General features: G+C 52.0%; 1 protein-coding gene and 4 pseudogenes across 2 annotated transcripts; all 5 read right to left on the reverse strand.

Annotated features, from left to right (window-relative positions):
- Window positions 1–3,677: 3,677 nt before the first annotated feature.
- Window positions 3,678–114,364, reverse strand: ARHGAP39 (Rho GTPase activating protein 39). Of its 2 annotated transcripts, none has more exons than XM_048938966.1 (11): window positions 114,246–114,364; window positions 52,590–53,024; window positions 45,927–46,007; window positions 35,522–36,884; window positions 30,391–30,952; window positions 22,543–22,635; window positions 20,107–20,180; window positions 15,627–15,826; window positions 10,214–10,305; window positions 9,954–10,123; window positions 3,678–3,948 (listed from the first exon to the last, which is right to left on the reverse strand). In XM_048938966.1, the coding sequence occupies exons 1-11, from the start codon at window positions 114,254–114,256 to the stop codon at window positions 3,754–3,756; spliced, it is 3,276 nt and encodes a 1,091-aa protein (XP_048794923.1). In that variant the 5' UTR covers window positions 114,257–114,364; the 3' UTR covers window positions 3,678–3,753. The 2 variants fall into 2 exon arrangements, with proteins under 2 accessions (XP_048794923.1, XP_048794922.1); XM_048938965.1 differs by lacking the exon at window positions 114,246–114,364 and adding an exon at window positions 88,549–88,718.
- An 8,087-nt stretch (window positions 114,365–122,451) lies between these two features.
- On the reverse strand, window positions 122,452–123,144 carry LOC125690813 (feather keratin 1-like; annotated as a pseudogene).
- Window positions 123,145–125,030: 1,886 nt separating this feature from the next.
- On the reverse strand, window positions 125,031–125,677 carry LOC125690770 (feather keratin 1-like; annotated as a pseudogene).
- A 3,042-nt stretch (window positions 125,678–128,719) lies between these two features.
- Window positions 128,720–129,373, reverse strand: LOC125690771 (feather keratin 1-like; annotated as a pseudogene).
- A 3,147-nt stretch (window positions 129,374–132,520) lies between these two features.
- Window positions 132,521–133,167, reverse strand: LOC125690887 (feather keratin 1-like; annotated as a pseudogene).
- Between the last annotated feature and the right edge of the window lie 5,184 nt (window positions 133,168–138,351).

Below are 138,351 nucleotides of genomic sequence, written 5' to 3' on the forward strand. Positions count from 1 at the left end.
GTGTTGGGAGCTCATATGGGACCAGGAGGTGGTGGTGGGTTCTCATATGGGACCATCAGATGGTGCTGAGGGTTCATAAGGGACCAGGAGGTGGTGGTGGGTTCTCATATGGGACCAGAAGAGAGTGATGGGGGCTCATATGGGACCATAAGGACCAGGAGATGGTGGTAGGGGCTCATATGGGACCATATGGGAGCTCACATGGAATCATATGGACCAGGAGATGTTGGTGGATTCTCATATGGGACCAGCAGATGGAGTTGGGGGCTCACATGGGACCATATGGACCAGGAGATGGCTGGTGGGAGCTCATACGAGACCAGCAGATGGTGCTGGGGGGCTCATAGGGGACCAGGAGGTAGTGGTGAGTTCTCATATGGGACCATAAGGATCAGGAGATGGTGGTGGGGGCTCATATGGGACCAGAAGGACCAGGAGATGGTGGTAGGGACTCATATGGGACCAGGACATGGTGGTGGGAGCTCATATGGGACCAGGAGATGGTGGTGGGGGTTCATATGGGACCATATGGACCGGGAGCTGGTGATGGGCTCTCCTATGGGACCAGCAGATGGTGGTAGGGGCTCCCATGGGATCATTTGAACTGGGAGTGGTGGTGGGTTCTCATATGGGACCAGAAGATGGCGATGGGAGCCAATATGGAACCATATGGACCTAGAAATGGTGAGGGGAGTTTCATATGAGACTATACAGGCCACAAGATGGTGCTGGGAGCTCATATGGGACCACAAGGACCAGGAGTTGGTGGTGGATTCCCATTTGGGACCAGAAGAATCAGGAGATGGTGGTGGGGGCTCATATGGGACCATATGGACCAGGAGACGGTGGTGGATTCCCATTTGGGACCAGAAGGTGGTGGTGGGTTCCGTATGGTTCCAGTAGCAGCAGGAGATGGTGGTGGGTGTTCATATGGGACCAGAAGGACCAGGAGATGCAGTGGGTTTTCATATGGGACCATATGGACCAGGAGATGGTGGTGGATTCCCATCTGGGACCAGAAGGACCAGAAGGTGGTGGAGGTTCCATATGGCTCCAGCAGCACCACAAGGTGGTGGAGGGGGGGCTCATATGGGACCTTAAGGACCAGGAGATGGTGTTGGGACCTCATAGGGGACCACAAGGACCAGGAGATGGTGGTGGGACCTCATATGGGACCATATGGACTGGGAGATGGTGGTGGATTCCCATTTGGGACCAGAAGGTGGTGGAGGTTCCATATGGCTCCAGCAGCACCACGAGGTGGTGGAGGGGGGGCTCATATTGGACAATAAGGACCAGGAAATGGTGGTGGGGGCTCATATGGGACCTTAAGGACCAGGAGATGGTGTTGGGACCTCATAGGGGACCACAAGGACCAGGAGATGGTGGTGGGGGCTCATATGGGACCACAAGGACCAGGAGATGGTGGTGGGGGCTCATATGCAACTAGAAGGACCGGAAGGAGGCGATGGGTTCCATATGGCTCCAGTAGGACCAGGAGATATTGGGCACTGAGAGGGGTCCAGAAGGACCTGGAGATGTTGAGGGACCATATGGGAATGTAAGGACCAGGAGGAGGTGGTGGGTTCCCATATTGGTCCAGGAGATGGTGGAGGGTTCCAAGGTGGGTCCAGAAGATGGGGGGGAGGTTCTGGGATGGATCCAGAAGGTGCAGGAGGTGCTGGGTGTCCACACAGAACCATGAGGACCAGGAGAGGACAGCGGGTTCCAGTAGGGGCCCAGAAGGAGCGGGAGGAGATGGTGGGGTCCCGTAGGGGGCCGGAAGATTCAGGAGGTGGTGGCTTCCAAGATGAATCCTGAAGAACTGGGAGGAGGTGGAGGCGATGGGTCCTTCAGGTCCCACACGTCCTTCAGGTCCTATTGGTGGTCCTACGGGTGGAGAGATGTGTCCTTCAGATCCCACTGATGATCCCACAGGTCCTTCAGATCCCACTGATGATCCCACAGGTCCTTCAGATCCCTCTGATGATCCCACAGGTCCTTCAGATCCCACTGATGGTCCCACAGGTCCTTCAGCTCCCTCTGATGATCCCACAGGTCCTTCAGCTCCCTCTGATGATCCCACACATCCTTCAGATCCCTCTGATGATCCCACAGGTCCTTCAGATCCCACTGATGATCCCACAGGTCCTTCAGCTCCCACTGATGACCCTACAGGTCCTTCAGATCCCTCTGATGATCCCACAGGTCCTTCAGCTCCCACTGATGATCCCACAGGTCCTTCAGATCCCACTGATGATCCCACACATCCTTCAGATCCCTCTGATGATCCCACAGGTCCTTCAGATCCCACTGATGATCCCACAGGTCCTTCAGCTCCCACTGATGACCCTACAGGTCCTTCAGATCCCTCTGATGATCCCACAGGTCCTTCAGCTCCCACTGATGATCCCACAGGTCCTTCAGATCACACTGGTTGTTCCACAGGTCCTTCAGATCCCACTGATGGTCCCACACATTCTTCAGCTCCCTCTGATGATCCTACAGGTCATTCAGTCCCCACTGATGATCCCACACATCCTTCAGATCCCACTGATGGTCCCACAGGTCCTTCAGATCCCACTGATGATCCCACAGGCCCTTCAGCTCCCACTGATGATCCCACACGTCCTTCAGATCCCACTGATGATCCCACAGGTCCTTCAGATCCCACTGATGATCCTACAGGTCCTTCAGCTCCCACTGATGATCCCACAGGTCCTTCAGATCCCACTGATGGTCCCACAGGTCCTTCAGCTCCCACTGATGTTCCCACAGGTCCTTCAGCTCCCACTGATGATCCCACAGGTCCTTCAGATCCCACTGATGGTCCCACACATCCTTCAGATCCCACTGATGGTCCCACAGGTCCTTCAGATCCCACTGATGGTCCCACAGGTCCTTCAGATCCCTCTGATGATCCCACAGGTCCTTCAGATCCCTCTGATGATCCCACAGGTCCTTCAGCTCCCACTGATGATCCCACAGGTCCTTCAGATCCCACTGATGATCCCACAGGTCCTTCAGCTCCTACTGATGGTCCCACACGTCCTTCAGCTCCCACTGATGATCCCACAGGTCCTTCAGATCCCACTGATGATCCCACACGTCCTTCAGCTCCCACTGATGGTCCCACACATCCTTCAGATCCCACTGATGGTCCCACAGGTCCTTCAGCTCCCTCTGATGATCCCACAGGTCCTTCAGATCCCACTGATGATCCCACAGGTCCTTCAGATCCCACTGATGATCCTACAGGTCCTTCAGATCCCACTGATGATCCCACACGTCCTTCAGCTCCCACTGATGATCCCACAGGTCCTTCAGATCCCACTGATGATCCCACAGGTCCTTCAGATCCCACTGATGATCCCACACATCCTTCAGATCCCACTGATGGTCCCACAGGTCCTTCAGGAGCTGAAGTTGACACCAAATCACCCGGTGCTTCTCCAAGGAACGGCCACCATGACGGGACAAGACCAGCCTGCCCAGTTCCCCCAACGCCCCCAGTGACATCCTCGTGTCCTTCCGTCCCCAAAGCGCCACCCCTTCCTCACCCAGAGGTCTTCCCCACCCCGTTCCACCATCCCTGGTGTCACCCCAAAGTCCTCCAGGTGAACACCAACCCCCCAGAAAGTTCCAGTCCCTCCGTCCCTCCGGTGGGAGGCGGGCAGTGGGGTGCGGGGCGAGAACTTGGGGGGGTTTTGGGGGGGGGGGGGGGTTGGGGAAGGGGTTGGTCGTGGGGTGATGCTATAGGACGCCCTCCATGAAGCTGGTGTCCAGGTGCTGGATGAGGACCCGCAGGAAGGACATCTCTTTGCGGGTGTTCTCGAAGATGACGCGGGGGTCGTCCGACTGACAGCGCAGGCAGTTGGGGGCCATCACCATGGCCAGGTTGTTGACGTCCATCTTGGTGACGGCCACGTTGGCCGGCTGCACGAACACCTGAGGGGGTGAAGGACCCAACTTGGTGGTGGGCTTGGGGGGAACCCAAACACGGGGCGGTGGTGGGACCCCATCCTTGGTGTGGGGTTGGGGGATCTCATACCCAAGGACGGTGGTGGGACCCCATTTTGGTGTGAGGTTGGGAGAAATCAAACCCAGGGTGGTGGGACCCCATTTTGTGTGGGATTGGGGGAACCCAAACTCATGGCAGTGGTGGGACCCCATCCTTTATGTGGGGTCAGGGAACCCAAACCCAGGGTGGTGGAGGGACCCCATTTTGGTGTGGGATCGGAGGACCCCAAACTCTTGGTGATGGTGGGACCCCATCCTTGGTGTGGGGTCAGGAAACCTAAAGTTGTGGTGGTGGAAACTCATCTGTTGTGTGGAGTCAGGAGAACCCAAAGTCATGGAGGTGGGACCCCATCCTTGGTGTGGGGTTGGGGGATCTCATACCCACGGTGGTGGGACCCCATTTTGGTGTGGGGTTGGAGGAACCCAAACTCATGGCAGTGGTGGGATCCCATCCTTTGTGTGGTGTGGGGAAACCCAAACTCGTGGTGGTGGTGGGACCCCATCCTTGGTGTGGGGTCAGGGAACCCAAACTCGTGGTGGTGGGACCTCATCTGTTGTGTGGAGTCAGGAGAACCCAAAGTCATGGAGGTGGGACCCCATCCCTGGTGTGGGGTTGGGGGAACCCAAACCCAGGGTGGTGGTGGGACCCCATTTTGGTGTGGGGTTGGGGGAACCCAAACTCATGGCAGTGGTGGGATTCCATCCTTTGTGTGGGGTCAGGGAACCCAAACCCAGGGTGGTGGAGGGACCCCATCCTTGGTGTGGGATTGGGGGAACCCAAACCCAGGGTGGTGGTGGGACCCCATCCTTGGTGTGGGGTCAGGGAACCCAAACCCAGGGTGGTGGAGGGACCCCATCCTTGATGTGGGGTCAGGGAACCCAAACCCAAGGTGGTGGTGGGACCCCATTTTGGTGTGGGATTGGGGGAACCCAAACCCAGGGTGGTGGAGGGACCCCATTTTGGTGTGGGATTGGGGGAACCCAAACCCAGGGTGATGGTGGGACCCCATCCTTGGTGTGGGGTCAGGGAACCTAAAGTTGTGGTGGTGGGACCTCATCTGTTGTGTGGAGTCAGGGAACCCAAACTCATGGCAGTGGTGGGATCCCATCCTTTGTGTGGGGGTGGGGAAACCCAAACTCGTGGTGGTGGTGTTACCCCATTTTGGTGTGGGGTCAGGAGAACCCAAACCCAGGGTGGTGGAGGGACCCCACCCTTGGTGTGGGGTTGGGGAACCTAAAGTTGTGGTGGTGGGACCTCATCTGTTGTGTGGAGTCAGGAGAACCCATAGTCATGGAGGTGAGACCTCATCCCTGGTGTGGGGTCAGGGAACCCAAACCCAAGGTGGTGGTGGGACCCCATTTTGGTGTGGGATTGGGGGAACCCAAACCCAGGGTGGTGGGACCCCATCCTTGGTGTGGTGGGACCTCATCTGTTGTGTGGAGTCAGGAGAACCCAAAGTCATGGTGGTGGGACCCCATCCTTGGTGTGGGGTTGAGGGATCTCATACCCAGGACGGTGGTGGGACCCCATTTTGGTGTGAGGGTGGGAGAACTCAAATGCAGGGTGGTGGGACCCCATTTTGTGTGGGATTGGGGGAACCCAAACCCAGGGTGGTGGTGGGACCCCATCCCTGGTGTGGGGTCAGGGAACCCAAACTCATGGCAGTGGTGGGATCCCATCCTTTGTGTGGGGTCAGGGAACCCAAACCCAGGGTGATGGAGGGACCCCATCCTTGGTGTGGGGTCAGGGAACCCAAACTCGTGGTGGTGGGACCTCATCTGTTGTGTGGAGTCAGGAGAACCCAAAGTCATGGAGGTGGGACCTCATCCCTGGTGTGGGGTCAGGGAACTCAAACCCAGGGTGGTGGTGGGACCCCATTTTGGTGTGGGACTGGGGGAACCCAAACTCTTGATGGTGGTGGGACCCCATCCTTGGTGTGGTGGGACCTCATCTGTTGTGTGGAGTCAGGAGATCCCAAAGTCATGGTGGTGGGACCCCATCCTTGGTGTGGGGTTGGGGGATCTCATACCCAGGGTGGTGGTGGGACCCCATTTTGGTGTGGGATTGGGGGAACCCAAACTCTTGATGGTGGTGGGACCCCATTTTGGTGTGGGGTTGGGGGAGCCCAAACTCATGGCAGTGGTGGGATCCCATCCTTTGTGTGGTGTGGGGAAACCCAAACTCGTGGTGGTGGAGGGACCCCATTTTGGTGTGGGGTCAGGAACCCAAAGTCATGGTGGTGGGACACCACCCCTGGTGTGGGGTCAGGGAACCCAAACCCAGGGTGGTGGAGGGACCCCATTTTGGTGTGGGATTGGAGGAACCCAAACTCTTGATGGTGGTGGGACCCCATCCTTGGTGTGGGGTCAGGGAACCTAAAGTTGTGGTGGTGGAAACTCATCTGTTGTGTGGAGTCAGGAGAACCCAAATTCATGGAGGTGAGACCTCATCCCTGGTGTGGGGTCAGGGAACTCAAACCCAGGGTGGTGGGACCCCATTTTGGTGTGGGATTGGGGGAACCCAAACTCTTGATGGTGGTGGGACCCCATCCTTGGTGTGGTGGGACCTCATCTGTTGTGTGGAGTCAGGAGAACCCAAAGTCATGGTGGTGGGACCCCATCCCTGGTGTGGGGTTGGGGGATCTCATACCCAGGGCGGTGGTGGGACCCCATTTTGGTGTGAGGTTGGGAGAACTCAAACCCAGGGTGGTGGGACCCCATTTTGTGTGGGATTGGGGGAACCCAAACCCAGGGTGGTGGTGGGACCCCATCCCTGGTGTGGGGTCAGGGAACCCAAACTCATGGCAGTGGTGGGATCCCATCCTTTGTGTGGTGTTGGGGAAACCCAAACTCATGGTGGTGCTGTGACCCCATCCTTGGTGTGGGGTCAGGGAACCCAAACTCGTGGTGGTGGGACCTCATCTGTTGTGTGGAGTCAGGAGAACCCAAAGTCATGGTGGTGGGACCCCATCCTTGGTGTGGGGTTGGGGGATCTCATACCCAGGGCGGTGGTGGGACCCCATTTTGGTGTGGGGTTGGGTGAACCCAAACTCATGGCAGTGGTGGGATCCCATCCTTTGTGTGGGGTCAGGGAACCCAAACCCAGGGTGGTGGAGGGACCCCATCCTTGGTGTGGGATTGGGGGAACCCAAACCCAGGGTGGTGCTGTGACCCCATCCTTGGTGTGGGGTCAGGGAACCCAAACTTGTGGTGGTGGGACCTCATCTGTTGTGTGGAGTCAGGAGAACCCAAAGTCATGGTGGTGGGACCCCATCCCTGGTGTGGGGTTGGGGGATCTCATACCCAGGACGGTGGTGGGACCCCATTTTGGTGTGGGGTCAGGGAACCCAAACTCATGGCAGTGGTGGGATCCCATCCTTTGTGTGGGGTCAGGGAACCCAAACCCAGGGTGATGGTGGGACCCCATCCTTGGTGTGGGGTCAGGGAACCTAAAGTTGTGGTGGTGTGACCCCATCTGTTGTGTGGAGTCAGGAGAACCCAAATTCATGGAGGTGGGACCCCATCCCTGGTGTGGGGTCAGGGAACCCAAACCCAAGGTGGTGGTGGGACCCCATTTTGGTGTGGGGTCAGGGAACCCAAACCCAGGGTGATGGAGGGACCCCATCCTTGGTGTGGGGTCAGGGAACCCAAACTCGTGGTGGTGGGACCTCATCTGTTGTGTGGAGTCAGGAGAACCCAAAGTCATGGTGGTGGGACACCATCCCTGGTGTGGGGTCAGGGAACCTAAAGTTGTGGTGGTGGAAACTCATCTGTTGTGTGGAGTCAGGAGAACCCAAAGTCATGGTGGTGGGACCCCATCCCTGGTGTGGGGTTGGGGGATCTCATACCCAGGACAGTGGTGGGACCCCATTTTGGTGTGAGGTTGGGAGAACTCAAACCCAGGGGGGTGGGACCCCATTTTGTGTGGGATTGGGGGAACCCAAACTCATGGCAGTGGTGGGACCCCATCCTTTATGTGGGGTCAGGGAACCCAAACCCAGGGTGGTGGAGGGACCCCATTTTGGTGTGGGATCGGAGGACCCCAAACTCTTGGTGATGGTGGGACCCCATCCTTGGTGTGGGGTCAGGAAACCTAAAGTTGTGGTGGTGGAAACTCATCTGTTGTGTGGAGTCAGGAGAACCCAAAGTCATGGAGGTGGGACCCCATCCTTGGTGTGGGGTTGGGGGATCTCATACCCACGGTGGTGGGACCCCATTTTGGTGTGGGGTTGGAGGAACCCAAACTCATGGCAGTGGTGGGATCCCATCCTTTGTGTGGTGTGGGGAAACCCAAACTCGTGGTGGTGGTGGGACCCCATCCTTGGTGTGGGGTCAGGGAACCCAAACTCGTGGTGGTGGGACCTCATCTGTTGTGTGGAGTCAGGAGAACCCAAAGTCATGGTGGTGGGACCCCATCCCTGGTGTGGGGTCAGGGAACTCAAACCCAGGGTGGTGGGACCCCATTTTGGTGTGGGGTTGGAGGAACCCAAACTCTTGATGATGGTGGGACCCCATCCTTGGTGTGGTGGGACCTCATCTGTTGTGTGGAGTCAGGAGAACCCAAAGTCATGGTGGTGGGACCCCATCCTTGGTGTGGGGTTGGGGGACCTCATACCCAGGGCGGTGGTGGGACCCCATTTTGGTGTGAGGTTGGGAGAACTCAAAGCCAGGGTGGTGGGACCCCATTTTGTGTGGTGTTGGGGAAACCCAAACCCAGGGTGGTGGTGGGACCCCATCCTTGGTGTGGGGTGAGGGAACCCAAACTCATGGCAGTGGTGGGATCCCATCCTTTGTGTGGTGTTGGGGAACCCAAACCCAGGGTGGTGGAGGGACCCCATTTTGGTGTGGGATCGGAGGAACCCAAACTCTTGGTGATGGTGGGACCCCATCCTTGGTGTGGGGTCAGGGAACATAAAGTTGTGGTGGTGGAAACTCATCTGTTGTGTGGAGTCAGGAGAACCCAAAGTCATGGTGGTGGGACCCCATCCCTGGTGTGGGGTCAGGGAACCCAAACCCAGGGTGGTGGAGGGACCCCATTTTGGTGTGGGGTTGGGGGATCTCATACCCAGGACGGTGGTGGGACCCCATTTTGGTGTGAGGTTGGGAGAACTCAAACCCAGGGTGGTGGGACCCCATTTTGGTGTGGGATTGGGGGAACCCAAACTCATGGCAGTGGTGGGATCCCATCCTTTGTGTGGTGTGGGGAAACCCAAACTCGTGGTGGTGGAGGGACCCCATTTTGGTGTGGGGTCAGGGAACCCAAACTCGTGGTGGTGGGACCTCATCTGTTGTGTGGAGTCAGGAGAACCCAAAGTCATGGAGGAGGGACCCCATCCCTGGTGTGGGGTCAGGGAACCCAAACCCAAGGTGGTGGTGGGACCCCATTTTGGTGTGGGATTGGGGGAGCCCAAACTCTTGATGGTGGTGGGACCCCATCCTTGGTGTGGTGGGACCTCATCTGTTGTGTGGAGTCAGGAGAACCCAAAGTCATGGTGGTGGGACCCCATCCCTGGTGTGGGGTTGGGGGATCTCATACCCAGGGCGGTGGTGGGACCCCATTTTGGTGTGAGGTTGGGAGAACTCAAACCCAGGGTGGTGGGACCCCATTTTGTGTGGGATTGGGGGAACCCAAACCCAGGGTGGTGGTGGGACCCCATCCTTGGTGTGGGGTCAGGGAACCCAAACTCATGGCAGTGGTGGGATCCCATCCTTTGTGTGAGGTCAGGGAACCCAAACCCAAGGTGGTGGTGGGACCCCATCTGTTGTGTGGAGTCAGGAGAACCCAAATTCATGGAGGTGGGACCCCATCCTTGATGTGGGGTCAGGGAACCCAAACACGTGGTGGTGGTGGGTCCCTGTCCTTCGTGTGGGGTCGAGGAGCCCCAAACCACACAGCAGGACCCACAGCGGGGCCGGCGGGATCCCATTCGTACCTGTAGGAAACGGATGAGGTAGCACAGCACCATTTTGTTGATCCTGGGCAGAGAGTGGACGACGGCGACGGCCGCCTCGGGGTTCTCGTAGTGGGTGATGCAGCGCTCGTAGAAGTCGTGCGGGATGAGGGGCTCCTCCAGCTCCCGGTACCACAGCTTCAGCAGCGATGCTGTGGGGATGGGGGGGAGGTGTGACACCCCAGAGTGGCATCGCCCCCCATCCCGTGTCCTCCCCACGTCCCCTCCCCCGGGGGTCTTACCGGGAACGTGGGGGTCCTCCAGGCCGGTGGGGATCTTCCACTGGTCCACCTGCAGCTTCAGAGCGTTGACCTCATCGATGTCGCCAGGGACTCTGTGTGGGGGGACATCTGGAGCTGCTGATGGCTCACGGCACCCCACGATGGGGCCGGTGGCACCCCAGGAGGGGACAACCCCAACATGAACCCCATGGACCCCGTGGATACGACCGTGACCATGATGCCAACGTGACCATGGGCACCAATGTGACCACGGATCCCCAACGTGATCACAGACCTCAATGTGATCATGAACCCCAAAATGACCAGGAATCCCAACATGGATCCCCAAATACCACAGATCCCAACGTGACCACGGACCCCAACATGACTCTGTGGTTCTTGACACGACCACAGATCCCACCACAACCATAAACCCCAATATGACCATGGGCCCAAACCAGATCCCATGGCCATGGTTCTCAACATGACCACAGATCCACCATGACCATGGACACAAACAAGACCCCATGGCCACAATTCTCCACATGATCACAACTTCCACGACAATCAGGAACCCCAACATGACCACACATCCCCACATGACCATGGTTATGGCCGTGGTTCTTGACGTGACCACAGATCCCAACATGACCACGGACCCAAACCAGATCCCATGGCCGTGGTCCTCAGCATGACCACGGATCCCACCAAAATCATGGATCCCAACGTTACCATGAACCCCAATGTGACCATAAACCTGAAAGTGACCACGAACCCCAATGTGACCACAGATCCACCATGACCATAAACCCCAACATGATCCCATGGTCGTGGCCATGGATCGCAACATGACCACAGATCCCACCATGACCATGGACACAAACAAGACCCCATGGCCACGATTCTCCACATGATCACAAATCCCACCATGACCAGGAACCCCAACATGACCACACATCCCCACATGACCATAAAACCCACCAGGACGCCATGGTTATGGCCATGGTTCTTGACGTGACCACAGATCCCACCACAACCATAAACCCCAATATGACCATGGACCGAAACAAGAGTCTATGGCCATGGTTCTCAGCATGACCACAGATCTCACCAAAATCATGGATCCCAACGTTACCATGAACCCCAATGTGACCATAAACCTGAAAGTGACCACGAACCCCCAATGTGACCACAGATCCACCACAACCATAAACCCCAACATGATCCCATGGTCGTGGCCATGGATCGCAACATGACCACAGATCCACCACGACCATGGACACAAACAAGACCCCATGGCCACGATTCTCCACATGATCACAAATCCCACCACGACCAGGAACCCCAACATGACCACACAGCCCCACATGACCATGGATCCCACCAGGACGCCATGGTTATGGCCATGGTTCTTGACGTGACCACAGATCCCACCATGACCATAAACCCCAACATGACAGATCCCATGGCCGTGGTTCTTGACATGACCACTGATCCCACCAAAATCATGGATCCCAATGTTACCATGAACCCCAATGTGACCATAAACCTGAAAGTGACCACGAACCCCAACACGACCACAGATCCACCATGACCATAAACCCCAACATGATCCCATGGTTGTGGCCATGGTTCTCAACATGACCACAGATCCACCATGACCATGGACACAAACAAGACCCCATGGCCACGATTCTCCACATGATCACAACTCCCACCATGACCAGGAACCCCAACATGACCACACATCCCCACATGACCATGGTTATGGCCGTGGTTCTTGACGTGACCACAGATCCTGTCACAGATCCCGTATTGCCGTCCGGACTTACAGACGTGGGATCAGGGAAGCCAAGGCGCAAGCAGAACTGAACTTGGCAAGGGACGTGAAAAACAATAAGAAAACCTTCTACAGGTACATTGCCCAGAAGAGACAGGCCAAAACGGGCGTACCTACTTTGGTAAATTTGAAAGGAGAACTGGCTTCAACAGATGAAGAGAAAGCCGAGGTGCTGAATGAGTTCTTCACCTCGGTCTTCACTGGTGGCCAGGATTCTAGTCTTTTTCACGTCCCTGAACCCTGCATCCCCAAACCTCTATGTGGGGACCAAGGAGGTAAATCCCTCCCCACTGTAAGGGCAGAGCAAGTCCGAGAGTGCCTCCTTAGACTGAATGAATACAAGTCTATGGGGCCGGATGGCGTGCATCCCAGGGTCCTGAAGGGGCTGGCCGAGGTGGTTGCCGAGCCGCTCTCCATCATATTTGAGAAGTCGTGGCTGTCAGGTGAGGTCCCGGACGACTGGAGGAAGGGTCACGTCACTCCCATATACAAGAAGGGGAGCAGGGAGGACCCGGGGAACTACAGGCCGGTGAGTCTCACCTCCGTGCCTGGGAAGATCATGGAACAGATCCTCCTGGACAACATGCTCGGTCACATAAAGAATGAGCATGTGATCCGAGACAGCCAGCACGGCTTCACCAAAGGAAGGTCATGCCTAACTAATCTTGTGGCCTTCTATGATGGAGTGACGGCATTGGTGGACGAAGGGAAGGCGACCGATGTCATTTACCTGGACCTGAGCAAGGCCTTTGACATGGTCCCCCACCACATCCTCATCTCCAAATTGGAGGGAAGTGGATTTGATGGGTGGACGACCCGATGGATAAGCAATTGGTTGAAAGGCCGCAGACAGAGGGTGGTGGTCAATGGCTCTATGTCCAGGTGGAGGCCGGTAACAAGTGGTGTCCCCCAAGGGTCTGTCTTGGGACCGGTGCTCTTTAACATCTTTATTAATGACATCGATGAGGGAATTGAGTGCACCCTCAGCAAGTTTGCTGACGACACCAAGCTGAGTGGTGCGGTTGATACGGTGGAAGGAAGGGATGCCATTCAGAGGGACCTCGACAGGCTGGAGGGCTGGGCTCGGGTGAACCTGATGAGGTTCAACACGGCAAAGTGCAGGGTTTTGCATTTGGGCCGGAAGAACCCCAGGCACCTGTACAGGCTGGGAGGAGCGGTCCTTGAGAGCAGCTCGGCAGAGAAGGACCTGGGGGTCCTGATGGACGAGAGACTGAATATGAGCCAGCAGTGCGCTCTGGCAGCTCGAAAGGCAAATGGGATCCTGGGCTCCATCAGGAGAGGGGTGGCCAGCAGGGACAGGGAGGTGATTGTCCCTCTCTACTCGGCTCTTGTGAGGCCCCACCTGGAGTACTGTGTCCAGGTGTGGAGCCCTCAGTACAAGAAAGACATTGAGATTGTGGAAAGGGTCCAGAGGAGGGCGACTAAGATGATCAGGGGGCTGGAGCACCTCCCCTATGAGGACAGGCTGAGGGAGCTGGGCTTGTTCAGCCTGGAGAAGAGAAGGCTGCGGGGTGACCTCATTGCAGCCTATCAATACCTGAAGGGAACCTACACCCAGGAGGGGAGTAAACTCTTCAAAAGGGCTGATAACAGCAGGACTAGGGGAAATGGTTTTAAGTTGAAGGAGGGAAGATTTAGGTTGGATGTTAGGGGGAAGTTCTTTACTAGGAGAGTGGTTAGGCCCTGGAACAGGCTGCCCAGGGAGGTTGTGGATGCCCCGTCCTTGGACGTGTTTAAGGCCAGGTTGGACGGGGTCCTGGGCAACCTGATCTGAATGTGGATGTTTGGTGGCCCTGCTAGGCAGGGGGGTTGGAACTACATGATCCTTGGGGTCCCTTCCAACCCGGGTGATCCTGTGATTCTGTGATTCTGTGTGATCCCACCATGACCATAAACCCCAGCATGAACACGGACCCAAACAAGACTCCATGGCCGTGGTTCTCAGCATGACCACAGATCTCACCAAAATCATGGATCCCAACGTTACCATGAACCCCAATGTGACCATAAACCTGAAAGTGACCACGAACCCCAACGTGACCACAGATCCACCATGACCATAAACCCCAACATGATCCCATGGTTGTGGCCATGGTTCTCAACATGACCACAGATCCACCACGACCATGGACACAAACAAGACCCCATGGCCATGATTCTCCACATGATCACAACTTCCACGACAATCAGGAACCCCAACATGACCACACATCCCCACATGACCATGGATCCCACCAGGACACCATGGTTATGGCCATGGTTCTTGACGTGACCACAGATCCCACCATGACCATAAACCCCAATATGACCATGGGCCCAAACCAGATCCCATGGCCGTGGTTCTCAGCATGACCACAGATCTCACCAAAATCACAGATCCCAACGTTACCATGAACCCCAATGTGACCATAAACCTGAAAGTGACCACGAACCCCAACGTGACCACAGATCCCACCATGACCATAAACCCCAACACAACCACAGATCCACCATGACCATAAACCCCAACATGATCCCATGGTTGTGGCCATGGTTCTCAACATGACCACAGATCCACCATGACCATGGACACAAACAAGACCCCATGGCCACGATTCTCCACATGATCACAACTTCCACGACAATCAGGAACCCCAACATGACCACACATCCCCACATGACCATAAAACCCACCAGAACCCCATGGTTATGGCCGTGGTTCTTGACGTGACCACAGATCCCACCATGACCATAAACCCCAGCATGACCATGGGCCCAAACCAGATCCCATGGCCGTGGTTCTCAGCATGACCATGGATCCCACCAAAATCACAGATCCCAACGTTACCATGAACCCCAATGTGACCTAAACCTGAAAGTGACCACGAACCCCAACATGACCACAGATCCACCATGACCATAAACCCCAACAGGAACCCATGGTTGTGGCCATGGTTCTCAACATGACCACAGATCCCACCATGACCATGGACCCAAACAAGACCCCATGGCCACAATTCTCCACATGATCATAAATCCCATCATGACCAGGAAACCCAACATGACCACACAGCCCCACATGATCATGGACCCCACCAGGACGCCATGGTTATGGCCGTGGTTCTTGACGTGACCACAGATCCCACCACAACCATAAACCCCAGCATGAACACGGACCCAAACCAGATCCCATGGCCGTGGTTCTCAGCATGACCACAGATCTCACCAAAATAATGGATCCCAACGTTACCATGAACCCCAATGTGACCATAAACCTGAAAGTGACCACGAACCCCAACGTGACCACAGATCCACCATGACCATAAACCCCAACACAGCCACAGGTCCCACCATGACCATAAACCCCAACGTGACCACAGACCCCAGTGTGACCCCATGCTCATGGCCGTGGTTCTCGACGTGACCACGGATCCCACCATAACCACAGACCCCAACATGACCACGGTGGGCACCATGTAAAGGTTTCCTTCCACCAGTGAAAGACGTCTCCACGATGCTGGAGCTGCTCCTGGCCCCCGGGGCAGGAAAAAAAGAAGCCTTGGGATGGGATGCTGATGGCACCACGGGGTTTACCTGAAGATCCCTTCCGTTTGATCCCCATTGAGTGCCAACACCTCCTCGGAGAGGCGCGTTTGCACCCAGGGCAGCTGCCGGTCAGGGTAGCGCTCCTTCTGCATGGCGATGATGTCCTGCAAGGAGCTCCCAAACATGGAGGGATTGAAGACGGCGTTCTTGGCGTGGCGGATCTCCTCGATGTTGGGCTTCTTCAGGCCCTGAGGGAGGCAGAGAGGTGGTCCTGAGCTCACTGTATTCATGCTGGGGCATTTTGATGGGAGATGTGGGATGGCGGGAGGAAGGCCCTGCTCATCATGATGGGATGCAGAAGAGAAGATGGATGTACAGGATGTCAACGCGGTGGGATGGAGAGGATATGAGCGTGGTGAGATGCAGAAAGGATGGATCTGGAGGACGTGAGTGTGGGATGCAGAAAGGATGGATGCAGAAGATGTGAGCATGGTGGGATGGAGAGGGGATGAGCATGGTGGGATGTGGAAGGGATGGATGTGGAGGATGTGAGTGTGGTGGGACACAGAAGGGATGGATGGGGAGGATGTGAGCGTGGTGGGACACAAGGGATGGATGTGGAGGATGTGAGCGTGGTGGGACACAGAAGGGATGGATGGGGAGGACGTGAGCGTGGTGGGACAGAGAAGGGATGGATGGGGAGGATGTGAGCGTGGTGGGACACAGAAGGGATGGATGTGGAGGATGTGAGCGTGGTGGGACACAGAAGGGATGGATGTGGAGGATGTGAGTGTGGTGGGACACAGAAGGGATGGATGGGGAGGATGTGAGCGTGGTGGGACACAGAAGGGATGGATGTGGAGGATGTGAGCGTGGTGGGATGTAGAAGGGATGGATGTGGAGGATGTGAGCGTGGTGGGACACAGAAGGGATGGATGGGGAGGATGTGAGCGTGGTGGGACACAGAAGGGATGGATGGGGAGGATGTGAGCGTGGTGGGACACAGAAGGGATGGATGTGGAGGATGTGAGCGTGGTGGGACACAGAAGGGATGGATGGGGAGGATGTGAGCATGGTGGGACACAGAAGAGATGGATGTGGAGGATGTGAGCGTGGTGGGACACAGAAGGGATGGATGGGGAGGATGTGAGCATGGTGGGACAGAGAAGGGATGGATGGGGAGGATGTGAGCGTGGTGGGACACAGAAGGGATGGATGTGGAGGATGTGAGCGTGGTGAGAGACAGAAGGGATGGATGTGAAGGATGTGAGCGTGGTGGGACACAGAAGGGATGGATGGGGAGGATGTGAGCGTGGTGGGACACAGAAGGGATGAATCTGGAGGATGTGAGCGTGGTGGGACACAGAAGGGATGGATGGGGAGGATGTGAGCATGGTGGGATGTAGAAGGGATGGATGTGGAGGATGTGAGCATGGTGGGACACAGAAGGGATGGATGGGGAGGACGTGAGCGTGGTGGGACAGAGAAGGGATGGATGGGGAGGATGTGAGCGTGGTGGGACACAGAAGGGATGGATGTGGAGGATGTGAGCGTGGTGGGACACAGAAGGGATGAATCTGGAGGATGTGAGCGTGGTGGGACACAGAAGGGATGGATGGGGAGGATGTGAGCGTGGTGGGACAGAGAAGGGATGGATGGGGAGGATGTGAGCGTGGTGGGACAGAGAAGGGATGGATGGGGAGGATGTGAGTGTGGTGGGACAGAGAAGGGATGGATGGGGAGGATGTGAGCGTGGTGGGACACAGAAGGGATGAATGGGGAGGATGTGAGCATGGTGGGACACAGAAGGGATGGATGGGGAGGATGTGAGTGTGGTGGGACACAGAAGGGATGGATGGGGAGGATGTGAGCGTGGTGGGACACAGAAGGGATGGATGGGGAGGATGTGAGCGTGGTGGGACACAGAGGGGATGGATGGGGAGGATGTGAGTGTGGTGGGACACAGAAGGGATGGATGGGGAGGATGTGAGCGTGGTGGGACACAGAAGGGATGGATGGGGAGGATGTGAGCGTGGTGGGACACAGAAGGGATGGATGGGGAGGATGTGAGTGTGGTGGGACACAGAAGGGAGGGATGTGGAGGATGTGAGCGTGGTGGGACACAGAAGGGATGGATGTGGAGGATGTGAGCGTGGTGGGACACAGAAGGGATGGATGGGGAGGATGTGAGCATGGTGGGACACAGAAGGGATGGATGGGGAGGATGTGAGCGTGGTGGGACACAGAAGGGATGGATGGGGAGGATGTGAGCGTGGTGGGACACAGAAGGGAGGGATGTGGAGGATGTGAGCGTGGTGGGACACAGAAGGGATGGATGGGGAGGATGTGAGCGTGGTGGGACACAGAAGGGAGGGATGTGGAGGATGTGAGCGTGGTGGGACACAGAAGGGATGGATGTGGAGGATGTGAGCGTGGTGGGACAGAGAAGGGATGGATGGGGAGGATGTGAGCGTGGTGGGACACAGAAGGGATGGATGGGGAGGATGTGAATGTGGTGGGACACAGAAGGGATGGATGTGGAGGATGTGAGCGTGGTGGGACACAGAAGGGATGGATGGGAGGATGTGAGCGTGGTGGGACACAGAAGGGATGGATGTGGAGGATGTGAGCGTGGTGGGACAGAGAAGGGATGGATGGGGAGGATGTGAGCGTGGTGGGACACAGAAGGGATGGATGGGGAGGATGTGAGCGTGGTGGGACACAGAAGGGATGGATGGGGAGGATGTGAGCGTGGTGGGACACAGAAGGGATGGATGGGGAGGATGTGAGCGTGGTGGGACACAGAAGGGATGGATGGGGAGGATGTGAGCGTGGTGGGACACAGAAGGGATGGATGGGGAGGATGTGAGCGTGGTGGGATGTAGAAGGGATGGATGTGGAGGATGTGAGCGTGGTGGGACACAGAAGGGATGGATGGGGAGGATGTGAGCGTGGTGGGACACAGAAGGGATGGATGGGGAGGATGTGAGCGTGGTGGGACAGAGAAGGGATGGATGGGGAGGATGTGAGTGTGGTGGGACAGAGAAGGGATGGATGGGGAGGATGTGAGCGTGGTGGGACACAGAAGGGATGGATGGGGAGGATGTGAGCGTGGTGGGACACAAGGGATGGATGGGGAGGATGTGAGCGTGGTGGGACAGAGAAGGGATGGATGTGGAGGATGTGAGCGTGGTGGGACAGAGAAGGGATGGATGTGGAGGATGTGAGCGTGGTGGGACAGAGAAGGGATGGATGTGGAGGATGTGAGCATGGTGGGACAGAGAAGGGATGGATGGGGAGGATGTGAGCATGGTGGGACACAGAAGGGATGGATGGGGAGGATGTGAGCGTGGTGGGACACAGAAGGAATGGATGTGGAGGATGTGAGCGTGGTGGGACACGGAAGGGGTGGATGGGGAGGATGTGAGTGTGGTGGGACACAGAAGGGATGGATGTGGAGGATGTGAGCATGGTGGGACAGAGAAGGGATGGATGGGGAGGATGTGAGCGTGGTGGGACACAGAAGGGATGGATGGGGAGGATGTGAGCGTGGTGGGACACAGAAGGGATGGATGGGGAGGATGTGAGTGTGGTGGGACACAGAAGGGATGGATGGGGAGGATGTGAGTGTGGTGGGACACAGAAGGAATGGATGTGGAGGATGTGAGCGTGGTGGGACACGGAAGGGGTGGATGGGGAGGATGTGAGTGTGGTGGGACACAGAAGGGATGGATGGGGAGGATGTGAGCGTGGTGGGACACAAGGGATGGATGGGGAGGATGTGAGCGTGGTGGGACACAGAAGGGATGGATGGGGAGGATGTGAGCGTGGTGGGACACAGAAGGGATGGATGGGGAGGATGTGAGCGTGGTGGGACAGAGAAGGGATGGATGGGGAGGATGTGAGCGTGGTGGGACACAGAAGGGATGAATCTGGAGGATGTGAGCGTGGTGGGACACAGAAGGGATGGATGGGGAGGATGTGAGCGTGGTGGGACAGAGAAGGGATGGATGGGGAGGATGTGAGCGTGGTGGGACACAGAAGGGATGGATGGGGAGGATGTGAGCGTGGTGAGAGACAGAAGGGAAGGATGTGAAGGATGTGAGCGTGGTGGGACACAGAAGGGATGGATGGGGAGGACGTGAGCGTGGTGGGACACAGAAGGGATGGATGGGGAGGATGTGAGTGTGGTGGGACACAGAAGGGATGGATGTGGAGGATGTGAGCGTGGTGGGACACAGAAGGGATGAATCTGGAGGATGTGAGCGTGGTGGGACACAGAAGGGATGGATGGGGAGGATGTGAGCGTGGTGGGACAGAGAAGGGATGGATGGGGAGGATGTGAGCGTGGTGGGACACAGAAGGGATGGATGGGGAGGATGTGAGCGTGGTGAGAGACAGAAGGGAAGGATGTGAAGGATGTGAGCGTGGTGGGACACAGAAGGGATGGATGGGGAGGACGTGAGTGTGGTGGGACACAGAAGGGATGAATCTGAGGGCACGGTGGGACGCAGGGGGCCACGCATACCTTCTTGGCTCCAGTGAGGGCGGCCTTCTGCAGCTTGTTGTAGCAGTACTTGGCATATGTGCTGATGGCCACCCCTGGAAGACAGAGCGGAGCGTGGTCAGGAGGGCTCTGTGGGGCTGTGGGGTGAGAGGACCCTCGGTGGGGACATCCCTGCCCATCCTGGGTGTCCCCAGCAATGGTGGCTCTATGGAGGTGCCACCTCCGCCTTCTCCCTTCAATTCGCAGCGATGCAGACGTGGAGCGATGGGAAGGGATGGCCCCACTTTGGAGACAGAAAACTCTGGGACAGAACGTTCAGTTTCCATACAGCTCTGAAAATCTGGATCCATCTGTTTCTACCCCCACCTTTGATCCCCATCGATTGGAAGAGTCCTGGCAGCGCGTGGCGATGCACATCAGGGCCCCAAACCTTCCCTGATCCAGGAGGAAAATCAATGGGATCCTTTCTATCCGTCCCCCATGGCCAGGAAGGGGGGCAGGGAAGAAGGAAAGGTGACAACCAACTCCGGGAACTCCAGCACCAGACCCAGTGCTTCAGTGGGCGCTAATTAATGAGCTGTTATTAACGAGGGACCGAATGCGGATGGATGCTCTGCAGCGGCCCCAGCTCTCAGGCCTGGGGACTGAACTGAGGGTCAGCGCGGATGAGGCTGGGGGGAAGCGCTGTGCTGCCTCCTCTGGGCAAAACCCATTCATTTCTTTCAGGTTTTTAATGTTCAGCTATTATTTTGTTTGATTTTATTCATTTCACACACCGTTCATTATTTTAGATGTCATTTATAACCCTTTATAGCATTTCTCATTCTAGAGATCACCTATTTATTACCTTACGGATCGTTCATCGTTGTGTGCACCTTTCGTTGTTTTAGAGGCCATGGATTGTGGTAGATGTCATTTATTACTGCCTGGGTTATTCATTAGTTGATTTTTTTTACAGTATTTTTAAGCTATTTTTAACGATATTTTAAAGGTTTTATTCTATATTAGTGCAAAGCAGGAAGCAAAGTGGGGGCTCTGCACTGAGGGCCACGGCTCTGCCCCCTCTGCATTCACCATTAGGATCACAGGATCATTAAGCGTGGAAATGATCCTTAAGATCATCAGTCTCAATTAAGATAATCAGTCGATCAAGTCCAGCCTTCTGTTCAGATCAGCAGTTGATCAACTGTCAATGAAAATTAGCAACTGATCAGCAAGTGCAGCTATCAGTGAGGATCTATTCATTATCAAGTCCGACTGACAACGAAGAGCGCTAATTGATCTTCAAGTCCAACTGACAATTAAGACCAGCAATTGATCAATCATTGATGAAGGTCATCAACTGGGCATCAAGTCCAACCGTCAATTAAGATCACTGATAGGTCATCAAGTCCAACCGTCAATTAAGATCACTGATAAGTCATCAAGTCCAACCGTCAATTAAGACCAACAGCCACTGGAAATCATCGATTAATTATCAAGTCTGCCAACGAAGAGAACTAATAGATCATCAAGTGCAACCATTATGAAGATCACTGATTAATTAACCATCAATCAAGATGATCAATCGGTCATCAAGTCCGACCATCAATGAAGATCATCAGTTGATCAATGATCGATGGAGACAGCCAACTGTCAAGAAGTCCGACCATCAATTAAGAACATCAGCTCATCAGTGATTAATGGAGGTTGCCGACCGGTTATCAAGTCCAACCATCAATTAAGATCATCAACTGATCAGTGACGATCATCACCTACTCATTATCAATGAAGATCATCAATGGGCCATCAATTCCAGCCATTAATTAAGACAATCTGTTGGTCAACTGTCAATGAAGATCAGCAGTTGGTCATCAAGTCCAACCATCAACAAAGATCACTAATTGATCTTCAAGTCCCACCGTCAATGAAGATCACTAATTGATCAAGCCCAACCATCAGTAAAGATCATCAATGCATCCAGTGTCAATTAAGATCCTCAATCAAGTCCAAGCATCAAGAAAGATCACTAATTGATCTTCAGTGAAGATCCCTGACCGATCGACCACCGATGAAGGCCATCAACTGATCATCCGACCGTCAATTAAAACCATCGGTTGATCAGCGGTTAACGGAGATCGCCAACTGGTCACAAAATCCAACCATTAATTAAGATCATCAGTTGATCAGCCATTAACGAAGATCAGAACTAATTATCTGGGCTGACTGTCACTGAGGATCCCTTCTCCTTCTCGTGTCCGACCGCCATCGATGAGCGCTAATCGAACATCAACGCCGCTCAGCCATCAGCGGGCAGCGCTGCTGCCCACCACCTCCGACCCCAATTAAGAGAGCCGGTTAATTAGCCGCAGCCCTCTGAGCAGAGCCCTGGGAGATGGGAGCAGGAGAGAGCCGGGAAGCAGCAGCGATTCTATGAGGCCGGAGAGGGCCCAGAGCGAGCGGCGGCACTGCCCCTACCATCGTGCTCCTCGGGATGGGGCTTGGGTTTCTTTCTCAATTTGGGTTTCTTCTTTGTGTTCCTTTCCAGGAGCTCTCTAATGTGCCGTGTCACTGGGAAACAAACAAAGGCATGAGGGGTGGAGGGGTGGGATGGGAACGGAGCGGGATCGGGGTGGGAACGGGACGGGATTGGAGCGGGTTTGGGATGGGAATGGAACGGGATTTGGAGCGGAGGGAACGGAACGGGATTGGGATGGGGAACGAAGTGGGGTTGGGGTGGGAGAGAACAGAATGGAATGGGATTGGGATGGGGAACGAAGTGGGGTTGGGGTGGGAGAAAACAGAATGGAATGGGATTGGGATGGGGAACAGAGTGGGATTAGGATGGGAATGGAACAGGTTTGGGATGGAACAGAACAGAATGGAATTGAGATGGGGAATGGAGAGGGATTGGGATGGGAGAGAACAGAATGGAATGGGATTGGGATGGGGAATGGAGTGGGATTGGGGTGGGAGAAAACAGAATGGAATGGGATTGGGATGGGGAATGGAGTGGGGTTGGGGTGGGAATGGAACAGGTTTGGGATGGGATGGAACAGAACAGAATGGAATGGGATTGGGAATGGAGAGGGAATGGGGTGGGAGAGAACAGAATGCAATGGGATTGGGATGGGGAAAGGAGTGGGATTGGGGTGGGAGAGAACAGAATGGAATGGGAATGGGATTGGGATGGGGAATGGAGTGGGATTGGGGTGGGAATGGAACAGGTTTGGGATGGGATGGAACAGAACAGAATGGAATTGGGATGGGGAATGGAGAGGGATTGGGATGGGAGAGAACAGAATGGAATGGGATTGGGATGGGGAATGGAGTGGGGTTGGGGTGGGAATGGAACAGGTTTGGGATGGGATGGAACAGAACAGAATGGAATGGGATTGGGAATAGAGAGGGAATGGGGTGGGAGAGAACAGAATGGAATGGGATTGGGATGGGGAAAGGAGTGGGATTGGGGTGGGAGAGAACAGAATGGAATGGGAATGGGATTGGGATGGGGAATGGAGTGGGGTTGGGGTGGGAGAGAACAGAATGGAATGGGATTGGGATGGGGAACGGAGTGGGATTGGGGTGGGAATGGAACAGGTTTGGGATGGAACAGAACAGAATGGAATTGAGATGGGGAATGGAGAGGGATTGGGATGGGAGAGAACAGAATGGAGTGGGATTGGGGTGGGAGAAAACAGAATGGAATGGGATTGGGATGGGGAATGGAGTGGGGTTGGGGTGGGAATGGAACAGGTTTGGGATGGGATGGAACAGAACAGAATGGAATTGGGATGGGGAATGGAGAGGGATTGGGATGGGAATGGGAAAGGACAGAACAGGATTGGGATGGGGAATGGAGCGGGATTGGGATGGGAATGGAGTGGGATTGGGATGGAAGAGAACAGAATGGAATTGGGATAGGGAATGGAGTAGGATAGGGATGGGAATGGGAAAGGACAGAACAGGATTGGGATGGGATAGAACAGGATAGAACAGGATTGGGATGGGGAATGGAGTGGGACAGGAATGGAGAATGGAATGGGATTGAGACAGGATAGAACAGAACAGGATTGGGATGGGGAATGGAGTGGGATTGGGATGGGAATGGAGTGGGATTGGGATGGGAATGGAACAGGATAGAAAAGAACAGAACAGAATCGGGATGGGGAATGGAGTGGGATTGGGGTGGGATAGAAAAGAACAGGATTGGGATGGGGAATGGAATGGGATGGGATTGGGATGGGAATGGAACAGGATAGAAAAGAACAGAACAGGATTGGGATGGGGAATGGAGTGGGATTGGGGTGGAAATGTAACGGGATTGGGACAGGATAGAACAGAAGGGAATAGGATTGGGATGGGAATGGAATGGGATTGGGGTGGAGAATGGAGAGGGATTGGGATGGGGAATGGAGTGGGTTTAGGATGGGAACAGAACAGGATCAAACAGAATGAAATGGGATCAGAATGGGAAAAGAAGGGGATCAAAATGGGGACAGAACAGGGTTGGAATGGGAATAGAATGAGAACAGAATGGGAACAGAACAGGAATAGAAGAGGATCAGAATGGGAATGGAATGGGATCAGAACAGGAATGGAATAAGATTGGAATGGGAATGGAATGGGATCAGAATGGGAATGGAATGGAAAAGGAATGGAATAAGATTGGAATGGGAACAGAATGGGATCAGAATGGGAACAGGACAGGACCAGAAGGGGACCAGAATGGGAATGGAATGGGAATGGAATGGAACAGGAATGGAATAAAATTAGAATGGGAACAGAATGGGAATGGAATGGGAACAGAATAAGAAGAGAAAGGGATCAGAATGGGAATGGAATGGGAATGGAATAAGATTGGAATAGGAACAGAATGGGATCAGAATGGGAATGGAATGAGAATGGAATAAGATTGGAATGGGAACAGAATGGGATCGGAATGGGAACAGAACAGGAATGGAGTGAGAATAGAACAGGAACAGAAGGGGATCAGAATGGGAATGGAATGGGAATGGAATGAGAAGAGAATGGGATCAGAATGGGAACGGAATGGGAACAGAATAAGAAGAGAAAGGGATCAGAATGGGAATGGAATGGGAATGGAATAAGATTGGAATGGGAACAGAATGGGAACAGAACAGGACCAGAAGGGGATCAGAATGGGAATGGAATGGGAACAGAATAAGAAGAGAAAGGGATCAGAATGGGAATGGAATGGGAATGGAATGGAATAAGATTGGAATGGGAACAAAATGGGATCAGAACAGGAGCAGGAGGGGATCAGAATGGGAATGGAATGGGAATGGAACAGGATGAAAGGAGAGGGAGTGGGGTGGGAGAAGGGAAGGATGGAAAAAGAAAATGGAAGTGGAGGGAACAGAACAAAAGGTAAGAAATGAGCAATGTGAAAAATGAACACGGTTAAAAAACAAAGGGGAGAAATAAAAATGAAATTGCAAAAAATGAAATACGTGAAATAAAAAGTGAAAAAAAAGAAAAAAAATGGAATATAAATGACATAAAACAAATATAATATAAAATAATTAAAATGAGTAATACAAAAATGAACAGAAGAAATGAAAAAACGCAAAAAAAATGGACATAATGGAATCTAAAAAATAATATAATAAAAAATGAATGGGAGAGATAGAAATAAATAAAAACCAATAAAACGAATGAATAAATTAAAAACAAAGAAATGAAATTGAAATGAATTAAAAATGGAATAAAAGTGGAATAAAACGGCATAAAACAATTAACATGAAATTAACAGCAGGAAATAAAAAATAATATAGAAATAATAGGAGAAATGGAAAAAGTGAAAAAAGAAAGAAATTTGACAAAAAAGCCTCATCTAAAGGAATGCATTGAAATGAACAGGAGAGCTGAAAAATAAAAGTGAATGAGACATAAATAAAAGACAGGGATGAATCAAAAATAAAGAAGCTGAAGTAAAAAAGGAATAAAAGTGGAATGGAAACGACATGAAATAAAATATAGATAAGATAAAAATGAACGGAGCAGATAAAAAAGAGCTAAAAGGATCCCAAAGCAGTGAAAGCAGAACTGAAATAGAAAGAAAATGAGAGTGGGAGAAAAACCAACCTGAAAGACTGAAACGACACAGAAGTGGAACGGAAATAACGTAAAAAGGAATAAAAATAACAGAAAAGAAATTAATAACCGAAATAAAATCAACCAAAATGATACAAAAACCGGATGGAAGGAATTAAAAACTGGGGGGGGGGGAAAAAGCAGCAAAAATGACGTCAAAAATGGCAACTAATGAAGAAAATGAACAACGAAAAACCAACAGCGACCCAAACGACTCCAGAGGACAAAACCGAAACCAACGTGTGGGACAACGGGGGGGGGGGACCCAAACTGATGGGGGGTTGGGGTTGGTGGATGGCGGTGGTGGTGGGTTTTGGGTTGGTGGTGGTGATGAGTTTTGGGTTGTTCTTGTTGATGGTGGTGGTGGCTTTGTGGTTGTTGTTGATGGTGACGGTTTTTGGGTTGGTAGTGGTGGTGGTGGTGCTGGTTTTGGGTTGTTGTTGGTGGTGGTGGTGGGTTTTGGGTTGTAGTTGGTGGTGGTTTTGGGGTTGTTGTTGATGGTGGTGGTTTTGGGGTTGGTGGTGTGGGTTTTGGGCTGGTGGTGTTGGTGGTGGTTGGTTTTGGGTTGGTGGATGGTGGTGGTGGTGGGTTTTGGGTTGTTGTTGGTAGTGGTGGTTTTTGGGTTGGTGGTGGTGGGTTTTGGGTTGTAGTTGGTGGTGGGTTTGGGGTTGTTGTTGATGGTGGTGGTTTTGGGGTTGTTGTTGGTGGTGGTGGGTTTTGGGTTGTTCTTGTTGATGGTGGTGGTGGTTTTGGGTTGTTGTTGTTGGTGGTGGTTTTTGGGTTGGTGGTGTGGGTTTTGGGTAGGTGGATGGTGGTGGTGGTGGTTTTTGGGTTGTTGGTGGTGGGTTTTGGGTTGGTGGCGGTGATGGTTTGTGGGTTGTTGGCGTGGGTTTTGGGTTGGTGGTGTTGGTGGGTTTTGGGTTGTAGTTGGTGGTGGTTTTGGGGTTGGTGGCGTGGGTTTTGGGCTGGTGGTGTTGGTGGTGGTTGGTTTTGGGTTGGTGGATGGTGGTGGTGGTGGTTTTTGGGTTGGTGGTGGTGGGTTTTGGGTTGTAGTTGGTGGTGGTTTTGGGGTTGGTGGTGATGGTTTTTGGGTTGGTGGTGTGGGTTTTGGGTTGTAGTTGGTGGTGGTTTTGGGGTTGGTGGTGATGGTTTTTGGGTTGGTGGTGTGGGTTTTGGGTTGTAGTTGGTGGTGGTTTTGGGGTTGTTGTTGATGGTGGTGGTTTTGGGGTTGGTGGTGATGGTTTTTGGGTTGGTGGCGTGGGTTTTGGGCTGGTGGTGTTGGTGGTGGGTTTTGGGTTGGTGGATGGTGGTGGTGGTGTTTTTTGGGTTGGTGGTGGTGATGGTTTTTGGGTTGGTGGTGGTGGTGGGTTTTGGGTTGTAGTTGGTGGTGGGTTTGGGGTTGTTGTTGATGGTGGTGGTTTTGGGGTTGGTGGTGGTGGTGGTGGGTTTTGGGTTGTTCTTGTTGATGGTGGTGCTGGTTTTGGGTTGTTGTTGGTGGTGGTGGTGGGTTTTGGGTTGGTGGTGTGGGTTTATGGGTTGGTGGATGGTGGTGGTGGTGGTTTTTGGGTTGTTGGTGGTGGGTTTTGGGTTTTTGTTGGTGGTTTTTGGGTTGTTGGTGGTAGGTTTTGGGTTCTTGTTGGTAGTGGTGGTGGTGGTTTTTGGGTTGGTGGTGTGGGTTTTGGGTTGGTGGTGTTGGTGGTGGTGGGTTTTGGGTTGTTGGTGGTGGGTTTTGGGTTCTTGTTGGTAGTGGTGGTGGTGGTTTTTTGGGTTGGTGGTGGTGGGTTTTGGGTTGTAGTTGGTGGTGGTTTTGGGGTTGTTGTAGTTGGTGGTGATGGGTTTTGGGTTGGTGGATGTTGGTGGTTTTTGGGTTGTTGGTGGTGGTGGTGGATTTTGGGTTGTTGTTGGGTTGTTGTTGTTGTTGGTTTTTGGATTGCTTGTGGTGGTGGTTTTTGGGTTGGTGGTCGTGGTGGTGGGGGTTTTGGGTTGTTGTTGGTGATTTTGGGGTTGTTGCTGATGGTTTTGGGGCTGTTGATGGTGCTGGTTTTTGGGTTGGTGGTGTGGGTTTTGGGTTGGTGGATGGTGGTGGTGGTGGTGGTTTTTGGGTTGTTGGTGGTGAGTTTTGGGTTGTTGTTGGTGGTTTTTGGGTTGTTGGTGGTGGGTTTTGGGTTCTTGTTGGTAGTGGTGGTGGTGTTTTTTGGGTTGGTAGGGGTGGTGCTGGTTTTTGGATTGTTGTTGATGGTGGTGGTGGTGGTTTTTGGGTTCGTGGTGATGGTCATGGTGGGTTTTGGGTTGGTGGGGGTTTTTGGGTTGTTGGTGGTGGTGGTGGCTTTTGGATTGTTGTTGATGGTGGTGTTGGTCTTTGGGTTGGTGGTGGTGGTTTTTGGGTTCTTGGTGGTGGTGGTGGGTTTTCACAGAATCACACAATGGCCAAGGTTGGAAGGGACCTCAAGGATCATGAATCTCCAACCCCCCTGCCACATGCAGGGCCACCAACCTCCACGTTTAATGCTAAACCAGGCTGCCCAGGGCCCCATCCAACCTGGCCTTGAACACCTCCAAGGACTTTGCTGTTGGTGGTGGGTTTTGGGTTGTTAATGGTGGTGGTGGTGGTGGTTTTTGGGTTGTTGCTGGTGGCTTGTGGGTTGTCATCGAAGGTGGTGGTAATGGTGGTGGTGTTGGTTTTGGGTTGTTGGTGGTGGTGTTGGTTTTGGGGTTGGCGGTGGTGGGGTTTGGATCAGCGGTGGTGGTGATTTTTGGGTTGTTGTTGGTGATTTTTGGGTTGTTGCTGTTGGTGGTGGGTTTTGGGTTGGTGGCGGTGCTGGTTTTTGTATTGTTGGTGGTGTTGGTGGTTTTTGCTTTGATTGTGGTGGTGGTTTTTGGGTCAGTGGTGGTGGCGGTGGTTTTTGGATTGGTGGTGTTGATGGTGGTGGTGGTGATTTTTGGGTTTTTGGTGGTGGTGGCGCTGATTTTTGGGTTGTTGGTGGTGGTTTTTGGATCAGTGGTGGTGGTGTTGGTGGAGTAGCTGGTGGTGGTGATGGTTTTTGGTTTGGTGGTGGTTTTTGGGTGGGTGATGGTGGTGGTTTTTTGGGTTGTTGGTGGTGGTGTTTTTAGGGCCAGTGGTGATGGTGGCTTTTGGATCAGTTTTTTGTGGTGGTGGTGGTGATTTTTGGGTTGGTGGTGGTGGTTTTTGGGTTGCTGCTGGTGATTTTTGGGTCGGTGGTGGTGGTGCTTCTGTTGGTAGCGGTGGTTTTTGGGTTGTTGTTGGTGGTGATGGTTTTTGAGTCGGAGGCGGTGGTGGTAGCCGTGATGGACAGTGGCATGGGGACAAAATGAGATGATGGCACCTCTGCTGCGGGGAACTGGGGGTCTGTGGGGTCCCGTGGTTTTGGGGGGATGTTGTCCCCAGTTGGGCATGGCCACCAGGTCACCACGGCACGTCTCACGGCCACCGGGTCACTGTGGTGTGAGGCTTCAAGGCCTCTAGGGGCACAAGGCCACCAGGGGACCACGCCATTACGTCTCCAACCACCACGGCCCTGGGGCACAAGGTCACCAAGGAACCAGGCTGAAAAAGGACCGGGTCACCGGGGCACAAAGCCACCAGAGGACCAGGCCAGCAGGGCACAAAGCCACCAGGGGACCTGGCCACCAGGTCACCAGGGGACCAGGCCACCAGAGCACAACGCCATCAGCAAACCAGGCCGCCAGGCTACCAGACCACAAGGCCACCAGGAGAACAGGCCACCAGGGCACAAAGCCACCATGGATCTCCTGGGGATCTTCAGCCCTGCTCGGCCACGGGGCAGAGTGTCCCTGGGTGCCCCTGTCAGAGCGGGGACGTTGGACCAGACAGACCCTGAGACGCCACGAACCTCCATCCCTCTAAGATGCTGCGACCCCACTGGGCACCACCCACGAGAAGAGGCAACGGACTTGGTGGACCTCCAAGATGTGGTCATCCCAGAGCCCAGTTTACAGAGCAGGGACGCAAAATTGGACCGTGAGGTCACCCAAAATTGAGCTGGCCCCATAAGTGGAGGCGTCCACGTTCATCTCATGCTGTGTGATGGGGTTGGTGCCACCTCACAGCCTCCGGGCACACTGTGCCACGTTTCACCAAGGACACAACGTGCGCGAAGGGCCAAAAAAACCCCAAACCGGGTCGCGACAGCAGCAGGTGAACCCCCAAAGCATTGGGATCCCTCTTACCTTTGGTGTCATTCACCGGATCCATGTGCCTGTAAATATATCCTTCGAGATAGGAATGGAATTTGGGAGTGGGTGGGAAAAAGGCCAAACAAATGGCCATGAGCTCCCAGCCGCGCGCCAGGCTCTCGTATCGGAAGTTCTCGGTGGTCTGCCTGCACAGCTGGATGTAGAGCTCATCCCTCAGGCCCTGCATGCTCCACCCTTTGGTGGCGATCTCCAAGGCCACGTTGAGTTGGTCCGTCTTGGCTCGCCGGTCGCCCATGTACATCTGGATGAGCTTGAAGATCTCACACGCCTCCTTCTTGACGTTGCGGTCGTTGGTCATGATCATGGGCTTCTTGATGGACTCGCTGCTCCACGCCAACATGTTGGCTATGGACACCTTCCGGCGGAAGAGCCCCTGCGTGTGCTTGTTGAAGTGCTTGGAGGCCCAGTTCTCAATGTCCGTCTCCGAGGAAGGTTTGCGGAGGTTGAAGGTGGGGAAGACGCAACTGGCGCTGGGCATCATGTTCCTGGTCTGCCGGCTGTTCTCAAACTGGGCGCAGGCACCGAGGTCCTCAGACTGAGGGTACAGGCAGGAGAGCGTGGTTAGGGATGAGAGGAGGAAGTAGGGGGGAAGGGGGCATAGGATGGAGGAGGTCATGAGGCAGAGGAGGTCATCGGACAGGGGAGATGGCAGGGGGGAGGAGATCATAGGGTGGACGAGGTCATAGGATGCAGGAGCTCATCAGACAGAGGAGATCATTGGGTGCAGGAGATCATTGGGTGCAGGAGATCATTGGGTGCAGGAGGTCATCAGACAGAGGAGATCATTGGGTGCAGGAGATCATTGGGTGCAGGAGGTCATTGGGTGCAGGAGGTCATTGGGTGCAGGAGGTCAAAGGGTGGAGGAGCTCATCAGACAGAGGAGATCATTGGGTGCAGGTGGTCATTGGGTGCAGGAGGTCATTGGGTGCAGGAGATCATAGGGTGGAGGAGGTCATTGGGTGCAGGAGGTCATCAGACAGAGGAGATCATTGGGTACAGGAGGTCATTGGGTGCAGGAGATCATAGGGTGGAGGATGTAATAGGGTGAAGGAGCTCATCAGACAGAAGAGATCATTGGGTGCAGGAGATGGAGTGCAGGAGGTCATCGGGTGCAGGAGGTCATTGGGTGCAGGAGATCATAGAGTGGAGGACGTAATAGGGTGAAGGAGCTCATCAGACAGAGGAGATCATTGGGTGGAGATCATTGGGTGCAGGAGATCATTGGGTGAAGGAGATCATTGGGTGCAGGAGGTCATAGGGTGCAGGAGGTCATAGAGTGGAGGATGTAATAGGGTGAAGGAGCTCATCAGACAGAGGAGATCATTGGGTGCAGGAGATCATTGAGTGCAGGAGGTCATAGGGTGGAGGAGCTCATCAGACAGAGGAGATCATTGGGTGGAGATCATTGGGTGCAGGAGGTCATAGGGTGGAGGAGATCATAGGGTGGAGGAGGTCAAAGGGTGGAAGAGCTCATCAGACAGAGGAGATCATTGGGTGCAGGAGATCATAGGATGGAGGAGGTCAAAGTGTGAAGAAGGTCATCGGACAGAGGAGATCATTGGGTGAAGGAGATCATTGGGTGCAGGAGATCATTGGGTGCAGGAGGTCATTGGGTGCAGGAGATCATGGGATGGAGAAGGTTATAGGGTGGAGGGGATCACAGGGTGGACAAGGTCATAGGATCAGGTCATAGGATAGAGGAGGTCATTGGACGAAGAATCTTACAGGGTGGAGGAAGTCATAGGCTGGAGGAAGTCATAAGGCGGAGGAGGACATCAGACAGAGGAGATCATTGGGTGCAGGAGATCATAGGGTGGAGGAGGTCATAGGGTGGAGAAGGTCATAGGGTGGAGGAGGTAGGAGGATGGAGATGGTTATAGGGTAAAGGAGGTCATAGGGTGGGGAGGTCATCGGATGGAAGAGCTCATTGGATGGAGGAGATCGTAGGATAGAGGAGGTCATAGGATTGAGGAGATTATAGGATGGAGAGGGTCATAGGATGGAGGAGGTCATAAGGCGGAGGAGGGCATCAGATGGAGGAGATCGCGGGGTGAAGGAGATCGTAGGGTGCAGGAGATCATAGGGTGAAGAAGGTCATAGGGTGGAGGAGGTAGGAGGATGGAGGGGGTCATAGGGTGGACAAGGTCATAAGATGGAGGAGGTCATTGGATGGAGGAGGTTGTAGGATAGAGGAGGTCATAGGATGGAGAAGTTTATAGGATAGAGAGGGCCATAGGGTGGACGAGGTCATAGGATGGAGGAGGTTATAGGATGGAGGAGCTCATCAGACAAAAGGGATCATTGGGTGCAGGAGATCAAAGGGTGGAGGAGGTCAAAGGGTGGAGGAGGTCATAGGGTGGAGGAGGTCATCGTTTGGAGGGGGTCATAGGATAGAGGAGGTCATAGGATGGAGAAAGTTATAGGATGGAGAGGGTCATAGGGTGGAGGAGGTCATAAGGCGGAGGAGGGCATCAGATGGAGGAGGTCACTGGATAGAGGAGGTCATTGGATGATGAAGCTTATAGGATGACAAATCTTATGGGGTGGGGGAAGTCATAGGGTGGAGGAGCTCATAGGATGGAAGAGGTCATTAGAGGAGCTCATAAAATGGAGGTGATAGTAAAATGAAGGTGGTCATAAAGTGGAGAAGGACATCGGGTGGAGAAGGTGATAAGATGGAAAAGGGCATAAAATGGAGAAGGTGACAGAATGGAGAAGGTCATAGGATGGGGAGAGTGAAAGGTTGGAGAAAGTCATAGGATGGAGAACGGCCCAAACATCAGGAACACCCCCAAACCATGGGGACATTCCCAAACACCACGGACACCCCCAAATGTTGGGGACAGCCCCAAATACCAGCGGTGTTCCCAAATGCTGGAAACGTTGGGGGAGACAGCCAACCACAAAGGATGTTTCCAAACAACCAGGGACACCCCCACACACCAAGGACACCCCTAAAATTTGGGGGCAACCCTAAATTCCAAGGGTGTTCCAAATGCTGGAGATGCTCCCAAGCACACAGGTTCTCCCCAACCATCAGGGACACCCCAAACACTTGGGGACATCCCCAACCAACAGGGACACCCCAAACTCTTGAGGACAGCCCCAAATACAAGGGGCACCCCAAACACTTGGGGACAGCCCCAAAATCTAGGGACACCCCAAACACTTGTGGACATCCCCAACCAACAGGGACACCCCTAAAACCCAAGGACAACCCCAAACCCAAGGTAAGTTCCCAAACACTCATGGTCACCCCAAACACTTGGGGACATCCCCAACCAACAGGGACATCCCAGGGACGTCCCAAACTCTTGAGGACAGCCCCAGACACCAGGGACACCCCAAATGTTGGGGACAGCCCCAAAATCCAGGGACACCCCAAACACTTGTGGACATCCCCAACCAACAGGGACATCCCAGGGACGTCCCAAACTTTTGAGGACAGCCCCAAACACCAGGGACACCCCAAACACTTGTGGACATCCCCAACCAACAGGGACAACTCCAAATCCCAAGGACTCCCCCAGACACCTGGAGACACCTCAAACACTTGTGGGCATCCCCAACCAACAGGGACACCCCTAAAACCCAAGGACAACCCCAAACCCAAGGTAAATTCCCACTCACGGTCACCCCAAACACTTGTGGACATCCCCAACCAACAGGGACATTCCACAGATGTCCCAAACTCTTGAGGACAACCCCAAACACCAGGGACACCCCAAATGTTGGGGACAGCCCCAAAATCCAGGGACACCCCAAACACTTGTGGACATCCCCAACCAACAGGGACACCCCTAAAACCTAAAGACACTCCCAGACACCAGGGACATTCCCAAACACTCACAGTCACCCGAAACACTTGTGGACATCCCCAACAAACAGGGACACCCCTAAAACCCAAGGACAACCCCAAACCCAAGGTAAATTCCCAAACACTCATGGTCACCCCAAACACTTGTGGACATCCCCAACCACCAGGGACATCCCAAACTCTTGAGGACAGCCCCAAAATCCAGGGACAACCCAAACACTTGTGGACATCCCCAACCAACAGGGACGTCCCAAACTCTTGAGGACAGCCCCAGACACCAGGGACACCCCAAATGCTGGGGACAGCCCCAAAATCCAGGGACACCCCAAACACTTGGGGACAGACCCAAAATCCAGGGACACCTCAAACACTTGTGGACATCCCCAACCACCAGGGACACCCCTAAAACCCAAGGACATCCCCAGACACCAGGGACATTCCCAAACACTCACGGTCACCCCAAACACTTGTGGACATCCCCAACAAACAGGGACAACCCCAAATCCCAAGGACTCCCCCAGACACCTGGAGACACCCCAAACACTTGTGGACATCCCCAACCAACAGGGACATCCCAAACTCTTGAGGACAGCCCCAAACACCAGGGTCACCCCAAATGTTGGGGACAGCCCCAAAATCCAGGGACACCCCAAACACTTGTGGACATCCCCAACCAACAGGGACAACCCCAAATCCCAAGGACTCCCCCAGACACCTGGAGACACCTCAAACACTTGTGGACATCCCCCATCACCAGGGACACCCCTAAAACCTAAAGACACCCCCAGACACCAGGGACATTCCCAAACACTCACGGTCACCCCAAACACTTGGGGACATCCCCAACCAACAGGGACATCCCAGGGACGTCCCAAACTCTTGAGGACAGCCCCAAATACCAGGGACACCCCAAATGTTGGGGACAGCCCCAAAATCCAGGGACACCCCAAACACTTGTGGACATCCCCAACCACCAGGGACAACCCCAAACCCCAAGGACTCCCCCAGATACCTGGAGACACCCCAAACACTTGTGGACATCCCCAACCAACAGGGACATCCCAAACTCTTGAGGACAGCCCCAAAATCCAGGGACACCCCAAATGTTGGGGACAGCCCCAAACACTTGTGGACATCCCCCACCACCAGGGACACCCCTAAAACCTAAAGACACCCCCAGACACCAGGGACATTCCCCAAAATGCTCCGGGTCACCCCAACCACTCAGGGCCACCCCTGAACCCCGAGGACAACCCCCAGACGCCCGGGCCGCTCCCCCCTGGTTACCTGCGACGGATGCAGGTAGGGCTCGGGGGACGCCAGGTTGGTCTGCACGGAGACGCTCTTCTCCAGCAGGATCTGAGGGAAACCCAACTTCTCAAAGGTGTTCCTCTTCCAGTGCTTGCTGTCCTGCTGCGCCAGCGCCTCGTCCTCGCTGAAGGCGCGCACCACGGGGCCCGGCATGGGCAGCGGCAGAGCCCCGTCGCTCTCGTAGCCCGATCCGTCCTTTTGGGAATCCCAACTGCTGCGCTGCTTCATGTGATAGTGGGCTTGCTGAGCCTCCCAGGCCAGGCGTGCTTGTGCCAGGAAGGGCTCAGCAAAGCCCCTCGCCGCTTCCCCCTCTGCTTCCACCGCTTTGCTCTCCGCGCGGTTGAGTTGGGCGCGCGCGGATCCACACCGCTCCTCCTCCGCCCCGTCCCGCTCCCCTTCCGCTGACGGAGTGCTGGGTTCGTGGTGGGGCAGCGAAGGCTTTCGGCTCTTCCTCTTCCTGTTGGAGGGCGAGTAGCCGGTGGAGGACATGGTGTCCTGCTGGCTGGACCACGACATGGAGTCGTCGGGGCAGAAGTCGGCCGCCTCCATGCTGCTGTAGTCGCCCGACTTGAGGTCGGCACGCTGCTCGCGGAGGAGGCACGGGCTGTGCTGCAGCGAGTAGGAGCCCCCGATGGGGTTGGGGGAGTATTTGTGGCGTGGCCCTGATTTCATCTTGGGGCTGGAGCCCGACTGCTCGACGTAGACCAGCTGGCGGACGTACTCCTTGCCCGCCGGGCTGTATTCCAGGCTCATGAAGCGATCGGGGCACTTCTGCTTGGTGAGCACCAGCTGCTGGTAGGGCGAGTTGGAGCCTTGCTTGGGTGACTGGAGGAAGGGGTGAGGCTTCCGGATGGGCGATTTCTGGGGGGAAGCGGCTTTGTAGCCCCCGCCGGCTTCGTACTGCATGTCCACGGGGGGCTCGTCGTAGATGGGCGCTTGGTACTCCATGGGGGGCTCCTCGTAGAGCGGCGGCTCGTAGGCGTAGCGCGGCGATGAGGGCTGCGATTCGCTCGATGCTTTGCGGTGGTGTTGGCTCTGCAGCGGGGAGCAGAAAGAATCGCCCCGACCCAGCAGAGGCGAGCAGCTCCCAGCCAGCTCAGCCCTCTTCAGGTAGGGCGAAGGTTTCCTCTCCGGAAAGAAGACGGAGTTGTCGGCGTCGGGGGCGAAGCTCTGCAGGTTGGGGGACTGCTGACCCCCCGAGGGGCGGCGGGAGCGAGCGGATGGGGCGGCGTCGGGGCCGAAGCCGTTGCCCTGGTGCAGCAGGAAGCTGGGCTCACGGTCCGTCACCTTGATCAGCATCCGCTCCTTGGTGCCGGCGTTCCAGCGCAGCGAGGACGTCCTGCGAGTAAAAGGGTGGGAGGGGGGTGAGAATGACCCCATAGGAGCCTTTGGGGGCGTGGGGATTAAAGGGGTCGGGGTGTCTTCCTGGAGATCTCCAAGCCCGCCAGTTGTGGGACAGTAGGAACACCCAACCGCGTCCAATTTGTGATTGTGGGTGAGCTCAGCTGTCCAATGGGGACAAGCAACGGGGTGGGTGTCCATCTGGGGACAGTTGGGTTGGATATTGGGGAAAATTTCTTCTCCAAAGGAGCAGTGATGCACCCCATGGGCTGCGCGGGATCGTGAAGAGGTCACCATCCCTGCAGGGGCTCAAGAACCATAGAGATGTGTCACGTGGGGACGTGGTCAGTAGGGAGGGCTGGGGTTGGGTTTGGGGATCTTGGAGGCCTTCTCCAACCCTATCGATTCTCCCACTCAGCCCAGGTTGAACCCCTCCTCTGCATCCCAGCATCTCCTCCTCCCTCTCCCCAAAACCTCACCTCCACCACTCGGCTGTTGACTCCTTTGTCCCCCCACCCCCAATTCCCATCCCTTCGGTCATCACCGACCCGACAATTCCCATCAAAACACCACACAAAGGGCCAGAGGAGGCACTAAACACGAAGATGCCTCCAAGAGGACCAACGCTGCCCAAACTCGACGACACGGAGCGCTTCGATGACCCCTGCGACTTCCACCTCCACCCAAAGCATCGGGGCGTCCTCAGGCAGCACCAAAGCGCAGCCCCGACGTTCTGCAGAAACCCGAATCCCACATCCCGAGTGCAGGAACCGTTTCCCCTTGAACCACAGTCGCAGCTACAAGGTGACCAACTGGGTGAATCCTGCAGCGTTTTTACGACCAGGACCTCTGCATCCCAAAGATCCTTCCAGTTCCTTGATCCCAATGCTCCTGCCAACTCCACGCTCTTCATCCCAATGAACCGGCTTCCAACATGCTGAGAAACCTTCAGGATTTGAGAAGAGGGGCAAGAAGAGCCTTTCGGAAGGGGCATCGGGGGAAAAGGGCTTCACACAACATCCACTGTGGGTCCGGCACCTTCTTGGGTTGCACCACCGTTGCCCCTGGGGTTGAAATCTCTACTAAAGGTGCAACTTGCAGCAGAGAAACCTGGAGGACAACGTTCGTGGGTGCTGTGCGGTGCCACCATGGCGAGGTGCCCAACACGTGCAGCTCTAAGGGCTCCATTGGCCGTGGGTTTCTTCTCCCCAAAAGTAGGAACCCCCATTTTTCCAACATGACTGCAGTTTCTCCAATGCGACCCCAACACTCGCAATGCAACCCCATTTTCCCCAGCACAACCCTGCTCCTTCCACTTCAACCACAATTTCTCTAACAGAACGCCGTTTTTTTCACCATAACCCCCATTTCTCCAAATAAAGCCCCAATTTCTTCAACACAACCCGTTTTCTTCCACTGTGACCCCAATTTATCTCACGCAACCCCAACGCTCCCAGCAAAACCCCAGTTTCTCTAAATCAGCCCCCATTTTTCCAACACAACACCGTTTTTCCCAATGCAATCTCAGTTTCTCCAACACAACTCCAATCTCTTCAGTGCGACTCCAATTTCTCCAAGTGACCCCAGTTTTTCCAATACAACCCCAGCTTTTCCAATGCAACCCCAATTTCTCTAAGAAAACCCCATCTTTCCAAAGCAACCCCAATTTGTCCAAGAAAGCCCCAATTTTTTCCATTGCAACCCCAACTGCTCTAAGAGAGCCTCAATTTTTCCAATGCAACCCCAACTGCTCCAAGAAATCCCCCATTTTTTCCACTGTAACCCCAATTTCTTTAAGAAAGCCCCCATTTTCCCCAATGCAACCCCAATTTCTCTAAGAAAGCCCCCATTTTTCCAATGCAACCCCAAATTCTCTAAGAAAGCCCCATTTTTCCAATGCAACCCCAATTTCACCAAGAAAGCCCCAGTTTTTACATTGCAACCCCAATTTCTTTAAGAAAGCCCCATTTTTCCAATGCAACCCCAATTTCTCTAAGAAAACCCCAATTTTTTCCAAAGCAACCCCAATTTCTCCAAGAGAGCCCCCATTTTTACATTGCAACCCCAACTGCTCCAAGAAAGCCCCAATTTTTCCCAATGCAACCCCAATCTCTCTAACAAAACCCCATTTTTCCATTGCAACCCCAATTTCTCTAAGAGATCCCCCATTTTTCTCCAATGCAACCCCAATTTCTCCAAGAAATCCCCCATTTTTCCAAAGCAACCCCAAATTCTCTAAGAAAGCCCCCATTTTTCCAATGCAACCCCAATTTCTCCAAGAAAGCCCCAGTTTTTGCCAATGCAACCCCAATTTCTCTAACAAAACCCCATTTTTCCATTGCAACCCCAATTTCTCCAAGAAAGCCCCAGTTTTTGCCAATGCAACCCCAATTTCTCTAACAAAACCCCATTTTTCCATTGCAACCCCAATTTCTCCAAGAAATCCCCATTTTTCCAATGCAACCCCAAATTCTCTAAGAAAGCCCCCATTTTTCCCAATGCAACCCCAATCTCTCTAACAAACCCTCATTTTTCCAATGCAACCCCAATTTCTCCAAGAAAGCCCCAATTTTTCCAAACCATCCCCAATTTCTTTAAGAAAGCCCCCATTTTTCCAATGCAACCCCAATTTCTCCAAGAAAGCCCCAGTTTTTGCCAATGCAACCCCAATTTCTCTCCAAGAAAGCCCCCATTTTTCCCAATGCAACCCCAACTTCTCCAAGAAAGCCCCCATTTTTACCAATGCAACCCCAGTTTCTCCAAGAAATCCCCAATTTTTCCAAACCATCCCCAATTTCTCTAAGAAAACCCCATTTTTCCAATGCAACCCCAATTTGTCCAAGAAAACCCCAATTTTTTCCATTGCAACCCCAATATCTCTAAGAAAGCCCCCATTTTTCCAATGCAGCTCCAATTTCTCTAACAAAACCCCATTATTTCCAATGCAACCCCAATATCTCTAAGAAAGCCCCATTTTTCCATTGCAACCCCAACTTCTCCAAGAAAGCCCCCATTTTTCCAATGCAACCCCAATTTCTCCAAGAAAGCCCCCATTTTTCCCAATGCAACCCCAATCTCTCTAACAAACCCTCATTTTTCCAACGCAACCCCAATTTCTCCAGCGAGGCCCCAACTTCTCCAACACAACACCCATTTTTCCAACACGAGTCCCATTTCTCCTATTCAATCCCAACTCTTCCAATGTGCCCCCAACTTTTCCACGTCCCCGACTCTTCCAACCTGACCCCAGTTCCTTCAACACGACCCCAACCGCTCCAACACCTCCCCCGCTTTTCCCACCTCCCTCCCCACTGAACCCCCATCCCCCCCCCAGCGCTGCCCCCACCGCATGGCTCTGCCCCACGCTCTTCCTCACCTTCCCCCCCTTATGGCTTCTCCCATCCCTTTAGGATTCCCATCCCATGCCAAACCACCCTGAACCACACCACCCAGAGAGCGGGACGTCGGATGCCCATCCCTGTGCCACCACCACGCCAAGCATCCCAGGAACCCACCGGATTGTTCCAAGGTCCTGGCACCAGAAAAGTCACCGGACAACTGCGTGCTTTGCTAATTGATATCGAAATCCATCCGTGGGGAGATGGGCTCAAAGACCCATTTTAAGGCTTTGCTGCACTTTGGTTGCGATTCTGCCGTTCTCAAGGATGTGTTAATGCAGGATTATAGATATCCCAGAGCTGTAGGCTTTGGTTCAGGGGTCCCCTGGTGCTCCTCTACACTCAACACCGTTGCTCTCCACCTGAAATTTCGCCGATGATGTGACCAAAGGACGCACAGAGGGACAGAATTCACCCCGTCAAAACCAAAACAGGACGATGTCAGCTGTGGGTGAAGCCCAAATCACTTTTCCTGAGCACACTTTCAGTGTCAGAGCTGCAAAGATCCACGAAACACCAGGTTTCTACACCAGGTATTTTTGCTGGTTGGCTTCTCGTCTCCTCAAAAAGCCGCTCCCTCCAATTAGCAGCAGCAGCAAACGAAGCAGAGAAGAAGACAAAAGGGGGACAAGCAAGAGGGGAGGGAGATAATAAGCCTTCCTGCTTTTGATGAAAATCTTCTGTTGTTCAGGTGAATCTGAACGTTCAATTGAGTGGAGCGTTGGGTGAAGGTTGGCTCCGCAGCCCAACCCAGCATTGAGGACAAGAAATCCGTCAGGAAACGGATTCTGTGGTCTCCAGGGAATGAGAAAACGCTGTGATGAGCTCACAGGGCTCCCTGAGGCCGCAGTCCCCACCAGATGGGTGACGAATCCCATCGCCGTCTGCAACCCAAATGCTACCAAAGGAAGAGAGGATTTATTTTCCATGGTTCCACGGTTTCTTCTGTCGTTTTGTGTTTCCTTTTTTATGAGAGGGAGGAGAGAAGAAGCACGCTGCGAGACCGGCACTGACATTTCCTCCAACGGCAGAGCAGCAGGAGGTCGGCTTAATCTTGGTGAGCATAGCAACGAGTTCCTGCAATGGTGATTTTCAGCTCCTGGCCATTTCCTGAGGACTGCAGGAAGGCTGAGCCCTGGATCCCACAAGCCTGGGTGCTGCGTTGTGGGGTGAGCTTGGATCGCATGCCATCACGTCCAGCCAGGAGCTGCGTGAGGCTGGAGCTTCTGGTGGTGACCACAGAGAGGAGCTTTTGGCCACGGAGCCAACTTAGACCCACCTTGCCCCAGCTTGGGTACCGTGGCTCGGTGCTACCTGTGGCCACCACATCTTGACACCTATGGCCACCAGATCCTGCCACTCATGGCCATCAAATTCTGTGATTAATGGCCAACAGGTCCCAAGAACCAAAGCCACCAGATCCTGTCACCCACGGTGACCAGATTCTGCCATTCATGGACAGCAGATCCTGGCATCAGCAGCCACCAGATTCTGCCACCCATGGCCACCAGATCCTGCCACCCATGGCTACCAGATTCTGCCACCGGTAGCCACCAGATCCTGCCACTGATGGCCATCAAATTCTGTGATTAATGGCCAACAGGTCCCAAGAACCAAAGCCACCAGATCCTGCCACCCATGGCCACCAGATCCTGCCACCTGTGACCACCAGATTCTGCCACTGGTAGCCACCACCACATCCTGCCACTCATAGCCATCAAATTCTGTGATTCAAAGCCACCAGATCCTGCCACCCATGGTGACCAGATTCTGCCATTCATGGACAGCAGATCCTGACATCAGCAGCCACCAGATCCTGCCACCCATGGCCACCAGATCCTGCCATTCATGGACAGCAGATCCTGGCATCAGCAGCCACCAGATCCTGCCACCCATGGCCACCAGATTCTGCCACTGGTAGCCACCACCACATCCTGCCACTCATGGCCATCAAATTCTGTGATTCAAGGCCAACAGGTCCCAAGAACCAAAGCCACCAGATCCTGCCACCCATGGCCACCAGATCCTGCCACCCGTGACCACCAGATTCTGCCATCTATGGCTACCAGATTCTGCCACCACCAGCCACAAGATCCTATCACTCATGGCCACCAGATTCTGGCATTCACGGCCACCAGATCCTGCCACCAGCAGCCACCAGATCCTGCCACCCATGGCCACCAGATTCTGCCACTGGTAGCCACCACCACATCCTGCCACTCATAGCCATCAAATTCTGTGATTCAAGGCCACCAGATCCTGCCACCCGTGACCACCAGATTCTGCCATCTATGGCTACCAGATTCTGCCACCACCAGCCACAAGATCCTATCACTCATGGCCACCAGATCCTGCCATCCATGGCCACCAGATTCTGGAGGGCAGCAGAGATGAGATTGGAGTCCTCGTCGTGGTGTCCTGGTCCCTCACCTCAGCCCCATGGTGCTACAAGGGTCCCAGAGCTGCTCCTTCGTGAGCACTGGTAGAAATGAAACCCATTCCTCATGTCCACATGAAGGCACTGCGGCTTCCACACACATTTTGTTGACAGTCAGCTCAGAGGTGACTCCTGTGGAGCAGATGTCAGGGACCAAGAGAAAGCCTCTACATGGACTTCTACAAAGGGCCCTACTAAGATCTCGACAGGATCCACTGCAATGATCTCTACGCAGAATTAACTATAGGGACCTCTACAAAGACCTCTATAGGACATCTATAAGGCCCTCTACAGAGACCTCTATAGGACACCTATAAGGACCTCTATAGGGACATCTATAAGGCCCTCTACAAAGACCTTTATAGGGACCTCTATAAAGACCTCTACAAAGACCTCTACAAAGACCTCTATAGGACATCTATAAGGCCCTCTACAGAGACCTCTATAGGACACCTATAAGGACCTCTATAGGGACATCTATAAGGCCCTCTACAAAGACCTTTATAGGGACCTCTATAAAGACCTCTACAAAGACCTCTACAAAGACCTCTATAGGGACATCTATAAGGCCCTCTACAAAGACCTTTATAGGGACCTCTATAAAGACCTCTACAAAGACCTCTACAAAGACCTCTATAGGGACCTTATAAGGCCCTCTACAAAGACCTCTATAGGGACCTCTATAAGGACCTCTACAAAGACCTCTATAGGACACCTACAAGGACCTCTACAAAGACCTCTATAGGTACATCTATAAGGATCTCTACAGAGACCTCTATAGGACACCTATAAGGACCTCTACAAAGACCTCTATAGGAACCTCTACAAAGACCTCTATAGGGACCTCTATAAAGACCTCTACAAAGACCTCTATAGGGACCTTATAAGGACCTCTACAAAGACCTCTGTAGGAACCTCTACAAAGACCTCTATAGGGACATCTATAAGACCCTCTACAGAGACCTCTATAGGGACATCTATAAGGACCTCTACAAAGACCTCTATAGGGACATCTATAAGGATCTCTACAGAGACCTCTATAGGGACCTTATAAGGACCTCTACAAAGACCTCTATGGGACATCTATAAGGACCTCTACAAAGACCTCTATAGGGACATCTATAAGGATCTCTACAGAGACCTCTATAGGACACCTATAAGGACCTCTACAAAGACCTCTATAGGACACCTATAAGGACCTCTACAAAGACTTCTATAGGACACCTATAAGGACCTCTATAGGGACATCTATAAGGCCCTCTACAAAGACCTCTATAGGGACCTCATAAGGACCTCTACAAAGACCTCTATAGGAACTTCTAAAGGGATCTCCACAAGGGCTTCTCCAAACACCTTTATAAGGACCACAAGGACTTCTCCAAAGACCTTTATAGACTTCTACAGGTCTCCAAAGACCTCTACAGAGACCTCTATAGGGACTTCTATAAAGACCTCTATAGGGACCTCTACAAAGACCTCTGTAAGGACCTCTACAGGGACCTCTATGAGGATCTCTACAAAGACCTCTATAGGGACCTCTGAAGGGATCTCCACAAGGATTTCTTCAAACACCTTTATAAGGACCACAAGGACTTCTCCAAACACCTTTATAGACCTCTACAGGTCTCCAAAGACCTCTACAGAGACTTCTGTAGGGACCTCTATAGGGACCTCTGAAGGGATCTCCACAAGGACTTCTCCAAACACCTTTATAGATCTCTACAGGTCTCCAAAGACCTCTACAGAGACCTCTATAGGGACCTCTATGAAGACCTCTATATGGACCTCTGAAGGGATCTCCACAAGGGCTTCTCCAAACACCTTTATAGACCTCTATGGGTCTCCAAAGACCTCTACAGAGACCTCCATAGGGACCTCTATAGGGACCTCTGAAGGGATCTCCACAAGGGCTTCTCCAAACACCTTTATAAGGACCACAAGGACTTCTCCAAAGACCTTTATAGACCTCCATAGGTCTCCAAAGACCTCTACAGAGACCTCTATAGGGACCTCTATGAAGACCTCTATAGGGACCTCTACAAAGACCTCTGTAAGGACCTCTACAGGGACCTCTATGAGGATCTCTACAAAGACCTCTATAGGGACCTCTGAAGAGATCTCCACAAGGATTTCTTCAAACACCTTTATAGACCTCTATGGGTCTCCAAAGACCTCTACAGAGACCTCTATAGGGACCTCTGTGAAGACCTCTATAGGGACCTCTGAAGGGATCTCCACAAGGATTTCTTCAAACACCTTTATAAGGACCACAAGGACTTCTCCAAACACCTTTATAGACCTCTACAGGTCTCCAAAGACCTCTACAGAGACCTCTATAGGGACCTCTATAGGGACCTCTGAAGGGATCTCCACAAGGACTTCTCCAAACACCTTTATAGACCTCTATGGGTCTCCAAAGACCTCTACAGAGACCTCTATAGGGACCTCTATAGGGACCTCTGAAGGGATCTCCACAAGGACTTCTCCAAACACCTTTATAGACCTCTATGGGTCTCCAAAGACCTCTACAGAGACCTCCATAGGGACCTCTATAGGGACCTCTGAAGGGATCTCCACAAGGGCTTCTCCAAACACCTTTATAAGGACCTCTACAGAGGCCTCTACAGGGCCCTCTAACCGTGCCCTCAGTGCCACATCTCCACAGCTCACTGAACACCTCCAGGGACAGTGACGCCATCACTTCCAATGATGGCACTCCTCCCCCCCCCCCCCTCCCCTTCTGGAGAAGAAACGAAGAGCAAATATTGGGAAGCCATTTTATGAAATTCCGCAGCAGCCGAGCCGAGCTGCTTGGATGTCGGCACCGCATCACCAAGCAGCTCCAACAGCCCCAAAAATGTACCCACAGCAACCACGGCAACTGCATTTCCCCTACGACCTCAAAATGCTTCTGTTTTGGGTGAAAACGAGCCCAAAAAGAGCAAATGGGACCCTGTGTTGTGGCCCCATCACTGGACAGCCTCCAGCTTGTGCTCTGTGGGGTCAAGATTAGGAGCCAGAATGAGAATGGAGGGCTCCTGCTCCGAAGAGTCAACAAAAAAAACCCTGAGGTGTATTTAAGGGTGCGTGCAAAGCTGAGCAAACTGCAGCAGGGGACGGGCAGGAGAATCCCCCCCAAAACTGCCCCACACCCACACAACCACACGTTGGACCTGAACCCAAAGCGGAGGGAGATGTCGGCTACCTGTAGTGGAGGAGTTGACCTTCGGTGTTGTAATCCCGATAGATGTCACATTCTTTCTCAAACACTCCAGAGGGCGACGAGCTGCAACACAGTAATGGGGAACAGAGGGTTACTGGGGGTCCTCATCCACCTCCCCTTCGCTCTGGGGTCAGCGGAGCCCATCCACAGAGAAGGGTGAGGGATCTGTGCTCAGGGCCGGGTCCCATTGCTGGCAGTGAGCATGGAGACCTTCATTGGCTGCTTGGTAGAGGATGGGACAAGATGGGATGGGATAAAATTGGATGGGATGGAATGGGATAGGATTGGGATGGGATGGGATGGGATGAGACAGGATAGGATGGGATGGGATGGGATGGGATGGGATGGGATGGGATGGGATGGGATGGGATAGGATAGGATAGGATAGGATAGGATAGGATAGGATAGGATAGGATAGGATAGGATAGGATAGGATAGGATAGGATAGGATAGGACTGGAATGTGACAGGATTAGGATAGGATAAGATGGGACAACATAGGATGGGATGGGATGGGATGGGATGGGATGGGATGGGATGGGATGGGATGGGATAGGATAGGATAGGATAGGATAGGATAGGACAGGATAGGATAGGATAGGATAGGATAGGATAGGATAGGATAGGATAGGACAGGACAGGACTGGACAGGACTGGAATGTGACAGGATTAGGATAGGATAAGATGGGACAACATAGGATGGGATGGGATGGGAAAAAATTGGACATAAAGAAATGGAATAGAACAGGATGGGATGGGATGGGATGGGATGGGATGGGATGGGATGGGATGGGATGGGATGGGATGGGATAGGATAGGATAGGATAGGATAGGATAGGATAGGATAGGATAGGACAGGACAGGACAGGACAGGACTGGAATGTGACAGGATTAGGATAGGATAAGATGGGACAACATAGGATGGGATGGGATGGGATGGGATGGGATGGGATGGGATGGGATGGGATGGGATGGGATAGGATAGGATAGGATAGGATAGGATAGGATAGGATAGGATAGGATAGGATAGGATAGGATAGGATAGGATAGGATAGGATAGGATAGGATAGGATAGGACAGGACTGGACAGGACTGGAATGTGACAGGATTAGGATAGGATAAGATGGGACAACATAGGATGGGATGGGAAAAAATTGGACATAAAGAAATGGAATAGAACAGAATGGGATGGGATGGGATTGGACTGGAATGGGGTAGGATAGGACAGGATAGGATGGAATAAGATAGGATGGGATGGCATGGGAAAAAATGGATAGAATGAAGTGGAATAGAATAGGATGGGATGGGACAAAATTGAATAGAATGCAATGGAATAGGATAGGATAGGATTGGATTAGATTAGGATTGGGATTAGAATTAGGATTAGGACTAGGACTAGGATTGGGATTAGGATTAGGATTAGAATTAGAATTAGAATTAGGATTGGGATGGGATGGGATGCAATGGGATAAGATAGGATGGGACAAATTTGAATAGAATGGAATGGGATGGGATGGGATAGGACTGGATTAGGATTAGGATTAGGATTAGGATTAGGATTAGGATTAGGATTAGGATTAGGATTAGGATTAGGATGGGATGGAATAGAATAGGATAGGACAGGATGGGATAAGATAGGATGGAATGGGAGAGGAGAGGAGAGGAGAGGAGAGGAGAGGAGAGGAGAGGAGAGGAGAGGAGAGGAGAGGAGAGGAGAGGAGAGGAGAGGAGAGGAGAGGAGAGGAGAGGAGAGGAGAGGAGAGGAGAGGAGAGAACTGGAATGGGATAGGGTAGGATAGGATAGAACTGGAATGGGATAGGATAGGACTGCAAAGGAATAGGAGAGAATAGAACATAACAGGATAGTACAGGGTAGATTTAATTCAATCAGAAGGGATCTACAAAGACCACTGAGTCCAACCATGTGACCGAGCCTTCCACACCTCTGGTCTCCACGTTCACACACCACTCTGCCATTGCTCTCCATTCTCCCTTATTCGTGAAGGAGGCTGGAGGGACCACAACATCTCCCAGCTCTGTGCTGCCCTTGGGCCCTTCCTGTGGGGGCCCTTTGTTGGGATTCTGCATCAACCCCACATTTCCCATCCCTTCTGTGCCTGATGGCTCACGGCCACTTGGTGTCCCTTTATTTTTGGCCAAAACCTGGTGTGCTCTTCAGCTTTCGGTTCTTCAGGCCAGCCACACACAGAAAAAAAGGGTCATGGTTATCCAGCAGCATTGGTCCCACTCCCTCTGGACACCCATAATGACTCCGTTGCTCCAATGGGCGAAGCCAATGCAGGTCATGCCATTAGACCTTTTTTTTTTTGGGGGGGGCATATTTTCATATGGAAAGGATTTCATATTTCACAGGAAAGGATTTTCTGCCTTACGGCCTCCGCTCCTCCAGGTGAGTTCGTCGATTGTGAAATCAAGGAACATCTCAAGTTGGAAGGGACCCACGAAGATCCGCGAATCCAACTCCTGAAGGGCAGGAAAATTTCAGCCCTTGGAAGGAAGAGGTGGGAAGTGAAGTGGAGAAAAGGGGAAAACCCTCAGAGCAAATCCAAACGTATCTTCGGGATGCCTGCAACATCAAATGGTCTTCTGGATACCTACAGTATCCCATCATCTTCTGGGCACCTGCAATATTCCATGGTGTTTTGGGTGCCTACAACATCCGATTGTCTTTGGGGTACCTATAATATCCATGGAGTTTTGGGCACCTACAACATCCTATGGTCTTTCTGGAGTCTACAAAATCTGATAGTCTTTGGGGTGCCTAAAAAATCCAGCTGCTTTTGGGGTACCTACAATATCCCGTGATCTTCTGGGTACCTTAAATATCTGATGGTCTTTTGGGTGCCTATGACATCCCACGGTCCTTTGGATGCCTACAACATCTGACTGCCTTTGGGTTACCTACAGATCCCACGGTCTTTTGGCTTCCTACAATATCCACTTGTTTTTGGAGTATCTGTAATATCCTATGGTCTTTTTGGTGTCTACAAAATCCAGCTGTCTTCAGGCTACCTATGATATCCCACGGTGGTTTGGGTGCCTACAGTTGCAGCAGTCAAGTCCTCCCATCAAAGCTCACGGACATCAAACGGTGAAGTTTTGTTTTGTTTGAGATAAATGGATGGGAGATAAATGGAGATGGAGATAAATGGAGGTGGAGGTGAATGGAGATGGAGATGAACAGAGATGGAGATGAATGGAGATAAATGGGAGAGGTTTTGTAGGGCCACATTTGGGTGCCGCAGTTGTTGTGTTTGAAGCACACAGATCAGCTCTGGTGTGAGCGGGAGGAGATCTCCGTGGATGGCAAAATCCACAAATGCTCTGAGTGTTCTGGAGAACCCAGAAAGAATGGCTCGAGTTGGAGGAATGTCTGAGTTACCAAATAAAACTCCAGAGCACAGGAACATCCCAAAATGGAGCCCTGAATAGGCATAAAAGAATGGGGGAAAATCAAATCTAAATGCTGCCTCTGGCTCAGATTCCTCCCCACATCCCTAATTTTTGCCCAGATGCAGTTGAAGGGATCACTGTTGGATGAGCGGGATCCGGTATGAGAGTAATTAAGCTGTGAAGTGATTAGAAAATCAAAGGACTTTGGAGCCACGAGAGCGGCCGAGTGACAGGAAAAGGCAGAAAAGACATTTTTTGGGTGGTTTTGTGCTGGAGGGGGGCTCTCAAGAAGCAGCACGGCTGGGGAAGGGGCACATCAGAAGGAACACAGCTGGAGGGAGGTGCACATCTGGAGGGGGGTGCACATCTGGAGGGGGGTGCACATCTGGAGGGGGGTGCACATCTGGAGGGGGTGCACATCTGGGAGAGGTGCACATTTGGAGGGAGGTGCACATCTGGGAGAGGTGCACATCTGGAGGGGGATGCACATCTGGAGGGAGGTGCACATCTGGAGGGGGATGCACATCTGGAGGGAGGTGCACATCTGGAGGGAGGTGCACATCTGGGAGAGGTGCACATCTGGAGGGAGGTGCACATCTGGAGGGAGGTGCACATCTGGAGGGGGATGCACATCTGGAGGGAGATGCACATCTGGGAGAGGTGCACCACCGACGGAACACACCTGGGGGGAGGAGCGCCTCTGAAGGAATGCACATCTGGGGAGCAGAGCCTGTGGCATCAGAAGGAACACATCTGGGGGGGGGGGGGGCTGCACATCTGGAGGTGCCTCTCATCCCTCCCCACCCGCAGCATTTGCAGGACGGAATCCCACGAGGGAAACGTCACCGGTTTAAAAACCCACGCGGCGGAGGCAGCTCCGCATGCAGCATCAACTCACAGGATAATAATAATAATAAAAAACCAAACAACACCACCACATCTCATCTTCCCTCTTTTTTTTCCTTCCTTTCTCCCCAAAACAGGAGGTTTCCTTCCTTTCTCCCCCTCCCCGAAACAGGAGGTGCCACCGTTCCCCCACCAGCTCTGCTCTTTATTAATAAACCCGGGGAAAGTGGTGCGACCGAAATAGCACAGCTCTGTGGCCAGGCCAGGAATAGAACTGAAATCCCTGCCCTAATCCTCCGTCCTGAGCACCATACGCTTAATTACAGCTCCTAATAAAGGGGAGAAGATGGTTTTCTTAGTGGTTATGTAAGCGGTGCTTCGGGTCTGACGCTCTCCGTACGCACTTCGTTGCGTTCAGCCAATATCTGCCAGATCCCCAGCGATTCAAGGAAAGAATGTGAAAAGAAGAAATGTGACGTGGACGGAGAACTCTGCCCCTCGTGTCACCTTCCCCCATTTTGGGATAGAAATGCCAGATCTGAGGATTCTTCCATAAAATATTTGAGGCGTGTAAATTTTGGGATAATTTCAGCTGCCCTCGTGCAAAGGCACCCATTGGTGGCCAAAGGCATCTCCCACAGCAAAGTGGTTGAGGTGATGAATTTCTTGCAGAAAGGTCACCAGAATCATAAGCAGTACCCCAAAAATTCCTGCTGGGAAGAGCTCTGTGTTTGATGAGCACCAAGATAAACTTGCTATTGAAGTCCCAAAGATCAGCTCCAAGCAGCAGCGGGGCAGGGTGAGCACATGACTGTGGTGCTGGGTCAAAACCAACAGAACCCCCCCTAGAACCCCAACACAATCATCTCTAGAACCTCAACATCCATCCATAACCCAACTCAACCACCCCTAGAACCCCAACATCCATCCACAACCCAACACAACCACCCCAAGAACCCCAACATCCATCCACAACCCAACACAACCACCCCAAGAACCCCAACATCCATCCACAATCCATATAATCACACTTAGAACCCCAATATCCACCCAAAATCCAACATAATCACACTTAGAACCCCAACACCCATCCAATAACCCAACACAACCATCACTTCAACACCAACATCTATCTATAATCCAACACAACCACTCCTACAACCCCAACATCCATCCACAACCCCACACAACTATCCCTAGAATCCCCAAATCAATCCACAACCTAACCTTAGAAACCCAGCACCCATCCATAACCCAACACAACACTCCTACAACCCCAACATCCATCTGTAATCCAACACAACCATCTCCAGAACCCCAACAACCATCCATAACCCAACACAACCACTCCTACAATCCCCAAATCCACCCATAACTCAACACAACCATCCCTAGAACCCACACACCCATCCATAACCCAACACAACCATCTCCAGAACCCCAACAACCACCCATAACCCACCACAACCACTCCTACAACCCCAACATCCACCCATAACTCAACACAACCATCCCTAGAACCCACACACCCATCCATAATCCAACACAACCATCTCCAGAACCCCAACAACCATCCATAACCCAACACAACCATCTCCAGAACCCCAACATCCACCCATAACCCAACACAACCACTCCTACAACCCTCACATCCACCCATAACTCAACACAACCATCCCTAGAACCCACACACCCATCCATAACCCAACACAACCATCTCCAGAACCCCAACAATCATCCATAACCCAACACAACCACTCCTACAACCCCAGCATCCACCCATAACCCAACACAACCACTCCTACAACCCCAACATCCACCCATAACTCAACACAACCATTCCTAGAACCCCAACAACCATCCATAACCCAACACAACCATCTCCAGAACCCCAACAACCACCCATAACCCAACACAACCATCTCCAGAACCCCAACATCCACCCATAACCCAACACAACCATCTCCAGAACCCCAACAACCATCCATAACCCAACACAACCATCTCCAGAACCCCAACATCCACCCATAACCCAACACAACCATCCCTAGAAACCACAAATCCATCCATAACCCAACACAACCACTCCTAGATCCTCAAAATCCCTCCATAATCCAACACAACCCCTAAAACCTCAACACCCACCCATAACCCAACACAACCATCCCCAGAACCCCAACACCAATCCATAACCCTAGAATCCCAACATCTATTTACCACCCAACACAAACACTCCTAGAACCCTGGAACCCATTCCTAGAAACCACCCCAAAACCCCAACATCCATCCATAGCAACCACCCCAAACCCCTCCACGCTGCAGAACTTTGCTTTCCTGCATCACAGGTCTCCAACACCCAACCTCACGTCGCACCACCCGCTCTCACCTTTCCGTTTCTTCCTTCACTGCAGCATACGGGGCCGATTGCCGGCTCGACCTCGTCGTCTCGCCCGCTTTCTCGTTGCCTTCCAACTCCTGCTCCAAGGAGGAGCTGGTGCTGCCCTCCCTGCTGACATTGCTGCTCCGGCCGGGGCTGTTTTCGGTGGACGCTCGAGGAGATTCCGTGTTCTGCTTCAAGGTCTGCAGTTTGGCCAAAGGGATGATGTCGCAGTTCTGCGGGCGGTGCCAGACCGTGCGCTGCGTGGTGGCATTGTAGTAGTAGAAGCGGGAGGTGTTGGGGTCAAAGAGCTCCCACCACTGGTTCTCATTGGTGCGCTTGATGCGCACACCGGCCGGCGGGTCCCACACGCACTCCCCCGTGATCAGGTTGGCGTACATGCGCTCCCGGGTCCGAGGTTCGATGATTTCCACCCATTCCAACCTGCAGGAGAACAGGGACGGAAGGAGGAAGGGGTCAGCGTGACCAAGGGAGCAGCGTTCTTGGGGCCGCCGCACCTCCGTGTCGCAGAACTGCAGAATCGTAGGCGAGGGATGGGACCTCACAGGAACCAGCTGGGGTTGAGCATCTCCAGAAGCATAGAATCATAGAATCACAGAATCACAAGGTTGGAAACGACCTACAAGATCATCCAGTCTCCTCATCACCATTGCCACCACAAGCACTAAACCACATCACACAGCATGTTGTCCAGATGCCTCTTGAGCATGGCAAGGGATGGCGACTCCACCACCCCCCTGGGCAGCCATTGCAGTGCCTGACCACTCTCTTAGAGAAACAGTTCTTCCTTATGTCCAACCTAAACCTCCTCTGGTACAATGCGCAGCCATTACCCCATGTCCTGCTCGTTGCCAGGGAGAAGAGGCCAAATCCCTCTTCACCACAGCTTCCCTTCAAGAGGTTGTGCAATGCAATAAGGTCTCCCCTGAGCCTCCTTTTCTCCACACTGAACATTCCCAGCTCCTTCAGCCTCTCCTCATCAGCCCTGTGCTCCAGACCCCTCACCATTTCATTGCCCTCCTTTGAACACGTTCCAGGCCCTCAATGTCTTTCTTGCAGTGAGGGGCCCAAAACTGAACACAGCACTCGAGGTGCGGCCTCACCAGTGCTGAGTACAGGGGATGATCACCTCCCTGCTCCTGCTGGCCACACCGTTTCTAATGCAGGCCAGGATGCTGTTGGCCCTCTTGTCCACCTGGGCACACTGTGGGCTCCTGTTCAGCCCAGCACCAACCAACACCCCCAGGTCCTTCTCTTCTTCACACTCATCCAGCCACTCATGCCCAAGCCTATAACGCTGCATGGGGTTGTTGTGCCCAAAGTGCAGGGAGATGGAGACTCCCCCAGTGCCCTGGCATCCTCACAGCATACTTGTTCAGATGGAACTTAATTGGGTTCCAGTATGTTCCATGGTACCTCTCTGGCACTTCCCACCTCCATAGTGCATCCCACCTCCAGCACACATCCCATCTCCGTAGGATATTCCATCTCCTGCACAAATCCCAGCTCTGGTCCACATCACATCTCAGACATCTCACCTCTGTAGGACATCCCACCTCTATGGGACATCCCATCTTCATAGGACATCCCACCTCTATGGGACATCCCATCTTCATAGGACATCCCACCTCCATGGGACATCCCATCTTCATAGGACATCCCACCTCTATGGGACATCCCACCTCAATGGGACATCCCATCTTCATAGGACATCCCACCTCTATGGGACATCCCACCTCTATGGGACATCCCATCTTCATAGGACATCTCACCTCTATGGGACATCCCATCTTCATAGGACATCCCACCTCTATGGGACATCCCATCTTCACAGGACATCCCACCTCTATGGGACATCCCATCTTCATAGGACATCCCACCTCCATGGGACATCCCATCTTCATAGGACATCCCACCTCTATGGGACATCCCATCTTCATAGGACATCCCACCTCTATGGGACATCCCATCTTCATAGCACATCCCACCTCTATGGGACATCCCATCTTCATAGGACATCCCACCTCTATGGGACATCCCACCTCAATGGGACATCCCACCTCTATGGGACATCCCATCTTCATAGGACATCCCACCTCTATGGGACATCCCATCTTCATAAGACATCCCACCTCTATGGGACATCCCATCTTCATAGGACATCCATCTCCACAGGACGTCCCATTTCCACAGGACATCCCACTTCCCTAAGAACATCCCACCTCCGTAGGCCATTCTATCTCTGTCCCATGTCACCCCAACACACCCCTTAGCTGCATCAGTGCCCAAAACAGAGCCACCCGCCACCCCAACCCTGCACCTCTACCAAATGAGGAGTTCTTTATGAGGGTTTTGGGGCTCTTTACTAAAAATGGAGCAAAACAACCCATGGCTTCAGACTCCTGCCCCCTCCTCCTGCCATCAGCTGAAGGCAGAAATTCAGAAGAGGATTTAATTAACAGCAATCTCGCCAGACAATGGGAGTTGCCCAGACATCTGCCTTACAGATGCCCAGAAGTGCCCAACTAAAACCAGAATTCAACTACACCCAGAAGTGCACAACTACAGCCAAAAGAGTCCAACTACACCCAGAAGCATCCAAGTACCCTCCAGAAGCATCAAACCACACCTGGAAGTGTCCGATTACAACTCCAGCCTTCAGCTGGATTGTTGGAAGAGTCCAACAGTCACAACCAGAGGCGCTCAACTACATGATTAAGAGTACAGCTACACCTAGAAGGGTCTAACTTCACCCAGAAGTACTCAGCTACACCCAGAATCATCCAACTACACCCAGAAGAGTCAACTTCATGTGGACACTGGGCCTTCAGGTCAACAGAAACAAGAAACTCAACACAGCATCACAGAATCACAGAATCACCAAGGTTGGAAAAGACCTACAAGATCATCCAGCCCAACCATCCACCCATCACCAATAGCTCTCACTAAACCACGTCCCCCAGCACAGCGTCCAAATGTTCCCTGAACACCTCTAGGGTCGGTGACTCCACCACCTCCCTGTGCAGCCCATTCCAGTGCCTGACCACTCTTTCAGAGAAGTACTATTTCCTACCATCCAGCCTGAATCTCCCCTGACACAGCTTGAAGCCATTCCCTTCAGTTCTATCACCAGTTACACAAGAAAAGACCCCCAGCTCACTACAACCCCCCTTCAGGTAGGTATAGAGAGCAGTAAGCTCTCCCCTGAGCCTCCTCTTCTCCAGACTGAACATTCCCAGCTCCTTCAGCCGCTCCTCATAAGCCCTGTGCTCCAGATCCCTCACCAACTTTGTTGCCCTTCTCTGAACCAGCTCCAGGACCTCGATGTCCTTCTTACAGCAAGGGGCCCAAAACTGGACTCAGTACAGGGGGACAATCACTGCCCTGTTCCAGCTGGCAACACCGTTCCTGATGCAGGCCAGGATGCCACCGGTCCTCTTGGCCACCTGGGCACACTGCTGGCTCACATTCAGCCCAGCATCAATCAAAACACCCAGGTCCATTTCCTCTATGCAGTCTTCCAGCCAGTGCGCCCCAAGCATCGCCTGGGGTTGTTGTGGCCAAAGTGCAGGACCCAATATTTGGTCTTGTTGAACCTCATCCCATTGGCTTCAGCACAGCTCTCCAACTCTGTCCAGATCCCTCTGTAGGGCCTCGCTACCCCCAGGCAGATCCACACTTCCAACCAACTTGGTGTCATCTGCAAACTTACTGAGGGTGCACTCAGTGCCCTCATCCAGGTCATCAATAAAGATATTGAAGAGGACAGGCCCCAGCACCGACCCCTGGGGACACAACTTGTGTCAGCTGGATTTGACTCCATTCACCTCCACTCTCTGAGCCCAGCCCTCCAGCCAGCTCCTCACCCAGCCAAGAGTGCAGCCATCCAAGCCTCGGGCTGCCAGCTTCTGCAGGAGAATGCTGTGGGAGACAGTGTCAAAGGCTTTGCTGAAGCCTAGGTAGAGCACATCAACAGCCTTTCGCTCATCCACCATGACAATAGAAGGAGATCAGGTTGGCCAAGCAGGATCTGCCCTTTGTGAACCCTGTTGGTTGTTCCACACGTGCCGCGTGATCTTCCTCAAGACAACCTGCTCCGAAAACACGTAACACAAATCCTTTGGTTCTGGAGACCAGACCCGTGTCTGTCTCAGGAAGGTACAATGACGCGCCCCCAATGTGCCACGGCACTCTGCTTAATGAGCAAGAATCATTAAGGCTGGAAAAGACCTCAAGATCACCGAGTCCAACCCCAGCCTATCCCCATTGTTACCCTAAAAGGAACCACAGAATCATTAGGGCTGGAAAAGACACCAAATCCAACTCCAACCCATCCCCAACGTGTCCATGGAAAGAATCATTGCATCGTTAGGGCTGGAGAAGACTTCCAAGATCCTCAACCCATCCCCAGCGTGTCCATGGAAAGAATCATTGCATCGTTAGGGCTGGAGAAGACCTCCAAGATCCCAACCCATCCCCATTGTGTCCATGGAAAGAATCATTGCATCGTTAGGGCTGGAGAAGACCTCCAAGATCCCCAACCCATCCCCATTGTGTCCATGGAAAGAATCATTGCATCGTTAGGGCTGGAGAAGACCTCCAAGATCCCCAACCCATCCCCATTGTGTCCATGGAAAGAATCATTGCATTGTTAGGGCCGGAGAACACTTCCAAGATCCCCAACCCATCCCCATTGTGTCCATGGAAAGAATCATTGCATCGTTAGGGTTGGAGAAGACCTCCAAGATCCCCAACCCATCCCCAGCGTGTCCCTAAACAGAACCACAATCATTAGCACTGGAGAAGACCTCAAGAACATCAAGTACAACCCCAACCCATCCCTACCACGACCCTAAAACAGAAACACAGAACCATTAAGGCTGGAAGAGACCTTCAAGTCCAGCCTCCACCCCACTCCATCACCATGCCCGCTGACCACGACCCCTGTAGAGAGAGACCACTGTAGGAGATCATTCCCACCTCATTTCCACCCTTAAAACTCAACAGCAATCACAGTAACAGCCCATCCCACCTTCATTTGATTCTCCACAGCAGCATCCTTTGGTTCATTTCCGTTTACTCCAAAACGGTTTTGCTCAGAATTTCGTTCAAAAACAGTTTTGCCCAATAATTATTTCCACTGAAAATTTATTTTTACTGAAGAATTAACCCAAAAAGCATAACTTGTTTTTTTTGGTCAACATGGCAGTGGGAGATGGAGAAAAATATTAGTGTCGGGCACATTGAGCACATTGGCACGGCAAAAAAAGCTCTGGATGGGATGGGGTTACTGAACTTCTGGGGCAGCAGCAGCCTGCAAGCAGCAGAAAACCTCAATTCCTGCATCCAGTGATGGTCCTTGGGAAAATTGCATGGGTGATGGCCACAGAATAACCCCAATTCCTGCCCTACCAGAGCAGTGATTGCTCTGCTTCTCTGCAGAGGCTACAGATACCTGGATTTTTGGGTAGAAATGCCAATTTATAGGTGTGAGATACGGCATGGTCCAAAGCTGAGTGTTCCGTGTGCCCCGTTCCAAAGGATGTGCAGCACCAAGTGAGGGACGCAGCCATGCAGAGAGGGCTGCAGAGGGCTCCCTCTGTTCAGATATCCTCACCCCCTCCTACCAATGTGGGGTGAAAACAGGAGAACTCCATGGGGAAAAAGATTTGGGGGCAAAATAGCTCCGAATTGGGCTCTCCCACCCAGGTCTGCTTTCTCACTGAGCCAGTGGCTCTCCCATTTCTAACGGCATTGTTTTCCCACCCTGAGAGCAGTCAGTCACCGTTCACAAGGATGTCCCTCTCCCTTTCCTAGGGGCATCGCTCTCCCATTCACAGAGATGAATGAACCACAGAACCATTAAGGCTGGAAGAGACCTCCAAGTCCAGCCTCCACCCCACTCCATCACCATGCCGGCTGACCACGACCCCTGTACCCAGCCCTTACCCCTCAGTTCTGCAAAGGAGATCCCCCTTTTTTTCTCCCCCATTTATAGGGATGATGCTCTCATGTTTGTAGAGCCCTGGGCTCTCCCCTTTGTAGGGGCACTGCTCTGTCACTCATAAGGAAGTCGCTCTCCCATTTATAGTGATGTTCTCCTCCCATTTACAGGGCACTGCTCTCCCATTCGGCTCGGCCCTCTGAACACAAGCAGCAAACCCCAAAACTCCAAATGTTTTGCACTGCACCAATTCCTCGAGTGCTCAGAAACTGCCCTCTGCCCCTCCTGCTCCAAACCCTCCTCTATTTTCTACAGCCATTTCCAGTTGATGCAGGCAGAAAGGCCAACAAGGAACTACGGGAAATAAGACCAGAAAGCAAAGTTCCAGATTATTAAATGTTAATTTAAGGAAGGATGAAAAGCAAAGAGCTGAAATGAGCCGTTAAGGACGTGAGGGGGGCCAACATTGCTGTAGGATCACGGAAGCATCCGGGTTGGAAACACCTTCGTGACGCTCACCGGTGTGACCCTCACCAAACTCAACCAGCACCCGACCTGTGGACTCCCATCACCGAACCACATCCACCGCTGCCATAAAAACCCCACGTGGAACATTTCGCACATGGGGCTCTGAGGGAAATTTCCTGTTCCTGCTCAGCCCCGAACCCAACTGCTCGCCTACGGATTTTGGGGACAATCTGTACAAAGAGGAACATTTCCTGAGCTACAGGCGCTGATCCCACGGCTCCTCCATCTCCAAGCAACTGCTGATAAGTTCCTGCCCTGGAAGACGTTTCTGAGGCCATAAATCCAGCAATCAGAGAGAAGCAAGGGATGAGATGGAGCTGTCGCCCCCAGGCTTGCTGGGCTGACTCCGAATCTCCCTCCAGGCTCCCTTTCTGGTAATAAATGGAACAAAAAGATGTTTGAGGGAGAAACAGAGCTTCAGTTCTGCCCACGGATGTGCTTGGGGAGAGAAGTGCTGCAAGACGGAGCCTATAAATAACTCTGAGTTGCACAACAACTGTGCTCAGAAATAAGAATCTCATCCTTCCTCTCGGGCCACGGCAGCACACAGCCCTGGTGACACCGGTCAGTGATGGGACAGGGGAATTTAAGAGGATGGCTGGACTCTGGGGTCCCAATGGTCTTTTCCAACGTAGGTCACCCCGTGGTTCCATCATTCTAAGAGCGTATTTTCCATCCTTGAGCACCACACGGTGCCACCATTCTAACAGGGTTTTCTCCAGCTCAGATCACCCCACGGTTCTGTGACTCTAAAAGGATCTTTACCCCGTGGTTCCATCATTCTAAGAGGGTCTTTTCCAACCTCAAGCACCAAGTGGTACCATCATTCTAACAGGGTCTTCTCCAACCCGGACCATCCCACGGTTACACCATTTCCAACCCACATCACCCCACTATTCCATCATTCCAACAGGGTCTTCTCAAACCCACTCCATGGTTCCATGATTCTAAGAGGATCTTCCACAACCCACAGCATTCCATGGTTGCATCACTCTAAGAAGGTTTTCACCTCATGGTTCCATCATTCTACAGGTATTTTTTCCAAGCCAGACCACCATTCAAAGAGGGTCTTTTCCAACCCAGAACGCTCCACGGTTCCGTGATCTAGGAGGTTCTTCTCCAACCCAGCTCACACCATGATTCCTCGATTCTAGGATGGTCTTCTTCAACCTCGAGCACCTCATGGTTCTGTGATTCTAAGAGGGTCTTTACCCCGCGGTTCCATCATTCTAAGAGAATCTTTTCCAACCTGGATCACCCCATGGTTCCATGATCTAAGAGGGACTTTCTCCCATGCTTCCACCTTTCTAAGAGGGTTTTCTCCAACTCAGGTCACCCCATGGTTCCATGACTCCAAAAGGGTCTTTTCCAACCCAGGTCACTCTCTGCCTCTAACAGTTTTGAGGGTCCTTTTTCCCCCACCTGGGGCTACTTGAAGGCATCTCAAGCCCCTTCCCAAGCAGCTCACAGCACCCCCAGCCACCCCCTTTCCTCCTCCAAGCTCAACAACAGCTCCAGCACTCGCACAAAAACCCGAAAGCTCACTTGAAGGGAACAGGCAGCCGCGAAAGCAAAGCAGGACAGCATGGATTTGCAACTTGGAGGGGATTTGCAATCTAAATGGCATGCCCCGAGCAATTCCAGGTCCTTGTGGAACTGGGACAGTGCCATGGCTGCAGGCGCTCCACTCAATGCACGGCGCTGGGGGCAGCCCAGCATGCAGTGGGGTTTTGCATAGGGCTGAGCCTCCCGGCTCCCTGCCAGCTCCTTCTCTTCCTGGCGAGCTGAAGGAAGAGATATCCGGATAACCTGGAATGCTGCTTTTAAATATTAATCTTACCAGCGCTATGGGAACGGCAGAGAGTTTGCATAAGCCTTCCTCTCTTGACAAAAGACTGCCCCAGCAACAAAAGGGCCGGCACAAATGAAATTAGGCTTCCTGAGCCACGGGGAGGATCTGAGGAAGGGTTTGGGGAATGCAAGAACAGCAGGGCTAAGCGTCAACGTTGCTGTAAACACTGCTCTGTGCACCAGCATGGTGATGGGGTCTCCTTCCATAGGGAAAAACAGGGATCAAACGTGCCACCTCGTCCCCACCACGCAGTGCTGGGACGTTCTCCAATGTTCTCTCCTAGGACTGACCTCCTCCAACTCTGAACCACCTTGGGGCACCCGTATGCAACCACAGTTCTCTCCTTCCAGCAGGATTCAAAGCCCCCAAGATGGGAACCAAAGCCCCTGAGACGTGGGATGAGACCCAACAATGGGTTGACAGTAAGATCCCACCTCGCCCATCCAGCAGAAGAGATGGAGCTCCTCAACGTCAGCCTCCATGCACTCTCTGTGCTGCATACCAAACACATGGGTAGGAAGATGGAGCATTTCTCCTTTCTCTGTTCCCATAGGAACTGAACTAACATGGAGATGCTGAAGGAAAATTGAAGCTTCCATAAAGGAATCTACCAGGAATCGGTCGGCGCGTGTTGGGCATGGGCTGGTGGATAAACAGGGGGAGAAGAAAGCAACCAGAAATAAAGCCATGGGAGGAAGACTGAGTTCCAGCAGGGGGTGTTCTCACACTGAAGTCTTTGTTGGGACAAAAGAGAATTAACAAGCTGTGTTAAACAGAGACGTCAGGGTTAAATTAAAACTTGAAGACTTTGTGAAATGAGCAGCACTGAGATGGTTTCCAGCTCTGCTGGAGCCCAATAGGATCCTGGAGGAATCCACCATGGTCACAGGTCCCCTCCCCTCACCAAGGGTAAGGAATGGCCAAGAAAGTGACACACAGGACTCAGGAATGGCCTGAAAGGGACCGAAAGTGATGAACAAGGCCTGAGAATGGCCAAGAGGGGAATGAAGAGGACACAGCAAACACCACAGCCCTGTCCCACGGCATCACAGACTGGGGTTGGGTTGGAAGGGACTTTAACAGTCATCCAGCATCAGTGCCAGGAGGGAGAACAGCCTGAAAAGCAAATAAAAAACCATGCTAGAAATGTCACAAAGGACACCAGGAACCCATTATGGGCACGGGGATTCCATTATTTACTTTCTCAGGATGCGTTCTATGGGTCGCTCCGCAGTGGGTTAAACAGGCACCGAAAGGAAATGACTTCTCATAGCACCTAACGCTGAACGCGTTCAGCAGCAGAGCCAAAAAACACAAACGGGCTCAAAACCACAAAGGGGTTCAAAAGAGATCTGGAGCAGCTCAGTGAGGATGAGTGCCGGGGGGGCTCTCCAGTAGGGTGCCCACCTGCACCGCCCCATGCATTTGCTCCTTCCTGGGGCAGACTCTGCAGACTCGAAGCCGTGAGTCGATGACTTTGGCTCTGTGGCTCTTGGCGTAGAGGACACGGCTCGCACACAAATCCCTTTCGAAGGACAGCTTCCAAAGAGGAGAGGATGGCTGTGATCTCCTCCCCTCTTATCAGCACGCGCGCTCTACAGATGCTCCCAATCCCAACTTGACAGCGCGAGGCTGAGCCGGGCGTTATCTCCTTCCAACTCCCCCCAAAAAGCTGCCAGAAGGCAGATAACGAAGAGGCGGGGATGAATCGAGTCAGCTCAGAAGCAGGGCGACCTCGGGCTCCTCAAAGCAGCTCAGCCTTTTAGCTGGAGGCTTACAGGAGCTTCAGTCAGTCGGTGCTAATGAGCTCTGCGCTCGTTTCTTCCAGCCAAGTGGCAGAGGTCAAGGTCTGGAGCATATTGACTTCTTGCAAGTTTTGCTGAAGGGAAGCAGAAAGTTGGGTGGGTGCAGAGGGACTGAGCCTCCCGAGCTCTGGTTGGTCCCAGTGCCTCTCATCTTGCTGCTGGGCACCACTGGTAAGAGCCTGGCTCCATCCTCTCCTACCTTCCCACAGGGATTCATGGCCACGGGTAGAATCTCCCTCAGCTCCTCACAGGGCAGATGCTCCGAGTCCCTTCAGCATCTTGGTGGTCTTGCAGTGGGCTCCTTCCAATTCATCCACACTGCTCAACCCAGTGACCTTTCCATTCATCACAAACCTCCACTCCAACCACATCCTCCTCCAGACGCCTTTTACTTCACCCCCCGCAAATGAACTGTCACAGAAGCACATGGCTTAGGGTGGAAGGGTCATTAAAGATGACTGGGATGTAGAATGGTTGGGCTGGGAGGGTACTTAAAGATTACAGAGCTATCGGATAGGTTGGATGGGTCCTTAAAGATCACAGGGCTAGAGGATAGGTTGGAAGGGTCCTTAAAGATCATAGAGCCACAGAATGATTGGGTTGGGAGGGTACTTAAAGGTTACAGAGCTATCGGATAGGTTGGATGGGTCCTTAAAGATCACAGGGCTAGAGAATAGGTTGGAAGGGTCCTTAAAGATCATAAAGCCACAGAATGATTGGGTTGGGAGGGTCCTTAAAGATTACAGAGCGATAGGATAGGTTGGAAGGGTCCTTAAAGACCACAGAGCCACAGAATGGTTGGGTTGGGTGGGTTCTTAAAGATCACAGAGCTATAGGACAGATTGGAAAGGTCCTTAAAGATCACAGGGTCATAGAATGGTTGGGTTGGGAGGGTTCTCAAAGATTACAGAGCTATAGAATAAGTTGGAAGGGTCCTTAAAGATCCCAGAATCACAGAATGGTTCAGATGGAAAGGTCCTTATGGATCACAGAGCTACAGAATAGGCTGGAAGGGTCCTTAAAGATCATAGAGCCACAGAATGGCTGGGTTGGAAAGGTCCTTAAAGAGCCCAGAATCACAGAATGGTTCAGTTGGAAAGGTCCTTAAGGATCACAGAGCTACAGAATAGGTTGGAAGGGTCCTTAAAGATCACAAAACCACTGAACCCTAGAATGGTAGGGTTGGATGGGACCCGAAAGCCCAACCAGCACCAACCCCCGCTGTGGGCTGGTTGCCCCCCACAGGCTCAGGTTGCCCAAGGCCCCATTCAGCTCAGCTCCCTCAATGCTCTTGCAGGAGAAGAGCTCCAGCTTTCCAAGCATCAACCATTTTGGAGGTGGGATGGTCCTTCCTTGGGATGGTGCCTTCGTAGGTCACCCAACCTCACTCCATCTGGATCAGCCCAAATCAAGTCTGGACACAAGCACTACTTCAGTGCCAGTGCTGGGCCCACAAACCCAAACTTCTCAGGGCTGAAGTTCCTAAAAATTCAACAGAGCAAAGATTCCTCAACTTGCCAACTCTGACCCTAATGCTTCTTAAAAAAATACATCACATTTCGCTTTTCCAACTGAAATCTGCAGAGGAAAGATGATTAATGGGTTATTAATAGTAATAATCTCTCGGCAATACTGGAAGTGTGAAATACGGAGTGGAACGCTTTGAACTTTCAGCTATTTGCCAAAAGCCTGCCAACGAGCAGCGACCTGCAGCAAAATGCATCAAAAATCACCACAGATCGGAACACAAGCGAGAAACTTCCCCAATCTTCCCCAAGATCTCTGCAAAAAGGGAATTCTCCAAACCTCAGCAGCCCTCCTTTCCATGCCCAGAGCTGGAAAAAGAGCACATCAAACAGATAACGCTGAGCTCCCGCCTGGCAGAGCCTACAGAAATCTTGGCACGTGTTTTATTTTGTTCCCAGTTCCCCATGGCTGCGTGCCCGGCCCCGTGCAACATGGGGACGGCGTGTCTGAGCTTCGCTGCTCACCCTATTTGCACCACCATGGGAGATCACAGAATCACAGAATCACCCGGGTTGGAAGGGACCCCAAGGATCATGTAGTTCCAACCCCCCTGCCTAGCAGGGCCACCAAACATACACATTCAGATCAGGTTGCCCAGGACCCCGTCCAACCTGGCCTTAAACACGTCCAAGGACGGGGCATCCACAACCTCCCTGGGCAGCCCGTTCCAGGGCCTAACCACTCTCCTAGTAAAGAACTTCCCCCTAACATCCAACCTAAATCTTCCCTCCTTCAACTTGGATCCATTTCCCCTAGTTCTGCTGTTGTCAGCCCTTTTGAAGAGTTTACTCCCTTCCTGGGTGTAGGTTCCCTTCAGGTATTGATAGGCTGCAATGAGGTCACCCCGCAGCCTTCTCTTCTCCAGGCTGAACAAGCCCAACTCCCTCAGCCTGTCCTCATAGGGGAGGTGCTCCAGCCCCCTGATCATCTTAGTCGCCCTCCTCTGGACCCTTTCCAAAATCTCAATGTCTTTCTTGTATTGAGGGCTCCACACCTGGACACAGTACTCCAGATGGGGCTTCACAAGAGCCGAGTAGAGAGGGACGATCACCTCCCTGTCCCTGCTGACCACCCCTCTCCTGATGGAGCCCAGGATCCCATTTGCCTTTCGAGCTGCCAGAGCGCACAGCTGGCTCATGTTCAGTCTCTCGTCCATCAGGACCCCCAGGTTTGTGGAGTCCTACGTGTGCCGGAGATGATAAGAAGTTCTTTGTTTCTTTAGGGAGGAAATTTAAGAAAAGGTTCTTAAGGGGGCACAAAAAAATCTGATTTTCCAAACCAGAGAATCCAATACTCATTGGGAGTGTTGGAAAAAACAAATGAGGTGGAGCACGGGCAAACCCCAAAGTTGTTGGGACTGAGTTAGATGTGTTGGAAAGGAAAGGGTGCCACAACTCCACAGCAGTGACAGTGGGACAGATTTTAGGGGAACCGGGCAGAGAGGAGTGGGAGCCTCCAGAATGTCTTACGTACTTCCTAAGTAATGTGCAAGGAATACAGAAGGCAGTGTGCAATCAATTTGCATGGGAATCATAGAATCATAGAATCACCAAGGTTGGAAAAGACCTTCAAGACCATCCAGTCCAACCGTTCACCTATTCCCAGTAGCTCCCACTAAACCATGTCCCTCAGCACAACATCCAGTCTTTGCTGAATGCTCAGGAAACGGACGAGGCACGCGCAAAATGCAGGAAACGCACAAGGAAAGCGCAAGGATGTGCAGAGATACGCAAGGAGCCTGCAAGGAATAGTGAATGTGCAAGAAATATGGAAGGATATGCCATAAATGTGCAAGGATCCACAGGAATACATAGGAATATGAGCTCTGTGCAACAACACTATGCAAAAAATGCAAAGACGTACAAGGACATGCAAGAATAAGCAAGGAGTACACAAGGAATAAGCAGAAGTATTCCTCACTCAAGAAATACACAAGGAATTTGCAAGGAATAAGGAAGCAGAATGCATGGATACTCAAGGAATATGCAAGGAACACAGAAAGAATATGCAAGGAACATGTAAGGAATAGAGAAGGAATACCATCAGGAACGTGTAAGAAATCCTCAGGGAGTAAGCAGGGACTGCAACAGGAACACACACAAAACATGCATGGAACATCCAAGAGATGTGCAAGGAATACACACAAAATGTGTGTGAAATACGCAAGAAATAAGAAAGGTGTAAGAAACACACAAGGAATCCACAAGGGATATGCAAGGATGTACAGCAATATAAAAAGTATGCAAGGATATACACAAGGTTATGCAAGAAACAGGCAAGAAATACAAAGAAATACTTGAGGACATGCAAGAATAAGCTAGGAGTACGCATGGAATATGCAAGAAACAAAGAAATGCTGAAGGAATACACAAGGAATATGCAAGGAACACTCAGGAAATACACAGGGAATTTGCAAGGAATAAGGAAGCAAAATGCAAGGATACTCAATGAATATGCCAGGAATACAGAAGGAATACAGGAACACAGCAAGAAATAGGCAACGAATAAGCAGGGAATAAAAACGGCACACGCATGGCTTTGCAAAGAGATACGCACGGAATGCAGGCAAAATATGCATGGAAAACAGAAGAAATGCTGCTGAAAGATGTAAGAAATGCAGAAGGAATCTGCAAGAAGTATGCAGGAAATGTACCAAACACGTGCAAGGAGCACACAAGGAGCCCACCGGCGATACGCAGGGAATCCCAGCAGCGGAGCCGATCCCTGCGGTGCAGCTGCTGCCCCAGCCCTGCAGCGAGGACAAATGCAGGCAGCTGCCCCATGGGTGACACGTAAAGCAAAGGAAGGGAAAGGCCTGTGCTGGAACACAGCCATACGTTGGGCTGTTGTCAATCACTGCCACAGCACAGCAGGTGTGAAATGTGCTGCTCAGCCTGCCTGTGGGATGGGAAAGGAGCTCGGCAAGTGGCCTCCCCCTGCTTTTCCCCCTCATCCTCCCTTTAGCAGTGACGTGGGTGCCAAGCTGCAGCGGCCCTGAGCCCCCAGGTGGAGTTGGAGGGCACTGAAGCCAACGGCAACTGGGCAAAGCCAAAGGCAACTGGGCAAAGCCAACGGCAACTGGGCAAAGCCAACGGTGATGCATGCTCTTGTTCATTACAGGAATCAGATTTGTTGCTTCTGATGGGGGAAAATAGGATTGTGTATAACGCATATAGGGTCAGCAGATCGATTCAGAGCACGGTTATCTCATTTGGAAGAGAAATGGTATTAAAAAAGAAGCGTGGGTGCTTCCATTGGGTGAGACGACAAAGTGAATTGCTTGTGAGCGGTACTGGGCAAAACTCAAGGGGGGGAATTGCGTTCTCCCTCCCCAGATTTAGGGGCAAATCAGCTGACTGTGAGGAGAAATGGACTGATTGTACGACAGGCCTAAATAACCTGGGAAGTGAAAAGGATGGCAGAGAGAAAAGCGACCGGGTCTTTTAGCAAATTGGGAATACAAGTGGGACGCTGGAGAGAGAAAATGGAGTGGCAATGGAGAACGTGGAGTGGCAACGAAGAAAAGAAGGACGCCAATAAAGAAACAGGGGATGGCGATGAACGTTTCACCAAAAGGACCACTTTTCCACCCAAAATCGCATCGACACGATGAACCAAAGTGCTTCCCTGCTTCACCAACCCCCAGTGGAACTGCGAGAAGGAAAGCGGCACAGCAAAGCACGTAACCCACCCGCAGCCACCCGGCAGCTGTGCAGCATTTGCTGCCCCAGCCCCTGTGCTGGCAATGGCAGCGGATTCCTGGGGCTCTGTGCTCACAGCCGCGGGCAGCAGCGCGATGTGATGAGGGAGGGGGACACTGGGGACGTCCCCACACCACCCAAAATCAGATGGATGAAGGTGTGGGAGAGCAATGCAAACCTCTGTGTGCCCTGTGTGCAAGTTATCCTGGCTGGGGTTAAGGCCGTGCAGAAAAGGAGGAAGAAACTTTTTGGAAGATCAGGTGTACCCTACAAGAAATACATAGATAAATAAGTAAAGACCCAAAGAGCAGCACCAGTGCCCTCCTGCAGCTTGCAGTTCTTTGTCCAGATGGGAGATGGGAAGCTTCTGTCATCAATCCTACGCCACGTTTCCCTTTTTGATGGTATTCTAGGCTGGAAATGATTTCTAGGGGCCATCTGGGCCTCTCCCCCACCCTCCCTTGGGTACAGGTGGCCTCAAAATGAGCCTTTTCGGTCAAATCCTGCCATTTCCACAGGTGGAATCCTGAAATCTGGGATCCAACTCCATGGACAAGCATTGAACATGGAGGTTGGTGGCCCTGCATGTGGCAGGGGGGTTGGAGATTCATGACCCTTGAGGTCCCTTCCAACCCTGGCCATTCTGCGATTCTGTGACAAACGCTATTCCTCAGCACTGAAAAAATGGAGACACTGCTCCTTACTCCTGAAGAACGTGGCTCTGCCCTCATTATCACCCAACCAGGGAGGTGAGGACAGCACTCAGACTCCCTCCCTGGGGCTGGAGGAGCACAGCTCTCGCTAAACACTTATTAAACACTTATTAAACACCATTAGCACGATGCCCTCTGTGAAGACGGGGCCCCATCTGCTCCCAGTGCCAGTGACTCGGTGCTGGGATCACGTTCCTGGAATTTCGGCTGCAGCACCATCTGTTGCACCACTGCAGGAAGCCTGGTGTGGAGAAAATAAAGAACAGCAGCAGGGCTGACCCTTGGAATGTTCCTCTGGTGGAAGGCACCAACAGTTCCAACGTGTTTCACGATCACCATTTTGTGCCTCTGCCTTCTTTCCCTTTTTACCAACCACTCTGTGGCCAAAAATGCCATTTGGGGCATTTCCAGCCCAGGTGGGTTTGGTTTGTTTTACCCTTCTTTCTCCAGTGCTGAAGCTGGAAGCTGGCAGGGCAATTGAAGAAGGCTTGCCATGGGCACTGCCTTCAAGGACTAACAGTGACAGGACACAAGGGAATGGCTCAAAGCTCAGCAATTCCAACTCAGTCCATTTTGGGTTCCATGAAGGGCCTTCCCAACTCAACCATTCCCTGGCACTGTAATCTTTAAGGACCTTTCCAACCTAACCCAACCCATTACATGGCTCCATTAAAGACCCTTCCAACCCAACCATTTCACGATTCCGTTAAGGACCTCTCCAGCCCAACCATTCCCTGGCTCTATGATCTTTAAGGACCTCTCCAACCCAACCATTCCCTGGCTCTATGATCTTTAAGGACCTCTCCAACCCAACCATTCCCTGGCTCTATGATCTTTAAGGACCTCTCCAACCCAACCAATCCCTGGTTCTATGATCTTTAAGGACCTCTCCAACCCAACCATTCCCTGGCTCTATGATCTTTAAGGACCTCTCCAACCCAACCATTCCCTGGCTCTATGATCTTTAAGGACCTTTCCAACCCAACTCATTCCATGGCTCTATGACCTTTAAGGACCTTTCCCACGCAACCATTCCTTTGCTTTATAATCTCTAAGGACCTTTCCAAACCAACCGTGGTTCTATAATGCTTCTGGAAGAACACATGAATGTCAGAGCAGCCGTTTCTGGATGTTCTGCATTCCTCCTCTATGGAATGGTGTCCCAAATGTTTTGGAGGACTTGCAGCATTATTTCCCACTGGGAAATAGCACCGAAACCTGCCATTACATCCCACTCCCCACGCTTTGAAGGCGGGCTGAGCACTGCCATACCGCTGTGCCATTCGTCAGCAGCCACACACTGGCTCCAAAATGACATGCTGCCAGCAGCTCACTTTTGTTCCTCCTCCTCCTGCAAATTCCAGGAGAGCTCGAGGAAACAGAAGTGGGATGCTTGCTAATTTGGTGCTAAAACAAAAGCAAAAACCACACGGTTTTTTCATCCAGCTCGAGCCATTCGGGGCTTTGAGCACGCTGCCTGTTCTGCTCGCTGCCGGGCACCTTCAGAAGTCACAGAAATGCCTTCCCCACACTGCACCACAGCATGGCAGCCCAGAAAATGAGAGCTGCAGCCACAAGTGGTCCCTTGCTATTACACTTCTCGTGCTTGCTCCTGCTCCTGGTTTGCTCCCCACAGGCGGCTGACATCTCTGCAGAACGCTGCTTTCCTCCAGAGGGATCTGCAGCACTCCTGATCTGAAAAACGGGGTGAAAAACCCAACAAAAATGGGGTGAAAAACCCAACAAAAACGGGATGAAAAACCCAACAAAAACGGGGTGAAAAACCCAACACAAATGGGGTGAAAAACCCAACAAAAACGGGGTGAAAACCCCAACAAAAACGGGGTGAAAACCCCAACACAAATGGGGTGAAAAACCCAACACAAATGGGGTGAAAAACCCAACAAAAACGGGGTGAAAAACCCAACACAAATGGGGTGAAAAACCCAACAAAAACGGGATGAAAAACCCAACAAAAATGGGATGAAAAACCCAACAAAAATGGGGTGAAAAACCCAACAAAAACCGGGTGAAAAACCCAACAGAAACGGGATGAAAAACCCAACAAAAACGGGATGAAAAACCCAACAAAAACGGGGTGAAAAACCCAACAAAAACGTGCTGCAGCTTTCCAGATGGATGTTTTCTGAAATATAAAACCTCTGGTGGGCGCAGATTTGTCACAGAGAGGTGACAGATAAGCGGGGCCCCCGTGGCAGAGCTCGTTATCGCGCAAGCGATTGGCGTTAACAATGCTTAATTACTTTAATCCACTTAACAACGTGCTTTACTCAAACGAGCCTGACGGATTGCTCCGATAGCAACGCTGAGACTGCTGGCGTTTAACCTCCACCACTGGGTTTGTAGAATCACAGAACCGTTCGGGTTGGAAGATCATCAAGTCCACCCCTCAACCCATCCCACCATGGGTCTTCTGCACGTGAAGTCCCACTATGAATGGTTTTGTGGGTGTTTTTTTGGCCATATTTACAGTGGGAACGCAAAGCGGAGCGCTGTGCATGAAGGTCCTCTGGGCTCACACTGCCCCAGCCTCTGGGACAAACCTCAGCGGGCACAAGTGACTGCAGAGCAGCGTTTTTACGGAAATACAGTTCAGGTGAGATATCCTGCAGAAGAAAAAAGTCTCTGAGCAGCAGAATGCCCTTCAAGGAGTCATCCGGGGCTTCTTTTTAGATCAGAGGAATAATTGCATGCACCAGTACAGGTTGGGGGATGAGCTGCTGGAGGGGAGCTCTGCGGAAAGGGACCTGGGTGTCCTGGTGGACGACAGGTTGGCCATGAACCAGCAGTGTGCCCTTGTGGCCAAAAAGGCCAATGGCTTACTGGGGTGCATTAAAAAGAGCGTGGCCAACAGGTCAAAGGAGGTGATCCTCCCCCTCTACTCTGTCCTGGTAAGACCTCATCTGGAGTACTGCGTCCAGTTCTGGGCTCCCCAGTACAAAAAAGACAGGGATCTCTTGGAAAGAGTCCAGCGGAGGGCCACGAAGATGGTGAAGGGCCTGGAGCATCTCCGCTATGAGGAAAGGCTGAGTGAACTGGGTCTGTTCAGCCTTGAGAAAAGGAGACTGAGAGGGGACCTGATCCAGGTCTATAAATACCTAAGGTGTGGGGGGCAGAATGGCGAGGCCGGACTCTTTTCAGTGGGGAGTGGAGACAGGACAAGGGGAAACGGCTGGAAACTGCAGCAGAGGAAGTTCCGCACAAACATGCGCAAGAACTTCTTTACAGTGAGGTGACGGAGCACTGGAACAGGCTGCCCAGGGAGGTGGTGGAGTCTCCTTCTCTGGAGATGTTCAAGACCTGCCTGGATGCCGACCTGTGCGACCTGCTGTAGGGAACCTGCTTTGGCAGGGGGGTTGGACTCGATGATCTCTGGAGGTCCCTTCCAACCCCTACAATTCTGTGATTCTGTGATTCTGTGATCGTTCCTCTCTCTGGTTGGATGCCACGTGTGTAAGAGGACAGAGACAGAGCAGTAATTCCTGGAAGATGACAGCAGGGAAGTGAAGTGGGTGGATGGAAGTGGACAATGTGGTTCTCATTCCTACGAATGCAGTGAAACCATTGAAGTCCATTACCACTACACTGAGTGCATCGGAATTCACCTATTAAAGGATCTCAGCGTGTCTTGAGGCGGAACCAACACCTCTTCCCATCCCCACGGAGCTTTCCTGCCACAAATAACTCTGTCTGACACTGCTTCCTACAGAGCTAGAGGTTCTCAGGGCACTTCAGCTCACCTACATGATGCCAGATCTGTCCCCAGAGCCTTCAGCAGTCAGTACATCCCAAGGGAAAGGGGAGACCCCAAAGAGAATGGCAACACCAAGCATTGGGTTCTCCCAACTTTGCTGCATCACTTGCCAGCCCTCCCAGTAAGGGCGATGGAACACAGGAACACAACAAGGTTGTGGGGTCTTCTCCTTTGAGATCTCCAAACCCTTCGGGACACGGTCTTGGTGGCCCTGCTGGAGCAGGGATGGACCCAATGATCCCTTCCAACCTCAGCCATTCCGTGATCCCGTTCCTCATGTCCTGAAACGGAACCACAGTGCCACACATCGCCGTACCCAGTACCAGAGCAAAGTCAGCCTCGTTACCACCAACACTGCAGGCAAAGAAACTGGGTTAAACCACATCTCAGAGGGACGCAGCGAGCAGCTGCCAGAGAAATTAATATTTTAAACAGTGGTCTCGTGTGTGACAGCCGAAAAGCTGAAATTTATCTTCATCCACAAGAGTGAGATCAGCATGATGCACGACGCCATCCTCAAAACTGAAATACTTTAGAATTCCCTAATGGAAAGCTTGAAAAAAATCCAACCTCCAGCCCCAAAATCAGAGTTTCTTGCTGAAAGATTCCAGCCTCAACATTCAGATCCACCACTCGCCTTCGGTCTGCAGCGTTATGCCAGTATCAGAAAGGCAATTCCTACGCAAGGGATATGCCAAGGCCAATGCAACCGATGCTCCACCAGCCCCCGTTAACGGACCCCACACACCCTACATCCTTACCAACAGCCCTCTTCCAGCCGGCACATTGGTTTACCCCAAACACTGGGTTGCTGGGACAGCCACCCAGATCCTCCTGCTTGACTTTTTAATACACTACCACAAAACCAAGCGTTATCTGGACCTCCTGATGCCTTTCTTTTCCAAGATGACGTATCCCTACACTTATTTGCTATGATTTTACCTGAATTTGTCAGTAAGCTTTACCTTCTGCTTCCATTTCCCAGACAACAGTGGCCTGAACTACACTAGAAGAACTCACCAGGTACATCCTCAGCATCAATTAACAGCCCACGCCATGGTTAGGAATGAGTCCCAGACACGTTGGAAGCCACAACGCTCACTGCTCATCAGCAGTTTCTCCCTCTGCCGCGCTGATCTCCTGACTCAGTATCTAATTGATAACTCTGTCCCTATCATTTTCCCCTTCTTCATCACCGCTGTAATTACCACGGCTATTTCCCTTCCCCGTCAGGCTGCCTTTAATTGCTGCAGCCTTCTCGTTCAAAGCTTTCAGAGCGTTTCCCAGCTGTTCCAGTGAAAACCCACCCGACCCATCGCTCCTTGGGTTTGGCCAACGAACACCGCCGACCCGTGACCACCTGCGCCTCCGTGGCCCCACCAGTCCCCAAGGACAGGAAGCAGACGCTGCTCCCAGGGACCAGGGCCGTAATTAATCCACCACGCAGATATCCCAAGGATAGCGAGGCGCCTCTGGCACACCCTCAGAGACGAGGATGGGGTGGGTGGCTTCCTTGGCACCAGTTCCCACGTCAGATCAGCATGCGCTCCTTCAGGGCATTTCCCCGCCAAGTTGGGACCACCGTTCGCTCCCAACTAGATTTGATATTGCAATGACTGCCCCAATGGAATGGGTTGGAACCCACACGGCAAATCCAGCTGCACCCAACGTCCCAAGGGATTTTCATTACATTATCATTACACTTCACCACCCCAAGGCTCCCACTGGGGAACAGGGGCGGAGGCAGCGCTTTTCTGGCTCCCAGCCTCACCCATGGGACTAATTAATATCCCTTAAGCACCACACCCCTAATTACAATAGACTAAGCGAGCACAAAAGCTCTTTGGTCTCAAAAGTTCGACTCGTATATATATCTTTTTCCCCCTATGAATTTACATCCTGCGGCATGCCCATTAAACCCGTGTTTTTAATTACAGCATCAAAAAACTTCTTGATTAGAGTACAAAAAAAAAAAAAAAGGCAAAACATTGGCTCTGAAATCAGAGCACATAAAGAGCCTCATTCCCTGAGCTCGGCAGCTGAAGCAAGAAAACGTTTCTGACCCAAGTGAAGGGTGCAAGATGGCAACACGCACGAGGGATTGGGCACAGGGGGTGGTCAACTGCTGGACCTGATGATCTTGGAGGCGTTCTCCAAACTGAATGAATCTATGGGCGGGCATGGTGGGGATGGGCTGGCATTGGATTCAATGATTTTGGAGGGCTCTTCCAACCTCAGTAACTCTATGATCCTACAAGTGGGCATGGTGGGGATGGACTGGCATTGGACTCGATGATTTTGGAGGGCTCTTCCAACCTCAATAATTCTATGATCATAGGCGTGGACATGGGCTGGCGTTGGACTCGATGATTTTGGAGGGCTCTTCCAACCTCAATAATTCTATGATCATAGGCGTGGACATGGGCTGGTGTTGGACTCGATGATTTTGGAGGGATCTTCCAATCTCAGTGATTCTGTGATCCCAGGAATGGGCATGGTGGGGCTGGGCTGGCATTGGACTCGATGATTTTGAAGGGCTCTTCCAACCTCAATAACTCTATGATCATAGGAGTAGGCATGGTGGAGATAGGTTGGTGTTGGACTCGATGATTTTGGAGGGATCTTCCAACCTCAATAACTCTATGATCATAGGAGTGGGCATGGGCTGGCATTGGACTCGACAATTTTGGAGGGCTCTTCCAACCTCAGTAACTCTATGATCATAGGATTGGGCATGGTGGGGCTGGACTGGCATTGGACTCAATGATTTTGGAGGGCTCTTCCAACCTCAATAACTCTACGATCATAGGATGGGCTGGCGTTGGACTTGATGATATTAGAGGGCTCTTCCAACCTTAACGATTCTATGATACAAGAGGGAGGATCCCACCATTAATCAGGATAAAGGAGGGCAGAGCACACTGAGTCATGCAGGGTAGGATGAGGGCTGGCTGTGCAGATCACGCGTGCCGCGCTCCGGCACCATCCGGCGTGCAGCGGGTTTGTTCTGAGCACTGTCTGCACAGGGAACAGAGGCTGCAGTGTTCTCTGCAGCCCTCTGAGCGCTTGCACGCAGTCACAGCAGGATGGAAAAGAGCAATTAAGAGGGAGCCTGTCCCCCCGCCAACAAACCCTTGCTCTCAGCAGCCCTCATCCTCAGCCGTCGTATGGAAGGGTCGGTCACACGGGCACAGAGAGCAGCGTGCAGTGCTCTGTTGCTCTGCTGTAAGCACAAAACCCAGAGCCAGAAGCTGTGGAAAAAACACTGCAGGAGCCCTCTGAAAGCACAGGGTCAGCAGCAGCAGCAAACAAAACGCAGTGTGCAAGAGCTGAAGCAAAGCCCCAAAGCTTTTAGGGCAGCCTTGGAGCTACCTCCTCTTCCTCAGGGCTTCATTCATTGGGCTCCTAAACACCAGGCGTTGTGCTTTTTTTTGGTAGATTCCCCTCCCACCCCCCCATAAAATTTGCCATCTACCCACTTGCAGGCATGTTGATAATATGCCCAGCGCAAGAACGTGAACAATAAGCCCCAAACAGAGCAATTACCAGCAGGAGGAGAGCTGATGCTGTACTTACACAGCCCTAATCCCCATGATTTAAGACCTGCCTGAGATCCACCTGATTTCAAGGAAAAAAATATAAAAGGAAATTAAAAAAGAGGAGCTTGACCTTACCGTGTATTAGGTTTGAACTCACAGCTGCAGCAGATGGCTTGCAAAGGGGATGGAGAAACAGTGTCTGATCACAAAAAGGAGAGAAAAACAACCTGACACCAGGAAGGTCAGGAAGGGGAATGGTTTTAAGATAAAAGAGGGGATGCTGGGAGGAAAATTTTCACTCCAAGGGTGGTAAGGCTCAGAGAAACAGATTCATCCCTGGTGCTCAAGGCAAGACTGGATGGGGTTTGGACAACCTGATCCGGTAGGTGGATGCCAGCACACGGCAAGAGTGTGGCTGGGGGGGCTTGGGGTCCCTTCCAACCCAACCGTTCCACAGCTCTATGATCTTTAAGGACCCTCCCAACTCAACCATCCCATACCTCCATGATCTTCGAGGACCCTTCCAACCCAACCATTCCACGGCTCTGTGATCTCTGAGGACCTTTCCAACCCAACCATTCCACGGCTCTATGATCTCTGAGGACCTTTCCAACCCAACCATTCCACGGCTCTGTGATCTCTGAGGACCTTTCCAACCCAACCATTCCACGGCTCTATGATCTCTGAGGACCTTTCCAACCCAACCATTCCACGGCTCTATGATCTCTGAGGACCTTTCCAACCCAACCCATCCTCTGGTTCTACGATCCTTAAAGATTCTTCCAAAAAGCACTCAGCTTTTGGACAGACACGGATGGCCACAGTGCAACCAACACAGAATCTGAGCTTGAAACCCTACACGTGTAACACATGGGGCAAGTGGTCACAGCTGGGCAACGTACAATCAATTTTTTCATGCTCCACAACAGTTCATGTGGAGTAGCTTACTATTAAAATGAAATTATCATAGGGATTTGGAACATGATGTTTATCCCTGTGGTCAGTGCCTATTCGATGGGTGAGTTATCCTCTGCTGAAATAACATTTTTTCAAGCCAGATGCACACGGGAGGACTTAGAATCACCAGCACCCAGCAATAGCACAACCAGTTCAACTTTCCAAAGAATCACAGAACGCTTTGGGTTGGAACAGACCTTGAAGAACATCCAGCTCTCACCCCAATACCATGGGCTCATTTGGGGGCACAGTTCCTCCTATGGGAAGCACCTGGGGTCATTTCAATAGCTCCCAACACAAGGAGGTGAGTTTGTCTCATTCCATGCAACCCCAACTGCCCACTCCATCCGTTTTTCAGTTGCTCACCCCTTCGTATTTCAGATTCTGCCGCTTTTCCTGCACCCCAGAATTCAACAAAGCATCATCTACTCTGCCAGGTTTCACAGAGATTTATTTTAATTGGGCTTTGCTGAGGCCAGATGACTTATTATCACTCGAGGATGAGCGCTGAGCTAACGCTGGGAAGCCCTGTTGTGCTTCCAGCCCCATCTCCATCCCACCACGAGGCACCAAACAACATCTCTGCCTCCCCAACCACACAACTGGGAGAGCACTGACCTACTTGGCAGCAGCGCCAAGAGCCCGTGCTCCTTTTTTTTTTTTCCTTCTTTTTTCTTTTTTTTTCCTTTTTAATGATTTAAGACAAGTCAAATGGGAGGCTCCAGGGAGAAGGGAATTCCACAAAGTCATTAACGGGGCGCCGGGGGGACAGCTTGCGAGCCAGCGATCAGCGCTGCTCCTGTAAGCCTAAATCCCTCCACCAATTTGCCAAGAGCCTCATCAAACAAATTTTACGTCAGGCTTTGACAGCTGACAGATTGAAGCCTGTAGGCAAGGAGACGGCTCCCAAAGAAAGGAGTTAGTGCAACCAGCAGCAACGGGGATGGATGTCAGCTAGCCAACGAGGCACAAACGTCAGGAAAAGTGGACGTCTGTCTTCTCAGATCTAGGTCTCTTATTCTTGGCTTCCACATCCCAAGCTGTAGCATGGAAATGCCTCCAAGAATGCTTCAAGTGCAGTAAATACAGCTCGTGTTCCTTGATGCAGCCACCACAAAAAAAGCTCAGCACACAGGAGAGTCCCAAGGTAAGAAAAAGAAGTGAAACCTGAAGGCTGCTCTTCCTTGGTCCTTCCCAAGCACAGATGTAAAGAAGCGTCACGAGAGAAAAGCTGTGAATCAACAATCACAAAGTCATCTAGGTTGGGAAAAAAAGAAATCAGGCTGCCCAGAGAAGCTGTGGATGCCCCATCCCTGGAGGTGGTCAAGGTCAGGTTGGATGGGGTCAGGGCAGCCTGGTCAATGGCAAGTGACCCTGCCCATGGCAGGGGTCGGGGCTGGGTGAGCTTTCATGTCCTTTCAAACCCCAAAGCACTCTGGGATTCTTTGGAAAGACCTTCGAGATGACCAATCTGATCACAAAAATCACAGAACTGTCTAGGTGGGAAAAGACATTCAAGCCCAACCACCAACCTGAGTGCCATCACCAAACCACATCCCTTAGGGCCACATCCCCATATCTCTCAAATACCTCCAGAAATGGGGACATTGTCCTGGGCAGCCCCTCCCAATGCTTATAGGAGGAATCCTTATGTAGGGTTTCACGATGCTCTACTGCTCCTTTGCCCTTTGTCACATGGAGGTTTACATTCTCCCCATCCCACCTGCCATGCAATGCATTGGCCAGGGCTTGCATCACGCGACTGCGGCTCCTTGTCCCACACACCAAGAGCCTGAGTCTTGTGAAAAGCCACTGCACAAGGGTTGCTTGTTCCCACGTCGCCGGGGCAGACAAAGACTCCCACCTAGACAGTTCTGTGATTTTTGTGATCAGATTGGTCATCTTGAAGGTCTTTCCAAAGAATCCCGGAGTCGTTTGGGGTTTGAAAGGACATGAAAGCTCACCCAGCCCCGATCCCTGCCATGGGCAGGGTCACTTGCCATTGACCAGGCTGCCCTGACCCCATCCAACCTGACCTTGACCACCTCCAGGGATGGGGCATCCACAGCTTCTCTGGGCAGCCTGATTTCTTTTTTTCCCAACCTAGATGACTTTGTGATTGTTGATTCACAGCTTTTCTCTTGTGATGCTTCTTTACATCTGTGCTTGGGAAGGACCAAGGAAGAGCAGCCTTCAGGTTTCCCTTCCTTTTCTTACCTTGGGACTCTCCTGTGTGCTCAGCCTTTTTTGTGGTGGCTGCATCAAGGAACACGAGCTGTATTTACTGCACTTGAAGCATTCTTGGAGCCAGCACCCACGCAGCGACCTTACAGACCATCCTCGTTCTGGAGGACAGCGCTGAGCTCATGTACTCAAGACTGTGCGAGTTTATTGAGCTGAACACCTGATGGGCACTGATGATTTCACAGAATCATTTCACACAATGATTTGGGTCTGAAAGGACCTTAAAGCCCAGCCAGTCCCCCCAAATACGTGGGCAAGGGCACCTTCCATCGACCAGGTACCCAAAGAATATCCAACCCAGCCATTAAAGTCACCAAGGCTGAGCTTTGCAGTGAGGAGAGGCCCTCCCTTCATTCGCCATCCTACTCATCTGTCAAATAGCAACATACCCTCTAGCACTGCAAGAGGCTGCCATCAGACCCTTCCCACATGAAGGTCAGAACGTGGTTCAGGGTCTCTCTGTCCGTGAGCTGAAACAAGGAACACCACAGTCAGGGAGACGAAGCCTTTGATGATAAATAAAGCAACACTGGACCTCCAGCCCTCTGAGAAAGGTCAACTGTCACCCAATATTCCCATCCAGCCCCACTCAGCTCAAGGCTACAGCAGAGGAAGTGGGGAGGGACTTACATCCGACCCCAGCCCCCACCTGTAAGGCAGGCGCATCCTCCTCAACCCACCTCTTCCTCAGGGACGGCAGCTTCTTCTCTCATCTTTTCCACATCCCTTATCATCACAGCATAACGTGGCCACCAGACGGGCCACAACCCCACAGAACTCACAAATAAATACACCGCTCTTTGAGGGACTTCTTAAAGATGCTGTAGAAGGTTGGAGAAGATCATCAAGTCCAATTGTTGACCCATCTCCACCATTCACAAACCACAAGGGTTGGAAAAGGCTTCCAAGCTCAAGCTTTGGGGGTTGGACTCGATGATCTCTGGAGGTCCCTTCCAACCCCTACGATTCTGTGAAGTCCAACCCCAACCCACCCCAGCACGCCCACTGACCACGGCCCCGAGTGCCACACATCCACGGCTCTTGAGCACCTCCAGGGACAGCATCTCCACCTCCCTGGGCAGTCTCCCTTCTTTTGGAGAAGAACTTTCTTCCAATATCCAACCCAATCCCCCCCCCAGCACAACGTGAGGCCATCACCTCTCATCCTATTGCTGCTACTGCAGCGCACCCTCCTTTCAGAGAGCCATAAGGGGTGAAGAGGAGTCCCCAAGAGCCTCTTCTTCTCCAGTCCCAGCCACAGCCAACTCCATCAGCTGCTCCCCGCAGCTCCAGATCCTTCACAGCTCTTTGTTGCCAAGCGATGTCCTCCAATCCAGAATTCAGCTGACACATCCCCAGCTCCCTGACGTCTCCGCAATCAGCTGCAGCCAGCTGACTTGCACTCGGACAAACACTGCTATATTTGCACTCCATGGCTGCGCTCTGTTTTGCTAGTTAGCATTATTCATCTTCAAGTGCCATCTTTCACCCTGGAAGCTCAAAGCCACGCCGATGCCGGACCCATTCTGTAGGATGGGGTCAGCACTTGGCAATTTCCTGCTCTTTTATCTCGTGCAAAAAGCAGGATCTAAACCTCCACAGCCGCTTATCATCCTGCAGCCAAGCACAGCGCTGCGTGATCAGTTTGCTGTGGGGAACCGTGCGCCCTGGGAATCTGATGAACGCACCAAGTCCTCTTGGGAGAATGCTCACCCCCGTGCACAGCGCTGCAGTGCCACGGCCACAAAGCTATTTTGAGACAAGGATGCTAATTGCAATCTTTCCGATGCTAACACACACGTGAAGATCAGGGGGTGCAGCAAAAAGGGGAAAATGCTTTTTGCCTGAAAATGGCTTCGTTTGGAGAGTCAGTTCCCTGAGGTGTGCAAAGAAGGCACATAAACCTGAAACCAAACCAGCTCTGGATTTGCCCTGCCTGGGGTTTTATGCCTCTTCCCAGTAGATCTAAATGAAATCCCACCGCTTGGCTCGACCTGGGATACACCGACCGCTGGCTAATCGAGCACTGGATATCCCACCTTTTGGCATTACGTGCCCAAGCACAGCACCAAACCCAAAGCCGGGCGTTTTGTTTCTGTCAGTACTTGCTACGTGTCCAGGTGACCCAGCGCCAGCCTGCTTGGCTGTGGGTCGAAATACTGAAGCACAGCTGTCTGCACCCGAATCCTTCCCCACTTCAGATCACTCAGAGCACTTCACCTGGCTGCCTGATTGCCAGGGAAGATACCAGCTGCACAGCCCACGCCTTCAGATCCAAAGCCCCGAGAGCAGATGTGGGGCAGAGATATGCTGCGTTTCCCTCAGCTCTCCAGGGACAGCCATTGCCCATCAGCTGTGCAAGGAACCGGTGTTTCTACCCCTGCACAGATTGCTACTGGAAAAGTCCACCAGAAATCACAAATTGATATTTAAAAATAATAATAATAATAATAATAAAGGAAGCATTACTTAGAACCAACTGACACACTGATCATCAGCTAAGAATATTAATATATAAAAAACATCGGATGTCAACCCAGCACCACAGAACTGTTAACGTTGGCGAAGACCTCTCAGATCACCAAACCCAACCCCAGCTCATCTCCACCCGCTCTGTCCCTCGGTGCCACATCTCCAGCCCTTGAACGCCTCCAGGTGCAGTGACTCCACCACTTGACCACTTCTTACTGGAAGAAATTGCTCCTAATATCCAACCTGACCCCCCTGCCCTCCACCTGCTGACGCCAACCAAAAAGATATCGCTCACACACGGCACCAATTCCCCCAGTCCAGCCACACCAGACTATGAACTGGATCGAAGAATGGATCGGAACTGTTTCTAAACCTTTCATAGAGAGATTTGAACGAAGGCAAGAAAGATTCTGGAGAACATCCAGCAAAGATCCAATCCGACTGGAGAATACCGGGATCTGATGGTTGGAATTCACCATCCTGGAGGTCTTCCCCAACCTTGCTGCTCCCGTGAGTGGGCATGGTGGGGATGGGTTGACAGATGGGCTCCACTGATCTTGGAAGCCCTTTCCAACCTTAATGATTCTACAGTATTTTTCTCCTGCAGAAGCCTGAGACTCCTAACAGAGTTCTCCCCAAAAAACTCTACTTGGTGCCCAAAAACCCCAACGCATCTGTGGGGTTTTGCTCCTGAACCACCTCTGGTTTAGCACGCTTGAGCTCCACCATAAAAGCCAAGTGGGAGCTGTTCACCTTCCCTTTCACATCAGATTTAGCACGCAGGACTGGATGTAGGAGAGCTCACCCAAACGGAGAAGATTTTGCTCGTGCCCTTTCCGTGATGAACTCCAGGCTCTGCTGGCTGAGCAGCATCGCTCTCCACAGAAATTCTTCACAAACAAACCCAACATACTCACACAGATGGTGTAGCCCCTGAGGAAAACAATCTTTTATTAACGCCCATACTGGCGTCACCGAGTGCATCCTTCAGGTTTTATTATGCGCACCCGCATCACGCTGCCCCACCGCGGGGCCTGGCTGCCCTGCTGCCGTGTTTACCGCTTCTGTAATTCTATTTCCAATTCAGCAATGGGATTAAATGTGGTCCATGTGCTGAGTGGGGAGAAGCAAAGAGAAGGGGCTGAAAAGTGTCAGGTTGGAGATGCAGGAGGAGCTGAAGGACATCAGGGTAGAGAGGAGGTCAACAATGGGCTCAGCCTAAGGACCACTGAAGTTTTTGGGGGCTGAACGTGCCCCATTCCCTCTACAGGGCTGTGAATACACACACAGCTCTTACTTACCCAGTATTTCCTGTTTTAGACCCTAAGGAAGCCCCTGGTTCTTGTCCAAAGCTCAGGCCCTGCACTGTGCAAGCAGAATTAATTCCCAATGCCAGAACTCTTCCCAGCAAGCCCAGGTGCTTTGGTTGAGCTCAGCAATCAAAGCAAGCAGCCCACGTTCTGCTGAAGCAGGAAAATCCTCCCAGTGGCGCTTGACAGCGCGCCTCCGGTTGCACGCAGCTGCTTCAGCATCGCGATGCTATCAGGGATCCCAACCTGCACGGAAGGTTTGTGTTACCCTCACCTCTGCAATTAACAGCACCGTGCCAACTCCCGATCCTTAAATGAACTTCATTCCAACCCTGGCATCTCACTGAGCTGTCCCACCCTCATTTTGGTGGCTCAGCAGTTGGTTACCAGCCCCAGTCCACCAGTGGGGCAGCTTCAGCAGTGCAGCAAGCCGCAGACGTGTTTGGATGTGATAAATCGCTTGAAAGAAAGAAAAAACAACAACTTTGGCTGGGAGCTAATCTTCTTTGATAAGAATCAGCGTGGGAACTGGAAGCTCCAGTAACAACAAGTCAAAGCCTATTTATACAAGGAATCCACACCGGAGATCCAGAGGAGAACGCACAGGAGTGTCACTTGAAAGCATGCACCGAGAAAATACCCACTAATGCTCTCATTTTGTTGAACAAAGACTGGGAAAACACAGTTGCAACACTTCCACAGACCTCCATCTAGAGCAGGATGCTGCTAAAGACACTGAAGTTCAGCTTTCAGGTCATGGTGGGGATGGGTGATCTTGGAGGTCCCCTCCAATCTCAATGATTCTATGAGCAAGCATGGTGGGGATGTGTTGACGGTTGGACTAGATGATCTAAGCGGTCTCTTCCAACTTAGTGATTCTATTCTGTGATCCTAAGTCCATGATGATGACAAGTAGAAGCTCCGTGGCCTGGGGGCTCCACCAAGGCTTCACTGTGCTCCTTGGCGAGCTCCGGGCTCTCACTGCTTCGTGGCCATCCCTACACCTGAATGGCAGTTCATCCAGGTGTACATTCCTCTCCCATCACCCTTGGCACACGGGATCAGGTTGAAAACAGCCAACCAGGCCTCCCAAGTGAAAGGCAGAGCAAGGCAGGACACCGCTTAAGGAGCAGATGCAAGTCAGAACCAGGTGGTGGGCTTTAGGAAATAGAAAACTAGAAGGAAAAAGAATGAGCATTTCCAACTTGGTTGATCAGGTGCAAGCTCATAGATCGACCATTAAAAAGGAAAAGCAGCGATAGGGCGTGTTTCTACATTAAGACTAGCAAGACCTTCAAGATCATCAATTCCAACCCCAACTCATCACCATCATGCCCACTAACCACCACTGCCAACACGACCAGATTGCACTGAACAAAACCAAGCGGCTGGGAGCTTTCTTTCAAAGCTTGGGATTCGGTGTGACCTGGAGCGAGGAGCCCCTCAAGGCCTTTCTGGTCAGCCTGCGTTGGCACAAGCATGAAGACGACAGAGCCACAAGAATATCCAGAGTTGCAAAGGACCCACAAGGATCACACAGTCCTGGCTCCATGCAGGACCTGAAGCCCAAACTCTGAGTGCATTGTTCCAAGTGCTCCCTGAGCTCCAGCAGCTCAGGGCTGTGCCCACCGCCCTCTGGTGAAGACCCCTTTCCACCTCTGTCCCCAGCAGATGATGTCTCCAGCCACATGCGTGCCCTTGCTGCTGTCTCACCCTATCGCACAGCTTCCTGAAACGAGAAAACTCACCCAGAAACTGCAGCCTGTTGGACCAGCCACCAAAATCGCCTCAAAGGCCTTGCCTTTGGCTTCGCTGCTTTGCTTAGGCTTCCTCTGCCCACACAGGTCCCTTCTCCCTGTCATTTCTTCTTCCCCCAGGTAGATTTACCAAGAGGAGCGTCGCCGAGAAAACAACAGCTGCCACAATTACTGTAATCATTTCTCTTGGTCCATCTCCACTTTCTCACAACTCTCCATCTAAGCCGTCATTCCCTCGAGCTCTCCGCAACATCCGGGATGTTCTGCATTGAAACCCCACCCCTGGACACATCCACTGCTGACCCCACTGTCAGCAGCTGCCTTCCACTTCCACTACATCACAGAACGGTTAACAAAGACCTCCAAGGCCATCCATGTCCAACTGTGGGTGCCAACCCAACCCCACCACCTCACTCCTAGAATTGTGGAATCATTAAGGTTTGAAAAGACCTCCAAGATTATCAAGTCATCTCCACTACCTATTGGATGTTATGAGCTGTTTTTTTCAATTTCCCTTTTAGGAGTAGATGACCTCAAAATAAAATTGTGGACCTCACGAGACAACCACGTCCTCTACTAAAGTGATCCTCAATATCTGGAATGTTTTGGGAATCCCCAGAGTTCAGTACCAGCTTTCAAATTTAATTACCGAGAGCACTAAGCTGGAAATGGATTTCCATCACTCACGTTTCTGAAACTCAGACCAGATTTTCAGCAGTTACCCATAGGACCCGAAGGTTTTCTGCAGCTGGAAGTAGGCAGCGACTCCAACAACGCACCCAAGCAGAGATGACACACAGCCCCAACCTTTGGGAACAAACGTTTACTTTGAACCACTTTTCCTCTTCCCTTGCTGTTATTTAAAAGTCAAACAGCAGCCCAGATGAGAGATGTCAGCCTCAGAGGGCTGAGGCCTTTTATCACCCATCCAGGCTTGAGAAGGAAAGGTCACAGCAGAAATTCTCTATACAAAGAGAAAAGACTTTCATCAACTGCAAAGGTCATGTGTAGCGAGCACAGCCCAGCCAGAGCTTCTGAGCACTTTCTGATTCATCTGCATTCTAGATGTGGAATTACAGAGGAATTACCTGTTACGACACACGAGCACACTTCCTTCTGTTTTAAAAACCAACCTCTGCCTGAATTTTAGGTATTTTTTTTACAAGCCTCCGTCCTGTTGTAAATCAATCCCAGCCATTAACGATCCATCTCGCTATCCGGTAGCGACGTCTTTGATGTTTCATTATTCCCCAACAGCCTCCCCACTCTTTTTGATCATCAAACACACCAGAGATGAGATCACATGCTTCGGGACACGGAATCCCCCCTCAAGCCTAAAATAAGAAGAGCTGGACTCAACGACGCCCTCCAACTTGGGATATTCTACGATTTGACGATCCTTAAAACCAAAAAACATGTTGAGAGACCTAAACTGGAGCTGGACTTGGTGATCTCTGCAGGTTTTTTCCAACTGAACAACACTAAGTGTTCTGATTATTGATAATTTCAGGAGTCTTCAGGATGAGGTAGTGTTTAGGCACATATAGACTCAAAGCAAAACCTCTTTTAGGCATACTTCCATCTGTTTTGGCTTGGGATGCTGCTGTTTACCTCTGTTTCAAGCCAGGAATCCACAAACGCTTCTCCCACTCCACCCCAATGCCAGGAATGGCAAAAGGTCTCCAAGGAATTAACAGGAAATGGGGCTTGAACTCAGCAGCAAAACTGAAATAATCAGATCCGAGCTCTGCACCGACACTTACTGTGAACTTTAACTCACCCTGGACATTCCTAAGCGATTGCTATTTTGGTGCTGCAGCATTTTCACCCTTGCAAGAGGAAAACAAGCCAGCCCTCCACAGCGCTCTGCTTTTTATCTCTGCACTCAGCTCTTCCTCTCCCCGACCTCCTCCTGAGGCTGCACTCATAGCAACCGGCGTTGGACAACGATCTTGGACCACTGTACAGCCAACCAGATGACATCTGGGGCTCAAAAATGGAAAACAGTCCCCTGACAAAACATGACAGGAACCAAATACAGGAACAAATACATTGTCAATGAGTTTTCTTGTTGTTTCTTTGGGCACTTTTTGTGTTGAAATACGAAAGAATTGGGTCAGATGTAAAGATTGGGGGTTGGAACTGGATGATCTTTAAGGCAACTTTCAACTCAATCATCCTGTGGTTTTGTGATCTCTAAGGTCCCCTCTAACCCAACCATCTCATGGCTCTATGATCTTTAAGGACCCTTCCAACCTATTCCATGGCTCTATGATCTTTAAGGACCCTTCCAGCCCAACCATCCTACGGCTCTATGATCTTCGAGGTTCATTCCAACCCAACACATTCTATGTTCCTACAATTCCACATCTGAGCAATTATGGTAAGTCTATTACTAAACCTACAATTAAAAAACGTGATGAAATGTAACATGGCCAGACCCATTAACTCCCTCGCTCCTGCTCAACAGCCAAACACAGCATAAATAATTCCCTGACTTTAAAGCTCACTTCCCTTTTTACAGCTTTGCAATTATTTTATCTCACCTTGATGGTTTCCAATTTTACTGGTGAGATTAGAGCCTGCTTTATCTCGCAATTAGCCACAGGAAATCACACAGCAGTTCCCTGAGAGCACGATGAAGAGTATTACTTCCCCATTTGACAGGGAATTTCACACAGCTGCACTCCTATTTCCCCCGCAGCAAACACCCAGCACCGTCCTATAAGGGAAGGCGTGAAGCCAGCTCAGTGCAGGGTGCTGCACAGCTCATCTCTCTGCTTAGGAGATGGACCTGATGATCCTTAGGAGTCCTTTCCAACTTGGGACATGCCACGGTTCTTAGATGTGGTCTGGAGGACAAGGTGGCACCAGATACACACGAAGAGGCCACAAGATAATCTTAAATACCATCAGCTGATACATTTATGACCTGCCTAGAAAAGGCAAAGAATGGAAGAAATCCCCCCCCCCCCAAATGCTGTTTCATTCCCCAGTTAGAAAGTTTAGTAAGAAACGGGCCCTCTGAACACCTTTGCATACAGAAGCAGTCGCACAGTTCTCAGGTACATCTGTACCCATTGGAGCACTGAGTGCCTTCCCAACCCAACCCAATCCAACCCAACCCAAGCATCCTTCCGGCTTGCAATCTGTTCTGGAAACCATTAATTCAAGTAGTCCACAGGAATGGAAGCAAGAAACCAGACCAAGAAGTGGAAGGCAGCAATCTGAGCATCCAAATCACATCCTCCAACATCATATTCCTCCCCACACACCCCCAGCCCCCAACTTTTTCGTAAGCAGAAGACCTGCAGCCTTCTCAGGGCCTCTTCACCCCCTCAGTCATTCTCCTGCACCTTCCTAGAAGGGTCTCCAGGCAGCTCATTAACCAAAGGGCAATGTGCACCAGGCAATTCCCAGATTGGACAGGACCTTTGGAGCTCATCAGGTCCAAACCAGTCGCACCAGAAGAGTCTGAAAACTTCACCCACCCAAAAAAGTTGAGTCCTCCCCAAACGCTGTGAGAGCACCTTCCACCGGTTTCCCCATTGATGAGCAACACAGGTGGGGACAACGTGGCTTCACAAGCAACACGTTCAGCTTCAAAGCAGCCCTACAGCTTTCACAGGTGACCTTCCAGGTGAGTGGGGCTGGTCTGTGGGAGGGAACAAACCTCTGTAACGCAGCACACTCTTAAAACAGGCAGAAAACAACCAAATTTGGAGAAAAAAATTAAGAAATGGAACAGGCTACAAAAATCCAAAAGCTGGAACAAACTCATTGAGTGGCACTACGTTAATTCAAGGCTAGACTTGGTACATACCAAACATTTGAGACGAATCCTGGCATTTAGGGCTCTCAGGAATCCAACCCGCGTCGTGTTTTCCCCAAGCCAGCAAGGATAAATGAAGTTAGAGCTAGCTGGCCCTCCTGCTAGCCCCTGCCATGCACTTCGGAGAGATCTGGGGTATTTATTCCCTCTTCCTGGTCCAACACAGCCTCCACCACCACCCTTGCTCTCATGGGACATTCACTGCAGCAAATGGGCTCCTTATCCAGAGCTGCAGCCTCCACCGCCCGCCTCCCTCATTTCGGAGTGATACCAATCTGATTTCAGGCACAGGAAATGAAAAGGGCCATTGTCGAGGTCGCTGGAAACATCTGGCTGAGCACCCACCCCACAACGGCCCTCTTGTTCCCTCGTGGAACCATTCTGATGGGGTGAGGCAATGCCTCGGGGGCTCACAAATTGCTGTTTCCGCGCCCTCCGGCTCTGCTGCCTTCGTGCCTCTCCTCCGGGAGATTTCAAAGCTTTCATTTTGCTTGAGATGCATTGTAAATGCTCAATCAAGCGAGATCGCAGCTCACATTCGAGCTGCAAATTTCAGCCTTCCTTCAGTGCCTCCCAGAGTGTCAAAAGGCTCTCATGGAGCACGGCTGCCTCTGCCAAAGACCCCTATTTGCTTCTGATCTCTACTCAGCCTTCTGCGTCTAACAGCTGGAACACAAGGAACCAAACATCCCAGGAGTGCCTTCCATCTCCTCCTTCCCCACCCACTTCAGTTCAAACAAGGAATACTGGAGCCCAAACCCAACTGCGTTGCTCTCACAGCCTACTCATCCTTCCATCACCAGCCCTGCAAGACACCCGGGGCCATTTGGTGCTGCACCATCCCTTCAGCCCAACGCTGCCAGACGAGAAAGACAGAAGGAAAAGCCACTCGCATGCCAACCACCGAGCAAAGAGGAGAATTTTCACACTGAGTTGGCTGTAGGTGCACACAGAGCTGTGCCAGCTCAGGTCAGAGTCCCCAGTATCAGCTTCACGTGTTCTGCTTGCACAAGAGGAGCAACTAAAATAATTATTTTGGTTTAAGGTGCCTTTTAGAACAGGAGAACTGACAGCATTACGACTTGCAACTCCTTTTCCCTGAGGTCTCAATAACTTTATTCCACTGAGTACTGTGCACGGTGCAATAAAAATAATAACAATTCTCATCCCCACCGATGTTGGTGACCACAAAGGAAGCCTGCAACCTGCAGAGCTTCCCCCCAGCACACAGGGTCACGGAACCACGACAGCTTGCGGATGACAAATCCTTTTCTCGTGTGCCCGCCTGGCTCCTCGCAGAACTGTGATGCCAGAGACAAGAGCTGAGCTAACACTGCACATGGGGAAGCGTGCTCGTATTTTTAGCACGCACCCGAGGACGTCAACACTTCAGCTCACCCAACTGGAGGCGCAGCTCAGAGACGTGGCTCTGCAGCAGCTCAGTATGGCCACGGGTGGGTTGGGAGAGCATTCCTGCAGGAGCCACAGATTCACAGCATTACTCACAAAGGACAGAGCCCCAGCTGATTCACGCTCATCGTTTCAGCTCAAGTCTCCTTCCTTTCTTCCCATGCCTGGGACAATGTGTTCGCCACCATCTCATTGCTCAGCTCCTCCTGCAACGCTCGCCATGGAACTTGTCCTTCTGTCCAAGATGTGTTGGACTGTTTTTATTATTATTATGGAGATATAAATTCCTCTAAGCGAGACTGAATCTCTGAAAAAATGAGATGCTCCTACGCTTATGCAGAATTGAAGTTGCACTATAAGAGCAGACTCATATTCCTGATGCCTCCAAAGCAACTCTTCTCAACTTTATTTTGTCGAGGCTGGGCTCCCACTGAAGCTCAGCACTGAGGAGCTGGGTGCTGGTCCTCCCATTGAGCCACCCATCTTGGTTCCGGCCCTCACAACATCATTTTTGTTGTCCAGCAGTGGTTAAGCTGAGGGACGTACGTCACAGGGATGAAAGGCAGCACCATAAAGGCGATATTCATCCCCAAAGGTTGGCCAGGGCAGCAAACCCACTTGTGCCGTTTGTGCCGAGAAAGCGTAGGAGAGCAGTTGAAATGTTAAAGTTTGCATTCATGAATTTCACGTCCCAGAAAAAAACAAAATCCTTAAGATGTATTAATGCAGAAGTCAACAGAAGCTGATGGAACCAGACGGCACCGGGCCTTTTCCTCGTCTCCCCCCCCGGGAGGGATGGGCTGTGAGCGAACTCTTAGTCAGAAGGAGACAGAAGTGCTTCACAAAGCGGCGTTGCAAAAGCCCTGTTACAAAACCTCCTGAAAAAGGGAGGGGAGAAGGGATCAGTGCAGCAGGAGGGACGCTGCGGCTCCACCGACTGAGAGGAGAGATTATTGTAAACCTTGCTTAATTAGGGCATTAGCCTGCTAATTCTATTTAATAAAAATAGATGATAGATTTGGCTCTGCACCTGACAAAGAGGGCACAAAGAGGGTTCTTTCCATCGGTGTAGGATCAAAAGGATCCTTTCCAAACTGGGATATTCCATGATTCTATGATTCAGAAGAGACTTTGCTCCATTCTAAGACCCATTTCCCATGGGTCAGTAAACGGGGGGAGGAAGAGGACTGCTCCCATATACCACCACCACCTTCCTGCCCTGTTCCCAGCAGGATGAACCTGAACCAGCCCTGTAGGTCCTCACCCTGCCAGACCCCTGCAACTTGTGACGCCGCAGCAAATGAACGCGACAGATGATTACAGATTGCTGAAGAGCAGTTTTAATTATCTCCAGTAATGTATTGGCATTGCATTAGGAGAGCTGAACAACCTCCCTTCCATCCAGGGCCACCTCTACCGATACAAGAAAGGCTCAGATCACTGAGACTCACAGGCTTACAACCAGACACTCGTTTGTCCAAGCCAAGAAATCATTCCCTTCCACATTAGCTAGAAAGCATGCTGCCCTCAGCAGGGGCCAGGGTATATTAAGAGTTAGCTCACATGCCAGGATGAGGACATTTGCTAGAAACAGTTGAATATCATCAAGATCTCGGATATCTAATGGGGTTCCTTCACTTTGCTGGGCACACTGGGGTCATGGGTGAGCTTGGTGGTGGGGACTTACAAAGACTGCTCAAGAAACAGAGCTGAGAACCAGCGGAAGACTTAAGTACATGCTCTCAATGGCATGAACTCTCTTTTCATTTCATTTTCAGTGTTACACAAGAGGTTGTTCTGAATGGCAGATGAATTCCTATGGTCCCTGCCTACAGGTGGAAAACCAACATTGCCCAACTTCACAGTCAGACTGGGTCACCTTTCCAAGAAGCTATGCACATGTGGAGTAAGATATTATTATGTGCAGTTTGAGATGTATTCAGTCTCCATGTAATAGTAGGAAAGCCAGCGAAACAACATCACTTTTGGAAGTAATTAATCCCAAAGGAAGCAGCCAACAAAACACCACCCAGCCCATGGGTTTTGCTCTTCCACCTCAGAATCATAAAGTCATCAAGGTTGGAAAAGACCTCCAAGATCAAGTCCAACTGCCAACCCCACCACGGCCACTCACAGAATCACTAAGGTTGGAAAAGACCTCCGAGACCCCCAAGTCCAACCCCAACCCATCCCATCCCTCTACCCACGTCCCAAAGTGCCACATCTCCACATTCCCTTTGCACTTTCAGGGATGCTGACTCCACTACCTCCCTGGGCAGCTTGTGCCAATGCCTGACCACGCTTTCAGAGAAGAGATTTTTTCCAACCTGCAACAGGCTAGAAGGAAGGAAGGGCAAACAGCGTGCCAAATGACCACATTCACTTCAAGCACTTGAAAACTTGCACTGTGAAGACAACTCCTTCCACGCCAAAGCAGCAGGCAGCTTCCTAAAGCTGGTGGCAACCCAAGGAGACAGGATGCTGGGGCTGTGCCAAGCCCAAACAAACAAGATTGCAGGGGGTTGCTTAGAAACCTCTGAAAAAGACACCGAAAATGCAGATTTTGGTGAAGAGCACCGCAGTGTAGCTTGATTTGCAGGTCACCTTTGAGCCTGAGCACTCCGAGATTCTCACAGGTTGAGCCAGCATGGCTTCCTAGATGCCCCAAAATCCCTCAGCATTTCAAAAACAGACAGTGACACACGGGAGGAAGGCGCTGAGAAGAAAAAGAACGGAGTTACTGTAACGCGCGCAGCCCTGGCAGCTGATCAAGGAGACAGATGAAGGCAGCAATCTGTCTCCTTAAGATATGCATTTAATTTTTTATTTCTTACTGCTGCATAACTGTGCTGGAAGATGCTCGTGAAATGGCTGCGGCGCGAAGGGGCTGCGCCGGGAGAGTCCCTCTGCAATCACGAGGGAGGCAATGAGGAAAGTCATCGTTAGCAGTGCTTAATTGCCAGTAGCCAGCACGCTCCTTTGCATTCATTATTAACTTTCTAACGTACCTGTGCACCAGGATCACCGAGCAGGCTTTGCTCCAAGCTCTGCTGCAGCTGTCATTGAGGGATGTCACCTCCCCACGCGTGGCCCCCAGCGACGCCCAAGGTCCTGCATTACGTCAGAATGATTGGGCTTAGGTGAAAAGATGGAGAGCGACTCTTTATGCGCTCTGACAGCTGTAGGACACGGGGAATGGTTTTAAGCTAAAAGAGGGGAAATTTAGGTCAGGTGTTCGGAGGAAATTCTTAACCATGAGTGCGGTGAGGCACTGGAATAGGCTGCCTGGAGAAGCTGTGTGTGCTCCACCCCTGGAGGTGCTCAAGACCAGACTGGATGGGGTTTGGGCACTTTGGAAAATGGGAGCTGCTCCTTCCCACGGGGTTGGAATTGGAGGTTCAACCCAAACATTCCACGGTTCCGCAGCCTTTAAGGTCTCCTCCAACCTAGTGCATTCCATGATTCCATAATCGTTAAGGTCCTTCCAACCCAACCATTCCATGATTCCATAATCATTAAGGTCCTTCCAACCCAACCCTTCCATGATCTTTAAGGTCCTTCCAACCCAACCATTCCATGATTCCATAATCGTTAAGGTCCTTCCAACCCAACCATTCCATGATTCCATAATCGTTAAGGTCCTTCCAACCCAACCATTCCATGATTCCATAATCGTTAAGGTCCTTCCAACCCAACCATTCCATGATCTTTAAGGTCCTCCCAACCCAACCATTCCATGACTCCATGATCTTTAAGGTCCTCCCAACTCAACCATTCCATGATTCCATAATCGTTAAGGTCCTTCCAACCCAACCATTCCATGACTCCATAATCATTAAGGTCTTTCCAACCCAACCATTCCATGACTCCATGATCTTTAAGGTCCCTCCCAACCCAACCATTCCATGACTCCATGATCTTTAAGGTCCCTCCTAACCCAACCTTTCCACAGTTTCATGATCATTAAAGTCCTTCCAGTTCAAACATTCCACAATTCCATAATCTTTAAGGTCTTTCCAACTCAACCATCCCATGACTCCATGATCTTTAAGGTCTTTCCAACTCAACCATTCCATGACTCCATGATCTTTAAGGTCCCTCCCAACCCAACCATTCCATGACTCCATGATCTTTAAGGTCCCTCCTAACCCAACCTTTCCACAGTTTCATGATCATTAAGGTCCTTCCAGTTCAAACATTCCACAATTCCATGATCTTTAAGGTCTTTCCAACCCAACCATCCCATGACTCTATGATCTTTAAGGTCCTCCCAACCCAACCATTCCATGACTCCATGATCTTTAAGGTCCTCCCAACCCAACCATTCCATGATCCCATAATCTTTAAGGTCCCTCCTAACCCAACCTTTCCACAGTTTCATGATCATTAAGGTCCTTCCAGTTCAAACATTCCACAATTCCATAATCTTTAAGGTCTTTCCAACTCAACCATCCCATGACTCCATGATCTTTAAGGTCTTTCCCACCCAACCATTCCATGACTCCATGATCTTTAAGGTCCTCCCAACCCAACCATTCCATGATTCCATAATCTTTAAGGTCCCTCCTAACCCAACCTTTCCACAGTTTCATGATCATTAAGGTCCTTCCAGTTCAAACATTCCACAATTCCATGATCTTTAAGGTCTTTCCAACCCAACCATCCCATGACTCCATGATCTTTAAGGTCCTCCCAACCCAACCATTCCATGACTCCATGATCTTTAAGGTCCTCCCAACCCAACCATTCCATGATCCCATAATCTTTAAGGTCCCTCCTAACCCAACCTTTCCACAGTTTCATGATTATTAAGGTCCTTCCAGTTCAAACATTCCACAATTCCATAATCTTTAAGGTCTTTCCAGCTCAACCATCCCATGACTCCATGATCTTTAAGGTCTTTCCAACTCAACCATTCCATGACTCCATGATCTTTAAGGTCCCTCCCAACACAACCATTCCACAGTTTTGTGATTCCACGATTCCTCTCCTCCCAGCTTCCAGTTGCACTGGAGACTCCCAAGAAATGACACCGGGATCATCAGCAGGACAAAACAACTCTGTCCACCAACATACCAAACTGATCATTCATCTCAAACGCAGTGCAAGAACCTGGTTCAAGTTCTTCCAATCTCCAGATCTCCAAGCAGCTCCACACCAACCACTGTTTGCTTCCTACCACATCAAACCACCTCCTCCTACCCCATCCTGCTTAGTTCAGTTCCCAGACCGTTGGCTGCCACTCCATTGCCATCTCATTGCATGGAGCCATCCCTTCCCCATAATAAAACCTTACATCCCACCATTACGGGGAGCTGAGTTACACAAGCCTGCTCCAACCTGCTCCTCAAAACACCTCTCTGAGGGCAAATTCCTCCCGGGAGGGATGCAAGCAGTGTTTTGCCCTGAGATAAATGCAGTGGAGGCTACGGACAGGAGTTGTCTGCAATTGTCTACTAAATACTCAGCAACAACCTCTGAATACAGGTCAACATAATGAGGCCGTGGATGCAACAGCAGAGAAAAACAAGGACAAGTTCAGGTTTAAGAGATTTGGAAGCCATCAGGATGTACAACAACAGGGACCCCCAAAACATCACCAACTGAAGGCTCCGCACCGCGCTGATGTTGTATCTCCAGGATTCCACCAGGATTTTATCACATTTAACACAACTTAGGACTGTCTTGCTGAGGATCCAGTGGAGATCTGAAGATGTTCTTTTTGTGTTTTCCTCTCTGTTTTTCCAACCCCCACACCCAGGATTTTCCCTTTAGCTCACATCAGTCAAACATCTTGCTCTAAAACTGGCAGAAATTAACAGTTTTTCCCCAGGATCAGCAGCCAGCAGTGATCTCTCACCTGAAAGACACAACAGGGCACCAGCAGCACGAAGAAGATGGAAAGCAGCTCGTGTTTGCCCCATATTAAAGGCTCCACGAGGTTCTGAAGCACGAAAACGTCTTTTTCCCTACAGGATACGGTGAGAACAGAAGCAGAGAGAACAACGGGGGTGGGAGGAAGAAGAGGAAAAAAAAAAACAACCAGCAAAATGCGTGCATGTAGCTCCAAACCTAAAAAAAAAAAAAACAAAACCAAAAACAAAAAACCCTTCCCTCCCCCCCCAAAAAAAACCAAAAACCCCCCAAAAAACAGAGAAGAGGAGGAAAAGCAACTTGGGCACAAGGCTAGAAGCCGTCCAAGAGCATCTGGAAGAGCTGCAGAAAAGCAGCCAGGAGGGATTTTCTTTTATTTCTGTGGGTTGGTTGGTCGGTTTGCTGTCCGGTTTTGCTTCTTTTATTATTGTTTTTTGTTTTGTTTTGTTTGTTTGGTTTGGTTTGTTTCTACCAGTGCCCTGAGCCTCTCTCCTCCCAGGGAAGGAGGCAGCTGAGCGGCTCTTACTCGAGCTGAGGAGGAAGAAGACAAAGGTGCTAAGAAGCAAGAGAGCAGAAACAAAACAGAAGTGAGAAACAGAGGCACAAAGAGGCGATGGGAGCTCTGCTGCAAGCACGAGTTGAAAGAAATGCTGTGTTTTCAACCCACTCAAGGGCAAGACGAGGAGAGAAGGAAACGCAGCAGAGCGCAGCCTTTGGGGAGATGCAGCCCAACAATGGGAACGAGGGAAGAAAACCCCATCACTGCTGGGATTCCTAATGGCTGAGCAGGGAAATAAACGTGCCCATGAGTGCAGAAGGTGGTTTGTTTGCTAGGGGGCTGCTGATGTTCAAGGGGAAAGTCCACAGCACCACAGGCAGCAAGCCAGTGTCAATGGTGGACCTGGTGGGAGGTGATGGAGGGAGAAAACCACGTGCAGAACTTCCAAGCAAAGAGGACACCAAAGGAGAACGCTTGGCATTAGCAATCTGCCAGGCTCTTCGCACCAAAGGAGGATGTGGACTTGATTTGAAGAACCTTTTGAAAGCTGCCACAGAATCATAGGAAGGCGTGACAGGAAGACCCACCCAGTCCTAACCCCATGGGCAGAAGTAACCCCTATTGATAGTGCTTACAGCCCCATCCAACCAGGCCTGAAGCAACTCCAGGGATGGAGCAAGCACAGCTCTGTGCCAGGGCCTCACCACCCTCAGTGTGACAAATTCCTTTCTTACATTTAACCCAGATTTCCCCTCTTTTTAGTTTACAGCCATTCCCCGTGTGCAGTTATTACTGCACCCCTCTCTGCCAAGCCTTGGGTTGTAGCATGAAGGCATCCCAACAAACACATCCAGTTCACATCCACAGGAACACGATGGCCAGGATCCAGAATTAAGTCACACACAAGGCGACAGCTCAACGTGAAAAATGGCAAAGCTCAGGTTAATAAGAGACCGCATGGACAGAAGGAAAGGGAATTCTAACCTGCAAACACAGCTCTGGTTCCAGCAAGGCAGCCTTACACCACTTAATAACAGGTGCCCCGGAAGAGGCTGCAAAGCTGTTGCTGTGATTAATCGCTATTTTTTCGGTGCCAGAGCAGGTAATGATTGCTGTGCTGGCAAGTAGGGAAGCCAAGTCAAGAGGAGGTATGGGGGGAGGAGGACTTGGAGCCAGCAGAGAGGAGGAACTGACTCAAAGCCTTGGGATTTGTGGTTAGCTAGAGACAGCCAGGAGGGTGCTGTGGAGCAGCCAACAGTCGGCATACCTGCAGCACCAGTCCAGCCAGGAGCTGCATTTTGTAAGAGGAATATTTAAATAGATTGAGTCTGGAGGACTCAAAGCAGATTTTTAAGCTAGGCTACAACACCATTTTAATCTTATCAGAGCAATGAAGTTGGACCAATGGATGGGAAATGGAAGCTAGCACCACCAGTGTGAAGTTGGCTCTTTGGAGGAGAGTGGGTTGATCCAGAGGATGGAGTGCCTCCATCCATTACCAAACCACAGATCCAAACCAAAGATCCATTACCAAATCACAGAGACATTAAATAGTTTAGATATTACCTAAAAGACTTCAAATTTTAAAGATTTTCAGCGCTCCGGGCAGCTGTGAGCTCCTCCACAGCAAAACCAATGACCAGGTTCCTGCTCTGCACCCCATTTCCTCTGCCTCCACTCCTTTTTAGAAGTCCCTCCCTGCAGCCAACAGGTTGACACTACAGTGGAGTAATTCCTGCCCCAATTTCTCAGGCATTCTCAAATGCTGCTGCCCTGAAACAAAGGCTGGAAGATGCAGACAGCCAAGCTCCGCTGCTCCGGAGAACAGAGCTGGGGAGAAGCAGTCACGTGGACTACAAAACCTGGGAAATTAGCATGACAAGAATGATTCACCTTCCACACCGTCATTCTGGAATGAAAGTATAGAAAACTGTTACCTGCTACAGCAATTTTGATAGAGCATGGCCAACGATGGCTGGCAATTAGGCTCCATTTTTGCTACCTAGGACTGACAAGTGACCCACGTCTCCACTCCCACGTTATGTGCAGGGAGAAAGAACAAGCTGCTACCAAACCCTGCTGCCTTCCCATTCAGACCTTCCCCGCTCTTTGTAAGAGTCCTCAGCAATTCCCAGCAGCATCCCCTTCCCGTAATAAGCAGCAGAACAAAGAGCCAGGAAGGTTTGATTATAGAGAGATGCTTGACGTGAGCAAATCAGACTTCTGTCCCCGTGGGAGAGAGAGATTTTCTCTTCCACCCATGTCCTCCCTGCAACGCTGGGAAAAATGGGGCAGAGGAAACGAAGGGATTTTCTATTACAAAGCTGAGGCAGTGCCCTGAACCCAAGCAAGGCAGCTCGATAAGGCACAGTCTGCACACTGCAGAGCTGCAATTTGCTCACTAATCGGAGCCCCGGAGCCAAAGCATCGTGCAGGAAAGTTACCCAAATCAGCACCAAGACACCACTTAGAGGCATCTGATGGAAAGCTCGTTGCTTTGCAGGATATGGGAGCAGATCGGGACGCTGTCTGGAGCTGGAGGGAGCACAGCTGTGAAGGAATGAATGAGGCGCTGCCTTCAGAACTTGCTTGGCCTGTCTCAGTGCTTGCAACTCGATACCCGAGTGCTTTGTGCATGCGGCAGAAAGAGGAAACATCCACCAGCAGAAGAACAGGATTTGCACAGTCTGAACCTGGGACGTATCACAGAGAAAGGCGAGCTTATAGAAACGCACACAGAGAAACCTGCAGTCAGCTGGCGATGGCCATGCCGAGGCTTTGGTTCTGACATCCTGGTGAGGAAGCTGATCTAACGCGGAGGCAATCAAAGAACGAGCTGCTCAGCAAAACAATAAAATAAAAAATCAGCGCCGTCAGCCAACAATCAAAGGGAAAGCGAAGAACTCTGTAGATCTGAAGGGCTCCTCTGGAAGAAATCCAGCAAAACCCCTTTGAAGTCATGATACAGTCGCAAAGCCCCAGCGCTGCGCTGTTTGTATTCCAGCCTCGTTCCACTTGCAGATGAGATCCTCTGCCCCTTCACCGACTTATTTTAAGACACCTGGATAGAGCAGATCACTGCAAACAGGACTAAGAGTTAAACCGAGCGCTCGGTTTGCAGTAAATCTCGTTATCTGCCCTCCGCCGAGCAGCAGCCACGGCCTGATCACGCTAAGCACAACTTGTTCTCAGTGCCAGCAGCAGGAGATGAACATCTGCAGAAGGGAGAGAGCTCGGCTGTAGGGTTACGTGCCCAAAGAACCTAAATCTGGTGAGGAGCCAGGAACAGAAGCAGCAAAATCTCGAGGGAGAAGCTGGGCTTCAGTGCTGTCCAAAATCAATGCGGATTGATGAGGAGTCATTTTGGCTTTGGAGATGCTGCATGTCGAATGATGAGACTTTCCTTTTGGGAAAACGTGGCTGTTGACACAATCAAGTTGGAGGGGACCCAACGAGGCCCATGGAGTCCAACTCCTGGTCACACACAGGACCGCTCGAAACCCAAACCCTGGGAGCAGAGTCTGAACACTGCTTGAGCTCGGGGCTGTGCTCACTGCCCTGGGGAGTTTGATCCATGCCCACTGCTTTAACACCACAGATGTGCCCAGAAAGAAGAAACCAGCATTTCATCTGAAAATCCATTAAGGTTGGAAAAGATCTCCCAAGATCACCAAATCCAACCCCAACTCAGCCTACCATGCCCACTAACCACGTCTCCACAGTTCCTGAACACCTCCACGGATGGTGACTCCACCACCTCCCTGTGCAGCCCGTGCCAATGCCTCACCATTCATTTGGAGATATCTTTTTTTCCCTAATATCCAACCTAAACATCCCTGGCACAACTTGAGGCCGTTACCTTTTGCCCTAGCACAAATCCTCAGCGCCATCACAAGTGAGATCACAAGCCCAATACGAAATTGGCACAGCACTTGTGCCAAACAGCGTGGAAAGCACAGAATCAAAGAAGGGACCTTGAAGATGTTCCAGTTCCAGCCCCACTGCCGCAGGCTGATTGCCAACAATTATTCAAATACAGTCCAGTGATTCTAGGAAATTGGAGAAGCAGCTCAGGCCGGACGGCACATCGAAAAGCCCAAAGGCAAATCCCAGCAGAGCAATCGCAGCTTGACGGACGGACTCGGTGATCTTCGGGGTCTTGGCCAACCTTAATGGCTCCACCTCCAACCTCGAGAAATGACTGCTGCAGCCGGCTGAGGCAACAAACATCAAGCAAGGAGCACAAATCACCACAAACACTGAACACAAGTCAAGCGTGCCATCGAGACAGCCCCAAGCAACACCTCCACCACAGGCAGTATCGGCCATGGCTGTGCCCAACGCGCCCGCTCAGCTCCATCAGCCTCCCCAGACACGAACTGCTGGCAGCTGGAAGGAGCCTGCTGTCACTCTGAGAGGCAATGACTACAACTTGCTCGCTCCCCTATAAACCAAGCTGGGCTCCCAAGCGGGGCACAGGTAGGGCAGCGCTCAGCTGCATCCCAAAGCAGAGGCCCAGAAGAGACCCTGGCTCTTCCCCATTTGTCTACCTGCACTCACAACGTGAAAAATTAAGTCTTACAGTGACTTGAAGTAGAAATAAAATCCACACGTTGTTAGCAGCCAAAGCACGACGCTGCTGCCGTTATTCCAAGTGCATCCTGCATGTCCTCAGAAATTTATTTATAAAGCATTTACTTTTGCCCCTTCTTGTGCAACGGACACAGAGCATGACAGCTTTTAAAGACAAATCAATAGCGAGCTCTAAAACCCAAATCTTATTACCGCCACATTAGAATTTATTCCTGGGCCGTGGCTTATGAAATATTCAATATTTTCAATTATTCTTCTTTCTCCTTCCTCTGTCGTGAGAGTTCTGGAATCGGGCACCAAAATCTGCTCCAAACAGAGTAGTTGGAAGCGTATCCTTTTTAAGCAGAGAAAAGATTTGTGAACGTTAATCTCAGAGTGGGGGCACTAATGGAATCACACAAAATGTGGAAGGCCAAGTTGGAAGAGTCTACATTTAACAACATCTGTGTTCATCTCCAGGAGATGAATAGCTGGCACAGTCACCTGGACAACCTGAGCACGCCTTTCCCCTCCTTGGAAATCTATTAAATTTCCAAGCTTTGGGCTCTCGAAAGCTTGCAAAGGTGTTTCAAAGCACCGAGGTACGGGGTTTTCTTTTATTTCCTGTATGCTTCAGTAGAGGCTTCTCAGAGCCCTCTCCACCTCTTCTCTCATGGGGGTGGCCCCCCATTGTGCCACCCAGCCCCAGAACGAAAGGAGGGCTGGGAGAAGGTGGATGAGAGCCTCCACGTTGGCATTCCTGCTCCTGTGTGCTGCCATGCTTGGATTTTTAATCCAAGTTCTTCCTATCTTTCCATTTCCTGTATCAATGGATCACTGCATTAAGACCTCATTATCCTCCGCAGCCAAAAATACTCTGAGCATCTCCACAGCTCTCTCTGAAAGGCACCACGTCACTTTCAGGAGAACAGGGAAAGGAAGAAAGCGGCGTACAGAAACATTGGGAGCTTTGTTTTACCTGCTGATATTGATCAGAGTCTCCAGCAAGGCACCAAGCAGAGCCCAACACTGACGAGCTCTGCTTTGTCTGCTCAGGTTTGATTCATCTTGCTTAAGCAACGGTCCAACGGCTCTTTTAAAGCAACAGAGACACTTAACCTTCAAAAAAATTCCCTTTGCAATCACAGCTCTTGTATTTCTCCCCCTCCTCGTTCATCCTTGCAAAAGCTTTAGACAGGGCTGAAAAAGAGGAATAAATCAGACGGTGCTGTGCATCGCTCCAACCCAGCCTCCATCCTGCAGCAAATCTCCGGGGCAGCAACTCCTAAACTCACACATTTCTGCACTGCCTGACCCAATGCCTTGGAGGCATTCCAAACTGCATGGCTTTCCAGGACAAGAATGGCTTAAAAAACAAACAAAAAAAAATACACAACAAAAAGAACACCAACCAAGGATGAGATGATAATTCTCCCTATGCCCGGTTTTGTGTTCTCTGTTTGCACTGCTGTACCCCAATGAGCTTCATTAAAGGCAAATGCTGATCACACACCAACACGCTGCCCACATCCACTGTAACCCCACCAAACTCTCTGAGCCTGCGTTCCCTTCACTGCTCATCACCATCAACACCCCTCCACGGCCCTCTCCCCACACACCGACCTGACACATAGCCTGGAGCATCCTCTCCCTCCTTCACATCCATTTTGCTTCTTGCTAGTTTATGTCCCTCTTTATTAACACCGCAACCATGCTGTCTTCCCTCGTGTTTCCACACGGAATGCCTTCTTGACACCATGACTCTTCCCTACAAACTTACTGCCCATGTACTTGTAGTAGGGTTTCAGCCATTTATTGCTCACTCCTTACCCTAGGGAACGACCTCCAGTTGTGCCAGGTTGGATATGAGGAAAAATTTCTCCAAACGAGTGCTCAGGCGCTGAAAGAATCCATCCAGGGAGGTGGCAGAGCCAGCGTCCCTGGAGGTGGACAAGGGTTGTAGAGAGGTGGTACTTGAAGACGTGGATCAGGGACACAGCAGGGATGGGTTGGGGTTGGACTCAACTGTCTTGAAGTCTTCTCCAACCTTAGTGACCCTATTTAGGGACACGGTGAGGATGGGTTGGGGTTGGACTTGGGGATCTTGTAGGTCTCCTCCAACCTTAATGATTCTGCTCACTGACCCCTGTACTTTTCATAGCCCTCGTGGGCATTTATGCCTTTCTATTCTCCATCTAAACACCTCCCAGGGACACGTTAGAAGGAAAAAGATGATGAAGTGACCCTGAAGAGGATGTAGCTCTTAGAGTTATGTAGGAGGATGTAGGCCTTAGAGTTCTGCAACCCAGGTCCAGAGCACTGCTTCTAATTGATTGCTATTGATCTGTAGTTTAATTGGCTCTTGCCTCACAGCACCCAACTGCTCACCTCCATGACAAGAAGGCTCCCATTGTGATGTGCGGGGTACTTCACAGAAGGAAACACCATGAATTTGCTTTTGAATGCTCTAGACTACGTTATCTTGCCCATATCTGTGTTACAGCTGAGTTATTTCATCCATAACTGCACCACAGCTGCTAACTGGTGTCCCATCACAGACCCACAGCCTCCTGGATCCGTCCCTCGCTCCCATAAGGACAGCCTTCAGAAAACAGGAGGCAGCCACGCTCTGGCAGCTCCAGGCCAAAGATCCTCTGAGAGCCTGTGCTCGCAGAAGACCACGGCTATTAGATTCCAGCAAACTGTAGGATTAAGATACACCACTTAGGGAATGGGGAAAAATAATGGATGCTTAGTGATGTTAAATACACTGAAACCATTAGGAGATATTCACCTCAAAGGCGTTTCAGTTCACGTGTCCCCAACACGGCCATGAAACGCGGCGGGCTGCGAACCCTTCGCTTCACCTTGGGACAGAGGATCCTAATTCAGCTCCTTGACCTCCTTCAACTTAGACCTGAGCATCAGATCTCAGGATGAGGACTCCTGCAGTTCTGTTTTTTAGGGTTTTAGCAACGCTACAACAACGTAACAGTGGTTTAGTTTCAGTTGGCATGGGTCAACCGTTGGACCTGATGATGGTGGAGGTCTTCTCCAACCCCAAGGATTCTATGAATCCACTGCAACCAGAGCCAGCTGTACGCCACAGCCATACAAACACACCAGTGCATAATGACCTGCCAGCTAACTTAACGAGCTACTGATACCTCTCTCAGTAATTTCAACCCACGGATTGCCAGACAGCTTCTAACCTCACACGCCTCGGGCTAAAAGCTATTTGATCCCGATTTGTAAAGCAGTCAGCACAGGCTGAGCTGAACAGATATTCTACAAACAGCGCCCCAAACATTCTGCATTTCAGGGTGAAATCCTTGAGCTGAAGGCACCCAAGAAACTTCTTGTCATGTCAGGAGAAGTCTTGGGGCCCAGATGGAGAGCTGCAGGTCAGCACTTTGAGTTGTCAATATGATGAAAGAATCACAGAGGGGGGAAATAAATACTCCAGAGCTACGACAGCATTTTGTTAAAAAAAGCTTCTGCTGCTAGGCAGGATCCCAGCAGCCACGTAACACTGAGATGAATGAGCGGAGCTGATGAAAGCAGCGATGTGACAGCTGCATTCCTGCCACGGGGACGTGAAGCCAAAGGTCTACACTCAACCATCGCAGCGGAGGTTGGAGATTCATCCAGGTCCATCTGGACCAGCCTCCACTCAAGGAGGGACCCTCAGGATACTTGCAGAGCAGACCTGCTTGAGATGAAGGAAATCCTGCCAAAAAAAAAATAAAAAATCACAACCCAAAAAGGTTGTTTATATTCTTATATTCTTTCTGCTGCTAAACAGGCAACCTCAATTTCAAATGGATTCAAATGGTTACAGCCACACGAAATTTGTCTAACCTGTGGCTCACAAATCTGGATCAGATCTGAAGCATCAGGCAACAGAGGGCCGTGCTGCCTGACCTGTTCCTCCTGCAGGCCAAGGTTGGTTTCCACACCGGGGGCTGGGGATGAGGCTGCAGGTTGGAGCATCACCTCCACAGCTGACAACCAGAGGATGAGCCTCTGGTTGAAACTAAGATGACTGCAGAGCTGCTTTAGGTGGGAACCTTACAATCATAGAATCATTAAGGTCGGAGAAGATCTCCAACATCCCCAAGTCCAACCCCAACCCATCCCACCAGGTCCCTAAATAGAACCATAGAGTCATTAAGGTTAGAGAAGACCTCAAGATCACCAAGGCCAGTCCCAACCCACCCCACCAACCCCATCCCTCAGTGCCATATCTTCACTGTCCTTGAATGCCTCTGGGGATGATGACTCCACCACCTCCCTGGGCATCCTGTCTCCAGTGCTTTCAGAAAATAAATGTTTCCTAACACCCAGCCTGAGCCTCCCTTGGCACAACTTGAGGCCATCGCTCTCACATCCTTGTATCACTGATTACCTTGCCTCAGCTTGAAAGACAACCCACAGTGGTGATACGGAGCAGAACTGATGCAGAGATGCACGGATTTGCCAAGAACTCATTTGCTCTTAGGAACACAAGCTCCAGCCACCGAGCTGTCGGGTCCCTGGAATGCTCAGATTTTGATGAGGACAGGCACTGTGCTCAGTCCAGTGGTTTAATCACCACACGCCGTGGATGCTCTTGCAGGACCTGTTCCTGCTCCTCCTTCCCCTTCCAGCTGCAGGAGCAAGGCGTGTTGCTTCGGCAAGCTCCACTTTGACAGAAAAAATAATGACTGCAGAGGCCCTTCTTTGAAGTCCAGGCACATTTCTTACCTCTAACAAAAAACCTAGAGAGCTCCCTGCTAAAAGAATAAATAAAACCGACGGCAGAAAACGCGCTGAGCCATTCTGCAAATCACTTTTTGTTTTGTATTGGGGTGTTCTGGAACGCACGTCCTGCCTCCACCACCTCTGACCCACGGCACCACGCAGACGACTCAAGGTGACACAGCGGAGATGTGAGAGATGCACAACGAGGAGGGGGAAAAGAAAGGGCTTCTAAACGGGAGCCTCGCTGATGTGTTCATTTGCAATTTCTCCTTACAGCTTCGCGGCGGAGCTGCTGGGAGCTGTGACAGCTTCAACAGCATCTCTCGAAAACGGCACAGAAGGTGAAAGCGCGGATCGGAACGCTGCGGAGCAATGGAAATCATTTTGACTGAAATGCAGAGGAAGCTCTTTGTTTCCTTTCTGCTTTTGGAACCCTATTGCCAATTTTACCAAGCCACGCTCCTGCACGAGCACCTGATGAAAAAAGCAAAACAGCACGGGTTCACAAATTGCCCACCCAGGAGACCCCACGTTGGTGTCAGATCCCCAATCCCAGCCATGGGCCCAAATTGGGATCTTCCCATCACGTAATGAACCCAAACGGGGAGCCTCCCACCAAACGGGAGCATCCCTGTCAAGCAACAAGCCCCAAACTGGGAGCAGCCCCACCAGGGAACCCAAAATGGGAGCTTCCCACCATGTAATGGACCCAGACTCAGAGCCTTCCACCGAATGGGAGCATCCCTGTCAAGCAACAAGCCCCAAACTGGGAGCCTAAGCACCACACGATAAGCTCAAACTGCCCACCTCTCCCCACCATGCAACAAATCTCATCTGGGAGCCTCCCACCAAATGACAGCTTGACTGACACACAACAAATCCCAATTCGAGAGTCCCCACCACACCACAAACCCCAGACTGGGAGCCTCCCCTCCAAGGAACCAAGAATGGGACTCTCCCACCAAACAAGAAGCCCCAGCTGGGAGCTTCCCACTAAACAAGAGCCTGACTGACACGCAGCAACTTCAAACTGGGAGATTCCCACTCAAATGGGAGCATCTCTGCCATAGACTGAGCCCCAGCTGGGAGCATCCCAACCACACTGAATCCAAACTGCAGCTCTGCAGGGCTTACATCCCACAGCCCTGTGCTCCATCGATCCCAGTGCTCTAATTTCAATTTTGGATGCAGCTCGGGATGCTAGATGTGACTGTCCTCATCCCCCAGAGCAAGCTTCACATAAGAGGGAAAGAATTTTAGGGAAGGGCAATGAGGAAACTGCAAGGTTGAGGAAGAACTGCCTGAAGGGCGAGCACTGAGATGTGTTCACCCAGACCTCGGTCCTGAAAAGGAAAACTGAAAGAAAGAAAACAAGAAAACTCCAAATTTCTAAAATAAAGCTTGCAATCCCTGGAGCAGCACGGGCTGCCATGGGAAGCGAGGGCTGAAACGTGATCCCGACTCACAAAGCTGAGCAGCAAGTAGCAGACAGAGGTCAAGCTGAAACAGAGGTCGTGCTCAGCCAAGCAGATGCAAAGCAGGGAGTCAGCGCCCAGCACGCAGTGCCTGTCCTCTGTGCTGACTTTGCCCAAATCCTGCTGGTTTTGGTGGGGGGAAAATGGGAGGAAACCACTTCACCAAGAGGCTGCTGTGGGTGCAGGCAGATCCCTCCGGCTGCTCCTCCCCATGCAGTGACTTCAGGCTTTTCCTAAATCTTCCCAACCACATTGAGTGCTGCCAGAATAAGTGCTTTCCTTTTTGTTATTTTTCCTCTTGAGCCCTGAGCACACGTAGGAGACTCCATGGAAATACTGCTGCCCCCACCTTTGAGGGGACGTGGATTCACAGATGCACGCATCAGATTAAAGGCAAATCAGCTTAGGTAGCAGAACCCACCAGCATCCAGAAACCACCTTCATAACAGGGTTCAGCAAGCGCTTAAGAGACAGCTTAATTACTAATAAAACTGATGATACAGCCTCAGATCCCACAAAGCTGCATGCGCACGTGCTTGGAGGCTGCTCAGCTGGATTGGGATGCATCCCTCCACATAAGCTGAGTTTTAAACTGAAAGAGGGGATATTTAGGCTGGATTTGAGGAGGAAACTCTCTACTCAGAGGGTGGTGAAGCACTGGAACAGGAAAACAGAGGGTGTCCCATCCCTGGAGGTGCTCACAGCCAGGCTGGAGGGGCCCACGGGGCAATGTGGTCAATGGGAGATGTCCCTGCCCATGGGGTTAGAACAGGATAGGCTCTAAGGTCTCTTCCAACCTGACCCATTTTACAGGTCTACCACGGGTCCAAGCTGTTTTGGAGATCATTTATAACCTCTAAAGGATTTACGCTTCTGAAGAAGAGAGATTGTGCGTCCAAACGTCCCAGACAAACAGGACTTTTGTCTGGTCCTAAATGCTTGACTCCGCTAACCTAAATTCTACCGCTCACCGCGCCCCGCCGTCCGTCTGTCTGTCCTCTATCATGGAAACTGCAGTCGATAAGCAATTGCACTTTTTTTTTTGCCTCATGCCATGATCTCTCCTAACTGCGTGCAAAGTGCTTCTGAGGCCTTCAAAAGGGGCCGCGGAAAGATCGATACAATCGTAATCCTACAGCTCCGATTCGCCGAGTAAGTAACATTTCTTGTTGGAAAAAAAAGCTTGGGTTTCCAAACACGTCGCCCGTGGAAGTCATTTACATTCAAGCAGAGAGTGGAGCGGGGAAAGGAGATCAATAAAAATGCAACGAGGCAGAGAGAGAAATGTCAGCACCTCGGGAAGAGGCAGGGCGGGAGCCGCGCGCATCGGCCGGGAGCGCAGATAGCACAGATGGATGCGATGGGTTCGTGTTCCACAGGGGCTGCAGCGAGCCCCCGGCATCCTTCCTCCTGTGACATCTTCACACCCAGGTGCTGCTGAGCCCCTTGCTCCCCTCTGTCCCCCCAAAAATGGGCTCTTTGCCCTCTGTGATGGGTTCAGAACCGGGACCCAATTTGGACGGCTCCCAATCAAAGCAACTCTCAACCAGCGCTCAACTCGGGAACCAAAACTTCCCAGAGTCGGTATTCATAAGATACAAGGAGCCAACCCTTCTTCTGACAGCCCATTTCAGGCCTCATTTGCTGCAAGGTTTATGGGATGGTCATCAACAACTAAAAAAAGCCACATCTTTCACTGCAGGAATCGCGCTCTGTACCGTTACACCTCTGGGTTACGATGCGGCACCGTTATCAAACCCATTTTGAGCAGCACATCCACAGTAACAGCACAGCAGGACTGCTCCTTCCAGGAGGTGGGAAAGGGAGAAATCCAGCTCTGGGGGTTCCTGGGAGGAATACAGCCACCTCCAAGGGGACAGTGTTGGGCTGGGAGGAATAAGAGCCAATCCCAAGCATGCAGCCTTGGCTTCACTTCTCCCCCGGGTGCCTGGAGAGCATTTATCCCCCGTTCAATTCTTGGTAACTGGAATTAAAAATAGGCAGCCTGGGTTCAGCGGAGAGTGGAAGAAGGTGGAGAATGACAGCAGAAATGTTTCTGAGGACACAGAGGAAGAAGAGGGAAGATCCAGGCTCAATGCGCTATCTAGAGCATGTAAGGGAATGATCACTGAAGCAAAAATGCAAGAGGGAGAACACGGCTGCTGGAGACGGGGACAAGAAATTCCTTTTTAAACATACTGCAAAGAAAACATTGCACTTGTGATGATCTCAACCAGCAGCTAAAGTTCTCATGGAGAATTACTGCATGGGGTAAGCGGGTTTACATACGTGCCCTAAAAGCGCATGGGTCGGCGATGGCCAAGCCCCACAGTCCTCATCTATTTTCATTCTGCAGTGCCAACCCCAAGGAATTCACAGCCCCATGGCTCACACGTCAGTTCTATCCCCAGATTCAGCCTTGAGACTCATTGCATATTCTATGGTCTCACTTTGGATCGTGGGGGCTCCATTTAGACGCCGTTCAATGGGTTCTCGTTTGCCTGTTTTACACCGCGTGTGTTCATGAGTAACCAGAGGTGAACTTCTCAAGCTCTCATCTCTGAGATGGGGAGTAAAACAGCACAACTCTTTGGTCTTCATCCCACCATAGGGAATAAGTTGGCATGGTTGGAGCCTTGCACAAGGAGCCAGGCCAAACCCAGCTCCCTCCTCCGAGATGCAGCGTCTGCCCTCTAGATTATAGCTTACCTACAAACTCTCCTATGAAAACCTGCCCTGGATCTTCCCCAGCCTACACAGAGAATAGATCTGGGATGGGAACGGACAGTTCAGCTGATATGGGATGCACCAAGATGGGGCAATGCCCTTGGAATGGTCAGGTGGAGCCTGGTTGACAACACTGATGGGCCAGCTGTTCCTCTGAGGACACTGGGACCTGTCTGGGACCCAAACAGGTCAACTTCAGACCCAAACCCATGGATTCAGCTCCAGGATATCACCTCACAAGGCTGAGACAACCCCTTCTCAGAACCCCTGCCCAATTCCCAGCAGCATTTCACAACACCTCCTTGTTGTCAGAGCCCCAAGGCACCTCCACGGGGCACTTCGGCCATTGGGCCACATTGCCCATCAACGCTTTCATCCAGCCTGAGCTGACATATTTCAGCAACCAAAGCTCTGCCAATTCCTCCAAGGTTCCACAGCAAACACCTCAGTCCATCAGGAGACTCCCAAGACAGCCTGGATTTTCCTCATCCCGCATTTGGAGCCCCAGAGCCGCAACCAAGGGTTGGCTTGGAGATCCCACAAACCCAAGGAATAAGAAGGCAGATTGCAAAGGCTGAGAAGACAGAGCTGTGCACAAACAGGTTGTTGGGGCCATCCTACACGTCACCCCTTTTTAATATCAAAGAGGTAGAAGAGCAGCTCTGCAGGCACTCAAGCCAGCCACACGCACCAGAGCTGCACCACGTTCTCCAAGTGCGTGTGGAGCAGCTGTACTGGGGACAACCCAAGAGATTTGGGATGGGGGAGAGACCTTACAGACCATCCATCCCCAACACGGGCACAGATCCATCCTAACAGATACCCAAAGCCCATCCACGTTGCTTTGGACAACACACAGACCAGAGCTGCGATGTCCAACAGCATCCACGTGCACACGGTTGTTGCCTTCCTGCTTCCCAAAGATAAGCATCCAAATATCCATAAAATTATCATTATTTTTAAACGAAATCGCTGGGAATCAATAATACACCCTATCTCTGTATGCTGTAGATGGATGGGGACTCTTCCCAACCCTTGTGGGCCACAGCCCTGCTCCAAGATCACTGCCACAGCCTACACCCGACAGCCGCAGCTCCACGACGCTCGCTGCTGCTTGAGAAAGAAGATAAATGCTTTGAAACCAGAATAAAAAGGCGCTTCTTGGTCAGCACAACCCGCTCCACATCGCAGCTTCTGCGCTGCCAGGTTGGTTAGTGAGTGTTACACAGTTTGGTTCCTGTTCCTAAAGGGCCAAAATTTCACCCAACGTCGCCATTAGCGTAGGAACTGCCCACAGGCCAATGGCACAGCAGCAAAAAAAGAATGGATGTGATTCCCCCCAAATAACCCCAAACCCATCCAGGAATCACAGCCACGCAACAGCACCGACAGATCACAGAAATGCAGCTGAGAGCACTGAGTGCAGTGCAGGATTAATCCGAATTTGGGGCAGGAAATGGCACCAGGTGAGCAAAGGGCTGAGAAATCAGTGCTGGGGTCAATGGTTGGGGGTCTGCAAGCCCCCAAAAATGCTTCGAATCGGGGGGGGGGGGGGGAAGAAATGGTGCTGGGCATCACCCGAGTGATGCAGAAGGAATGAAAACGGGCAGAAAAAGAGAGAGAAAATAATAAGAAAAAAAGAGATGGGATAAAAAATGGGCAACGAAAGGGATGAGGGGGAAGAAAACATGCAAAAAAAGAGATTGGGGGTAAGAAAAAGGGGGGAAAAACATACAGAGGGTGAAAACGGGCAAAGATAGTGATAAAGAGGACAAAAACAGGCAAAGAAGAAAATGGGACTTAGAGAATGAAAATGGGCAAAAAAGAAAAGGGATCGAGACGGTGGAAACGGGGGAAAAAGGTATGAAAACGTGCCAAAAAAAACTGATAAAGAGGACAGAAATGGGCAAAAAGAGGGGTGGAAACAGGTAAAGAGAAAAAAAAACTCAGAGGATGAAAATGGGCAAAAAAAGGGATTGAGAGGATGAAAAGGGGCAAAAATAAAAGGTGGAAGCGGCGGTGCTGCCAACGAGGGGCGCGCGGCGCCCTGCCCAACTCACCTGCTGCTCTCGGCTGCCCCCCAACCTCCCAAATTTTGCTATTTTCATCGTTTTCCCCCCCCCATTTTTATTTTTTTATTTATTTTTTACATTTTTTAAATGATTTTTTTCCCCACCCAGCTGCTCGCGCCAGGTGTGGCGGCGCGCGAAGCAGCTGCGGGTTTTTATCCGTAGAGGTCACCCGAGGGTTGGGTGAAAAACTGCAGTTGGGGGGAAAAGGGGAGGGAAAGGAAAAAAAAAAAGCCTTAAAAAAAAAAAAAAAAAAAAGAAAAATTCAAAGCCCCTGAGAAGGCGTTTAATTAATAGACGAGAACAATAATCAACCTGCAGCTTCACAGCCGGAGAGAAGCAGCAAAGCGATGCGATGAGCGGAAGGGAGGAGGGAACGAATCAAAGCGGCTCCCATTTGCCGCATGTGATGATTAAAAGATCACCACCCCCATCCCTCCCCCCCCCCCCCCAGTGCAGACCACCCCCCCAAAAAACAGCCATTTATCCCCCACAAGCTCTGAGCCCCCCCCAAAGTCATCCCCTCCCCCCCCCCCCAAAAAGTCCCCACCCTGCTGTGTCCCCCCCCCCCCCCCCTTCAAACAGCCACACCTTGCAGCGGAGCGCTGGGCTGGAAGGGGGAAAGGGGGGGGAAACGACCCTAAAATGTATATATGGAGGGGATGTGCCACCCCCCCCACAACCCCCAGAACATTCACAGGGAGATGGATGGGGTGCCCAGATCCCATAAATCCCCCATAGGGTGGAGGGATGAGGCAGCGCACCCCACAACCCCCATAGGGTGAGGGGAACAGCCACCCCCCCCCCTCCTTTCTCCCCCTCCCCCCCCACTTCCCTTTAAACCTCTATAGGGAACTGGGGAGGATCCAGTCCCCCCCCAACCACTATAGGAAGCAGGAATCCTCTTCCTCCCTCCCCTCTGCCCCCCCCCCCCCCCCCCCAAGAGCCCTATAGGGAAATCCAAGGCCCTTTGAAACCCTATAGGGAGATACGGGGGGGAGGAATGGGAAATCCAGACCCCATAGAGAGCAAGGAGAGGCTGTCCAGCCCTCATCCCCTCCACAGGGCGCCCGCCCCCCAGAAGCACTACAGGCAGATGGGGGGGGGGCAGGGATCCAACCCCCCTATAGTGAAATGCTCCATCTGGGGGAGGGGAGGGGGGTGCAGGTTGGATCCCACCTTTATGAGGGGGTTGGATGCAAAACCTCTCCCCCCTCCCCCCCTTCACTTTCTAAGGGGGGGGGGGGAGAGGAAATCCAGCCCCAGAATAAGCAATAAGGGTGGGATGCACCCCCTTGCTCTGCCCCCAACCAAAAACCACCCCCCATTAATAACCCCCACAGGGAAAAGGGGGTGGGGGGCATCCAGTACCCCCCCCCCCCCAGCTCCTAGAAATGGGCTCCAACCACCCCCATAACTGTCAGAGAGAACAGGGAGGGGTCATGCAACCCCCCCCAAACACCATATAGACCCATACAGACACCGATGGGGGGGGAAAGGGTTGAAAACACCCCCAAAACCCCTAAAATTGAGCTCCAACCCTCCCCATAACCCCACACAGATCAACGCAGGGGGGCAGGGGGGCAGGCAACCAACCCCCCCATAACCCCTAAAAATGGAATAAAAGCCCCCCATAGAAACTAAAGTGGGGGGGGATGGGCGGGGGGGGTGTCCAACTCCCCATAATTGGGGAGGGGGGGGGGAGGAAAGGGGGTTCACCTTCCCCATCTCAGTAAAAATGGTGGTGGGGAAGGGGGGGGATTCAACCACCATCCCCAAGCAACAGGGTGGGGTTGGGATCCGCCCCCCCCCCCCCCCAGATCCGCATTCAATATGGGGGGGGGAGGCGCACAGGGTGGGGTTAGCCCACAGCAGGTGCTAATTAACTAATTAACCACCCCCCCCCCTTGTTTTTCATGAACGTGATTAAGAAATAGAGATGCGAAGGACCCCCCCCCCCCCCCCCAAAAAAAATAAAAAGAAATCGTGTGTTAAAACAGGACTTAAAATAAAAATAATTAAAAATAAAGAAAAAAAAGGAGGATCTGCATTCTGGAATGGAGGGGGAAAGGGGATGCGGGGTGGGGGGTGAAGGTCCCCCAAATTTTAAGGGGAGGACGGGGGGGGGAGACCCCCAAATTTTAACACCGGGGGGACTCAGGGCATAGAGGGGCCTCTGACCCCTCAGGGACCACGGGAGGGGGGCAGGGGGGGTCGTACCTGCGGGGTTCCCAACCGCAAACAGGCCTCACCTTCTCCTCCTCCCCCCCCCCCCCAAAAAACCCACCCCCTCCCACCCTCCTCGGTGCCGCCGCTCACCTCTCCGCCATCTTCCCGCCGGCCCTACCGCTCCACGGTGGCCCCGGGGGGGCTTTTTCCTCTCTTGACCCCCATCGAGCCGAACCGCCGCCTACCTCCTTTTTACCCTTCCTCCCCCACCCCCGTTACCCCCCCCACTTCAACAACAACAACAAAAAAAACTGAAAAATAAATTAAAAAAAAAAGAATAAATAAATAATTTAAAAACGGCGCAACGCGACAAAACACCCCCCCACCTCCTCTCCCCCACACCGCCCGCCGCTGACTGAGCCCGGCGGCCCCGCCGCGTCCCGCCGTCACCAGCGACAACGGGGGCGCAGCCAATGGGGAGAGAGCTGAGGGGCGGGGCTATCCCTGAGCCACGCCCCTTCCCCGCGCCGCCCGCCGGCGCACTGCATGATGGGAGTTGTAGTTCTGAATGGGCGGCTGAGATTTTTCCCGATTTTCGCTACTTTTTTTGCTACGTTTTTGCTACGTTTCCACTTTTTTTTACGCTTCGGACTCAGGGCACGCGCGGCCCCCAAGGTGACGTGCATGGATACAGGGCGCGGGCACGAGCATGGGGCTCAGCGTGCACGTGTGCACGTATGAGCGCAGCACACGCGTGTGCACATGGGATGTAGTGCACACTGCACGCCATGCACACGCGTGTGGACAGACATGGGCATGCTGTGTGCAATGTGCATGCAGTCCCATGGGCGTGCGTGCACACATGTGAGCAGTGGGAGCACACGTATGTGTGCACAGTGCCACAGCACACGTGCATCGGCCATGTGCACATGTATGTGCATGTATGCAACGTATGTACACGCACGCACATGTTAACAGACAGTCGCAGGACTGCAGGCAGGCTGCTCACAGTGCATCAGCTGTGAACAGCCCCAGGAGAAGTGCATCGATCTGGGACGTGGTGACAGGCTGCCACGTGTCCCCAGCTCACGCGGCACTGTGTCCCCATCGCGGGGTGACACGGCGCGCTGGGGGAGCTCGGGGTTGTAGCCCCAAGGGTGGGCATCTGAAGTCTCAGAGAGGGATCGTGGTGGATGCTGTGGGAAATGGTGTGGGGCAGCAGCCATCTGGTGGTGACTCATGGGATCATGGGATGGTTGGGGTGGGAAGGAACCTGGCAGGGTCATGGGGTGGTTGGAAGGAAAATCACGGGGTCAAGGGATGGTTGGGGTGAGAAGGAACCCCACAGGATCATGGGGTGGTTGGGGTTGGAAAGAACCTCATAGGGCCATGGAATGGTTGGGGTTGGAAGGAGCCCCACAGGACCATGGGGTGGTTGGGGTTGGAAAGAACTTCATAGGGACATGGGTTGATGGTTGGTGTTGGAAGGAGCCTCACCGGGTCATGGGGTGGTTGGGGTTAGGAATTTCACAATACTGTGAGATGGTTCGAGTTGGGGGGAACCTCACAGGGTCATGGGATGGTTGGAGGAAACCTCACAGCACAATGGGATGACTGGGGTTGGAAGGAACCTCACAGCATTATGGGATGGTTGGGGTTGGAAAGAACCTCACAAGGACATGGGATGGTTGGGGTTGGAAGGAACATCACAGGACCATGGGGTGGTTGGGGTTGGAAAGAACCTCACAGGGTCAAGGGATGGTTGGGGTTGGAAGGAGCCCCACAGGACCATGGGGTGGTTGGGGTTGGAAAGAACTTCATAGGGACATGGGTTGATGGTTGGGGTTGGAAGGAACCTCACCGGGTCATGGGGTGGTTGGGGTTAGGAATTTCACAATACTGTGAGATGGTTCGAGTTGGGGGGAACCTCACAGGGTCATGGGATGGTTGGAAGAAACCTCACAGCACAATGGGATGACTGGGGTTGGAAGGAACCTCTCAGCATCATGGGATGGTTGGGGTTGGAAAGAACCTCACAAGGACATGGGATGGTTGGGGTTGGAAGGAACATCACAGGACCATGGGGTGGTTGGGGTTGGAAAGAACCTCACAGGGTCAAGGGATGGTTGGGGTTGGAAGGAGCCCCACAGGACCATGGGGTGGTTGGGGTTGGAAAGAACTTCATAGGGACATGGGTTGATGGTTGAGGTTGGAAGGAGCCTCATAGGGTCATGGGGTGGTTGAGGTTGGAAGGAATTTCACAATACTGTGAGATGGTTCGAGTTGGGGGGAGCCTCACAGGGTCATGGGATGGTTGGAAGAAACCTCACAGCACAATGGGATGACTGGGGTTGGAAGGAACCTCTCAGCATCATGGGATGGTTGGGGTTGGAAAGAACCTCACAGGGACATGGGATGGTTGGGGTTGGAAAGAACCTCATAGGGCCATGGGACAGTTGGAGTTGGAAGGAGCCCCACAAGACCATGGGGTGGTTGGGGTTGGAAGGAATCTCACAGCATCATGGGATGGTTGGGGTGGGAAGGAGCCCCACAGGACCATGGTGTGGTCGGGGTTGGAAAGAACCTCACAGGGTCAAGGGATGGTTGGGGTTGGAAGGAGCCCCACAGGACCATGGGACGGTTGAGGTTGGAAGGAACCCCACAAGACCATGGGGTGGTTGGGGTTGGAAGGAATTTCACAATATTGTGAGATGGTTCGAGTTGGGGGGAGCCTCACAGGGTCATGGGATGGCTGGAAGAAACCTCACAGCACAATGGGATGACTGGGGTTGGAAGGAACCTCACAGCACAATGGGATGGTTGAGGTTGGAAAGAACCTCACAGGACCATGGGATGGTTGGAAGGAACATCACAGGGTTATGGGATGGTTGGGGTTGGAAGGAATCTCACAGGGTCATCTGATGGCTGGAAGGAACCTCATAGCACAATGGGATGGCTGGGGTTGGAAGGAACCTCTCAGCATCATGGGATGGTTGGGGTTGGAAAGAACCTCATAGGGCCATGGGATGGTTGGGGTTGGAAGGAGTCCCACAAGACCATGGGGTGGTTGGGGTTGGAAGGAATCTCACAGGATCATGAGATGGTTGGGGTGGGAAAGATCTTCATAGGGACATGGTTTGATGGTTGGTGTTGGAAGGAGCCTCACCAGGTCATGGGGTGGTTGGGGTTGGAAGGAATTTCACAATATTGTGAGATGGTTCGAGTTGGGGGGAGCCTCACAGGGTCATGGGATGGCTGGAAGAAACCTCACAGCACAATGGGATGACTGGGGTTGGAAGGAACCTCACAGCATTATGGGATGGTTGAGGTTGGAAAGAACCTCACAGGGACATGGGATGGTTGGAAGGAACATCACAGGGTTATGGGATGGTTGGGGTTGGAAGGAATCTCACAGGGTCATCTGATGGCTGGAAGGAACCTCATAGCACAATGGGATGACTGGGGTTGGAAGGAACCTCTCAGCATCATGGGATGGTTGGGGTTGGAAAGAACCTCACAAGGACATGGGATGGTTGGGGTTGCAAGGAACATCACAGGACCATGGGATGGTTGGAAGGAACATCACAGGGTTATGGGATGGTTGGGGTTGGAAGGAATCTCACAGGGTCATCTGATGGCTGGAAGGAACCTCATAGCACAATGGGATGGCTGGGGTTGGAAGAAACCCCACAAAACTGTGAGGTTTAGAGGTTGGAAGGAACCTCAGAGGACCACAGGATGGTTGGGGTTGGAAGGAAACTCATAGGGTCATGGGATGTTTTGGGTTGGAAGGAAACTCATAGGGTCATGGGATGGTTGGGGTTGGAAGGAAACTCATAGGGTCATGGGATGGTTGGGGTTGGAAGGAACCTCAAGGGCCATGAGATGGTTGAAAGGAATCTCACAGCACAATGGCATGGTTTGGGTTGGAAGGAACCTCACAGGACCCTGGGATGGTTGGGGTTGGAAGGAACCTCACAGGACCATGGGATGGTTGGGGTTGGAAGGAACGTCACAGGACTATGGGATGGTTGGGGTTGGAAGGAACCTCACAGGACCCTGGTGTGTTTGGGGTTGAAAGGAACCCCACAGGACCATGGGATGGTTGGGGTTGGAAGGAACCTCACAGGACTATGGGATGGTTGGGGTTGGAAGGAGCGTCACAGGACTATGGGATGGTTGGGGTTCTGTGAACCTCTGGAGCTCATCTGGTCCAATGTGCCCACCATATCTCCATGCACTGCCCCATGCTGAGCTCCATGGGGTTCCTGCAGCCAATTTTTCCTTTCTGGCCAGGGGCCTCTGGGTGGCAGCATGAGCTCAAGGTCCATCATCCACTTCTCCCAGTGTTGCTTCACCCGCAGGCTTGCTGGGGACACTCTGCCCCATCATCCACATCGTTAACAAAGATGTTTAACAGGACCAAGGTCATTGTGCAGGCAGAACTCTGAGCAGAGCAAGAAAACAGTGAAATTCACTGTTATGAAGATGGGCAGCAGTGTGCTGGTGGCACGGGGACATTGCCCAGGGTGGGCTCATCACCTGAGGTGGAGTGGGTAGGGAAGGAAGGATTTGGGGATGTACAACGTGGGAGAAATTGGGCCACGTCCGGAGAGAAGATCATAGAAGACCCACTGAATTTGGAGAAGATCTCCAAGATCCAGACCGACCATCAAACCATCCCCACCATGCCCACTTTATGTTTGGAATCTTTATGGTTGGAAAAGACCTCCAAGATCCCCAGGTCCAAGCCCAACCCACCACCACGCTCACTAAACCACATCCCTTCCTGCCACATCTCTGTGTTTCTCGACCACGAGCCCCATAGCTGGGATGGGCCTGGGGCTCCCTTCGCTCTGCACTGCATTTTCCGTGAGCCCTGAAGCAAACTGCTCTGTCTTTTAAACCTTGTGACAAACACGAGATGCCAGCCACCCCGCCCCATGAATACCCGCTGTCTCTGTTGCCACGGAAACCGAAGACTATTGTGTTTTAATATTTTTAATCTACATAAAAGACTTGAAAGAGTTCCCAAAGCCCCGGTGATTAAACAAGAGAAGCGATGACAAACTAAATGCACCCTTCCATCCAGGCCCATTTGCAAAAGCCACCGCAGCATCAACCCCTCCTCACCAACCTCCCGCTCCATCCCAATCAAACCGATCCACATCTTGACAAAATCAAAGGATGATGGAATCAGCAAAGCTGGAGAAGACCTCCAAGATCACCAAGTCCAACCCCAACCCATCCCCACTCTCTGTATCCTTCAGGGCCACTTCTATGGACTTGCTGGTCCCGAAGGTCTTTTCCAACACGAGCAATTCTACCATGCTATGTGCTTCACAAACGTCTCTGAGGACACGATGCTCAGCGCTTTGTGACATCACTGTCACCACCATGGTCACCAACAGGTGGCCCACAGGAATCAGTGCTCTTCAACATCTTCAGCAATGGCAGTGGGATGGGGGGCAGGTGATCTCCTATGAGACGCGTTGCAGAGTCTGGAGGGAACGAGCTGCTGTGTTGGCCAAGACACTCTCAGTGATGTTTGAAAAGTGGCAATCAGCCCCTGGTGAGAGGAAAAAAGCAACATCACACCCGTATTTTAGAAGGGTAAAAAGGATGAACCCAGATCTACCAACCTGTCAGTTTCACCACTGTGCTGGAAAAGACGATGGAGCAGATCCTTCTGGGAGAGATGCTAGGGGACATGGAGACAGGGTGAAGCCAGCATGGCTTCATCGAGGGCAAAACCTGCTGCAGCAACCTGGTGGCCTTTTATGATGGTGTCACTGCAGCAACGGACAAGGGAAGAGCCACCGATGTCATCTCTCTTGACCTCAGTGAGGCCTTTGGCTGGTTACCCCACAACATCCTTCTCTCCAAACTGGAAAGAGATGGATTTGATGGGTGGAGTGTTCAATGGACAAGCAACTGGGTGCAGGGTTGAGTCCAGAGAGTGGAGGTCAATGGCAGAACGTCTGGATGGAGATCAGAGGTAAGTGGGGTCCCAGAGGGGTTCAGTGCTGGGACTGATACTCTTTAATATCTTCATCAGTGAGATTGACAGTGGGTTGAGTGCACCCTCAACAAGTTTGCTGACATAAACACGGCACAAGGATGCAGCCATGAGTCACTCCAGGCCAAGAGGTCAAAAACATGGCTGATGAGTGCAAGGCATGCCCTGGTTCAGCTGAGGTGAGAGCTTTGTGTGTTGCTGCTGAGCTCAGCACTGCTTCAACTTCTGAGGAAGATGGAGCAAAGTACAAAGAGGGCTGTTGAACGGGATGTGCCTACGTGTGTGAGGCCTGCTGAGTGTCAGCCAGGAATGCTGAGGGAGCTGTGTGGAGTGGGTCTGGAGGAGGGTCACAAAGGAGATCAAAGGAGTGGAGCGCATTTACTGTGAAGGCATCCTTAGAGGGCTGTTCTGTGATTCCCAGGTGCATTTGGCATGAGACGCTGCTAGTTGCACTGCACTGCACTCCCTGCCTGCCTTCTACTGAATTTGCTTTCCTTGAGCTAAGTGGTTGTCGGCTACATTGGGTGTGCTGTGTCAACACCTTGATTCCAGTTTTGCTTTGAAAATTGTGTTTTGGAGCAAGGAGGCAGGCTTTTTTGTGCTGTTTCAGCATTGGGCCATCCATGATGGCTTTAATATTTTTAGCCAGAGCAGTACAATGTGTGGAGTTGAGATGCTGGGGTCGTTTATTGGTGGGTGTGTGAATGGATGAAGCAGCCATGAGCCCCTTCATGACCTCTTCTGGAGAAGATGGAGCAAAGTAGAAAGAGGGGCTGTTGAACGGGATTTGCCTAGGTGTGTGAGGCCTGCTTTCCGGGTGTCAGGCCGGAATGCTGAGGAAGCTGTGTGCAGTGGGTCTGGAGGAGGGTCACAAAGGAGATCAAAGAACTGCAGCGCATCTGCAGTGAAGAAAGGCTGATGGAGTTGGGCTTGTTCAGCCTGGAGAGGAGTTGGTTCCAGGGAGATCTGACGGTGGCCTTCCAGTACTTGAAGGGAGCTTACAAGCAGGAAGGGAACCAACTTTTTACACGGTCTGATTGCAATAGGGCATTTTAAAGGATCGAAGAGAAATTTGTTATAGATGTAAGGAAGAAATTCTTGACTCAGGCAGTGTAAGGATCTGGCACAGGCTGCCCTTTCTGCTTATGGACTCTTCATTGGCACAGCAGGACTGCTTGGTCCAGGCCCTGGTCAGCGTGATCTTGGGGGCCCATCCGTCCACAGCAGGGATGGTACTTAAGTTCTCTTCGAACCTTCACCATTGTGTGATTGTGTAATTGCCTGATTTAAGCTGGTCTCCCATGCTGTGCTCATCCAGAAGCTGAACCGGCATGGGTTCGACAAGTGGAGAGCGAGGTGGACAGAAAGCAGCTGGCTGAAGGCCTGAGCCCAGAGCCTTCTAATGGAGGGCAGCAAGTGTAGTTGGAGGCCAGTTCCTCATGCTTACCCTAAGCGGAGTGTTAAGGGTCTCTTGTCTGGGACGCAAGCTGATCTGACATCCCGTAGAGCTGTGCATCATGTGGTATGAGTTGTTTTTCCAGCAGCTCTGCTTTTTGTGTCCTTGTCTTGAGGACGTGCCCATGTTGCACTGGCGGCACCTTTCAAGTGAGTGCACTGGAAGCCAAAGGAGCGATGTTGCACCTTCGTGTCACGGCACGCGGAAGTAGTGGCCAAAGCACAGAAAATGAGCAGTGTTGACAGTGAGGTCATGGCTTGGCACTTGTGCAGTATGGTTTGTGTCTCTGTTGTCAGAGGAGCTGCCAGCTCCAAACAGCCGTGGAAGCCTGGTCTATGCGTTCTAGGTATCCTGCTTTGGAGATGGTGGCACATGATTTTATGAGAACATCGACCACTTAGTTGATGAAGCATACCGAAGAGGCATAATTTCTATGAAATGGAGCAACGATTGTCATACTCTATTTCTTCATAGAGGGAATGTTTTGGGACCTTTCTGAAGCAGACATGATGGTTTCTAGAGCCAAGTGTTTGTGGTGGGTGAAGTGGAAAGGGCATTGTGCAAACCAATGAAGAGGAGGAATCTGAGGCTGACGTGCAAGAGAACTTTATTGAGGGAAAGACACTAAGAGGAAGGATCCACTTGGTGATCGCCAAGTGGAAAGAGCACAATTTCAAGTGCAAGGACAGAGGAAAGTTTAAGCGGTCATGTTTCCAGGCAGCCTGGTCTGATGTTGTTCCATGCTTCCCAGTTTCGTGCCCTGAAAAGAAGAGCCATAGCTGGTGAGCCCATGTGGCATCAGTGACCCAGAGGTGCCTGGTCAGTGCGTGAGGCACGTTGCAGGGTGCAGGTGTTTGGTGTCAGGGTGTGGGCGCAGGCCCTTAGCAGGGGTAGCGGGCTCTGCCGCCGTTGAAGCAGCCCAGGCCTCCGAAGCCGAAGCCGCCGGAGGAGATGGACACTCCCTGGGCGTCGAGGGCGCTGCCCACGGCAGCTGATGCGGAGGATCCGACGGCGGTGTTCTGGGGGAAGGAGCTGAGGATGGGTCCCGGCAGGGTGACCAGCACGGCAGGAGGCTGGATGACGACTTGGGAGTCCTGGCACTGCCTGACACAGGGCTCGTTGCAGCTGTTAGCCAGCGGGGTGGGTCCGCAGGGGCGGCAGAGGTTGTGGCAGGACATGGCTGTGGGGTGGGGGGTCTCTGCAAGAGAGGGTGTTGGGTTAGCGGAGGGTTTTGACGGGTGAAAGAAGCAATGGTATTGGGTTCCCAGGCAGTGGGGTGTCGTGATGTGGAGCTGTGGGCAGTGTGGCTGTGGGGAAGCAGGAAGGCTACAGGGGCTGGGAGCAGAGAACTTGTGGAGAGCTGGGCCAGGTGCGGTGGGTGAAGGAGGGCAGCAGGGTGCAGGCTCACCTGGAGGTTTGTAGAGGAGAAGGTGTCAGGAGAGTGGTGTGAGGGAGCGAGGCACAGGGCCGGATTTTATGCTGCTGTGTGAGTGCCTGAGGGCTTGGAGAGAGCCTCTGCGCAAGGCAACATTGTGCAGCGAGTAGCTCTTGCGTGTCGGAGCCTGGCCAGTCATGAGGTGGGGTGTGTTTGCCTTCCGCAGCTCTCCCTTTTCATTTCCTTTTGTTGTGGATTTGATCCTTTGACCTTGTCGGCAGTTTTTAAGGGAAAATGACTATTTTGTTGCATTTACATGGAAGGTGTGTCTCATGATGGTGGCTGGGAGATGCGTCTAAGGCATGGAAGAGTTGTGGTCTCAGGAGTGAGGTCACAGCGTAGCACTGATGTAGGGTGGTTTGTGTGGTGCTTTGTGTGTTGTGGATGCCATTTTGCGGTATGGAAGTCTGAAACGGAGGCTGTGGGATCCCTGTGGAGTTGAATGTCAGTTGTCTGAGGCCGTTTCTCTGCATGGCCTTTGATGGTTGCCGTGAGGATTTGGAGATTGCATAGGGAAATTGGAAGCATGCATGCTACGTGGAGATGCAGCCGTGATCTGCTCCCGGCCATGTGGTCAAGCACATGGCTGAAGGTTGCAGGCCGTAGAATGATAGCATGATAGAATCGCAAGGTTGGAAAGGACCGACAAGATCATCTAGTCCAACCGTCCTCCCACCACCATTGCTATCACAAGCCCCGAAATCATATCTCATGGCCCCGTTCCGTTCAGCTGAGGTGAGTGCTCTGTGGCTTGCTGCTGAGGTGAATAGCGCTTGTTGCTAAGGAAGATGAAGAGAAGTAGGGTGGACGTGCTCAAGGCTGTGAGGTCGGCGTGGTTCTAGCCATGAATGCTGAGGGAGCCATGAGATGTCCTTGCAAGGGTGCCGTCATTTGTCTTGGAGAGGTCAGAGTGCCTGGGAGGGGCTTGTGATGTGCGGGACAGAGCTCATAGCCCTGCTGTCTTGAAGGAGAAGGAAGAAGGAAGAGTGGCAAAGTAGATATCTGTGGAAGTGTCCTGTGCCGCTGGGGAAGCGAAGAGGAAATCCCGGACTGTGTTGCCATATGCCAGAGGAAGAAGAAGATGATGGGGAGTGCTCAATGTGGATAGCTGTCATGGGATTCCCTCCGACTGGCTAAGAAGTGGTGGGAATAGAGAGCACGAAAGGGCAAACCTACCTGCGTTTTTCTACTTTGAAGTGAGCAGCTTTGCGCATAAGGGCGTGCAGTGCCTTTGCCTTTAGCGAAGGCTTTGAGGTTTTCTCCCTGGATGTGCTGATGGGCAAAGGGTGTGCGATGTGTACAGGGAAATGGATGCTGAGTTGGTCTGTAAAGTGGCTGACCACAAGGGTCCGGAGGTCTGAGGTGAGTAAAACAGAGTCTTGATGTTATGAGTTTGTAGCTGTTTTGGCCAAGACTGGGAAGTGAGGCCAGTGCTGTTCAGTATCGTCATGAAAAGCCAGGGTGATGGGAGTGGAGCTGAGTGTGGACAGCCTGCTATTCCTGTCTGCACTTGAGCAGTGCAATTGGACTATTTCCCTTTCTCTGTAGAATATAATGTGATGAGCAGAATGCCATCTGCTAGCCACCAGTGCTCTTGTTGACAAGGTGACGTGGTTGCAAGAGGAGGTCGTGGGGCCTCTGGGACCCAACACGTTCATGTCTAGAGCCATGTCTTTGTAGTGGGTGAAATGGAAAGAGCATTAAGCAAAGGAATGAAGAGGAGGAATCTGCTGCTGGCATGCATGAGAACTTTATTGAGGAAAACACACTAAAAGGAAGGACGCACTTGGTGATCGCCAAGTGTAAAGGCCACGATGTAAGGTGCAAAGACAGAAGGAAGTAAGTGCCCTCATGTTTGCAGACGGCCTGTTCCGAGGCTGTTCGCTGCTTGTTTGTTTTGTGCCATGAGAAGAAGATCCATGGCTGGTGTGGCCTTGTGCCATGGGTGAGACAGAGACGTGAGCTCAGTGCGTGAGGCGCGTTGCAGGGTGCAGGTGTTTGGTGTCAGGGTGTGGGCGCAGGCCCTTAGCAGGGGTAGCGGGCTCTGCCGCCGTTGAAGCAGCCCAGGCCTCCGAAGCCGAAGCCGCCGGAGGAGATGGACACTCCCTGGGCGTCGAGGGCGCTGCCCACGGCAGCTGATGCGGAGGATCCGACGGCGGTGCTCTGGGGGAAGGAGCTGAGGATGGGTCCCGGCAGGGTGACCAGCACGGCAGGAGGCTGGATGACGACTTGGGAGTCCTGGCACTGCCTGACACAGGGCTCGTTGCAGCTGTTAGCCAGCGGGGTGGGTCCGCAGGGGCGGCAGAGGTTGTAGCAGGACATGGCTGTGGGGTCGAGGTTCTCTGCAAGAGAGGGTGTTGGGAGAGCAGAGGGTGTTAAGGGGTGAGTGAAGCAATGGTGTTGGGTTCCCAGGCAGCAGGGAGGCCTGGTTGTGGGGAGCATGACAGAGAGGAGGTGGAAGGGTTACAGAGTTTGGAGGCAGAGGAAGGTATGGAGAGTTTGGCCAGGTGGGGTGGCCAAAGAAAGGCAGCAAGGGGTTCAGGCTCACCTGGAGGCTTGCAGAGGAGAAGGTGTCAGGAGAGTGGTGTGAGGGAGCGAGGCCCAGGGCCGGCTTTTATGCTGCTGTGTGAGTGCCTGAGGGCTTGGAGAGAGCCTCTGCGCATGGCAGCACTGTGCAGGGTGCAGCTCTTGCATCACCTAGTGTTGCCAGTCATGGGATGTGTGTTCTTCTTCTGGCAGCTCTGCCTCTTTGCGTCCTTCTCTTGAGGACGTGTCCTTCTGACAGCAGCGGCACCTTTCAAGTGAGAATGTTGGAGTGTTCTTGCACGTTCGAGTCAGGGCACGCGGAAGTAGTGGCCAAAGCTCAGAATGGGAGCAGTGTTGACAGTGAGGTCATTGCTTGGCCTTTGTGCTCTCTGCTTTGTGTCTTTGTTGTTAGAGGAGTTGCCAATTCCAGATCTTGGAAGCCTGGTCTGGGCATTCTAGGTATCCTGGTTTTGAAATCATGGCACTTCCCTTTCTGAGATGAATACCTATGTCATTCCCCAAGGGAACTTAATAGGCGTAATTTCTGTCATCTTCATCAAAGTTATTCTTAATGTTTCCTGCCAAATTCTCCTGGAGAAAATCTCCAGCATGTATCTACAAAAATACATCATACGTTGTGTGAACGGGTGGCTCCCAAGTCCAACTCAGAGGCTTTTTTAGATTTGGTTCCATCAGGCGGGTGACCAGTCTGGTGTCAGATTACCCAGAGCTGCGTGTTGGGATTTGTTCTCTTCCATGCCTTTCTAAATGATCTGGATGCAGGAGTCAAATGCATACATATTAAGAAGTTTTTAGTTGATCCTGACTAGGGATGAGCTGTTGACTCTCTCAGTATTAGGGAGGCCGTGGGAGAGCTCTTGAGAGACCAGGGGGCTGGGCAATCACCAATGGCACAAAGTTTAATGAGGGCAAGAGCTTGATTGTCCACCTGGCATTGGGATACCAAGAGGATACTAGGGTATTTGGGATGAGAGACTAAAGAGCAGCCCCCCAGAAAGAGATCAGGAGGTTCTGTATGATGGCAAGTTGATTCTGAGTCAGCAGTGTGGCCTGGCAGCCAACATGGCTGACCGTACCTGGATGAATCGAGATGAGAAGTGCCAGTGGGAGAGGGTAGGGTCGTCCCACTCTGCTGTGTGCTGCTGTGGCCTCACCTCAAGTACTGTGCTCATCTTTGGCTTCAGCGGTACAAGACAAGGGGAGAGAAGAGCCAACAGTGCAGTGCTCGATCACAGGGCTGATGCCAGTGGGATGAAGTTGCACAAGACCACGTACCGGGTCCTGCACTTTGGCCACAAAACTCCCAGGCAATGCTACAGGCTTGGGGCAGAGTGTCTGGAAGGCTGTCTAGAGGAAACGGACCTGGGGGGATTGGTTGATTCTCAACTGAACATGAGCCAGCAGTGTGCCCGTATAACCAAGAGGGCGTCCTGGCTTGTATCAGAAATAGTGTGGCCAGCGGGAGCAGGGAAGCGATCATCCCTCTGTACTCTGCCCTGGTGAGGCCGCAGCTTGAGTGCTGTGTTCAGATGTGGGCCGCTCAGTGCAAGAAAGGCATCGAGGCCTTGGAGTGTGTTGAGGGCTGGAGAATGAGTCAGGTAAGTGGTGTGGAGCACAAGTCTTATGGGGAGCGGCTGAGAGGGCCGAGATTGTTTAGTGTGGAGAAGAGGAGGCTCAGGGGTCACCTTGTGGCTCTCTACAACTACCTGAAAGGAGGTTGTGTTGAGGTGGGGCTTTGTCTCTTCTCCCGGGTAACTAGCGACTGGTCTAGAGGGAATGGCCTCAAGTTGTGGCCGAGGAGATGGAGGTTGGGCATTAGGAAGTACTTCTGTGACAGAGTGATCAGGTGCTGAAACGGACTGCCCAAGGAGGTGCTGGAGTCACTGACCGTGGATGTGTTCAAGAAACATTTCGATGTTGTAGTGAGGGACGTGGTTTCCTGGGAAATATTGGTGAAAGGAATACGGCTCGTCTGCATGTCTTTGCCAACCTTGGTGATTCCATGATTCTGAGTCCAAAGGCCCTGCTGTGTTGCAGCCACAAATGCTGAGGGTCCAGTCTGATGTCTTGTTTGCAATGATGGCAGTTATCTTAGAAAGGTGACGATAATGAGGAGATGATCCAGAAAACGGGAAGAGCTTCATCCCCCTCCTGTCTTCAAGAAATGAAGAAGGAAGGTGTGAGGCTCTGCACGCTGGTTGGCCTGACATTAGTCAGTGGGAAGGAGGTGAAGGAAATCCTTGCTGAAAGTACTGCCGAGCAAGGAGTGGATAGGATGTGATGGGAATAGAGAGCACGGATGTACAGCCTGAGTTTCTTTTTCACTGAGGTGTCCAGCTTTGTGCATGAGGGGCTACAGGGACACTTGATGACTTTGTTGTTAGGGATCGCTTGGAGGCTTCCTCACATGATGTGCTGGTAGACACACAATCTGTGATCTCCTCAGGTAAATGGATGCTGAGGTGGACTATAAAGTGGCTGAACACAGGGGCCTGGTGGTCTGAGGCGAATAAAACAGAGTTGTGATGTGGTGATTTGATAGCTGTATAAACCAAGATGAGGAAATCAGGCCAATGCTGTTCAGTATCTTCATGAAAAGCCAGGGTGATGGGAGTGCAGCTGACTGTGGACAGCCTGCTATTCCTGACTGCACTTGAGCAGTGCAATTGGACTACTTCCCTTTCTCTGTAGAAGATAATATGTGATGAGCAGAATGCCATCTGCCAACCACCAGTGCTCTTGTTGACAAGGTGACGTGGTTGCAAGAGGAGGTCGTGGGGCCCTTTTGGATCCAACACGTTCATGTCTAGAGCCATGTCTTTGTAGTGGGTGAAATGGAAAGAACATTAAGCAAAGGAATGAAGAGGAGGAATCTGCTGCTGGCATGCATGAGAACTTTATTGAGGAAAACACACTAAAAGAAAGGATCCACTTGGTGATCGCCAAGTGGAAAGGTCACGATGTAAGGTGCAAAGACAGAAGGAAGTGCCCTCATGATTACAGACGGCCTGTTCCGAGGCTGTTTGCTGCTTGCTTGTTTTGGGCCATGAGAAGAAGATCCATGGCTGGTGTGGCCTTGTGCCATGGGTGAGACAGAGACGTGAGCTCAGTGCGTGAGGCGCGTTGCAGGGTGCAGGTGTTTGGTGTCAGGGTGTGGGCGCAGGCCCTTAGCAGGGGTAGCGGGCTCTGCCGCCGTTGAAGCAGCCCAGGCCTCCGAAGCCGAAGCCGCCAGAGGAGATGGACACTCCCTGGGCGTCGAGGGCGCTGCCCACGGCAGCTGATGCGGAGGATCCGACGGCGGTGTTCTGGGGGAAGGAGCTGAGGATGGGTCCCGGCAGGGTGACCACGACGGTGGAGGGCTGGATGACAACTTGGGAGTCCTGGCACTGCCTGACACAGGGCTCGTTGCAGCTGTTAGCCAGCGGGGTGGGTCCGCAGGGGCGGCAGAGGTTGTAGCAGGACATGGCTGTGGGGTGGAGGGTCTCTGCAAGAGAGGACGTTGGGTGAGTGCAGGGTGTTAAGGTATGAGGGAAGCAATGGCGTAAGTTTCTCAGGCAGCGGGGAGGCCTGATTTGGGGTTGTGTGGAGCATGACAGAGAGGAGGTGGAAGGGTTACAGAGTTTGTGGTCAGAGCAAGGTATGGGGAGTTAGGCCTGGTGGGGCGGGCAAAGAAAGGCTGCGGAAGGTTCAGGCTCACCTGGAAGAGCTGAGAGGAGAAGGTGTCAGGAGAGTGGTGTGAGGGAGCGAGGCCCAGGGCCGGCTTTTATGCTGCTGTGTGAGTGCCTGAGGGCTTGGAGAGAGCCTCTGCGCATGGCAGCATTGTGCAGTGAGCAGCTCTTGCATACCAGATCTGGCAGTCATGAGGTGGGGTGTGTTTGCCTTCCCACAACACTTCCTTTTCATTTCCTCGTGTTGTGGATTTGATCCTTTGACCCTGTCGGCACTTTTGAGTGTGACTGGAGTGACGAGGAAGGCGCATCTCTTGGAAGATGTTGGAAGGCTTGTGCAAAGCTTTGGAGGAGTGATGTGGTCTCGTTAGTGATGCCATCGTGTGCTACTCATGCAGTCGTGTTTGTGGCCACTTTGTGAGGTGCGGACCCCATTCCAGGCCTCCTTAGAGGGCTGTTCTGTGATTCCCAGGTGCGTTTGGCTTGAGACGCTGCTAGTTGCACTGCACTGCACTCCCTGCCTGCCTTCTTCTGAATTTGCTTTCCTTGAGCTTAGTGGTTGTCTTCTACATTGGGTGTGCTGTGTCAACACCTTGATTGCGTTTTTGCTTTGAAAATTGTGTTTTGGAGCAAGGAGGCAGGCTTTTTTGTGCTGTTTCAGCGTCGGGCCATTCATGATGGTTTTAATACATTTAGGCAGAGGAGTGCAATGTGTGGAGTTGAGATGCTGGGGTCATTTATTGGTGGGTGTGTGAATGGATGAAGCAGCCATGAGCCCCTTCATGACCTCTTCTGGAGAAGATGGAGCAAAGTAGAAAGAGGGGCTGTTGAACGGGATGTGCCTAGGTGTGTGAGGCCTGCTTTCCGGGTGTCAGGCCGGAATGCTGAGGAAGCTGTGTGCAGTGGGTTCAGTGGAGGTCCTCAGAGAAGATCAAAGGAGTGGAGCACGTTTACTGTGAAGAAAGGCTGATGGAGTTGGGCTTGTTCAGCCTGGAGAAGAGTTGGTTGCAGGGAGATCTGATGGTGGCCTTCCAGTACGTGAAGGGAGCTTACAGCTGGGGGGGGAGGGAACCATCTTTTTACACGGTCTGCTTGCAATAGGAGGTTTTAAAGGATTGAGGAGAAATTTGTTTTAGATGTAAGGAAGAAATCTGTGACTCGGGTGCTGGGGAGGCCCTGGCACAGGCTGCCCGATCAACTTGTGTGTTGTTCATCCCTGGTTTTTCATTGAAGGCCAGGTTGGATGGGGCCCTGTTGGGAGGCCTGGGCCCAGAGCCTTGTGATGGAGGGCAGCAAGTGTAGTTGGAGGTAAGTTCCTCCTGCTTACCAGTGGACTGTTAAGGATCTCCTCTCCATGCTGCGTTCTACTCTTGCATCGCGTAGTGTTGCGTGTCATCTGTTATGTGTTGCTCTTCCAGCAATCTGCCTTTTTGCATACCTGAGGACGCGTCCATTTGGCACTGGTGGCACGTTCCGAGTGAGAGTACTGGAGGGCAGGGGAGGGATTTGGCACGTTGGTGTGAGAGTATGCGGAAGATTCTGTGTCCAAAGCACAGAAAAGGAGTCAGCGAGGTCATGGCTTGGCACTTGTGCAATATGGTTTGTGCCTTTGTTGTTAGAGGAGCTGCCAATTGCAAACAGCCGTGGAAGCCTGGTCTGGGCATTCTGGGTGTCCCAGATCGGAGAAGATGGCTCTTCCTTTTATGAGATGATTACCCATGTCATTCCCCAGGGATCCCAATAGGCGTAGTTTCTAAGGATTTCTGCCAAGATTTTCCTAGTTTTTCTCCATATGGTTCTGGGGAAAACGTCTAGCACAGAGATAGGCAAAGACAGTAAGCACTGAGTGAACTGTTGCCTCACAAGTCCAACTCAAAGGCTTTTTTCAACTGTGGTTCTGCACCAGAGGGCAGTGGGCATGGAACAGACTCCCTAAGGCAGTGCAGATGCACCATGGCTGCTGGAATCAAGACACGTTGGGCAATGCCTTCAGATCCACCATTTAATTTTTAAGGAGTGTGTTGTGGGGGCTTGAGTTGGACTCATGTATCCTTGCAGGTCCCTTCCATCATCCACATCCTTGGGTATTGTCTGATTCTACTGCATTTGTTCCCTCCCTGAGCTCGTTGAGCTGGTTAGCCAGCCTTTACCTCTTGTCTTCCCCACTGGGCATGCTGCATGGCTGGCTGGATGCCCCTTGATGTTGGAAGGCTGTATCTGGGAGAAAGGAGGCTGCCTGTTTTGTGCCATGCCTGCTTGGGGCCCTCCTTGGGGCTGTCCAAGCAAGCAGGGGAGGGCTGTTTGTGAGAGCAGGACGCTGTCCTCACATGCCTGGTGCAGGGCTAGCATGCTGTGTGATGTCAGGACTGCTGCATTGGAATTCCCTTTTCCTGGGGGGAAATCACACACATTCACAGCGTGGACGTCAGGCTGGCAGAGTTCTTGATGGGGGTCTGCTGGGCTGGTTGGAGAGATCTGGGATGAGCTGTGAGGGTGACAAGGCAGAGGGTGAGTGGGTCTGTCAGAAAGGGTGGGTTGCTGAAACACATCGTTTGAGTGTCAAGGAGTGAGGCTATTTTCCTGCCCTGCATTTGTTGATCAGAATGAGGATTGGAGTAATTCCTAGGTGAACTCTGTGGGTGCAGTCTGTCATGGTCTGAGGTGACTTTGCTGATATTTGCGTCCCAAAGGTTGAATGAATGTGTTGGACTGTCCATAATCAAGAGAGTAAGTGTTCTTCATGTGTGCGCTGACACAGAGGTGTTGTGTGAGAGAGCATGGGCAGAAGAGCGTCAATGTGGCCAAGACTTTATTAGTGTAGGAGTAGATAATGTATGATGTGCTGAAGGGCATGTGCTAGGCACCCAAGCTCTTGTTGGAGACGCAGTTGCAAGAGGAGGTGTTGGGGCCCTTTTGTAGCAGACCTGCTGGTTTCTAGAGCCAAGTCGTTGTAGTGGGTGAAGTGGAAAGGGCATTGTGCAAAGCAATGAAGAGGAGGAATCTGAGGCTGACGTGCAAGAGAACTTTATTGAGGGAAAGACACTAAAAGCAAGGATCCACTTGGTGATCGCCAAGTGGAAAGAGCACAATTTCAAGTGCAAGGACAGAGGAAAGTTTAAGCGGTCATGTTTCCAGGCAGCCCGGTCTGATGTTGTTCCATGCTTCCCTGTTTCGTGCCATGGAAAAGAAGAGCCATAGCTGGTGAGCCCATGTGGCATCAGTGACCCAGAGGTGCCTGGTCAGTGCGTGAGGCGCGTTGCAGGGTGCAGTTGTTTGGTGTCAGGGTGTGGGCGCAGGCCCTTAGCAGGGGTAGCGGGCTCTGCCGCCGTTGAAGCAGCCCAGGCCTCCGAAGCCGAAGCCGCCGGAGGAGATGGACACTCCCTGGGCGTCGAGGGCGCTGCCCACGGCAGCTGATGCGGAGGATCCGACGGCGGTGTTCTGGGGGAAGGAGCTGAGGATGGGTCCCGGCAGGGTGACCACGACGGTGGAGGGCTGGATGACGACTTGGGAGTCCTGGCACTGCCTGACACAGGGCTCGTTGCAGCTGTTAGCCAGCGGGGTGGGTCCGCAGGGGCGGCAGAGGTTGTGGCAGGACATGGCTGTGGGTGGAGGGTTTCTGCAAGAGAGGGTGTTGGGTGAGCGGAGGGTTTTGAGGAATAAGGGAACCAATGCCATTGGGTTCCCAGGCAGCGGGGAGGCCTGCTTTGGAGTTGTGGGGAGCATGACAGAGAGGAGGTGGAAGGGTTACAGGGTTTGGGGTCAGAGCAAGGTATGGAGAGTTAGGCCAGGTGTGGTGGCCAAAGAAAGGCAGCGGAAGGTTCAGGCTCACCTGGAAGAGCTGAGAGGAGAAGGTGTCAGGAGAGTGGTGTGAGGGAGCGAGGCCCAGGACTGGCTTTTATGCTGCTGTGTGAGTGCCTGAGGGCTTGGAGAGAGCCTCTGCGCATGGCCGCATTGCGTGCCGCGAACAGCTCTTGCGTGCCAATGCTTGATCAGTGATGACACGATGTGTTTTTGTCTTCCCCAAATGCTGCCTTTTCATTTCCTTCTCTTGTGGTTGTGCTCCTTTGACCCTGTTGGTGGTGTTCACGTGGGACTGGGATTTGAGTCCATACGTGCTGAAAGTGTGAGTGGTGGGTGGGTATCAGGAGTGAGGTCACCGTGTGGCACTTGTGGTGTTGGTTTGTGGCTGTGTTGTGAGGTGTGTACGCCATGTCCTGGCATCCTTGTTAAGCTGCTCCAGGCTTCTGTGCCTCTTGGGCTTTATTGCCACTGGAATTGCATTCCCTCCTTCCTTGCCTTTGTTCCACATGACAAAGCAGTCTTCAGCCCGTCTCCCTCTCCCCCTGGGAGCACTGCCTGCTCAGGTGTCTGCTGCCCCTGGTGCCTGCAGAGGTGCAGCCGCAGAAAGGAGGCTGCCTGCTGTGCGCCTGGGGTGCACAACCAGAGCAGGATGCTGTCCGTGTGGGGCTGTGTCAGAGCTGACAGGGCTTTTGGAGTTGGGAGTACTGCCTTAGTCCCAGAAAGGTCCCAGTGTCCTCTCTCTATGCCACCCTTATCGGGGATCATCCAGATGAAAGCCTGGGCTTTGGTCTGACACAGTGCCATCTGGAGTTCCCTTTGTGCTGCCCGGTGGGATGTGGGAAAAATCCTGAGACCGAAGAGAGGCAGAGGGTGAGTGGTACTTTAAGCCATGGGAAGTGTGTTGAGCCATAGTGTTTCTTAAATGTGTTGAGTGTCAAGGAGCACTGCTATTTGTGTGCTCTGTGTAGGGTGCTCGGAAAAGGATGTGGACATTTCGGAAGAGTGCTGGAGCCAAAGATGCTTCCTGGGGCTTCAACATGTAGGGCCTTGTTGTGACATCTGAATACCATAGGATGGATGGATGGCAAGGCATGCCTCTGCTCTGCCACAATTGCTTGATGAAGGCTGTCCCTCAGATGCATGCTGCTTGTTGCTGGGTCAAATGAAGAAGTTGTGCTCCTGGGTGCGCAAAAGTCTACAGGACCTGATGACTTGCTTGCACAGATGCTGAGGGATGTGCCTGATGTCTTTGTAAGGCCCTTTCCAGTTGACCCTGTAAGGTCCTGTTGAATCGAAGTGATTCCTGAAGAATGGAAGAGACTCATCTCCCTCCTGCGTTCAAGAAATGAAGAAGGAAGCTGAGAGAAACTTCATTCTGGTTGTCCTGATGTTAGTCAGTGGGGAGGAAGTGAAGGCAATCCTCGCAGAAAGCAGTGGATTTACAAAGCCACCTCAGTTTCCTCTACACTGAAGTGATGTGCCTGGTGGATGACGGGGGGCCGTGACAGTTGATTGCCTTGCCTTTAGTAAAGGCATTGAGGCTTCCTGCCATGACGCGATCCCAGAGAAACTGTCAAAGAGGACGCAGGGGTGGGCTTGAAAGTGGCTGAATGCAGCGGTGTGGTGAAGTGCCCCGATTGTGTCAAGGCTTGGTAGTAAGGCCAGCACTGTTCAGCGCCTGCATTAAAAAGCTGGGCGATGGTGGAGATCCCAGTGAGTTTGTAAATGGTAGAAGATGGGAAGGAGCAGCAGATGGCCCAGGTGAATAGTCCTCGTTTGTGAAGGATGTGGAGAGGCTGGGTTGTGTGTCCCAGAGGGACATGCAGAGGCAGCAGGAGAGGAAAGTGAAGTCCTGCAGATGGGAAGCAGTAACAGGGAGCAATGGAAATGAGAGGGTGGCAGCCAGCTTTGCTGAGAAGGACCTGGGTTTTGCTGTAGGTGAGCAAGGTGATGGTAGGGCAACAACGCAGCCGTGTGACAAAAGAGTTCATCGTTCTCCAGAAGGCCATTGGGAAGAGCATCGCTAGCACGCTGGAGGATGCACTCTTATTTTCTGCTCAGTGCAGGTGATTCAAGTTTAAGATTCCCAGGTGGAAGACAGACATGGCTATGGTGGAGCAGTTCCAGTGCAGGGCTTCCCCAGTGCTGATGGGCCTGGAGCTTCCTTCCCATGTGGAGAAGCTGAGACAGCAGGCAGTTTTGAGTCGGGACACAAGGATACTCTTGATAGATCTTGTCCTTGTGTATAAATCCCAGATGTTAGGGAAGGATGAGAAGACAGCCAGCCCTTTTGCATGACTGTCTGCTGCCAGAAGAAAGGACAGGGGACAGCACTGAATTTGAACCTTCCCTGGAAAAGAAAGGAAGCTTTTCCCAGTGTGAGGGAGGCAAGCGGTAGAGCAGGTTACCCAGCAGAATAATTGGTGTAGTCCCTGTCCTTTGAGATACTGAAAATATGGGCTGTGTTCCCTGTCTGACAGCTGTACCTGAGTGTGCTTAAGCAGGACAGTAGGACAGCGTGGTCACTACAAATTCTTTAACAGGTAAAGGATTCTGTGTCTATGTTTTTTTGGTCATTATGGGAGAATCCTGCTGGGGTGTGCTGCCATGGAGATGTTGTTTCAGTGGACATGGGCAGAAGGGCGTTGGTGTGCCCAAGATTTTGTGTGGGCAAGCATAGATGTTGTGTGATGTGCTGGAAGCCCAGTCGCTGTCCCAACTGTTCTTGCTGGTACCATTTGTGGCAGGGGAGGTCATGGGGCCCCCTTGGTCCCATCCTAATGGCCTCTTGAGCCGTGTCTTTGGAATGGGAGGAGCTTTTGTTGGAGAAAGGATGGAGAGAATTCTGAGGCTGGTGTGCAAGAGAACTTTATTGAGGAAAATACATGAAAGGAAGGAACACAAAGACTGAAAGCCATGGCCTTTAGTGCATGTAGCATGACCATTAGTATCACTGTAGAGAAAGAAAAGGATTTAGAGCAGTATGTTCAAGACATTAAATTTTTCAGAGGCCCTCCTTGTAAGCAGTGTTGCCAGGTCCCCTTCCCTGCTTGCTTCTTTGTTACAACGACTGAAGAGCCATGGTTGAAGAGCTGCTGATGCCATGTGCTGTCAGTGACCCAGAGGTGCCTGGTCAGTGCGTGAGGCGCGTTGCAGGGTGCAGGTGTTTGGTGTCAGGGTGTGGGCGCAGGCCCTTAGCAGGGGTAGCGGGCTCTGCCGCCGTTGAAGCAGCCCAGGCCTCCGAAGCCGAAGCCGCCGGAGGAGATGGACACTCCCTGGGCGTCGAGGGCGCTGCCCACGGCAGCTGATGCGGAGGATCCGACGGCGGTGCTCTGGGGGAAGGAGCTGAGGATGGGTCCCGGCAGGGTGACCAGCACGGCAGGAGGCTGGATGACGACTTGGGAGTCCTGGCACTGCCTGACACAGGGCTCGTTGCAGCTGTTAGCCAGCGGGGTGGGTCCGCAGGGGCGGCAGAGGTCGTAGCAGGACATGGCTGTGGGTGGAGGGTCTCTGCAAGAGAGGACGTTGGGTGAGTGCAGGTTTTTGTGGGATGAGGGAAGCAAAGCCGTTGGGTTCCCAGGGAGTGGGGTGTTGTGATGTGGAGCTGTGGGCAGTGTGGCTGTGGGGAAGCAGGAAGGCTAAAGGGGCTGGGAGCAGAGAACTTTAGAGAGCTGGGCCAGGTGCGGTGGGTGAAGGAGGGCAGCAGGGTGCAGGCTCACCTGGAGGTTTGCAGAGGAGAAGGTGTCAGGAGAGTGGTGTGAGGGAGCGAGGCCCAGGGCCGGCTTTTATGCTGCTGTGTGAGTGCCTGAGGGCTTGGAGAGAGCCTCTGCGCATGGCAACATTGTGCAGCGAGTAGCTCTTGCATGCCAGAGCCTGGCCAGTCATGAGGTGGGGTGTGTTTGCCTTCCGCAGCTCTCCCTTTTCATTACCTTTTGTTGTGGATTTGATCCATTGACCTTGTCTGCAGTTTTTAAGGGAAAATGACTATTTTGTTGCATTTACTTGGAAGGTGTGTCTCATGATGGTGGCTGGGAGATGCGTCTAAGGCATGGAAGAGTTGTGGTCTCAGGAGTGAGGTCACAGCGTAGCACTGATGTAGGGTGGTTTGTGTGGTGCCTTGTGTGTTGTGGATCCCATTTTGCGGTATGGAAGTCTGAAACGGACGCTGTGGGATCCCTGTGGAGTCGAATGTCAGTTGGCTGAGGCCGTTTCTCTGCATGGCCTTTGATGGTTGCCGTGAGGATTTGGAGATTGCATAGGGAAATTGGAAGCATGCATGCTACGTGGAGATGCAGCCGTGATCCGCTCCCGGCCATGTGGTCAAGCACATGGCTGAAGGTTACAGGCCGTAGAATGATAGAATGATAGAATCGCAAGGTTGGAAAGGACCGACAAGATCATCTAGTCCAACCGTCCTCCCACCACCATTGCTATCACAAGCCCCTAAATCATATCTCATGGCCCCGTTCCGTTCAGCTGAGGTGAGTGCTCTGTGGCTTGCTGCTGAGGTGAATAGCGCTTGTTGCTAAGGAAGATGAAGAGAAGCAGGGTGGACGTGCTCAAGGCTGTGAGGTCGGTGTGGTTCTAGCCATGAATGCCGAGGGAGCCATGAGATGTCCTTGCAAGGGTGCCGTCATTTGTCTTGGAGAGGTCAGAGTGCCTGGGAGGGGCTTGTGATGTGCGGGACAGAGCTCATAGCCCTGCTGTCTTGAAGGAGAAGGAAGAAGGAAGAGTGGCAAAGTAGATATCTGTGGAAGTGTCCTGTGCCGCTGGGGAAGCGAAGAGGACAACCCGGACTGTGTTGCCATATGCCAGAGGAAGAAGATGATGGGGAGTGCTCAATGTGGATAGCTGTCATGGGATTCCCTCCGACTGGCTCAGAAGTGGTGGGAATAGAGAGCACGAAAGGGCAAACCTACCTGCGTTTTTCTACTTTGAAGTGAGCAGCTTTGCGCATAAGGGCGTGCAGTGCCTTTGCCTTTAGCGAAGGCTTTGAGGTTTTCTCCCTGGATGTGCTGATGGGCAAAGGGTGTGCGATGTGTACAGGGAAATGGATGCTGAGTTGGTCTGTAAAGTGGCTGACCACAAGGGTCCGGAGGTCTGAGGTGAGTAAAACATAGTCGTGATGTTGTGAGTTCGTAGCTGTTTTGGCCAAGACTGGGAAGTGAGGCCAGTGCTGTTCAGTATCGTCATGAAAAGCCAGGGTGATGGGAGTGGTGCTGACTGTGGACAACCTGCTCTTCCTGACTGCACTTGAGCAGTGCAATTGGACTATTTCCCTTTCTCTGTAGAAGATAATATGTGATGAGCAGAATGCCATCTGCTAGCCA

Source organism: Lagopus muta, chromosome 3, assembly GCF_023343835.1.
Source record: "Lagopus muta isolate bLagMut1 chromosome 3, bLagMut1 primary, whole genome shotgun sequence".
NCBI lineage: Eukaryota > Metazoa > Chordata > Aves > Galliformes > Phasianidae > Lagopus > Lagopus muta.

What these genes read in the sequence shown, in the direction of transcription:
- ARHGAP39 (XM_048938965.1), bottom strand. Translation starts at nt 88,574, where the DNA reads ATGCCAGGATTCGTCTCAAATGTTTG. An exon ending in GGTCAACTCCTCCACTACAG is followed by an intron (nt 36,885 to 45,926) that starts GTAGCCGACATC and finishes TTTTACTCGCAG; the next exon opens with GACGTCCTCGCTGCGCTGGA. An exon ending in TCCGGTGAATGACACCAAAG is followed by an intron (nt 22,636 to 30,390) that starts GTAAGAGGGATC and finishes TTTGTTTCCCAG; the next exon opens with TGACACGGCACATTAGAGAG.